The sequence below is a fragment of the Anguilla anguilla genome, chromosome 1 (assembly GCF_013347855.1).
Source record: "Anguilla anguilla isolate fAngAng1 chromosome 1, fAngAng1.pri, whole genome shotgun sequence".
NCBI classification, from domain to species: Eukaryota; Metazoa; Chordata; class Actinopteri; order Anguilliformes; family Anguillidae; genus Anguilla; species Anguilla anguilla.
In genome coordinates this window covers 30,068,812-30,212,990 of record NC_049201.1, presented here as the reverse complement: position 1 = coordinate 30,212,990, position 144,179 = coordinate 30,068,812, and the positions used below count along the sequence as shown (strand labels likewise).

General features: G+C 44.7%; 3 protein-coding genes across 4 annotated transcripts; 1 reads left to right on the top strand and 2 right to left on the bottom strand.

The window, feature by feature from the left end:
- Positions 1-63,945: 63,945 nt before the first annotated feature.
- Positions 63,946-98,811, bottom strand: eipr1 (EARP complex and GARP complex interacting protein 1). Its single transcript, XM_035408990.1, has 9 exons — positions 98,653-98,811; positions 97,701-97,784; positions 90,267-90,399; positions 87,637-87,793; positions 83,861-83,960; positions 79,712-79,848; positions 67,655-67,822; positions 65,162-65,329; positions 63,946-64,194 (listed from the first exon to the last, which is right to left on the bottom strand). The coding sequence occupies exons 1-9, from the start codon at positions 98,692-98,694 to the stop codon at positions 64,020-64,022; spliced, it is 1,164 nt and encodes a 387-aa protein (XP_035264881.1). The 5' UTR covers positions 98,695-98,811; the 3' UTR covers positions 63,946-64,019.
- Positions 98,812-98,941: 130 nt separating this feature from the next.
- Positions 98,942-133,470, top strand: trappc12 (trafficking protein particle complex 12). Its single transcript, XM_035408977.1, has 12 exons — positions 98,942-99,091; positions 99,709-100,955; positions 101,566-101,682; positions 115,478-115,591; positions 117,459-117,597; positions 120,835-120,947; positions 121,443-121,515; positions 124,659-124,732; positions 128,501-128,599; positions 129,494-129,597; positions 130,920-131,007; positions 132,428-133,470. Exons 2-12 carry the CDS (start codon positions 99,720-99,722, stop codon positions 132,668-132,670), a joined length of 2,400 nt encoding a protein of 799 aa, XP_035264868.1. The 5' UTR covers positions 98,942-99,091; positions 99,709-99,719; the 3' UTR covers positions 132,671-133,470.
- Positions 133,471-135,253: 1,783 nt separating this feature from the next.
- adi1 (acireductone dioxygenase 1) lies at positions 135,254-143,152 on the bottom strand. 2 transcript variants are annotated; one of them, XM_035409015.1, is made up of 5 exons: positions 143,134-143,152; positions 141,055-141,204; positions 139,038-139,157; positions 136,511-136,690; positions 135,254-136,187 (listed from the first exon to the last, which is right to left on the bottom strand). In XM_035409015.1, exons 2-5 carry the CDS (start codon positions 141,169-141,171, stop codon positions 136,071-136,073), a joined length of 534 nt encoding a protein of 177 aa, XP_035264906.1. In that variant the 5' UTR covers positions 141,172-141,204; positions 143,134-143,152; the 3' UTR covers positions 135,254-136,070. The 2 variants fall into 2 exon arrangements, with proteins under 2 accessions (XP_035264906.1, XP_035264896.1); XM_035409005.1 differs by lacking the exon at positions 143,134-143,152 and having other exon boundaries at positions 141,055-141,258.
- Between the last annotated feature and the right edge of the window lie 1,027 nt (positions 143,153-144,179).

Here is a 144,179-nt window from a genome sequence, read left to right as displayed (position 1 = left end):
TTGAGTCCCAGAAATTAGCTCCTCGTTTTATTGGCCCCTTTCCTATTGTTAAAATCCTCAGCCCCACTGCTGTTATATTAAAGTTACCCTCCACCATGCGCAGAATTCACCCCACTTTTCATGTTTCCCGCTTAAAACCCGTTGTTACCCATCCCCTCTGCCCTGCCCCTGAGCCCCCCCCTCCCCCCCGACTCATTGATGGTGGTGATGCCTACACCGTGAACAAACTGCTGGATGTTCGTCGTCGGGGTCGCGGCCTTCAGTACCTGGTGGACTGGGAAGGCTACGGCCCCGAGGAAAGAAGCTGGATCCCCTCTCGCTTCATTTTGGATAAACAGATTGTTAAGGACTTTCATGTTAAACACCCTGTGCCACCGGTGAAAACGCCAAGAGGCGTTTCCTAGGGGGGGGGGTACTGTTGTAGTCTGTATTCCCGGTCACTTGTCTCCCCAGTACTGTCTCTGTGTCTGTGTTCCCTGAGCTGCTTCACTCCCCTGTACTTGTGTGATTTCACTATTCGGGTGGTTCCGGGTTTTCGTGGTTTCCCCCCTTCTTTCCAGTCTCGCTTTACTTTCTTCCTGCTGATTTCTAGTTTTACTAATTTCTACTAATCCCTACTAACTTATAGATTGTAAAGTACTAACCTCACTAATATACTAACATGTGAATATTACTAATGGACTAACACACACTAGTTTTGGGTTTTTGATAGTTTTGATCATATTCATTGTGCCGATTATTTGTAAGCCTTTGTTTATTGAGATTCTTGCGACACCCCTTTGCCCGACTTCGAGTTTGCCTGCCCCTTTTGGTTTTGTTTGATCTGGTTCGACCTTCGCTTTTCTTTGACTTCTCTTTTGCCTGCCCCTTTGTACCTTCGCTATTTCTGATCTCCTGGTTTTTGACTTTTTGCCTGTCTTTTTACTTTTCTTTTGGAAACTCGATTCTGTACCGCACTCTCTCTGATCACCTGGCTACGAACTTCGCACTGATTAAAGACAACGTTTTCTTGGATTTCCCTGGTCTGCGTGTGGGTCCTTACTCTGAACGTAACACCATTGGGGCCGCATAACTAGGTACATACAGCAGCAAGCTTATTTATAATGTATTTAAAATGTAATGGAGCAGCAAACAACACTTATTTCCAGAGGTACATTACATGCAGTCGCAAATGACACATTTCAAAACAGTTGTTGTTGCTTTTATGCTCATACATATGCATGAACCCAGCTCAACCTCACATACTCAGTGTCTAATTGGTCACACCTCTAATCTAAAATTATAATCAAATGCGAATTGTTGTGTAGTTTTGTAATATATTGTACAGACGTATGGTCTTGAATTATGTATTGTTATTTAGGTCCGGCGTTTATGTGTTCCTGTTGGGAAATTCTACATAAGCGTGCAATAAAGTCCAGTCTAATCAAGACTAATTTATATAAATACAGTTTTTCATCTGTTTATTCAAGGACTGTAAAATGGACCTGCAACGCAGCAGTATGAGTTTTTAAAAAAAATCCCTGACATCATAACTGTTTGAAAAATCATCCACGGAGACATTTAATCTTTCTTTTTGTCTTTTTTTCATAGTCCCCTGTTTTCTCATTAGCAGGCACCCATTGCTGTGTTAAAGCACATTCAGTTTTACAGCATGCGCAATTAGAAGGCCTTTCATGAAGGCAGGTGTTTTGTCAGAGCATTTCGCACCTTTATTTCATTCGCGGTGGAACACCAGACTCGAAGCTGAGATTTGAGCCCTGTGCCTTCAAGGAGCTCAGGCCATTGTGCTACAAACAACCTACTAAAAAGTGACCAGCACATCACATTCCACACGCGACACAGTAACCGCACACGTTCCTTAAAGTCGGTTTTCTAAAGGTGAGCAATTACGTACCGCACCAGCACAGCATTCCGGGGCCTTCTGTCTCTGTGCTCCTGATTATCTATTTATGTTTGTATAATAACAGATGTTATTAAGCACCGAGCTAAAGAAATGTCATTTGCGTAAAGAGCGAGCGGTTCATTGCTGCATGCATCTGATATCATCATATACACATCTTTTTGCTAGCCAGTGGGGAATATGCAATTGTATTCATGTAATGCTGGGTGAGATACACATGTACTGCACAAAGAAAAAAAAAAAACAAGGGATAAAAATAGATTAGAAATGGAAGCAACCTTTCAGATTCCAGCATGAATTAGATATCTGCATTGCGTTTCACTTAGCTCAGGTTAGTGCAATGTTCCCCCCACCCATCCGCTTCCCTCTCCCCAAAACAAGGCATGTAATATACAAGAGCTTCAATCTATGTAGCACTGCTCTTGAGCTACATTTACTGCCTCCATAATGAACCGCGTGCAGTTAAAATATTGAACAATCCCAGTCAGTTTAATTAATGTAACTGCCACGGTTGGGCGGCAAATCCTTCAATTTTAGCTGCCAGCCTTGACACATTGAGTGGGTTTAAATCCATGGTTCTCCTTCGCCATCCCGAAAGGTTACAGTGGAGTAACAGTGCCCGAGATTTGCACGCGACAGAAAGTGTTGCCTTTTTACAAAAAAAAACAGCAATTTTCTCAAAGCTTGTGACGTTAATGTTGCCCACACACGAGGATCGGGTTAGAAGCCGTACTTATGAGCATTAATGGAATCGTCCTGAGTTGTTAGCCCATGGCACGTTGGCTGCGGACTGAATTAGCGTGACTTGGCTGCCCTTCAAGGTTTGTGTGTGCACAGCGCAGCCTGCTCATCATGCTCTCCCTGCTTATATGTGCAAACATCAGCTCGTAAAAGTAGCTATACTGCACAGTAAAACGTTCAGTGTTAAATTAACTCTCACAGTCTACACGTGCACAGTTCACAGTGCATATGTGGTCCTCACGTAAACTCTTCTGGTTGAATTGACACGTGGCATTTTACTGTGTATAATTTGGAAATACTGGGGAACATCCTTGCTTAAAAGACCAATATTTCTCCAAAAACATATTTCTCCATTTCTCCAGTAAATATAACCATAACCATGTGTTTTACTTTGACGTGTTGTTCTATTTTCCTGGAACACAACTGCAATGTAATATCACAAATAATACCCAGAGTATACATACTGTATCATTATGAATCATATACTCACATTTAGAATAAAGTATGAGGATATAATGAATTGATCTCAATAGGAGTGGCTACAAAATAAATATGATAAATATAAAAATATAATACTTATTTTATTTACACTAATACAGTATCCTTAATATACTCTCCCTAAATTTGGCTAAATTTATCTAATATGAACTAATATTTGCATTATGACTAAATAATAATGCAAACAATAGATCTCTAATATCAGTCTGTAGATTATATGACTTTCAGATTCTGATGACCTGTTTTTCTTTTTTCCAGAACTGTGAAATACATAGATTAATTACTATACCATTGCAGATACTAGCAAAACATAAATAAAAATAAATGTATGGTTCAGTTTAATAAAATGCAATATGCAATATTTCTGTTCCTATTCTATTCCAAAATCATTCATGTCATTTTTAAGTATAATACATGTAGATTATTCAAGTATAATTAAACACATTTCCTTTTAGGAAGAGGGGAATATCCATGACATTTTTTTATATAAACAGACTTTAGATGCTTTATTACACATCTTTGCCAGCCTCTAAAATACACAGTGCATGCAATAACTAGGATATTTATTATAGAATTTTAAATGGTGGATATGTGGATAAATGGTCTGCTGTTGCATATTAATGTCTAACTAATCCCTGTCACACAGAATACCGTGGCAAACATATAATTTCTGGCGCAGCAGCCAAAGTAGCCAAACAGCTAATTGCCATTCATGCACAAGCATAATTATTTCATGCTCAAAATTTCAAAAATCTTTTTAAAAAAGTAAAATAATGGTAAATCGTTAAGTAAAACAGGTTTTTAAAACTGAATAGGTCCAAGTTTAAACGTTTACACAGAAAATAATTCACCGCCCCTCACTAATTTGCAGGACTAGTAGTGTCTCAAATTGTTTTGTTGTGTTCTCTTTCTTTCTGTTAGTAACATCTCATTTTCTCCCACTCACCATTTAACAGGCTGAAGATCTGTAACTCCTGTGTAGAATGAGTGTAGTAAAACATGAGCTATACAATAATAGGGTTGTGCAGGCCCCGAGAGGTGTCAAACACTTAAAATCCTTGAAGATGCCAAACTAAAATAACCAATTATTTTAATCAATCAATCAAGACAAAAATAAATGATCATCCATGGAAAAATCTACGCATTTCTATTCCTGATACATTTTCCACTAGTTTATGTAAAAATGGATAGGGGGCTATATTACAACTTTTCAAATTAGTCAACTTTTGTCAAATTTCTACAACATTTCTTCCACAACTGGAACTTTAACTTATTATTTAAATCTTAGCCATTGCACAACTGCTGCATGACAAGCATTAATACCTTCCAACCATACTGCCTAGCCAAATAAAACAATACTAATTAATTAGCGGCATTCAATTCTGATTCCATCGTTGCCCTTGCTCTGAACCGTAATATGAAATCAGTCAGGAATAAAGTATCTTTTTTTTGAGGAATCTAAGGAAGAGTTCTGAGGAAAAAAATATGTTTTCTTGTCTGGCTGCTGAAGCGCTTTCTCATATCATGTGTTCTCACGAGTGCCGGGATTCAAACTCGCACTAAAAATTCACTGAGGCAAGCTTCTGGGAGCTGTGCAGCACCGTCTTTAATTTGTGGCTGTTCCACTTTTTTATAAACAAAATACACAGCAGTCATAAACAGTACTGGAGAGTGTCTCCTTTAATAAAAACTTGCATGTAAACACACAAGGCAGGCAACATCCTGGGGTCGCCGTGTGGTGATTATTGGCAAACAGCAAAACCTCTATTTACCCAATACATTGCATGACATAAAATGGAAATTTTCGCTGTGTGCTCTCAAACAAGAATGTGTCAAGATGTTCTCCTGCAAGGATGGCATATATTATGGAGTGGAATACATTCTGATTAGTAACTAAATTCAGACATTGCTTGTATCGGCTTCAAGTACAGTCGACCCAGAATTACCAAAACTTAAAAAGTATTTTCAACAGCCAACAAGTAGATACACACTATGCTCATCTAGAATGACTGGACAGGATGGAGTCATATAAATACTCACTTATCATATATGTTTTGCTACCGCGACCCTCTCCATCAGCGCCCCACTTCACTGCTGCTGTAGTGGCACCCTCATCCTGTCCCCTGCCCCCTTCTTAGCTGTGTAGCTGTTGCAGCAGCGGCAGTAGCTTTCCATGCCTATCCTGCACCAGCCCAATTAGAACTAGAGCCTGTGCAGGGTCTTATTCGCCCCAAAGTGCCCAATCCCAGGGACACACTGCCGCACTCTGGGCTGGAGACCCACTGCGGCACCACTAACTGCAGCCGGACAGTGCCCGTCCTAGGATCCCACCACTTTCTGTACAGCAGACCACGGTGTAATATTCAGACCGTCTCACTGGCTCACCAATGCCTTCACCCCTGTAGAGAAAGCAACAGGCCGCCATCCCTCCTCCACCCGCTGGATCCAGGTCCTCTCTCTGAGCCTGCAAGAGCTGAGCAGGCTGCATCTCTTCCAGCCCTGTAGATAGGGTCTGAAATGCTATACTGCTGCTAACACTGCCAGCAGCTCCCACCTGGGAGTTGCGCTCTTCTTTGCTAAGTACAAAGAAGTACGCCACCACTTTCTCCCCTTCCTCTGTGAGCTGTAACACCCGGCACCCCCCCCCCCCCCCCTCCCCCAATGCCTACATTGTTAACATCAGTGTCTAAAATGAAGTTTGTTAGGGCCCAGCATGGCTAAGCCTGGTGGCAGGATGGAGGCCACTAAAACCTCTTCAACTTCTCTGTAATAGCACCCAGCGAAGCGGTGATGCTAGCAAAGTCCTTAATGAAGCATCTGTAGTATGAGGCTAGACCTAAATAGCTGCGGACCTCTGTTTGCGACCTAGAAGTGTGCCACTTGCTTTCTGCCTCTACTTTCGCTGGGTCAGTATCCACCAAAAAAAAAACAACATGATGAGTCATAGTAAGGTGTTGGACCACCATGAACAGCTTCTATGCACCTTGGCATAGATTCTACAAGTCTCTGGAACTTTACTGGAGGGATGAAACACTATTCTTCGAAAAGATAATCCCTCATTTGGTGTGTGATGATGGTGGAGAGCACTGTCTAACACGTCGGTCCAAAATCTCCCACACAGTAGGTGTCCAATTGGGTCCCTGTGGATGGGGGACCAGACCACTCCCATCAACATAAATGTTTCATCATAGGATGAAGGCGATCACTGATAACAACTATGTACTGATTGGCAGTGACCCTACCCTCTAAGGGGACAAGCGGCCCTAGACTATACCTGAAAAATTACCCCCACAGATTTACAGAGCCACCAAACCCCCTCACTGTAGGGGTCAAGCATTCAGGCCTGTACTGTTCTCTACATGCCACAAATGCACTTGCCCACTTGTCAAGAATATAGTGAAGGATGACTCATTCGACCACATCACGTTTCTTCACATATCCGTAGACCAGTGCCTGTAGTTTCTGCACCACTGAACTCTCAAATGTGCATTGGTTTTTGTAAGGAGGGGTTTATGCACTGCAACCCTACTATAATGTCCCTCTCTATGTAGTTGTCGACAGACTGTTCTTGCTGACACAGTCATGTCCTGCATTGACATTCTCAGTCATCTGAGGAAGAGTTGTTTTTCCTTACATATGACACTAATACATGAGAATCACAGCCATCGAATGTGTGCTTTTGACCACGATTTCCGACTGTATTTAATGTCTTTCCCATAGATCTAAATGCAGATGTCACTTTAGTCACTGTTCCTATTGAAGCACTAACCAGTTGAGCAGTCTGTGACTGAAGCTCCTGCCATCCATGTCCCAACAATGAACCCTCTTTCAAAGTCACTTTGATATTTTCCTCTTGCAACCTTGATCTAAAATTGAGGTCAACTGGGCCTGCTCAGCATTTTTATACATGCCCCAGAGCATGGTAGGATGTTTATTGCTTAATTGTATCATGCAGTACACCTTCACTCATTTATTCAGGTTTTTCCTTTAATTTTTCACCCTCTGTGTATGCATTTGTTTTCCTCAATTTAAGGTGCACATGGTTAAAGTGCACTTTTTTTTTAATTTAAGGGTACTTTTATACATTTTGATTTCACCATGTAAAAATCACAACACTTTTTATTACATTACATTACATTACAGGCATTTAGCAGACGCTCTTATCCAGAGCGACGTACAACAAGTGCAAAATAGGGCATCATAATGTTTGTTAAAAATGGCGTCACAGGTGTTTCTGATTAGTTAGGTGTGTTCATTTGCTTCTTTACTGCAGGTATAAGAAAGCTTTCAGTATCTAGTATCTATTGCCATTTGTCAGCATGAGTACCAGAGTTGTGACAATGAATGTCATGGTAGCCATTATGAGGCAGAGAAATAAAATAAATGCTAGAGACATAGGACAAACCTTAGGCTAACCAAAATCAACTGATTGCCACATCATTAAGAAAGAGAGCACTAGTGAGCTCAGAAATCACAAGAGCCTGGTAAGCCAGGGAAGACCTCTACAGTGAATACAAGATATAGGCTTTGGTTGAATTTGAGCAGGGAAGATGCTTTGGTAAACTTCAGAATTCATTCTGCTGCTGTTATCAGCAGGTTTGCATCTTGCAATGTAGCCTCTGTTTTTCTGTTCATGAAGTCTTCTGCGGACAGTAGTCACCGATGCATCCACGCCTGCTTCCTGAAGAGTTTCAGATCTGTCAGACATGTGTTTGGGGGTCCTATTCATTATGGTGACAATTCTTCAGTTATCAACTGTTGAGGTCTTCCTTCACCATCCAGGCCCTTTTCAATAAGAAGTGCTGTTATTTCTACAAGGTGAAACCAAAATATATTTTCAATAAAAGCTGAGAATCTGCGCTTTAACCACATGTGAATTGTTTGATTACAAATCTAAAATTGTAAAGTACAGAGCCTAATAAAAAAATAAAAAAGCTTTTGTCCCAAACATTATGAAGCTGACTATATATATATATATATATATATATATACACACATATATATATATAGTTTCTATGTTGTAAATACTTCCAAAAAGTACTTCCATCTCAATGGTGCATATTATAACTGTGTGAGATTTCTCAGACTGGCCACCCTGGACTTAATAACGTATTTTAATGCATTTATGAACATTTATTAATAATGACTGACCATCAACTGTATTTTTAAATGCATTTTTAATGTAGTGTAATGCAGTCATGAATAATTTATTAAGTGTCTATAAATGCTGTAATCTTATTGTGTGTGTGTGTTACCCATTTTGCTAGCTGTGACAAATCGAGATCTGGCTCATCCAGCTGACTGTAACAGCACCAGGGAGGAAGGGAGGGTTTCTGTCAGCAGGGCATCCCCTCATCATACATTAGCGTCTTCTCCGGATAATTGGGTACCTGCACACTGCCTGTGCTAGCTGGTGCATAAATTCAGCACCCCAGCACAATGGCCGGAGCTCAGCCGGTGGAATGCAGAGTACACATTTGAAGTAGTTGGCTGCACATGCTTCAGAGGTCAGGTGTGTGCTCTCTAGGATTAATGGAGGAAGTTGTGGTGATGAGGTTGGCTCAGAACTGCACTTGAGAATTCAAAATTTAAAATGGAAGAATAAAATTAAGGAGACAAAATATTCAAATTGTTACAAAAAATGATTGCCTCTTATTCACTCCTGGTTATCCAAAACATCTTGGAAACATAATTCTTTGCAAAAGCAAAATTCCTTGTGAAACCTTATGGGAAGAAAAGCATGCAAAACAACCAGCTTGAAATATGCTATTACAGCGATGCACCATAACTGCTCATAAAGATTCATCTGGTCCTCCTTGCTTGGGTGCTTTGGAGTAGTAACCGGAAAGCCCTGGCAGCTCTGAGCCGGGGCGACTGCAAGCGGCAGTGGACGCTGACCTCGGGCGTTCTAAATAGCCTCAGATCCCCCGCAGAGTTTGGCGAGCTCCAGCTGGTGGAAAGGGTTCAGCGCTTCTCACCTTGAGCTGACTGCTCCTCGGGGAACTGAGATGAATGTCCTCTCCTTTTTTTTTTCTCGCTGGGAAGGTCACAGGAGAAACAGGGTTCTCTTGTGTCTCTGTCTGGTCAAAAGTGAATGTAGGAACCTGTTAAATTTGGAACAAAGCCGGTAGGAAAATTAGTTCAGGATAGCACTGGTACTAAAAAGTGGTGTATGCAAATAGGCTTTAAGTTAAAAAAAAAAAAACCGTCAGCATGCCTAAACTTCAACAGAAAAACAGTTAGAAAAATAGCATTTTTTGGCAGTTTACAGTAAAGCAGTAAGTTAAAAATTAAAACTTAAAAGTTAAAATGTAATGCTAAACACTATAAAAACGTAAAGGTATACTATGTTGGATTTTGCGGCCTTTGTAGATTCTGTGTTTGTAAACCACACTCACATCTCTTTCGTCCTCAACCCCATCCACACCTTGGTTGAGGACACACCTGGAGCGCTACGAGCAAAATAAAAAGTGAAGGCGTGAGGTGGTCAGCGATATTGAAAATAGCATTTTTAGTAACATGAATGATTAAATATAGATGGTAACAGTAATTAGGCAGCGTTATAATGATCTTTACACTAGTGCACCCCTTGACGCATGGGGACATCCTACGGTAGCTACTCTGTAGTGCTGGTGCCGCTATTTTGTGTTTTTCCTCGTTTGTTATTTAGCTATTCTAGGCCCTGTTTCACAAAACAGGATCACTGAGTTAGAGTGGATAACTGCACTGAGTAAAATTCGAAACCCTCCCAAATCTGAAACATGAGAAAGAGTTGTTCTGGGTTTTATTCCATGTAGTTATCCAGCTAACTCAGTAATCCTGCTTCCTGAAATACCCGCCTGGATACTTAGTTAGAATTGGGATGTACAAACGGAATCGCATGTGGAATAAGTAACATTAGCAGGCCATAGGTCTATCTTAGCTAGCTAATATATTTGTAAAGTGAATGATTTTTTTTTTTTTTTAATTATCCATAGCCTTTTCAAAGTTGTTAGCAACTTTGTTAGCTTTGTTAGTGAAGCTGGCTACACTTAATGTTAGCTAGAGAGCATGCATGCTGTATCAAATTCATTTCTCCTGATTGAATTAAATGCAGGTGAATTACCAAGCTAGCTAACTTGCAACTATAAACTGTAACAGCAGTTCCCATATGGAAGGAAGACAACTTGATAGAAGTACAGAATTCAATACAAAAGCTATCCAACCTCAGGCATCTTGCTGTGTAAGGTAACTAGCTAACAGTAACTAGCTAAAATTAACATTACTTACAGGCCCCAACATAAAACAGGCCAATTCCATAACGCTTTTCATCCCATTAGTGAACTTAAGTTGAAGAAGAAAATAATACAAAGGTTGACTCAAGTTTTTGAACGAGCCCTGTTGGCTTGCCTTTTTTGCTTCACTGTATCTTGGCTTCTTAGCATCTGCCATTGCAGCAAACTTGCAACAATGATGTCATTGTAATCTCATACGAAATCACAGGCTTTGTAGCCACACCCACGGCTCCCCACACAGAAAAGTTTGCCATGTCCAGAAACATCCCGAACACATTTTAGAATAACAAATACAGGTAAAAGTTGTACAAATTTGGCTAAAGTGTGTAAAAACTGATATTGCCAGTGCTTCATAGATACGCATTAGCATAGCTACAACTTTTTTCAAACAAAAAATCCTGCATAGTATGCCTTTGATATATCGTGTGTGGCTTTAAAAAACAAAGTACAGATTTCCACTTTGTTGTACTATTTAAGCAGATAAAATTACAGTTGAAATGAACACAGAAGTGAAAATGTTTTTGACCTTCTCTGCTGTTGCCAACCTTGCATTTGAACCTGTATTTTCTGATATATAATTGCAAAACCACAAATTTTATTGTATTAATAAATACCCACAACCAATATTCACTCCCCAAGTAATAATCATGCTCTAAGACCCACTCCAGGACACATCATGCAACACTTCTAGAAATTCAAGATGGTGTAAAAGGTATTCTTGAATGGAGGTCAAGTGACGCAAGGTCATAGGTTAAATTACATTTTGCACACCAGCTGGAATCATTAAAAGGGGTTTTCATGCATTGTCTTAGCAGCTGGTAAATGTCAGCAATAGCAGTTGTTACATCATCAATTATGCTGAACAGTCGACAGCACTTGTATTTCACTTAGCGAGAACAATAACAATAACAACACATTTGGCTGAAGGTTGTGACCCATAAAGCACAGGTGCCCCCGAATCAGGTGTGTGAATAGACATTGGAAACAGGCACATACCACTCAGCAGTACAATGCAAAGCCAAACACATCCTGTAGCTCACTTTGGACCCAGAAGCTGGAACAGCATAAAGACACTTGTGAGTTTGATCGGGTTGGGCTGGGCAGTCAATCTACTGTAAGTCTGAATTTAAGCTAATAAACACACAAGAAGGAGCAGAGAGATGCCCTTTGTACAGCGCTCAGTCACACAGGTATGCAGTTATAGGTAGGAATCACAACAAATGTAGCCTATTGCTGAAGGTTGACTCAATAACACAGTGCTCCAGTTTACTTTTCATCTTTATCACCGAATCGAATCGTCGCTCAGTTTGTTCTACTCTTCCCGTGCTTCAAAACAAAGCTTTGTTTTGTGTTTGTTTGTGTCAGGCTTAAGATGAAAGAGGCTACCTTTTTCAAGTGGTGATATATGTTCTTATGTGTTATTATTGTTTGACTGGGAGGAAAGAAAATGAAACATATATAAGGCTTTTCATTTTGATTCTGAGCACTCATTTGCGAGGCAGTCTGGTGATTTTCTCCAACATGCAGGGGTCGCAAGTTATACCAGTAAATAGTGCGTTTTTCATTTGGTTTATTCATATATATATATATATATATATATATATATATATATAGGTGATTTAAGTAACTTTGAACATGGAATGGTTGTTGGTACCAGACGGACTGGTTTGAGTATTTCAGAAACTGCTGATCTACTGGGATTTTCACACACAACCATCTCTAGGGTTTACAGAGAATGGTCCGAAAAAGAGAAAATATCCAGTGAGCGGCAGTTCTCTGGGCGAAAATGCCTTGTTGATGGCAGAGGTCAGAGGAGAATGGCCAGACTGGTTCAAGCTGATAGGGAGGCAACAGTAACTCAAATAATCACTTGTTACAACCGAGGTAAGCAGAAGAGCATCTCTGAACGCATACCATGTCAAACCTTGAAGCAGATGGGTTACAGCAGCAGAAGACCACACCGGGCGCCACTCCCGTCACCTAATGAAGTGGCCGGTGAGTGTTTATATATCATTTCATCAGATTGACTGGTCTGTTACAATTATATTGAGAAATTGTTTTTTTATTCTTCATGAATTTTAATTTGAATTGGTGCTCTTATTTCAGCTATTTATGCATTAAAATAAATCTATAGAGTCAAAATATAGAACTATATAGAAATGTAGATACAAATATTTATAGATTAAAGTAACTCAGTTGTTCATTATTCATTAATTAATTCATTAATGATATCCGCTGAAGATTTATGCAGTTATGCAGGCAAAATGTGTTAGCCTTATCTTAACAGTAAATTGTGGCTCTATTATGAATGTACCAAAAATTTTGTTACTCTCTCTCTCTCCAAATTCTCTGTGCCCCATTCTTAAGGCCTTAGGCCTGTCCCATTGCAACAAGATCCTCCATCAGTCCAGGATGGAATATCTGAAAGCACGTTCTCTGAGAAGGGTGCACCCAAACTACAGATCCCTAAACTTCTCCAGCAGCTTGCTGTTTACTAACACCTCAGGTTAAATTGGAACGTGCAGAAACAATTAAGGCTAATACAGTCAGTGTGAGAACCACACCAGCCGTATTTGCCAGCGCTACAGCTTCCGGCATTGGTGGCTATCAGCTCGAACCCTAACTTTGCGTATTAGGGGCACAAGTTTTACCCAGCCGCCAATTTCAGGAGAGTTTGATCCGGAACAGTCTGTGGGTTTGTTTGCTTGCTGGCTGGCTTTGTTTGTTTGTTTGTTTGTTTGCTCTTCTGTGGCTGAGCTAACGAATGTGAATTTGCTCCCCCGGCCTCACCCCCGCTCCCACCCACTCACTCAGAGCAGCATGCAATCAAAGCGCCTGATCAGCTATAACGGTTTAATGGATGGTTGTGGTCAGGGAGCCCGGCGGCCAAGGAGCCTGCCGCCATCCCTGGGGTGTTCCATGTGTCTGACTCTGAGGTGTTTCAGATCACTGGACCACAGTCAGAAAGCATAGTCTCTCTCTCTCTCTCTCCCTCTTTCTCTTTCTCTCTCTCTCTCCCCCTGTGTCTTTCTCTCTCTCTCTGTCTCTCTCTCCCTCTCTCCTTCTCTCTCTCTCTCTCTCTGTCTCTCTCCCTCCCTCCCTCACTCTCCTTCTCCTCTTGCTTGCTGCTGAGTTGAGCTGCTGCTTGCTCTAGGGGATTTTAATGGGAAGAACGAAGCATGCAATTTATTTTTTTATTTTTTTATTTTTATGAGTCAGACATGCTGTCGTAAAGAGAAGCTGAGTGGAACAGCGAGTTTCCGGGATTCATGTGGAAGTGTTCCACATTAGTCTTATCTCTACTCATACTTCTATCCAAGAGAATAGGCATTCCTTTTTTTAGGACTGCCATCAAACAACTGATACTGGGTAAAATAAAACAGGAAAGGCAATCACAGTGCCCTATTGATTCAGATGAAAACTGCAGATATTCAAATTTGAATACCTGTTTTTTTTTATTCTATTGTCTATGTAGTGTCTATTTAATAACTACTGAAACAAGACTAAGGGTTTGATAATGAGTTTCTATTAATTACATGTACTCAGCATTAACTGCTATTGCTAACTTTAAAAGTATGTTTTGAAAATGCATATTAAACTGCTAATATGAAGTGTGCGAACTATACTATAAACTGGATTGAATAATCAACCCAAAAAGGCAGAATTACCTCCATTGTAACTATGGTAACAAGAGCAAAATACATTGAAGTCGTGCACATCAGTAGCACCTCTACTACTTTGAACCAATTGAATACCAACAGCCAAACAAAACTAGAAGTTAAAGGTTCGCTGGCAAATCTTGATGGCACTGCAGAACACTTTTCTTGGTTGTTCAGTAACTCGTTTAGCAGTGTATAATGCTTGCACTTGTAGGCCTAAACATTTCTAGAAATATTGTCCAATATCCAATATTACAGTGGCATCACCATGTAACATTCACGGTCTGGTATACAAGTATCGTGCTCTATATAGTACAGTACATTCAATCAATAAGTTACTCACAAGTTCAACACACTGCATTGCTCTGACTCACTGACGGTCATTATCAATAGCGTTAGTTCTATTCTTGTAGATTAGACCATTTGTGGTTCCTTGGTTACGGACAGACTGTGCTGACATCTCAACATGCACGCCCTCTCTGCATGTTTCAGTGCGAAGCCAGGAAAAACGAACATTAATTCTTCATCATGCTGGTTGCCATATAGCAACAGGCCCATCTGTCCTGTGTATCCTTCAAGTTAGCACTTTTCTTGATGGGAAGTTTTTAAGTAATGCACACACATTCTTTCTTTTAGAACTTATTGACAGCCCAAGAGAGATAATATTTTTTTTCTTGTGAACTCCGGGCATAGGTAATTCTTACAGTGTATGTGCACATTAGCATTAGCCTACATCATGCTCACTCTACAATACTGTTGCATCACAGAAAATTGGGGGCCATCTCCCCAACCATGAGCTGTCCAAATCTGTGAGCTATCAGGGGGCAGATATGAAATGGGAGGTGTATAATAAATGACTGTATAGTACTATAACACGTTATGTTAGTGGTACTAGCATTGTTAGTAACATTATTAATGATGTGTTGTTTCATAATTACTTATTATAGTGATATAATTATATCACTTTTCATGTAAAAACATTATTGCCACTTTTACTTTTCTCTTCCACTGGGTATGAAGCCACATGTAACGTATGATCCCCTCATGTTGCCAAAGCAACCATCAGATAATAAGATTATCACTGTGGATCCACTAGATTTTGGATCTTGATTAGATTATCTTGAATATTCCATCAAAGCAGCCCATGAAAGTTAACATAACCTGCAAAATCACGCATAATAAAGCATATCAAACACCCATGACTAAATATATGAACAGAAAAAAAAGCATTTTTTTACTGAGATGTACTGAGATTAACCTTAACTTTCTATTCCCTGCATTAACAAAGGCTACTGAATATGCAAAAATTTATTGTGTGATTTTTACTGCATCAACTCCATACACAGATAAAGCATGCAATGACATTTATCTGTTAGGTTGACTGTCAATCATGGACTTTTGGGCAAAGCACTATCCCAGCCCATAGCTGTGTTACCGTAGTAACAATCAACAGTGGCTACCTTGTTTTAAGCCTGCTGTCATATTGGTTTGTGTATTTCTGGGCGATGAAAAGAGGCATTTCTTTGTGTCGACTCTGCGCTGTTAAAGGAAATCCTCAGGTAATTGTCAGCAGTCCTGAACTCTGCAAAAGGACAACAGAGAATTGCAGAACAGTTTCTATCAAACGGATTTAAACATTTAGAAGACTCAGATTAAGCTGTTTAGGTTGTTCTTTGGAGATATGGACATTAATGATGAAATTTAGGTTGAACTCCTTTTTCAAGTACAGCCAGCTGTCCCCCATGGGGAAATCAAACCTGCAACCTGCAATAAGTCCAGTTCCTTAAACATTGTGTTAGACTATCACCTTCCATGTTTTCATAAACATGTTTCCCCTCCTGGGGAAGTTAGCAAAACTGATTAATCACCGATTATCAGCTACAGTGAGTAGCTGTTAAATACTGTCCTTAAATAAACGATGCATCATACAGTAAAAATAATATTATCCAGTATATATTACATTACATTACAGGCATTTAGCAGACGTTCTTATCCAGAGCGACTTACACAACTTTTTACATAGTATTTTACATTGTATCCATTTATACAGCTGGAGCAATGCAGGTTAAATACCTTGCTCAAGAGTACAACGGCAGTGTCCTTACCCGGGAATCGAACCTGCGACCTTTCGGTTACAAGCCCAGTTCCTTACCCACTGTGCTACACTCCGTCCTATATATATAAACTGTATATATAAAAACTGTACAATATCTTGATGATTTTAATATGTTCTGAAATGTTTTAAACACAACAATTTAACTTCAAATGCCTTTATTATTTGAAACAGAGGATAATTCAGTATTTGGTTTTTCCAGGTTAGGATAAAAAATTTTATTAAGACACAGACCCCTTTTAATGCTTGCTGATAAAACCTGAATTAGAGCTGTTCTCCAGTAGTTATTGCATAGCTAAAATACATCACCATGATAACAAGGAAGTGGTTCATAAATTTCCAACATTAGCTCAGTTAAGGGACAGGAGCTTGCTGTGAACTCAAATGAAATTCAAATGACACATTATCAAGTATGCCAAGGAAAGTTCAGGTGAGGGGCCAGTGACAGACTTCAGATTTGTCAACAATGTCCAACAGTTGTAGAGATAAACATGTGCCTAGGAGACTTATTGTATGCAAATCCACAGATGGGGATGAGTCCTCCAAATCCGAACTGTGAAGTCACTATAAATAGGGGTAGTAGGGGCATGTGGAAGTCAGTTTCTCTACAGAACATATAGAACACAATAGAAAACAATGGTCATTTATAAGTGCTTTAAAAAATAATAATAAAAAAACGCATTGACATAAAAAACAAAATGCGCTTAAATTTGCGGGCGATACATTTTTAAACATGTTTGTAAAGCCAAGTGAGTAAATTCATAAACCCTCATTTGAGAGGAATTTCATAGAAATCAACATGTTTCCACTCCCTCTCAGCCCCGTTACACAAACTCCTTCTTCTGTTGGCCAAATGCAAGCTGAATGTTTTGCAAGACTGTCCAGAACTGCATGTGTCCATGATACGTGTTAAACTGTGCAGAGAGTGCGTTCAAGTGTGGCTGGCGTTCCAAAGGAGCGAGCAAAACACTGGCACGCTCGCTGCAAATGGCATCACATTTGAATAATTGTTCAGCCTAAATAATATGCCATCACATTCACATGCAAAAATAATGCTAATAAGAGAAAGCTTTGCACTGGCTTCTACTTTAAAATTTTTTATTTATTTTTATTTTTATTTTTTTGTATGGGTTTGCAGATAGCTGGACGTTTTCAAATCAGTAAGACAAGTGCCAAATGGGCAGCGATTGGCTGCAGATATGGGCACATTAAAATGGATGGTTTTTGTTAAAAGCCTCTTCCTCCATATTGTTAAAAAGAGCCATATGGACTGTTTATAAAAGTTGAGGGTTAAAATATGAAGTTGTGGGCAGAGGCAGTGATCCAAAGAGGTATCAAGCACATTGCAAAAGCATATTTTGCATTCTTAATAACACGATTGTTGTACTAAGGCCCAGTTTTTTTTCTTTACAAAGACATTATGTGGGGAAATTTCATAAATGTTGCAAACCCACATTATACAATTTATTTTGTAATAAATTACCAAACCCAAGCCAGGGAAAGAGAGCTAGAATTAAATCATAATCTGTATAGTTTACTCAAAAAACATTTATTAAGCTTCTACTTATAACACTGTAATTGTGTGAGTTCAAGAGTGCACACTGTGTGTGTGTGTGTGTGTGTGTGTGTGTGTGTGTGCACGTGTGTGTTTATGTGTATGAGCAACAGCAGTGAAATTTTTTCCCTCTCATCAAGACCAGGCTTGAATGCCCTTTCTCTCTGTGGTTTTTTTCCACGGTGGCCCTGACCTCATGTTCAATCACTGCTGAGCTTGCCCAGGGCTCTGGGTACAGCTGAACCCCTCCAAGCCAATTCTGGCACAGATACCCCAAGAGCCAACCCCCCGCCACACACACACACACACACACACACATGCACACACTGTACACCCCTGCACACGCACACGCAGAAACAGACGTGGCCTTACACACGCGGCCATGCCCTGGCATGCTTAAATATGTCCCAGTGCATTTGAGTTAACCTATTTTTCTTCTGTTTCTTTTGCAGGACATCCACCAAATAACCAGTACAAGACAGGCAGGGTAAGTAGAAGTAAAAACAGGGAATCTTTATTAAATGTAATTCGTTAAAACTATACAACCATGTCCGCACAGCCAAACAATGGCGCCCTTCTACACTCCCTCTATCTCTCTTCACTCACTTCGCTGGCTCCTCTCCTTTGCTTAGGCTGCCCAGGTAAGTAGTCGCTACTCTGCATACAATATAAGAGCACCGACTATGAATTGTGCATTATTACTCTCATGCTTCGTATCAATATCAAAACAGTGACCCTGGTTACACTTTGGAACCCTGGAACTCAGACTGCCCATCAAATGTAGGGAAACCCCTTTCTACTCACACCCAGAGATACAGGGATTACAGAGGCCAGTTGCTCCACAAGAGCACACAGCCGATCACAAAGACATACTGCACACGAAATCCAAAAGAACCGAGGAAAGTAGCTTCGGCCCGTGGCACTGTGCAGGACTGAGCTGCATTCCAGATAAAAACAAACCTCAGGACCGCCCCGAGTCTTCCCTTACATGCAGGGAAAGAAGCACAATCAGGATTCCAGCCCAGGATTCCAGCCCAGGATTTCCCAATCGCCATGCTTCACCACTCCGTGCTACTGACCGGCATTCTTCTTCACCATGACCCCCCCCCCCTCCCCAGGTTTGCCATCCTCCCTTCACCATCATTCGCAGATTGGAGACCAGGTAAGCTTCATTGCACACACTCACACACCAATTTCTCCTAAAATACTCCTGGTAATAGCCTATTAGTTCAAACACATACTGCCACCAAGGACCACACTCCACCCCAGGAGTTCTCTGGCTCTACTGCAGCCGCACCCTTCTACTTAAAACCCTCCTCACTGGCGATTACCTCTAACGAGCTGCAGGTGTGCCCCAAAACTCCGCCCAGCCAATCACAGTACCAGCTCTCCTGTGCTGCAGCCCTTCACTCCTGACATACTGTATGTATGTTCACCCATGCCTCTAACACGCATGTACAGACACACACATACATATAGTGTATCCTCATAGGAACCTATGTGATCTCTGCTGCGTGATGAAGACCACATCAGTTGAAAAACATTGCTGCGTATCACACCGAACGCAAGCAGCTGTGTAGTATATTCATTGCTTTTTCTTGTTCATTAGCCATTTGTTTGGAGCGCTGATTGTGCATTCCATGTCATGCCAGTGCCAAATAACTATAGCCAGCCATTTTCTTTGTTTTACCAAATACAAATTGCTTGCCTCAAGTTCTGTATCATTATCTGCTAGTTACTGCATCTGCCAGCTCTGTGGGCACCTTGGCTGCCTTTACCATACATTGGAGCGTCGTTTTCCGGGTGCCGTTAAGTCCAAAACAGACCATTCAATGCAAATTCTGGACTTCACGAGCTGATGCATTTAATAACGTTTAAGGCAGTCTTACCTGTGTTCGCAGTTATTTCTGAGGCTTTTGGGTTTTTTTGTAATTGCCTGCCATTTTCTTTCATCTCTATGTTCTTTAGAAGTCTATAAAGAAAACCTACTGTGTAAGTCTGTAAGGAAAATACAAAACAAGATTTATATATAGCCTGCTGGGCCTGCTAAGACAAAGGGGGTTTCATTTCCGCTGGCATTTTCTACTTACAGCAGATTTGATAACTATTGGTTTAATAGGTTTTGGTAGGCCGCTTCGTAAGGTTCAATATATAGCTTCCATTCTCTATCTAGTTCTCTTCCTCCGTAAACTACCTGCTGTGCATTAATCTCATTTTCAGGACTTTAACTCAATTACACTCCCGGTTTGATACTTCTGTTATGCGTGTTAGTCTCAGGTAATTACATATGTATGAACTGCAAATCTCATTACAATTCACAAATCTGTGAAAGTAAACAGCGCTGTTCAAACAGGAGCGTCTTCGCCCTGTAGAGCCAATAGGATCAAATTAGGAATACCCCCTTTTGAAACCAGGCAGGTCTTGGTGCGACCGCCTGCCTGGGAGATTGTGTGATATGGCAGTAGGGATTTAAAATGGCCGCCTCGCTACAGGGACGGCCTCCTTTGCCATACCAGCGTCTCGACTGTACCTTTCACTTCATGCCTGCACTGATCGCTGAGTTTTCCTGGTCAGTGAACTTGCTCCATGACCATTGCCTTGTTCTATGGCCTGGATTCATTTCTGCTTAAAGGTCTTATTCAAGTTTGTGTGTTTTTATATTATCTTGGATTAGCTTATATGGGGGAATTTTTGAGTTTGATGTTCAGCACTGGAAAATACACTTCAAGTAACTCCAGAGTAGCTTGTACAGAGACGTACGTACATGTAAGATGTATATACTGTATAAACAGTTTGATTTTATAGTGTTTATTTGTAATCATATTGCATATTTTTAAATCATGCTGGTTCCTATTTTCTTGAAAGAAGTGGCCTCAGGTTGCACGTGCCATAGGAAAGAGTATCAACCAAAAAAGAGATTAAATGTAAATATTTAAACGAATAATCAGGTAATCAACACATGTGCGGCTACTGGAGGCATAATATCACCGAGCAAGCTAAATAGTGATTTGCAGATTATCCAGAGCAACATAGGTACAGATACACTGAAGCCAGGTAATCATGGACACAACCAGTCGCAATATTTAATGCATACTGTTAACCTACAACATGAAGTTAAGCAGCGTATTTGGAGGAAGTAAGGAGGTAGAGAACATAGTGTTTTTAAGGGGTTAAAGGGCCGTAGTGTTTTTAAGGGGTTAAAGGATATAATACACATTAAGCATAGGTAGGGCTAGTAAACCCATTTTGTCAAATGGACAAATGCTTACTGAAACACTTTTATGGCGGATCATTAAGGCTGTATATTCACTTGTATAGGTTACATAGCGAGTGGACAAAAAGTGGAAAGGCAACAGAGTGCCAACAGGGAAGCATTCTGGGGGTTCTGTAATGAATTTCCTGGCATGATTTGGGTGCACCTGTAGCCTTAGAGGGCAAGGTTGATGTCAGTTACTTAATGGTACTAAGCAACCATCTTCACCCTATGTTAAAAGCATTTCCTTCCTGTCTGGAGGGGTGCCCTCATTCACTGTATATAAATAGTCACCCAGTGGTTTGAGGAACATGACACTAACATTACCATGGCCTTCTTAGTTACTCACCTGGATACAATCAAGCATTTTTGGAATATTCTGGAACAATATCCCTCTCTGCTTCCTTCAACTAAGTGTGAGTTGATTGGCTTTCTTGTGTTGTATTCCTCCAGTAGAATTCCTAATGCCTGTAGACTCTATGCCACCGCACATACAGGTCATAGTAGCCTCAGATTGTGGCCTTGCGCGTTAAGTGACTTTAGTTTGTTGGTTCACTATCTGTATTTTTCTCTTCAGAACTGTTGGACACTTCATTTTTATTTATTTTTTTTTTCTTTTCTTCAGCGTGCTGCTTTTTCGTCGTAATTCACCTCTCCATCAGAGGTGAACTTCAAACCAAAAAAAAAACAAAAAAAAACGCGGGAGCGATTTCTCATCCTTTGATGCGTGCTATCATTGACTCGCCCAGATAAGGCAGCTGCTCGAGTGGCTTGGTAAGGTGTCATCCCACGCGCATCACCCCAAAGTCGGCAGCACGCTCTTCTGCGAGCACAGCTCTCCCGATGCTGCCATTCTCACCGCTCTGAGAAAAGCCTATTGGAGTGCGGCTCCACGCCTACGCCGCGCGACCTTCCGTGCCCCAGGTAATTCTCCTCCCCTTTGGGGTTCCCAGGGGAGCGGCTCTGTATCTGTGCATGTGTTCATGGGACGGCGGTCTTGATGCAGGCTGCAAGCCCCCCTGCCCCCGCTCGGGAGCTGCATCCACGTTGTGCTCACATCACCCACCGCTCCTTTCTCAGTCACGCACAGTACTGTGCAAGTGGCTTTCTTCTATTCACCTCCTCTCTTTAACTAAACAGATGTATCTCTTTTGAATTTATTAGCTCTTCCATGAATGAGCGATGAAAAAAAATCTTTGCAATCATCCAAAGACCTATAATGGTGTGTATTATGTTAAAACTTACTCTTTTTTTTACAATATTTAAATATGTTTTACTTATTTCAGATTTAAGGAGAATGAACATCATCCCCTAAAAACTTGCAACCAGTTCTTCGGCATGAATAATTTAGAGATGACCGAAACATCTGCTCAACGCTGCGTCGCTGAAGTCTTCACACACACGCAATCGCAACATTATCCTGCACATTGCCTCAGTCCTGCTCAGCCCCATCAAATTCAACAGCAGCAGGTAGCGTTTGTACCTTACATCTCCTCTTGCATATTTCCTGAAGGATCCTGGACAGCAATTAGATTTTCTTTTTTTTTTTTTCTTTTTTTTTTTTTAAGAGTGAGAATTAATTATATGTGGCAAACGCGTCCGTGAGCGGAGCCCGGAGCTGAGCTGAGCTGAGCTCCTGTAATCACGCGTGGAAAAGCCCGTTTGGGCAGTGGGAGGGGGGTGGGGGGGGGGGGGGGGGGGGGGGGCGGTGGCTCCAGGTACGAGCGGCCCTCGGGGAACGGGGGAGAAGCGGAGCGGGGAATGCAAATGCGAGCCGAGCGCAGGAGAAAGGGATTGCTTCTTCACTCAGCGCTCCCGTGCAGACACCCTCCTCTGCGGCAGAGCGGCTTGGCAATCTCTAATCCCCACACGCACACAAACCAGCTGGGAATGGGAGGGGGAGACGAACAGAGAGAGGCGGGGGGAGAGAGAGAGAGAGGGAAGAACAGAGAGGGAAATAGAGAAAGAGGGAGAGAGGGGGTAAGAGAGTGACAGAGAGGGAATTAGAGAGAGGGAGAGAGGGGGTGAGAGGGAGGCAGAGAGGGAAGGAGAGAGTGAGATAGAGAGAGTGAGAGATAAAAGGAAGGGAGCGAGAAACAGAAAGAAGAGGGAGAGGGGAAGAGACAACAAGAGAATGAAAAAGAAAAGGAGGTATGGGAATGAGCATGAGAAGAGAGAGAATGAAAAGGAGAAAGGAGTAAAGGAGAGACAGTGAGGAAGATAGCAGAGGCAGGGGGAGCAGTGAGAGAATGGAGAAAAAGGAGAGTGAGAAACAGGGGAGTTGGAAGAGGGTTAGATTAGGGAAGGGAGAGAGAGAGTGTCACTGACTGAGAGTGTGTCTGTGGTACTAATGAGAACATATCCAGGGGAGATATTGGTGGTGGTGGTGGTGGTGGGTGGGGGGGGTCTAGTTCTCTTTAGTGGGACTATCCTGTCCCATCCCAAATACTGCATGCACCGTGTAGCACTAAGGTCACCACAGAGCACGTCCCACCCTGGCCCACAATGCACCGCACGCCTCCAGGAACCTCGCTGGCTCCCCGGAGGTCCCGCCCACGCCGTTCCCGGGGTCCGGAGGTCACCGGATTAGGGGCTCATCCCCAGGTCGGCTTCGTTGAGAAGAACGACCCCGTTATTATTTCTGGCCGTCGCTCTCCTCCTCCTCCTCCTCCCCTCGCCCCGTCTATGGTCTCTCATCGATCCAAAGCGGTGAGATGTGGCGATCGATGCCTGTCTCTCAACGTCCTGGGAGAAGGCGCGGGGGAGGAGGGAAAAAAATGGATGATTTTCAGCGCTGTGGAAAATGCCTTTTGTAAATAAGGCTTCCCGCGCGGCGGCCGGGCGTGAAATGAAGGCGGCGTCGCGGCTGATGAAGGTGACAACCCCCGGCCCCGGCGATCCGCCGACCCGGCCGCGGCGGGGCGGCGCGTGAAGGCGGGGGCCCGCCACCGGAACGAGGAGCGGCCGAGGAGGGGGGGGGGGGTCACGATTCTGGAGGTGCCGCCGGCGGAAGGGAGTCACCTGCGGCACCTCCGGCACGGCAGGGAGGAGAGAAAATGAGAGGGAGCGGAGGAGACGAAAGGACGGAAAACAGGAGGAAAGGAAAGGGAGGGAAATGAACGGAGGGGAGGAAAAGACTGAGCCGGGACGAATGGAGACAAGAGCAAATGGGGTAAGATCAGATAAGAGAAGAGAGAAAGGAAGAGAGGAGGAGTGGAAAGCTAGGAAAAGACATGAAAGGGGAGGCTGAGAGGAAGGAAGAGAGGAAAGAAAATGAAATGAGGATAAAGGAAAGGAGGCGAAGAACGAGAGGTAAGGAACCTGAGTGAGAGCGGAAAAGAGTAACGGGGAAGGGACCGAGAGAAGAGAAGGGAGGAACAGAGAGAGAGAGGAGTGAGAGAGAGAGAGAGAGAAAGAGGAGAGCGAGGTTTGCTGCACTGCCGTGTGTCTGCGGCAGCCGCCGCGCTGCTCCGGGCGTACGCGAGCGGAATGAGAATCAGCTGCGCAGAGAGGGGCCCGGGAACCAGCCGCAGCGTATTCAGGTCAGCGCCTGCGTTCCCTCCCCGGGCTGCGGGGCCCCCTGCAGGCCGGGAGCCGCTCGTCAGAAGCAACAGGCATCGGCAAAACCTCAGGCCACGGGCGCGCAGAAAGTTTGCTTTCTAAAACTCGTCCGGGGGATACCGAGCCTTCGGTCCCTTCCCTGCCGGCTCTGGCGGCCATGCAGCTGTGTCTCCCCCCCGTGTTCTGAAGGGGCGCGACTGCCCTCCCCGCCCCTCAGCTGTTTTCCCCATCTGTCAGTGTCGAGAAATCGCCGCAGAATGGCGGGCCATCAATCTGCTAAAAAAAAACCCTTGCCCGGATGGCACCCCGGGCCCCGATAAGGTTGCAGACACTCCCAATCGCCAACCGCACAGCCTCCTCCCAGCACTCGAATTTCAGACGGTTCGGACCCCGTTGCCACTTCTGCCGCCTTCATCGCCGCTGTGCTCAGAAATATCTGGGAGATTTCTCCTTAACAAAGGAAGAGTTGATGCACTGTGTTGATGAAGATTTGAACCTAGCTGCAAGTTAAAACAAACAATTGAAACCTCAATTTATTCTGGAATGAGTGCAACGCATTTTTGAAGAAGTGACTTGCCAATGGCAGGCGCTCTGGGGATCAACGGGGAGTGAGAGGGAGGCTCACCGGAATAGCCCAACCCTGGGAAAACCGGAATGGGCAACCGTCAAGTACGGAGCCGGGAGGACAAAGCAGCACCCTGTGGAAGCTTCCTGTGGAAGCGCTTCAAACGCTTGTTCCTTGTCCTGGGTGAGAGAGGCTTGTGGAAAACAGTTTCCTGCCAGAATCTCAGCCCTGACACTGCTGTGCGGTGGTCCATCCACCTCAGCACCAACACAATATACCAGCATTTATAGGGTGGGGACTTTATTGTGGACATGAACTAATTAAAGCTGGGCAAAAATAATTGGCCGCTATAGATATCTGCATGTGGCGCATGGAATTTTACGACCTTGCAGGGATGTATGAGTCAACGGTGTTTCACCGCATGCAAACGTGCGTGTGCACTTTTAAGAGTCGGGGGGGGGGGGCGGGGTGTTGCGGGGGTGCGGAAAGAGCATTAAAAAACACGGCACACCGTTCTCATCATGCCGTTTCGCCCTGTTGCTCTTCCCCTCCTCGGTCTGAAGCGATCGATCACTCATAACAGCCGGGGCAAAGCCGGCGCACGGTTCAACTGGCAGATGAGTTTACGGCAGATGAATGCATCGCCGCGCTTCCGTCGATCCGTCCGGAGGAACATCTCCCACGGCCCCGCGCCGCCGCCGCCTCCCCCCTCCCCCCTCCCCCCCTCCCCAACCTGCCTCCCCTCGCATTCCTCTCTTTTATTAATGGCGGAATGCAAACGCTATTCAGATAAAGGGCCCGCCGTCGATGACAGTTCGTGTTAAAGCGAATGCGCGAGGAGAATTCTATTCTCATTCAAATGCCGTCGTGTTATGTCACAACAATTACCAGCGCTAATAAAAGGGATAGCTTTATGGTGATTTATTGTTTATTGTCAGATATGGACAGTAGTTGTAAGCACGGCCCAGTGTGATAGCCTGCTGTGCATCTCTCTCCACAGGGTTCCAGGCTGCGTTCAGCACAGGCACTGTCAGGACCTGCTTCCAGACCATAATGAAGGATGCGGTCATGAGACAAGTTGTGCAATACGATCTGAAAATGATGATTGTGAAGAAAATATGACTTCCTTATTTCATGATAATGTACAGTCAAAGCAAACGCTCATTGTTATGAAGAACTTTTTTTATCAAAAGAAAGACAGAAAGACCTTTTACAATACCCAATAATGCAACGTGTTCTTGGGTGAGATGTTCACTTGATCGCATGTTCGTTTGTCCTCAAGGGCGTCCAAAGACATAAGACTAACTATGCTCTATATCAGTGCTAACCAACTGCGTTGCTGGAGATCTGCCATTCTGTAAGTTTTCACTCCAACAGCTAGCTGCTAATTAGTAGAGTCAGGTGTGCCAAAGGGTTGAAATGAAAACCTACAGGATGGTAGATCTCCAGGAACAGGGTTGATTACTACTGCTCTATATGTTTAGACAACAGTTTCCTTTGACTTCTGCCTAATTTATACTAATTTATGAAAAATAAATCTGCAGTTCCCCACCGATCCCACCAGACTGTAGATATATATATATATATATATATATATATTATATATATGTATATATATACCAATCAATCCATTATCTATGGATATTGATCAGGGTCACGGGGGCTGCTGGAGCCTATCCCAGTGTGCATTGGGCAAGAGCAGTCTATCACAGTCTACATATATATTAATTAATTCATTCACCAATTCATGCCCTGTATGGATGGAATGTAGCACAGTGGGTAAGGAACTGGGCTTGTAATCGAAAGATCGCAGGTTTGATTCCCAGGTAAGGACACTGCCGTTGTACCATTGAGCAAGGTACTTAACCGGAATTGCTTCAGTATATATCCAGCTGTATAAATGGATACAATGTAAAATGCTATGTAAAAAAAGTTGTGTAAGTCGCTCTGGATAAGAGCGTCTGCTAAATGCCTGTAATGTAATGTAATGTATGTTCCAGTGCAAAATATTTTCATTTTTAATTCCCTGCATTACCCATTGCTAATTTGAGAGCGCTTCAAATGATCAATGCTAATCTAAACTTTAATGAACCAGCCACTGTCACCTGACCTAATCTTGGTGTGGGTGTACGATTTTACAGTATTCTGCTTTATTGCCAGCCTATCAAAGCTTAAACTTAATAGTTGTGTTTTTTTTCAATTAACACAATGCAATATATGCATACAGTGCCATAGAAGCATGATACAGTAGGTTACTTATGACAATCAGTTCATAACATTAACTCTGTAGTATTTTTACAAATCATGTAAAAAAAAAAAGGTTGATAAAATGTATTATCATGAAAACACCACTGGTTCAACAAATTAACGATCCTATCAGAAGTCAAGGCTGTATGCAAAATGAGATCATGCTTCTGCCTGCATATTTATGGAAATGCTTCGCTGATGTACTGTACTTGTGCAAATCCCATGCTTGTAGACTCAGGAACTTCTGCTTATTAGATTATTTTGCAATATCACATCACATATATTGTGGTAGCACATCTATTAGTCAACTTGGATGTACACCAAATGCAAAGAAAGCTGTTAAAAATGATTTAAAAAATCTTTCCAAACAGGAATGACAGCCAAACAATTCAAACAGAAAATGCATTCATGCTGAGACCAGATCCTCCAGGCATTTTAAAAACAGCCTGTGTATTATTTCTTTAACTAATTAATCATTTTAGTTTCACATAAATAATTTCACCATAACAGTGCAGGGTTGTCAACTCAGTGATGTTTTGATCTTCAGATGTTTAGTGGTCTAAAAGATATTACATTTTTAAAGCCTTACTTCTCTTATTACATTTATTCAATTAATTATTAATTAATTATTATTAATAATAATAATAATAATAATAATAATAATAATAATAATAATAACCTTCCCTATATAAACCCTAGCCCTACACACAGGGACTCTGAGGTGAGATGCTCAAAGTGGCTCTTAAGAGACATTAATAACACCTTTATGAACTTTATCAAATAAATGCCTTAGGCTATTTTAAGAGCTTATGTAAATATTATTACAGACTTTAAAAAATTGAGATAAGATGACAAAATGTGGACTGATTATTATGCCACTACTGACATAAAGTATCATTTGATATGTCAAATGTCCTTTATGAACCCTTTCTTACACACCTCTTATAGTGTTTATTTATGCTGATAAGGTGTTACTATTAATTATGCTGCCCTTTTAAGGTGTTGGGACTGCTACATAAGACATGCTTAAAGTAAAGTGCTACTTAATCTGGTCACTGTTCTGAAGGGTTAGCAACGCCGACTGAAACATTCATTCTTCATTTAGCACAGAGTTGGACAGTCCCCAGGGTGTGCGTTTCAGGCCTGAACGTCAGCTGGTCAAAGCAAAATACTGAAACTCAGTCCAAATAATCAACCCAGGCCGTGGGTCAGTCCAGATAATCAATCCAGTCTGCCTAACATTCTGAATAATCAATTCAGGCTGCGCACTTATCTGAATAATTAATTTAAGATGTAGCCTACGGTGTTATTATCAGTCAAATAAAGAAAAAATAATCTGGATAAAAGCTGGGCAATCACAATGCTGTGTCGCTTCATAATGGCAGCACCATCAGTTGGCATAAGCGCTGGTAACTGTGCAGTTGGAGGGCTGGCAGGACACCGAGATGGAATTCTCTGGCGGGCCACTTCACACAAATCACTCACACTAAGACTCAGGTTCAATCTTCATTCCCAATGTTTTTGGACACAATCAACAGTTGTCTTTAAGTTTGAATGATAACTGAATCCAAGTGTTCGCTTGTTTCTTCGAAAATTCAGAGGACAAATTTCATTTCAAAACTGTGCTGTTCAGGGGGTTAGTTCCAATGATCGTTGAACTCACAAATTACTTTTATGAAAAACAAATTGAATGCTTTTAATTGTGGGTCAAAACTAAGAACAAATTTAGGTTGGGAAGCTCCTGTATTCTGTAGATGTTAAGTCTCAAAGCAAGTTGCTTAACTCTAAGGGATTTGGCACGCCCTCTCTTGAAAAACAGCAGACAGACGACTAGAGAGTGCCAGTGTCCTGACAGTGTCTTATGGGGAAAACCTCCATTGGGCTGTGCTGTTGTTTTATCTCCATCTTAAGTGGGTCCCTGGGACACCTTAAATAGAAGGCTAGAGCTTGGGGCGGCGGGTGACCCGCCCAGCGGGGTCGGCTATTCATTACAGTAATGCGAGAAATGCACCCGGAGCACTTTGGGAATGACCCCTTTCAATGAGTGGAGGGGTAGAACCGTGGGGGGAGCGGGGAGGGGGACGTGCCGTTTCAAATGACCGGCGGCGGCGTTAATGTCCCGTGAGCGGCGGGCTGAGTTAGCCCCCCGGGTCCGCCCCGGCTGCCCCCCGGTCCCCGCGCCTAGCCGCGCTTTTGCCTTGCATTCCGCCCCTTGCCTTGCCGTCCCGCGCCGAGCCGCAGCCGCAGCGGCGGTGACGGATGCCGGCGAGTCAGATGCCAGGTCGTCGAGTCGCGCCCCCGCGCATCACAGATCACCGTTGCGCGGAGTCCGTGGGGTAACGGCAAGACGGTGCAATTATAATTCAAGGTCAGTGCACATTAAACACCTTCCCAGGAGCTTGTAGCAATCTCCGAGCTGGCTATTTCAGTGGACTGACAAACTGCAACGGGTCATTTCAGCTAATTGGCTAGTTTCAGTCGATTGACTAACTACAGCACCTACTCACAGTTCGGCGGGGAGCCATGTGATGGACAGGGCCCGCAGACAGCGAAGGAAATTAATGTTTAATGCAGCCTTTCTATACCATACCTCCCCCGTACAAAACCCAAAGACAAGACGCAGCGGAGTACAGAAATGAACCTCACGTCACATTTCTGTGAACGCACATTCATTAAGGAACCTGGGTTCTCAAGTATCTAGCTCCAGCTTCCGTCCCTCTTCCTTGAAGGAAAAAAAAAGAAGCTTTTCTAAACTGGCAAAGTTTGAAATCAGCTTTTTTTTTTCTCCCCCCACGAGTTGATTGTCTCTTTTAATATGTAATTTCCGAATCGAACGGCGGTTGTTTTCGCTCGCTCAGAACAATCACAGGGGTTGATTAGTAAATATGTCAGGAGCGCAGCCGTCGCCCCACAAACGATGATTGCAGACAGCCACTGTGATTGAGATCATTACGGAGCCTATGAGGATGCGACGGGGCACGAAAGGTGAGAGGACAATGCGTTTTTTGCCACACATCCGCGAATGATTGTTTTCTTTTTATGATAAAGCTACACATTTGAAGCACACAAGATGACAGGGGGGTAAAGAGCAAACAGCAGGAGGGTCAGTGTCACAGTTGCTGATTGCTCTTAAGAAGAGGCAAAATTTGGCTTTCCCTGTTTTGTTTTTTTTCCACAAAGAAAATTTCCGCGAAGTCTCGTCTCGTCGAGACCGCTAATTTCCGTCTGGCGCCGGAGACCACTAATTTAAAACCGGCACGGAGCTTTACGTTATCTTTATAAAATGCCGCTCCCTCCCTCTTCAGGCTGACTTTTTTTTTTTTCCATTCAGAAAGCAAAGGTTTCGCTTTCGTAATTCGCCGGGCCTTGTTCCCCCCCCCCCCCCCGCTTTCCGGCTCTGACGGGTGAACTTTTTGGCGCGGTATGAAAGTGCGGCCCCCCGAGAGAACAAAGGATTTCTGAATGGTTTTGATCCTGCTCTTTTCGTATAGGTGACAGTAAAATGACGAAGGCGAGAGGCCGCGGTGTGCTCAGATCGGCACCCTCTGTGGGAATGTCAGGCCGCGGTGGTGGGTAACGCGTGGTCGCGCCGCAGCGGTGGGCGGAAATAGGACCGAGAGGAAATCAAGAGTCAGGGCTAATGCTGGTTTTTCTGGCTTGATTTTAACGCTTACGAATGTACAGTTAATTGCAAAAAGTATTGGGGTCGGTGACACAATTTTTGTTGTTTTGTACTCCATCAGATTGGATTTGAAATAAAGAAATGAAGGCAAGGTTAACGTGCAGACTGTCAGCTTTAATTTGTGGGTATTTACATCCGTACCAGGTGATCCGTGTAGGAATTACAGCCATTTTTATACCCATATATTTGGGTTCACAAAGTGTTTTGCCTGTATGTTGAGGGCACTTCACAAAGAGCCAATTTTTCCAAACTGATTAGCAATGCACGATGCATTAGGGTACATTGCTACAACTGTGCCAAAGTGGTCCTTCCTGTATCCACTGTGCCCCCAAATGCAGCACTGCCCTGGCCCCCAGCTGACAAACTCTGTGTGAAGAGAAGAATATACACACTCTGGTAAGGCTGTGAAACATATTAGTCTCTTCTTCAAAATGTCAGGCTGAATAAAAAAAAGGGAAGGTCTAGCCATTAATGCACTTCAAACACTAGGTATAGGCTAATGTCTGTAGCAGAGAAGTACTGTCAGAGCCTTTTTAAATTTAACTGGAATCATGGAAGTGGTGAGCTGTTTACATTTTAAAAATCATGAACTAGGTTGTATAAAATAAACGACACAGGTAATGAGCTTTATTGTAAGTCAAAAAATGAAAATGTATATTACAACAATTGCTTAGAATTTTTTTAAACAAGTAATATAAAAAAAGGTCCCCTCCCCTCCCAAAATAACCCCCCAAAAAACACGAAGACAATGTGTGTGTGTGCGTTCTCTGAAAATTATTGTGACCCTAGTTTTCAGTGTATTCTTTCCAAGAACGAAACTACTGGGTAGCTACCGTGCTTCTGAGTCTTCTGTAGAGTTTTATAAGATTGGTGAACATATTGTGGGGAATCTTTCAAGATCCTTCAATCTGTGCTTGTAGTCTGCTGTCTTCAATTCAAACCACAAATCTGTTGATGGGTTTTGTGTCAGCCATTCCAAACTGTACGGAATAGGGGGGGACGCAATAAAAAAAAAACTTTTCATTAACAGTGTTCACATGTTAGTATGATTGTTGTTTGATGTTTTACAGGAACAAATGATATGGATAAGTAGCAGGAACAGAGGTGAAGATTTATAAGCAAAGCCTTCATGTTTTTTTAAGAGAACTGTGAAAAAAACGTCACCCTGTCGTCTGTAGCTCGCTCTGACGGTACCATATCAATGGGAAAATCTGTGGCGAATGCGATCTGCACCAAGCTCTTGCAGAAAGCAGAAATCACAGCTGCGGTTGCAGAAGCAAGATCAGTAAACCTCTTCTGCAAAAACAGAAGACGGACGCGTACATTAATGAGCCATTACAATCCAATTTATTCCTCGTTACAAAGTCTAAAAATAAAGCACATTAAGGGCAAGGAGAGGAAGAAACTTCAACCTATGAAACCTATCACACGCGCGCACAGACACGCGAGCACACAAACACACAAAACCACGTTCCCCTTTTTTTATGAGTTGGGAGTCTGTCTCCTTTTTTTCCCTTTTAATTAAAGCATGCAGCAAGTGTGAAATTAACTCTCTCCTACATGGGGGCTGACAGCTTGCAGAGTGGGAGTGAGAATCACTTTCCTTTGTCTCTCACGTAATTAGCAGCGGGGACGATGAGGGAGCACGCCACCGGTCTACCAAATGAGAGGCCATGAGAATGATGAAAGACTGGTGAGGGGGAAAGGGGGAAAGGGCTAGTTATTACCACCTACAAAAGCCCATCTTCTCGAGCCTCGGGACAATTCGACGACGTGCTGCCACTCCGCCGCCTTCTGTTAAAAGAGATATGGTGCGGGGGGGGTGGGGTGGGGGGGGGGGGGGGTTCAACTGATAGATGGCACAATTTTGAGAGGGAAGAGGCAGCGAGCTTTATGAGTTTAAGAATTGATGAAGACGAAACGGGCTTTAGGCCGATGCCGAAGCCGGCCCGGAGCTCGGAGTCGCCCAGGATGCTCGCCGCTGTCTCCGGATTGGCTGCGGGGCATTAACGCTCGGTGAGCTGCTGGGCACGACAGGCCACAAAGCGAAAATGGCAGGTTCGTTTACGCAGACCATTGGTTAAACATCTCTTAATATCCAAGGCCAAGGCTCTGATGACAGCCTTCTGACACTGACGGATATTTTTCTACGCACAAAATGCCCAGTGTTAATTCAACTCTATTTGTTGGAGTTTATTAATATAAGGGACCACATATAAGAGGGTAAAGAGCGCTGTAAGAGTTAATTTAACACGGAACATTTTACTCGGTACAGTAAGATGACAGGCCAGTGCAATGTATGGCTCTTTGCCAGCTTTAGGAATTCACAGGTAAAACATGGTTTTACAGAAAATGTTTGTGATAGAAAAAAAAAATAGAATTAAAATAGAGTTTGCACATTGGTCGGTGACAAATGACCTGCCCAGTTCCATAGCCTAATGGTACATACACAGTTTACCTGTGGTAATAAATATGTGAGAAAACGATGCTGGTGCGTTTGCTTTTACGTGTATTTTTTTAGAGTAGATTATTTATTTCTCCCTTTTATAAGACACAAGTTGTTGTTTAACCACAGGAAAAAGCAATAAATGTCTTGGCACCTGGTGCAGAGCATTGAAGGTATATATAAGTATACAAACTATACATCTTTGTGTCCAGCCATCTAACCATGGGTCCTATCAGTATATCAGTATCTTATCCGAGATGAGCACAGATGTGCTGGTGTACTATCGGTGTATAGGTGTGTGAAAGCTTCCAAGCTTGACAGCACTAATTTTCCATGAATGGATTTGTTAATAAAAAAAGTGGCATAAGAATGAAAAATGACTACATTTACCCATTCTACGGGAGCCGGTAGTGAACAGTTGTCATTGACATTAACCTGTGTGTTTGAACGGGAGCCATAGCTGAGCAGTAAACAAGTGTGCAATTGATACAGCGGAGCTAGCTTGACTAGCGCATTCTTCAATGGTCTGATTCATCCACGGTCTTCACTTCAAACAGTTTTTCTTTTCTTTTGCACAGACAGTTTAAGCCAAAAATAATCATTAGTTGTCATTCCCTGATGTCTATCTACAACAGCAACATTTAGGTTAGAACTCAGCGACAAAGAGCTCCGGGTACTGTTTGGACATGTTTTGGAATAAAGATACCTTTTTCAAATTGTTTTTGGAGAGGCCGTGTGGATCCCTTTAATGAGTGCATTCATTGTCAATGACAGCAGAGAAAAACAAGTCGGAATGAACATTTCCTCCATGAGTACAATTGTGTCCTCATGTGAGTAGGCTTCGGCTGTCCTGGTCTTAAAAAAAAAATGCAAGTAAATTTTTTTCTGTATGCAGAGTTGCACGTGTGCACGTGTGCACATTGAATGCATTGCGGTTGTCAAGCCAAAAGAGATGCACGTGTGAATAAAGCCTACGTCTAGCTCTCTCTCCTACGATTTCTGGAGTAGTCTTTTCTGAGATTTGAACAGAAGGGCTGGTTTTGTGCAGAAGACCTTGGTAAATGCTTTGCCAGCCTTGGGCGCCCCCCCCCCCCCTCCCCCCCTTCTCAGCCAAGCTCAGAATTAATAGTAAGGGTGTATGGTGCGTGTGCGTGTGTGTGTCCTGAATCACTAAACATACAAACAGCAACAGAGGCTGTTTCAGCTTTTGTCCCCAAGCACAGAAATCCTTCACTGGCTGCCAGTGTGGTGCAGTGGCACCTCTCCCTGCCCTTAGCCCCTGTTCAGTTCTGCTCACTTCCATATCCATTATAGCCATTATTATACATTAACCTACCAAGAGCAACAAAGTGCAACAAAGACTGCAGGAAGACTGCAGGTTCCATGGCTGCACCTGTTCATATCTATGCATGGCCTTCAATGTGGGCTCTGCATTTGACATAGTGAACATGTCTTTGTAAAGGCTTCTACATTCAATTACATATGAACTCACAAAGAAACCAAATTCCATGGTGATTTAAGGCACAGTATATACGGTATTGCTGTTTGAACCTTTACTTGCTATTTCTGAATCCTGGTACTTGAGGCCTCTCTAGCAAATTGAATCTAAAAATAAATTTTAAATACTGCTGTGTGTACACACAATATATGGGGGTGGGGTTCCTATCTGAGGAAAAATAAAATAAAATAGGAGAAAAAAATCCAGGAAACTTCTCATCAAAATCTGCCATATAGAGGCCGCCAGCTTGGTGTTTTTGCTTGGTATATCGGTCTAGAGACTTTAAAAAGCATGTTAAAATATGTCAGCTGACCTATTCAAGTAAAATAACAATATTGGGGTAAACTAAGTGTCATTTGCCTGAAAAGGACCCTGGGTGTGCTTCAAGGTCAATCAGACTTAGATATTTGCATTTAACGATTGAACTCTTACCTGTATCAAATGCCTCCCTTTCACAGGAGACAGCATTACACCTAAAGGGGTATATTTTTTACCTAATTAAATGAGCTTCTGAGAAGAACCATCTGAGACGGACTAGAACAGTATCGCATTAAATATTTAAAAGTCCTTTGATAAAGTGGCACCAGGGTGGTTTGCTCCTAAATCAGGGTGGTTCGGTCCTAAACCCTCAGTGCTCGGATCGCTCGTCTCCCTCCTCTGGTGGAGACTCGTCCAGAGTCGAGCATTCGATTATCAAAAGGGTGCCGGGGTGAGGCTGCCCACTGGCGCGAGAGCTTTATCAGCTAACGAAGCGATGCTCGAACCCAACGACATTCACACCGCGGAGGGTGCGGTCAGAGCGAGGTGTACTGTTCCACCCCGCGATCTGGAAGCCAGCGATCTGGAATGGCTCCGTTTATCATTAACATAAATCCCGGACGTGACAGCGCAGGCCAAAGAACGCTATTTATACAATTAGGAGCGGGTGATTTGTGGCGTCCACTTTAACCCGCAGTTACCGCCGTACGAATGACAGTTACACCGGGCAGGCTCAAACTCCCCCTGTGCCAGTTTGCGGAGATTGCAGGAAATTCGAAATCCCATGATTGTTGCCGAGGAAGCCTGCTGCGGTCGCGTCTCCCTGAAAATGTCATCGGTGTCGCAGGCTGCTGGGAGAGACAATTGGGGGGCTGGAAGGTACTGTAAAGGCAGGACAGATTTTGTGAGAGGCGCAGAGATCTCGCCCCGTTCCAAAGCTAATCCCCCCAGTGTCCCATGCCCTGGAGCAATCCCCCGCTGCTGAAACACCCTTGACATAATGTCTTGTTGGAATGGCTGAATGAGGGCGGGGAAAGCATCGCCTGCTAATGCTCTCCTTTTTGCTGAATTGTTGCGACAGTTTTAAGCATGGACCAGCAAAAAAAAGATCTTCAACATTACAGACAGAAAGGCTCTGAATACAATAGCTTGTCAGCAAGACATTTTTTGATCCCAGTTATTTCATCTGTTTATAGACATACATGCTATTGTGCCACTTTCGTTAACACACCTTGCTTGTTATAATGCCACGTTACCCTGTGCCTCTGTCAGTTTTTTAATATAAATGTATACCAATTATTCCCTCTAAATCGTTAAAAACCCACCATTCTCCCTCATTTGTGGAGAGCAGTTTAAAGTCATAATTACATAGGTTAGCTAATCAGGAACTCAACGCGCACAGGAGAGCAAAATAGCACACCGTACGTCATTCGTTAATACATACAATCTGGGCTGACTGCTTCAGCACACATTATGACAAAAGGGGCACCCACGTAATGTCTATTTTCACCTACACTCTGAACTGTTTCACAGAAGAAAAAGAAGAGGTTAATTGTATCTAAATAAAAATAGGAGTATTCTGATCTTGGGTCTAAATATGTGTTATTTTACACACTTTCGTAAAATGGTGAGATTATTTTCACTTAATGGTCATTTTTTTGAGTACAGGCTACACTGGAACAGCAGCTGTAAATTTTTTAGCATTACCAAAAAGAAAATGGACATAATTCTTTTTTATTTACAACTTCTTATGGTGGTAAAACAATAACAATTTTTTTATGGATAGAGGCAATATTCTTCATTTTATTATTATTATTTAATTGCTTTGGCACAGTTTTCAACAATATGCTCTCTTTTACACTTAACTCACAAAGCCAAAATAAGTTTTGAAACTAAATACATAAAAAAACGTTAAATCATAAAGTAATCGAACACCCACCTAAATCACTTTTTCACCTTGAAATACATTATCTGTGTGCATTAATTTCTCAAAATACTTTTTTATAATTGATTTAGTAAATAATGAGTATTTGTGCAACAAAAAGTTTTTGGTGAAGAGCTAATAGCATTTAAACAGGCATATGACCATGAAAAAAATGTGATAACACGCATCAGGCTGCAGGGCATTCTGTGAGATGTGGATGTGGTGCCGGACAGAGAAGAGGGTGGGGCTAGAGACAAGGATTAGGACCAGTAGAAGGAGAAGAAGTGCAGTGTCCAGTGAGATCCAAGTAACAATTATTGAGCATGTAATAAACACATAGTACTGCTCGAACTCCAGTAGGGTCAACTGTTGCTTTATTCATCAGTCATTTTGCATAGTGAATGGTAAACACATAAAAAATACTCTGCTCTATGCATGTATTACATTGTAGCACAGCTGCTCAGACACATCTGATGTTATGTTAACTAATAACAGCAATGGACCTCCGTCATGCACTGGCCAGTTCATCGGTCTTTTTGACGATTATTTTTTTTTTCTTTTCAATTCCCAGTCAGGTGATATGTAGAGCGCAAATCTCAACAAATAGTCATAATGTATATTTCATGAGTGTCACAACCACTTTGTTCACCAGTTTATCTTATCAAACTTTCAAGTTCATTTTAGTTTAGCAAAGTTAGTTATTAGTCAATGTTTGCATTCTGATAAAGCGTGGTTGGTTATGCTGTCATATCAACCCCAGTAAGCATGATAAAATTTGGAAAACTATTCTATGTACTCATTTCAAAATAGTTACATTTGCTTTTCTTCTCTGTCTCATTTTTCTACCTATTCTGGAGTCTCATACAATTGGCCAAGTACACATAATTTGTAATAGTCACTGTCAGGCAGGGAGGTTGCATACTATTTTTTCCAAGACCAGTTTGTCTAATTGAAGACATCAGTAGACCTGAGGGTGACATTTTGCAGAACCTGCCGTCATTTAGGTACACTCAGTGTGAATTCTCATTTCTCACATGCAATTTACACCTGGTATTTTTAACCTTTTTACACAAGGGGAAAAAAACTATGATAAAAATTGGCTTATCTTAAATATCGGTATCAGGGCCAGCCTTGAAAAGTCCTTATCAGTTGATCTCTAGATCTATTTATTGTTGTCATCACTATTTAATTACTTTAACATTGATTATATATTTATTGTACATGTTTATAATTATCGAAATCTTTTTAGTGAGTCATAGAGATGGATGCACTGAAGCTTCATCAATTAATTTTCATCAATGAGGCTGGATTCAAACTGCCAAAGATACAAAGGCAAAGAAGCAACATCATTGGCCAGCGTGCAACCATCCAAGCTCCAGGACAAAGCGGTGGTAACATTAGTTTGCGTGGCTCCATATCTGCTGACCTTCCTGGACCAACTTGTTAATGTGTGTCACAGCCTAGAGGTCATGTATGTCATTGTTTGAGGCAAAGTTAGCATCCACCGTGTGTCAGTGGTAGAGTAATGATTGCAAGTTGTTCCCATCAGAAGTTATTTGCCCTTTAACTCCCCCCATACTTTCATCAGTCCAACTGAGGAGGTCTTCTCTGCTTGGAGTTTAAAGGTATATAGTGATTATTCTCATGAGTATGCCACCCTTCTAGAGGTCATGCCTGATGCTTGTTATGACATCATGCCCCAGGTTTTTTCCCTGGGTAAATTGGAATGTGGGTGTGAATGTATGTTCAAATGCACAAAACAGACTCTATGCACCCAAGCAATTTCTGCTATTTATCTTTTTTTTTTGTCTTCTCTACAGACTCATTTATTCATTTATTTGAAAAATGCAGACAATATTTTGCTAGATTTTCCAAGTATGTTTTTGTATTTATTAACTGAGTGGAAAAATGAAGTTCAAGTTTGAGAAATGTTGCGCATGTAACATTTAGACTTTATCCCAATAATTGGTGGTTTGGTTTTTGAGTTAGGTGTTTTAAAAAATATTTCCAATAGCTTCCTTTATTGCGTGAAAGCAGTAGAAAAAAATCACTGTGGCAAAAGCCCCTGTATTTTTCATACTAAAGCTTACTGTTACTCCTGTGCTCATTTGAACAATCCATCTACCCAGGAGCTTCCTTCCATTAAAGCCTTCTGACCCCTCCTGACACCTGGGAAGACATTACGCTGCTCTGGCTCCTGATATCGATTCTGCAGATAGTAGTAATGGGTGTCTGTCTCTCAAGCTTTTTAATTGGCTGAGTGTTCTGATTGATTAATAACACCCCCCCACCCCCAAAGTTTGTCTGTTGGGGTACTTAGGCCGGCCAACGTTACAGCTTGCAGGTTAATGGCGGAAACTGCTCATGCATGCCCCAGACCTGCTGGGGTGAGTGGGTAATTTGTGTTTGAGCTGCACGTGGGCAGTCGTGTTGGGGGATTCGGCTGTTTGGAGGTGGGTGTTGGTTGGTGGGGGTCAGTCTGCAGTAAGGATTAAGACATGTCACACCTTATAGCAACAGAGAAGTGCAGCGATCACGATGCCATCATCGCCCGACTGAAACTGTTTTGCATTATTTATGGCGGGCGCCTCACTCATGGACAGGACAGTTTTTTTGGATGCCAGTGATTGATGGCGCCAATGATTTCGAGGCTGCAAACATCATCTGCATGCCTTTCTAAATAATACAAGATGATGGAGCAGATGGAAGAGTCTTACACAAGACTTACCTTTTCTTTTTTAAATAATGGTGCCAAGTTGCACCTTTCTTAATCTTAATAGGTAAGAGTCTATGTATATATATACCCCCTAATTGAGACTTTAACCCGTATGTAAATATATACCCCCCTAATTGAGACTTTAACCCCCCCGAATGAAGTAAACACAAAAGGCTGTGGAGGGGTGGCGGGGGTTCCAAAATCTACCTAAAGTAAGTAAATCTAAATATTCAAATGTGTTTCCCCAGCACCTGATGTAAAATTCTACTACTATTTCACTCAGAGCAACCGCAGGAATATCATTTTACCACTAGAGGTGCCAGAGGGCGCAGTGAATAGAAGCAGTGCCTGTTCTGCTGCTTTTTTCTGCCCCCCCCGCCCCTCCCCCGCCCCCCACCATATAGTATGCTTTTATGCTTTTATATGGACTACTTCTGGAGAAGGTCAGAGATTAAAACACCCAGATACCATGGGCTAGGTCAGCACTATCTTTTCTGCATATGTTTACCTCAGGGAGACTCAGCTCATCGTAATTGACTTTCCACCATGAAGTCTGCGCTAGTTTCAAAAGTTTAGTCCACTACTGTCTGCAGTCGCTTTGATTAAACAATTAAAACACTTCTGAAAAACCAAAGAGAGACTACAAACGTTCTCTTATCTGTGTGTGCATATGTGTGTGTGTGTGTGTGTAAGCCTAAGTGAATGGTGAAGCCAACTTTTACAGGAGCAGTACTAAGACACCTTTGTACTGGCAAAGACTGCTTTGGTCAAGTCACAGAATGAAAGACCAACTGACCTCCAAGCAATGCAGCACAATGGGTGCTAAAGATTCTGTGATCTAGTGCTAAAACTGCATTGGTTATTTCTGATTCCCAACAAATAGTTTGTCATTATATCCATATTTATATAATATCAGTTAGACTGAGTGCAGGGAGATATTACTGCCACCGGTGCCATCAAATATTATTCAGGATAAGTTAACTATTCCCTATTGGTAGCCTTCGGGCAGTTAGTATTAGTAGCAGGGGAGATGAACTGTAGAATGTGACATCACAGCAAACACTTCCTGGTTAATCCCAGGGTTATTAAAGGATCAATTTAAGACAGGCTTTATGCTCTATGCCCAAGCCATAAATAAACAGCTACATTTGTTTACATGGCCCTGACTGGTAATTGAGAATGTGGAAATAGCAGCATCCATTACAAAATCACTGCTGAATAAAATGATAAAATATATATTTTTATTTAAAAAAAGGTTTCAGAAAACAACAGCATGGAATTCCAGACTACATCCACAAAATGCAGCAAAATGCAGAAAGAAACGGCTGAAAGCAAATCCCAGAAGGTATCCTGGAAACCGTAACCAATTCTTGGGATCGGCCTTAATCAGTCCATGAACTAATTCTGTTTCATACTATAAACCGAATAGATTCATTTGAATTTTGTTGAAAAATAATTACCATTGGCTTTTCTATTCTGTATCTTATGCATATGACATGTCTGTGTGATTGGTTGTGTGCATCGTGCAAAAATATTCCTGCCTGTGACTTGATTCGACACAGGTTAGAGGTGAGAAGTCAACTAAAGTTTCGTGCCTTGGAGTCTTGGGGATTAAAAAAAGTAATGAGATATGCTGAACTACAGACCTCTATTATACTGGCACAGCAGATGCACAAATAAAAAAAATCCAAATATATCAATTCTGTCAGTGATTATAGTGCCTTGGGGACAAAGCGGGACAATTGTGAAAAAGATAGTGGGGGAACGACGCAGTTCTTCTGAGATGTATGGTTGGCCCCATTCATTACTGCGCATTCAAACAATCCGCCTCCTCGTTCTCATTTAGTCTCTGAAGTGTCAGTCCCCTGCAGCAGCAATTTCCCAAAATCCCCTTCAGTCTGCCGCAGGGATCACACCTCCACCTTTCAGGGGCCTCAAGGACTTATTCCCGTGGTCCCATGTGACCTGACGGGAACACAAATCAAATCAGCTCTGTACAAGCTGAGGCTTCTCGCAAGAGACGATCAGGGTATAAGGAGTTCACCTGCTTTCGGGGAAAAATGGAAGTAGAAAATATTCAATTCAGTTCAATTTGTATTGCACTTTTTACAGAGACGTTATAGCAATAATGCTGTCGAGGAAAATAGTAAAAAATTGGGAAAGATTGGGCCAGAATCCCCAAAGACTGACAAATGAGGTGCAAACCCCAATCAGTCCCCAATTAAATCTTCTATCAGTTAAGCTACATGCCTGCCCCTTTAGACACCCATGTAACCTTATTTAGGGGTTTCCAGTTGGTGAAAGGAAGTCCTGGTGCCACCTGCATGAGATGTGGTGCAAGCAGGACTAGAACTCTTGGTTCTCTTTGTTCACTCCCATTCATGAATATTCACATGGAGACCGGCAAATCAGAGAACTTTTATCTCCAATGATGACAGTATGACAGAATTTTAAATGCACCAAGCTGAGAATCTGTTCAGTGAACAGGGGATGAGGGTGACCTGTGGTCAGAGAGCAGTAAACCCAGTGCCCCCTCCCCTGCCCCACGGTTTGATGCATGACATCGGCGGGGGGTGAGCCACCACATTACCGCCAGACCGTAAAGCCGTGTCAAAGCCAACGGGGAAGGGAGGGCTGCCCATTACCGCACCAGGTCTGCTCCAGTCTGGTGCAATTACCAAGAGACCCCGGCAACATCAACATGCCATTATAGCATCTGCCATTAGCCGCCAAGACCCATAACCGCACAGGCCATTACAGCGATGCCCCATTACCACCCATTACCACCCACTGCATCTCAATGCCATCAGAGCAATGCCATTTAGCATTTAAAAGTAAAAGTCTTCTGTGGCCACCTCAATACTGCTGGCCAATATCCAGGAAGGTGAGAAAGCTGCTGCATTGCACACAGGTCTAGGTCTGAACCTAGATAACAGCAGAAAATGGAAGCCACCCACTCACTACCACCCACCCCTCACCCTCCACCCACTTTGCCTGTTCAAATTAGCTAGCACACAGTAAATTGTGCTATTTGGCAAAATAATAGTAATCATCTTTGTAGTGTAAAGAGGAAGACTGAGGATAAATATGACATTATACACAAGAATAAAACCTCCTAAAACAGATTATTTAATTTTCTACACAACAATTGTTAGGGCTATGTACTGGTGAGGTCCAATAAAAGACAAACACGGCATTTCCTTTTAAATAATAATAACACATTGATTTAGTTATGCTTTTTTTTTTTTATAACTTGGCCATACTGTACATGATAAGCAATTATCACTTTTGAATGTTCCAGGGTACATTGTTGGAAAACAAGGTCCCCTCAGGGATGGTTTATTTATTTAGTTAAGTGTTCCTTTAGAAAGAGTGCAAGAGGATTTTGGCTGTCAGTTCTCTTCCTTTTGGCTAAACCTCAAAAAAACAATATGCACACAACTACATTTTAAGTGAGAGTAAGAGTTGAAAAGGATGAAAAGAACACATTTGAAAATGCTACTGCACCACACACGGCTTGACGTTCTCAATGCTTGCCAGGTCAAGTTACGTTCACAAGTTATGTTTTCCTTCACGTACAAATAAACCTATGACGCAATACCATTTTGAAAAGCAGTGTGTGTTAGAAAGCAATGCCATGACATGTAGGTAAATTAAGAGAAGTGTAGTGCTCATTTGAATATCCCTGCTTTTTCATTCCTGTTTTTTAAATTATTGCCTGCTTAGTAGTCTCAATGTAGTTTTTCCACTGTTTTTATACTGCAAAGTCAATGATAATTTCAAAAGATACAAAATTTTTGGATTAGTCCTGCTTCTCACCTAATGTATGCTGATATATGCTCCAGTTCATATTGCCAGTTCATATGGTTTTCTTTCAGTTACTTCAGTGATTCATTCCAAAATGACATTCCTTTGACTAATATTTCAATCTGCCTATAAGATTTGTTCAAAAAGAGTTATTCATTTGCGAACAACTCACCACCCCAGCATTGTCAGTTGCAGCTGCCTTCGACACCGTTGACCATCCTACACTTCTGTCTTCCCTGACAGAATTGGGAATTTGCGGACCAGCCCTCAACTGGATTGCGTCCTATCTCTCCGGCCGCTCCTTCCAGGTTGCCTGGGCCGGTGCAGTATCAGCTCCTCGTCCCCTCACAACTGGGGTCCCTCAGGGCTCTGTCCTTGGTCCCCTCCTCTTTTCTCTGTATACTAGGTCCCTTGGCCCTGTTATTGCCGCCCATGGCATGTCATATCATCTCTATGCAGATGATATTCAACTTTTCTACTCTTTCTCTCCCACAGACACTCAGGTCTCCGATCGCATATCCGCCTGCCTGAGTGACATCCAGAGCTGGATGACCAAACACCAGCTCAAGCTCAACACAAGCAAAACGGAACTTCTCCATATTCCTTCTCTTACCTCTCCCACTTCTCATCTGCCCATTTCTTTAGGAGACACTCCCCTACACTCTTCACAGAGTGCCCGAAATCTTGGAGTTGTGCTCGACAACAGGCTGTCACTCTCTGAGAATATCGCGGCAACCACCCGGTCGTGCAGGTTCATCCTGTACAATATCCGCAGAATAAGACCACTCCTCACCAATTATTCCACACAGCTCCTGGTCCAGGCCATGATACTGTCACGTCTGGACTACTGCAACTCCCTCCTGGCTGGCCTCCCAGCATCAGCCACCAGACCCCTTCAGCTCATCCAGAATGCAGCAGCACGTCTGGTTTACAACCTCCCTCGTGACTCCCACGTCACTCCCCTCCTCATCTCCCTCCACTGGCTACCAGTGCAAGCTCGCATCCGGTTTAAGACACTGGTGCTTGCTTTCCAAGCAGTCAAGGGGTCAGCTCCTGGTTATCTGCAGAAGATGATCAGACCCTACAAGCCGGCCAGATCGCTCCGATCGGCTACTACAGGGCGGCTGATTCCTCCCCCAACACGAGCAGCAACAAGGTCTCGACTCTTTGCAGTTCTGGCCCCACGATGGTGGAACGATCTTCCAGTGGAGGTCAGAACAGCAGAGTGTCTGAGCACCTTCAAACGGAAACTCAAGACGCACCTCTTCTCTGTGTACCTCTCTCCTCTTCCCTAAACCCCCTCCCATAACTATTAAAAAAAAAAAAAAAAAAAAAAAAAAATTTTTGGTTCAGACTATCTTGTTTCTCCTTAATGTATGCATCATAGTAAAGGCTTTTTATCTGCATGTTGTTCAATGGACTTAAGTGGACTTGATCCTGAGTTTTGGTTACACTGTTGTAAGTCGCTCTGGATAAGAGCGTCAGCTAAATGCCTATAATGTAATGTAATGTAATGTAATGAAATGGCTACATACCTCTCATTCCACCGCTGGAATCTTCATGAGAAACAAAAAAGAAAAAAAAACTCAAAATGCTGGGGTGAGTGGGCATGTGGAGACTGAATTAAGGCAAACACAATGTAACCTGCAATCACAATTTCACAACAGGCTCCTGGCCACCGACACCATACTGTACATCACCATGCCTTGTCTTATGAACTATCTTTCAGCCAAATTTATTTAATCTGTGTGGAAAAATCTTCTTTATTGTTCAAGTGTATTTCTGTCATCGACTTATTTTATTTAATCTAGGCGATGGTTGACAGATCTTTGCTGGGGAAAAAGGAAAATGTTCAAGAATGAGAAAAAAATGATCCGCGGCACACAGATGGGACGTATGAAATTACAGCCCATTCGACCCGTGCATGGCTGAGAAAACATAACCCTCAAAGTCAAGTTTAACATCATAACCATCTGCGACTCTTAATATACCGTGCCCTTATTATATTTATCACAGTATTTGCACCTCTAAAATGAGTCCTTGAGAGCAAGGTTTATTATTTTCTAAAAAGGAATAAACAAACCGTAGTCACAGTATTCTAGAGTAACCAGATGGTCAGCACCTGCAGTCCTTCCCCTTCACAACCGTGCTTGAGAAAAGGGGTGTCTAGTTTCACCTGCGAGGGACTGGTGTAGTAGCAAGCTTTTGATATAGTCCAGCATTAAGCTCCTCATTTAACAAGTCACCTAATTATGGTCTTTAATCAATACCTCGATTTTGTTGCATTAGATGTTGTAGTGTTAGGATTCAAGCAAACCATGCATAACAGGAATTTTGTTGTGCTATTTAACAGTTTATGAATATTCATGAAGAGCTACATCCAAGGACAAAACATCCATTACCTCCAGTGCTGTCCTTGGTCACACCCCCAGCATGAAAAACACTTCAAACGGGATCGCTTCGGCTTCGATGGTCGAGAGGGATCTTTCGACGTTAAGAACGCGGAGCTGACCATCTGGTCAGCGTATATAATCTGCGCTAAAACAGCACGTAGGCCGACGCAACAGAAATGCTCCGTGCGGCGAGCAGCACCCATGTGAAGGCGGGCCAAGAATCGACACCTGACAGCGGAGGCTCCTGAAGGAGCACAGCTTATCACAGCACATTTCAGCCGCTTCTTCCCGGGGGCCGGAGTCTTTTACAAAATAGGGCACATGAGCCAAATATCATCTGCATGCTATTTATAAAATGCGATGTATTGTACATGCGTGTAAGCAAATTCGATAGAGAGGGTACCTTCTTAATATGCACAGCTATTATTATTCTTATAACAAGTGGGCGGCATGCTGGCACTGTGCAGATAGGGAATAGTCACAGTTTTTGATGCATCTGAATAATGCATACGTTCTTTTCTTCTCAGTGATCAAAGGGCCTACAGTATATCACTGGTGGGCAGCATTTGTCCCCTGTACTGGCACTTTAAAAGCTTGGCTTTGTGTTTTTTTTTTGGGGTCAGCTGTATTACCAGTGGAGCTCTTTTCCAGTGGCCAGCCTTGAGCATTCCACATTCCACAGCCAAACCAGGGCTTCACGGGAACAGAGACAGAGCGTGTGGTAGCGTCCATGCTGAACACGGGCATTATTCTTTGGAGAAAAGTGCAAATCCTGAAGTCTTATTCTCCACCTAAATCTTCTTAGCGCCGAGCTGGTTTAAACAAGCTTTCCACAAACCAGCTTTTTGAATGGCCAAAAAAAGAGAAAAATGTAATAAAATCTCCACCGAGCGAACAGAGAGAACCATGCGTGGATGTACACAGTCATGCAGGTGATAATAGGCAGTTTAAAAAAGATAAAAACATTATCCACACGTTAAGTGGCACAATGTTCAGAGTAGCATCGCAAAGCAACCCGAAATGCAGTGTCCCACTGCATTATTTCTTTACATGGCAAACACCCAGATCCAGGCTGGAGTTACATAGCTAATACAGATGGAATTGTATAGAAGAATTTCAGACTGTTCAAAGGTGTGAACGGGGGTGGCCTACTCTGGATGTGAACCCACCATTAGAACCTGGCAAGAAGCCTCCCTGATCCAAAAAACTGCTTGTTAGGAGAGATATCTAATGGAAGAAACGATTCTGATACTCCCTTTCTTGTGGCACTTCTACATTACATGCAGGTGATGTGCTGTAGACAAAAACAGGTGTCCTTAAAACGAGCCTGGCGCAGTCCCAAATGCAAGCCTAAACAGATTTGAATAATTATTTTAGTAAGCTGTCAGTCATAAATCCCAGCATGCTATAAAATGGTATAAAAAAACAATAACATCCTGGTTTTTATTTTCCCCATCTTGAGCTTAGTCACACGCGCGTTTAACAGCATATAAATATTCATGACACACGAGGAGTTTTATCACGTGTTATTTTTTTGCATATGTGATAAGAGCGTGTGCAGATTGATTTCTTTCGTGTTTCGCATTAGCATTTGCGGCAATCCCTTCCCGCCCGCTCGGAAACAGGCGTGAAGTCTGGCGAATCCGTTTTTTTCTTTGCGGTGAATGAGAGCCCGCTAATGCTTGTGAGCCGCGCTGCCTCGGCACAATCCACGTGCGCCGAGGAGAGGCTGACAGACAAAAGCACCAACGCCCCAATGCTCACAAAGCAAATATTCAGATAATCCTCCAGAGGGGCGACTTGAAAAGAGCCTTCATGCTCTGAAGAACTGAGACTGTTGCTAGTTAGCGTGCGGCAGGATGTGTGATGCGTTGGACCTGCCGGTTCCCCTGAAAATCCCCTGGAGTTCACTTTCAGAGAGGAAGGGATGCCTGGCATGCCCTCTTTATGCACCTTAGCAGCCAGTGCAAATGGCTGGCGCAGTGGAATTACTAATTATCAGTTACACTATGTAGTATTGCCTGGGGTGACTTGCACTGTGCGCGCCCTTACATGCTGGCCTTCTACACTTTCTCTAAATATTTACAAAAAGAGGTTCAGATTGCATACCTTGTGGAAGGTCATAGCAGCAATACCCCATCCACTGCAATACCGCTGCACTTGCAGCCCAGCTCTCTTCCATCATGTACTGTATATACAAAGGTTAGCATACCTTTCTGTTAAAACAGTATTTAGCCCAAGAGGTCACCAATAGCTGGTACTGGAGAGTCACAGGATCTTCTGATTTGCATTGTTGCTAAGCACTTACTGTAAATGATCACTTAACGTAGTTAATTGCACAGATAAGTTAACGCACCTCAACCAGCTTCTTGCATCTGAATTGGTTGTTGATTTTGAGATTAAAAAAAAAAAAAAAAACCAGCAGACACCGTAGCTCTCCAAGACCCCCCTCATTGTGACAGTTTTCATCAGAGACAAGCACGTCTCTTCTCCACCTGACACAGGCTCTCGCTTGTAGTAATATGTAGACTATAGGGCATCAACTGCAGGGTTGATTGTGGGCAGGTGTGGCACAGCTGGAAATTTCAAGATGAGGAGAAAAAGGGAAAAAAAAGGGATACATTTCCGGTAATTAATTCTTTTCCACAGTAGAGCTCAGCTGGTGAAAAGAAGCAACAGCTAGCACATCAACTGAGGAAGCTGCAATGATAATGCAGGCCTCACAATTATAATTAGATATTGCTAATTATGAGAAAAACAAGAAAATGCGATAAAATTGATTAATAAATGACAATTAACCCAATGTAATGATTTTTTTTCATATAATGCTATCAGTTATTGACACTATTATACATTTATAATTGGAATTTTTAACATACATAAAATCTAGTTTAGCTAAATATTTACCATATGTCTGCACAGTTTCCGAGTGAAATAGGCAATAATTGATGGTTAAAAAAATGTGTATACATTTCTTGTATTTTCACATTACCAAGCCTGGAAGGACTGAAGGTTCATGGCATCTTTTGAGCCAAGAAGAGTATGTTAAGGCCATTTTCATCATTAAGTACTTTTAATAAGAGATATTTAATGCCACTGTAATAGGAGTCAAGGGGACTAACTTCCCTCGGGTTGGTTGGTTTATTTATGCCATCAAGTGACATCATGAGTTATATTACAGTTAGCCTAGCATCCTACATAAGCATGTGTTATGTTGCCCTTTATAATGTTTAGCCATTAGCCAGGTGACATTGTTGGTTATGTCACATTTGGCATAATATGTTGCGTAAGAAAGTGTTATGTCGCCCCTTTATGAAACATGACATTTGCTTGTGTATGATCTATGAAGCCATTAAGTGAGGTTTATGAACACATTATATATGCTGTATAAAGCCTTTATGAGATCATTTTTAAAAAAATATTTTTTTCAAAAGTGTTTACCATTTGAAAGCAGTGCATTTATTATGTTTCATATTAAAATTAAGAATACATTTTTCAACACGCATACTGGTCATGCTGAACACATTCACCTAGTATTAATAGAATCCATATATAAAATGTAGTGTATGTTTTAAGAATGTTTTGAGTCATATGGTGGACATAAACTCATCGTATATCATAGGCACAGAAGTGGTTTACCAAGCCAGGAACAGCTGTTTTTCACCTAACATTTGTGCCAACATTGCTGTTCTACATCTGTTGGGCAATGAGGTTTTCTTAAGGTCAAACTGTGGCAAACCAATCAAGTCAGAAAATCACGCAGCATGAAAAAAGATATCCCAATTTTTGCTTTTGAGGGAGATGTGCACCGTGCTTGATATTCTATCAGTTTTAATGTGTCAAATGCTTCTTCAGAGGTGTTAATAAATGCTGTTGATTACAGCATTATTTTTAGTTTCAGAACTTATGTCTGTGTAAGCATGGGGCTTAAGGGAACATCTGGGTTCCAGCATCAACCATCATTGACTAACATTATTCACCCAGCTGCAAATAAATAATAATAATTTTTTTAAATCAAGAACTAAATAGGCTTGTGCTGAATTTATTCATTCGGACACCCACAGAGATCATACATATACGGTACAAGCTCCACTGCTCTTTTGCCAAGCAGGAAGTGTATAGAAGCTGTCTAAAAAATAAGTATACCTGCGTAAACCCCGAGTGTAGCTCATTCTGTGCAAAACACATATCATATCTGTCATTTCCCCTTCGTATACAAGAAATAGCAACGTGTCCGGGAAAATTACAGCAAATCCATGAAGATGGAAATGAGCAAGCCAAGAAGTGTTCCAGGGGAAGAAAAAAAAAATTCTGGTTCTTACAGCTTTTTTTAGCTTTCATGTTCTTCCCAATTTCCAGGTGTCACCTATGGCAACCTTAAGGGAGCCCGGAGCTCTGGGATCACCACGCTCAATTGCCGTGGCTTTGATTGTCTGACTGCCTGATTGCCATTAAGCCTCATTAAGTTCGTTAATTTTATTGAAGGCAGTCGTGTCACAGAGACCTTTGAATTATTAATTGGCCCTTGAAATGCAAAAGACAGCCGAGGCAACGAAGCGTTTGCTATGTAGGTCACTTCCTCCTTCTAAACGCAGGAAGGAGGTGTACAACTGGAGGAATTATTACAGTATACAGGCGTGCATTCACAAACACGCACAAGCACACATGCATGCATGTCACACAGACACATTCTCACACACTTAGAATATAATGAGACTTTACTGTCCATATGTAAGTGAAAATTTTCCTTAGGCCTCACTTTTAAACATATATTGAATTTAAAAGAAAAGAAAATTCGTACAGACTGTACGTGCAAACACATATAGACACCCACATGATCTATGCCATTCTGAAGACGTAATTATTAATAAACACATCCAGTGAACATGAATAGACTGACTGACCGTAGTCACATAGTCCCCATAGACATTTACATGCATTTGTGTGTGTGTGTGTGTGTGTGTATATATATATATACAGTTAAGTGAATTTTTATTTGACAAATAGGTTTCCTCTGGCTGGAAATGACATAAGAAGGTAACAAAAGATGGTAAGACATTGTGTTAGAGAAATTAATGAAAAATATGACCTATTTTTATGTTTTTTTTTTTTTACATTTTTACAAAAAATGCCATGTCCAAAATTATTCATACCCCTTGAAATTGTAATTTGTAACCCATCTGTGTATATGCAGACAGAGAAAGAGAGAGAGAGAGAGGAGAGAGAGAGAGAGTGAGGCAGAGAGAGACACATATTGTCACAGGCAACTTCATGCTGCATAACTATTCACATGCACACATGGCTGCACACTCACAAACCTTTGCATCCACATGTGCACGCAGAGGGACATATGCACACACGCACGCACGCACAAATGCACACACACACACACACACACACGCACACGCACACGCACACACCCACACACGCACACAAACACACACACCCACACACACCCCAGTGCTGATATGGTGAGCCAGACTATAAAGCAGATGGAGGTACACATGAATGCCACACAGAGATCTTAGTAATGGTAATAACAATCATTATTGTGGCTCAGAGAGCAATGCAGTGCAGCTGAGCCGAAGTTTTAGAGAGCTGCTTTAGCAGAAGATGATGTGAAAAATGATAAGGTTTAGGTCTTGATAAACTTTGAAGGCAAACAAGAGCAAAAGAAACAAATACATTAAAACCTCAGCGAGACAAACCCCAGAGAGAGACCAGTCAACCAATCAGCACATGAACCCTCTAGTATAATAAACACACTTTCAAAATCATTGCAGATCCTCTTCTGTTAACTGGCACAAAAAGGTGAGCATTAAATGGAAATGGAAATGAGATTCTTTTCATCAATACAAAACTGGAAATGCACCCACCATTTTCCACGTACCTTTCTCTAGGGTGTTAGGGTCAATCCGAAATCAGCATGTATTCTAGGGGAGCACATAAATTTTTTTATTTTATTTATTTATTTTTTTTAAACAACAACATGCATTTTAAATGCATTGATGGACACATTGGTAGATGTACTGTATTTATGTATTAACAGTGCTAGAAGCCCAATGTTTACTCACTGATGCCGTGCCTTTAATTACATGGCAAGAATAATCTCTTTCTAGTTTGAAACTCACAGACAGTCCAGATAGCCTGCGTATCCTTAAACCCTTAAACACTTTTCTTTGTCAAATATCTTTCAGTTTTTCTGCAATTGGCAACCATACATTCCCTATGACATTGCAACTTACTTTTTGGTTTGTTTTTACTTCTTAAGAGTATGAGAGATAATTGGCTAAATTTCTTGCTTTCAGTTGTGAACTACAGACGGGTTATTCTATTTCTGTTTCTGTTATGATAATTACATTACACTTGCCGAAAAGAACAAAAGGTTATTGTTCTGAAAGCCGGCGTAGAAAATAATTGTTTCAATGAGAATGCTTACATTTGTTTGAATATTGATTATTAATTTAAGTAATTTAAATTAAGTTTTACAGCTGCTAAATGAGAGCAGTCTGTTTCAAAATATAAGTGAATAATAACTGTACGTAAATAACTGATCTAATGAAGGATTTGAAATGAATCTATTTTCATGTCACTTTCAGAGTTACAAACCCTTCAGTTCTGAGTTCTGAATGACCCTCATTCCCAAAGTGTTCACATCTGCTGTTACTTGATTAATCGGGGTCAGTGCCACTATCCGGAGCCTTACAGCCCAGCCAGGCAGGATTTGCAGGTGGGATGGTACCATAGCTTGGGACCAGGTTCTAGTTGGAGATGTTTGTGAGAAACAGGCGGATTCAAGGTTATACATACAGAGGCAGAAGGTAGGGGTCTGCCTCACGGTGTGCCAGCAGAAGGCATGAATGGTGTAAATGGCAACCAACCTCAAAGTCTGCAGTGGTCCAAGGCAGACTGTGATGGTGATGGATGATGGTGATGAAGGTCTGTGTTTCATATTTCTTAATCTTCGAAGGCAAAATTTCATTTTGTTTTGCAAATTGCTGTTATATTATAACCAATGATTTTTTTTTTTTTTCAAACATGAAAAATATACTGGCTATATCAAATCTAGGAAACATCTAGCGGACCGTGTGATATTGACCGGAGGGCCGCATGCGGCCCACAGGCCAGAGTTTCCCCACCCCTGCTGTAAAGTGACAAGTATGCTATCCTGGATGGTGGAGGCCCCTGAAGATCTTTCTGATTACTTTTGTTTATTAGGGTTTGTGATCCCGGCATCTACAATAAAACAGGTTTACTGTAAAACACAATTCCACTCCGCACTCAATTTTTATACCAAATCATCGGTGTGGTTTGTAGCTGTCTGACACCTGGCCCACTGGGGGGAAGACGGAGGGAAGGTTGGGTGAATAGCAGATGTCAGCAACCTTGCAGGAAGATTAGGAAAAGGAAGATATCAGCAGTGAGACTGGGGGGGGGGGGGGGGTGGTTACCTGTAGTAGCCTGTATTTCTGTATGGCAGCACACCTTGGCACTAAAAAGAGTTATACCCTGATTAAGCATAAAGGAAGCTAAAAGAAAACTCAGTTAACTGCGGGGGTACAGTTAGCATGCCAAGTCAAATGCATTGCCATTGTCAAATTCACACAAAAACAGGATCAAAAAGAGTTGAAACCGAGGTTGTGGCTACGGATATGAGAGCAGGGCTTCAGCTATTTTGGTTTATTCAAGGCCATCAATTGATGCCATCTCAGCCCCACCCCTCGTGGGGTTTATGAGGTCTCACTGTTCTATCAATAACTGCATTGGAGAGTGGCAGGGGATGTGGGAGGAACGACAGTAGCTCAGATGACAAAGTAAAGGGACAAAGAGAGAGAGATCTAGTGAAGCAGACGTAGGCAGCCATGGTCCCAAAGTTGCCAGAAACATTTCAGGGTTTTGTTCATGACTGCTGTTGGAATTATTATTGAAAGTTTGAGGCTGAATATTCAGAGTGTCTCCAGCACATGGTAGCCTGCATTAATTAAGTCTAGTAATTAATCAAATGGTGTAGTTATCTCAGATGGAGAGCAAAGACCAGAAACATCTCCACTCCAGGTTTACGCACCCCTGTATTGGAACAACAGAGCAGGTGAAACACAAATTCCCGGACTGTCTAGCAAATGAACTTTATAAACATTAGGGCAGTCCACAACTGGGAACAGCTCTCAATTCTTATATTAGATGTGATATTCCTTTGTTCAGAATGATGAACAGTGGGTACAGCAATTAAATTCACATAGAATACTGCCTTGCAGTTACCACATTCACTCACACAGAACAGAACTCCAGTCTAACATACAAATATCAGGTGAGATGATTGGTTCGGTCCGCTGAGTGTCAGACTCTTCAGCCGTATACCAGTCTCCCAGTGCTGGCAGGGGTTCAGTCCTATTCCGTGGCACCTTCTGAGCTAAGATACCTTCTCTATCACCCTTTCTCCTTGTCTGAAAAAAAGCAAAAAATATGAAAGGAAGGTGGACTGATTCTCCTATCCAAAGAAAATGTAAAAACCAGACCATTATCTCAGTGGGACCAGCGACAGTCAATAAAGAAGTCCATAGGAACAAAGTGGACAATCATTCACTCTAATGTGTCTGGACGGTGCATTTGTTTGTGAATTGATAATTAGTCTTTTTCTGTGTGCCAGTGAGCCGGGTTACCTGCGAGGGCAGGAAGAGAGCAGGGAAGAGCAGAGGAGGGGAGAGGAGAGGGCAAGCGAGGAGAAGAGAGGAGAGAAGGGAAGACCAGAGGAGGGGAGAGGAGAGGGCAAGAGAGGAGAGGACAGGAGAGGAAGAGGAGGGAAGAGGAGAGGAGGGGAGAGGATAGGGCAAGAGGGGAGAGGACAGGAGAGGAAGAGGAGGGAAGAGCAGAGGAGGGGAGAGGAGAGGGCAAGAGGAGAGAAGAGAGGAGAGGACAGGAGAGGACAGGAGAGGAGGGAAGAGCAGAGGACGGGAGAGGAGAGGGCGAGAGAGGAGAAGAGAGGAGAGGACAGGCAAGGAGAGGAGGGAAAGGGGGGAGCAGGCCTGCTTATCGCGCTCATCCCAATGATTCCCCACAGGAGGCCACACATCGGGCACGGCTCACTGCTCCACACCTCTGCAGCCCGCATGATGGCTGTGCCTGTCGTTTGGACGCATATCCAGGGCGGCGGTTCATATGCAAATGTGCGTATGAGCTTTGAGCAGGAACAAGCAAAAGAAAAAAAGCCCCTGCAGGACAGGGTTCGGGCTTAGGATGCGTCAATGCCGTTACGCAACCGTGCAGCGAGACACCTTGATATCAGCCCAATGAAATGCGGTCATCGTGGCGTTCATAAAATAAACTGTTGAAAAAATCTGGTCCAGGATTTGACGCAAGTTGAGGATGTGCATGACTTCCAGAAGTCATCTAAAGGATTCAGGTGCCTGTTCCTCACGGACAGATTCTTTTAGGCATGAGAATGACTCTTTGGTAATAAAAAGGTGCTCGAACAGTTTTATTGCGCTACTGTTTTTTTTTTTGCAGAGGGAGCGTTCTCATGCATTTCCTCATGGGAACACGGAGTGCAACTGCGCGAATGACATGCAGGTACTGCTCTCTCCTTGCAGTCGTCTGATGCGTCTATGCCCTTAAGCTGCTTTACACTGATCTAACGCACACGAACCTGTCACTGCATATTGCCGTCCCAGTTGTGATGAATTTGCTATTCACCGTTGCCTCGAACATGGCGCCTCTGGGATTAAAAAAAAGGTCCCAAGTTCAGAGAGACGCATGTTGAATTTTATCAAAACGGAAAGAGGCAGGGACTGCACCTCGGCGACATCAAACAGAAACGCCAATAGCTAATACATAGCGACAGAGAAAATTAATATCTGAACCCTGTGTTAATCCAGAGACGCACTTTCCTAAAGGAACACACAGTACAAAAGCTTGAACACAGTGCATGCACACACACACACCACACACAAACACTCACGTACGCGCACACACCATCATTTTTCATTATCTCATTTTTTTTGAAATTGTACAGTCTCTAGAATAGCAGTTAAAACCTTTCATAACCAATTATATTTTTTTGTGTGAGATTTTTGTGAGCATGGTACAAATAACATCAAAACCAGTGGTATCTCTGTAATTGATAACATAAATAAGTTAAAATGATAAATTAGCCCAAAGATACAAAGATGTGCTCCTTGTGCTGCATTTCAGAAGCACGAGAAAGAGTGAGATTATTAGCAGTGCTTCCAAGACCCAAAAGAACCCTATTTACATTTCATAATGAGGTCACTGATAGGCTGTCTAATATATTTCAAATTTTGCGGGAGAAGAGAAAGTTGTCTACCCGTGTGTAGATTTGAACAAACACATAGACAGAATAAAAAATAAAAAGGATTGTGAGGCTATTATACGTTCAGGGTAGCTATTGTAACTACAGGGTAAGGGAGTAGAAAGCCAGATTTTAATGTTGCGGTTCAGGTTCAAGGAAAGGTGTGAGACAGGGAAGTGGAAGAGGGAAAAAATCGACTCAGTGTTGCCCATGCCTATATTTTATTTGAGCATTTGATATTCTGGTACGATGCGGTTAAAGCACTTTATCTTGAAATGATGCTGAGTAAGCCGCTTATGACACGCGGCACTGGGGCTGAGGGGTGTTTGTCACTGTAAGTAGCTATCCATGTTAACTGTGAGCAAACTTCAAAGGACTCTGACCATATTTCGAACATAAGACCGCAGCTCAGGTTTTTACGCCGTTTAGCCAACAGTCTGAGAAAAATTCCCGGGAATGTAAAACGCGGGCCCCTGTTCTGGAAAAAACGTCGAATATCACCTGCCACTGAAACGCATAAAATTCAGCTGCTCTGACTCCAGGCGCTGAAACGTGTCAGTGTGACAGCCAGCACCCTTTCTCTTGACTGATGCGCTGAATCTGTTCACCTGTCTGGTCAAATCAGGGCTGGGACTCATCCGTCTGTCTGACTGACTGAGCACATCCCCAAACCCCATCCAGATCACTGTGGATCCATGGCAGCACACAGAGCTGCTGTCAATATTGTGTCCAGTTGTAGTGTCTGTTGGTTTATACTTAGACACCTGGTGAACCGACCAATCATCAGTAAAGTAAGGGCTTTAGCACCAAACAACCAATGACATGCTCTCCATGGAATGATCTGAATCAGCGAGAAGCAATAAAAAAACTGCATACAGTATCAGTTTTTTCATAAAGTGATGTGGCTTAAAAACATCCTTTCAGTTTTTTTGTGGACAAGATCACTTGGATTACTGTTCAAAATGATGCTTTTATAAAATCACTTATACAATTGCACTTTCCCATGTTTCCATCAGATTGGGCACAAATTTGGAAATAATTAATATTTCCAATTTCTGCGGTAACGAGTAAAACAAACAAAAAGTCTGCTTAATTAGGTGTCTTCCTGATGACAAGCTCATTAATTTTTATTCTTCTTCAGTATAAAATAAATTAAATATCAATAAAATATTACAGCATCTTGTCAAAAAGATCTAAATGAGGTTTTGTTCATTATTCACAATTATTTACTGTACAAAGAAATTCTCTAAGTCATCTTATAAACAAAATATATTCCAACAACATCCTAATATGAAAATTGATTTATTTGCAGGCACTTCACTTCGTAGAGTTGGTGCAAGACAGAAGTCATCACGTGTCTGCTGTATGTGTCCTTGTGATTTATTGGGCCACGAATGAGTCCTTAAACATTCCTGAAGAAAACTATAAGCGTGATCTAAATCAATTTGTCTAAGAATTTAACGAGAAACTTGTGGGTTTTGAAATGCAAAAATGTTTGTACAATGTTTTTATTCACCACAACCTCAGTGAAAGGTTGTAAATGAATAGTTCTACAACTTGAAAGCCTCAGTGGTCTAGGGTTCATGAATCCTGAACATTGAATCATTTTATTTGCTATTGGGTTCTCAATAAAAGATCACACAAAACATCACGGATCACATTTCTGAAATGAAATGTGATCATGAAACAGTTAATGAAATGTTCAGTAAGAATATGTTACTTAATAATAACAAATTATTTAAATATTTACAATTATTACAATATTTTAGAAATTTGATTAATAACTTGCTCTTACCTTGCTATCTCATGAATTAAAATAAAGTATAGCCAAGCATTTGTACAAATGGACACTCTCCTTGGAGCATAATGCCTCTTTTGCATTTATACTCTAAACCGCAGTCAAGCATCACCCATTCCAACAACAGCTACCACTCAAGGCAACAAGAAACACAGGGTATAACACTCTTTGATGTGTCATTTAACGTACAATTGATGTTTTTCTTTTATTCTCTTCTAGGGCTGAATGTCTTTTGTGATTAATTTTCGTTCCAAGGGATTGCGTGAATTTCCTGAATTCAAAAGAAAGCACAGGTATTCAGGTTATGATCACTCCAGGTCCCCCCAAGGTTGTGCTCTTGCACATAAGACATGAATAAACATTTAAATTAAATTGAAAGCCATTTATTTCATTTTCAGAATTCAATTCCTGCTCCACTGTCAAAAGGAAGACACTTGTGTGACCCCAAGCTGTTTTTTTAAAATATATTACTGTCAATGTTACCGACACAAATAAGAATAACTGCACTACATATTCAATGCACACAAAGATTAAAGAAAGCATATGATTGGAAAATTGTGGGTAAGAAACAAGAAAAAAAAAACCTTCAGGCGCATATACAGTATGGCTTCATTGTAAGGCATCTGTGAGTTTATGTGCCATTAAAAAATACCACAAAATTTTAGAAAATTAAAGTGCATTACACGCCTAGCACATTTTTTCCCTCCGTACAAGTTAGGCTTAAGGGCTTAATTCTTATTGGATGGCACTAAGTGCACTTTTTGACTCAAAAATAAATATAAACAAAGGTGGCCCTTGAAATAGGAGAGCATCACAAAGTAGTTTTAAAGCAAACAAACAATTTTTTTCAAGTGGTTGCTGGGGATTCAATACCCAAGCAGCTTCATTAAATTCAGTTGAGCAATTAGGATCTAATGTTGGCTAATTCCAGGAGCATACTGGCCACTGAAGGCTTTGTTGTTGTGTGTTGTTCACTGTTAATTGAAATGACAAAATCAAAGAACTGAGACTCAAATGCCTGTTACAAAACCTGTAATCTTAAAATGAAATTGATATTAAGCCAAATTGTTGACACTGAAGGTTTTATTTTAAGTTGGGATCAGTGTTGCCCCAGCTGACCATTGTCATAGAAAGGGCTGGAGTTTTATCAGTTCTTCTCAAATGATCTGTTGACTGCTAAAAAAAGAAACACAGAAGCACTAATAGTTACAAATTCCTAAACAGGCCTGGTGCTTGGATAGGCAACTCTCCTTGGTAGCATTTACTGTAAGCCACATATCCCATGTTGTTTTTGATCCCAAACCCAACCCTGGCGTTGAATGTGATCACGCTGGGCAGGAACCGGTATGAGACTGTGTACGTGGCCTCGTCTGAAAGCCCTTCCTAAGCCTGTCAGGCCTCTCCTCCACCCGTGACTAGGTAAAGCAGCAGTTTGAGAGGAACTTGAGAGGAGATCGGGAGGGGTTGTTCATACCTACTGTCAAATATGGTACTGGCTCATTCATGATTTGGGGCATTCACGCTTATTAAGATCAATGGCATAATTAATTCCACCAAGTACCTGGACATTTTATCCAAAAACCTTGTTTCCTGTTAGGGGGCAGAGACCTAGCCGTAGTTGGACCTTACAAAATGATGAAGATCACAAACATCAACACAGAAATGGTTCAGTGAAAACAAAGTCATTGTTTTGCAGTGGCTATCTCAGTCTCTGCAGTTAAATCCTTTTGAAAACCCATGGACTGTATTGTAAAGATCAGCTCATAAATGCAAATCTAAGGATATCAATGATCTTGAAAGGGTCTGCATGGATGTGTTCTTCAACATTATAAAACTTCATAAGAGAAGTCCCTGCCCTGTTTTCCTTGTCAGGGGAAGCTATACTTATCAGCTGTTTTGCTTACTTTTTGCTAAATAGTTAAGCAAGTGATTGTTATAGATAACCATTTAGAATGTAGCTATCAACGTAAGTCATGGTAAAATTGAGGTGTGTGTAAGTTCAGGCAAGCGAGTCAAGCTCGACTCTGGCTGAATCAGTTGATGGCTCATCCGAGTAGTGATGTTCACCTACCACAGTCCATTCACATAATAGGGTGGTTTACTTAAATAGCCTCCCCCATGGGGTTTAGACCCCATGCATGCTTGGGGTCTAAACCCCCTCCTCCAACCCAGCTCCATCCTCATGCATTTCTAAGACTGTCCATAGTGCTGTTGTACTTGTTCCGTGTGCACCTTCTGGGGGGTTTTGCTTCTGCCCTCCCTCCCTTATCCATACATGCAGAACAGAGCCACATCACCAAATGTATTATCTTTTAAGATTGTAAATAAAACTTTTAACTTTGATGATAGGTGTCCTGAATGAATAAGTTAAAATGACCATTTCATTGATTCAAGTTGGTATGCTACCACATAAGCAAAGCCAGTGGGCTTCCTGGAACAATTTTCGTGAACTAGAAGTCATTTGCAATCTTGCAACCATAAGATGTAAGTTGTACAATAGAACTTTCTGATTAGTAGTCCTGAAACGTATTTCCATCATGCAGCAGATCAGCAGATGAGCTGCCCAGCCTATTTGTCAGAAATCCCGTTTTATGAATTCAGAGATTGTTCCAACAGAGAAGTAACACTGATCCTTGTTTATACATCCAGTATGTTTGTGCATATTAAAATGAGTCTAAGATTCATCCAAGCTGCTGTTACAACCTGGTCTAGGGTCAGACCGTAACAGGGTGAATGATAAGGAAAATGGGTAATGAACAAAGTATTCATACCCCCATTTTCCCTGTGTGGAAAAAAAGTAATTGCCCCCTTACACTCACTAACTGCTTGTAGCACCTTTAGCTGCAATGAAGTGTAACCAAACACTTTCTGTAGTTCATGATCAGCTCCACTTCTCTGTGGAGGAACTTTAGCCCACCCTTCCATGCCAAACTGCAGCATCTCAATTAGGATTAGGTGTGCACTTTCACTAGGCCCATGCAAAACTTTAAATTAGTTTTTTTTTAAGCATGACCCAACCGTGCTTCAGCTTCAGCTCACAGATGGATGACCTCACATTCAGATTGAGAGCAGAAATCACAGTTCCTTCAATGAGTTGGCAAGTCCAGGTCAGCAAAGCATCCCAAAACCATCACACTACCACCATATTTGACCACTGATATGAGGTTCTTTCTGTGGAATGCTGTTCTCCGGACATAATGGGACGCATCATCCAAATCGTTCCACTCTTTGACTCATCTCTCCATACAACATTCTTCCAAGAGTCAAGGTGCCATTATCAAGGTGCTTCTTGGCAAACTAGAGATGTGCATTCATGTTCTTCTTAGTGAGCAGTGGTTTCTGTCTTGCTACTCTCCCATGAATCCTATTTCAGCCCAGCCCCTGTCTGATTGTGGAGTCATGAACCCTGTGTTCAATCACCGGACTCTAATTATCCCTTTGACTGGGTTGATTTAACTAAGGGGCAGTAACTTTTCCCACAGCAGAGAACTGAATACCTTGCAAATAAAAGAAATGAAAGAAGCAACACACGTTGGGGTCGGTTTTTCTCTCAGACTAACTGCAACTTGAACCTACAAAAAGGATTTGACTAAATTCAATGTAAAAAAAAATGGGAAAATGGAGAAAATCAGAATGCGGGCAAATCCTTTTTCATGGCGCTGTACATACACACTTAAAATTCCTGCCTTAAATTATGGATGGTATACTTTCGTACATCTATTTACCTCCCTTTCCCCTACTTCCCTCTGTCCTCAGAAACACCGCTTTGCTTTCTTTCTCAAGAGGGTTCCGCCTTTTTCCAGCATCTCCCTCTGAGAGTCTGGCTGTCGCTTTACATCCAACTCTCCCTCCCTCCCTCCCTCCCTCCCTCCTTCCCTTTTCCGGGTCTCCTGGGCACGGGGCTTTTGCACCGCCGCCCTGGCGCGCTATCCACGCCACTGAGGCACGGATCACTACGAGAGTCCCGAAACATGCCAAGCTCCAGATCAATCAAAGGCTGTCAAACCACCCCCCCCCCCCCCCCCCCCAGCCTCCTCACACTGAGACACATGTCAACTCGGGGGAGAGGTGAAAGTGGGAGGGGTGACTGGCAGCAGAGGCGCTCCCAAGCGTGGAGCGCCAGGGGGACCCTCTCCTCGAGAGCTTCCAACCCACACCCGTCACGACGACTCCCCTCCGCCGGCACCGCGAGGCGGGAAGCTGGCGGACACACGGGGAGGAAACAAACGCGAGGCCCTTCGGCAAACTTAGCGGCCGCTAGCCCCGACATCATTAATGAAGACCTCGGACGTCCCCCGGAGATAACGCGAACGCACGGCGAATCCTAGGAGTCAAGCTGCAATTAAAACTCCCCTGTCATTCGCGTCCGCTCTAATGAAGGCTGGAGCCGTCACATTCACGCATCGTCACGAAAAAAAAAAAAAAACACTGCCGTCTGGAGATCTGGCAGGGGCAAGGAGGAGGAGGGTGGTGGAGTGTGAGTGTGTGTGTGTTTGTGTTTGTGTGAGTGAAGGGGGGGGGGGGGGGGGGTGTTCCACACTGCCTTTCGTCCGTCTTCTCGCCCGTGGACGACCTGTCGACATTCAGGGAAGCTCTTCGCTTTGACAAAAAGTGGCAAAAAAAAAAACAGGTGAATGTTGTCTAAGGGAAACAATATGGCACCACAAATCCGTATGAAATGTTGAGGAAGTGAATCCCTGCATACCCCTCTCCCAATGCCACTTTCCCCAAACATCCCCTCCCCAATCCCCAAAAAAAGAAATAATTTTTAAAAAAACAGCCAGAAATGATTGCTTTTTCATTTCATTTTATTCTTTAATCAGGAAAACAATAACCCTGGGCATCTCATTGTTTTTGTTTTTAAAGGACGTGACACATGAAGCGATTTTTGTAACGAATCCATCCCCCCCCCCACCCCCGCCTCCCCGGCACCCCGCTGTGACACAAACATGCCGTCGAGACTTCCTCCCCCTCTTTGGCTTACTGTACTGGACGTGTGATTCGGCTAATTAAGGGAAAGGCATGTCCGCCATTCGGCTGCCCGCTCCTGGAGACGCCGCAGAGGGGCCGGCTGGAAAGCTGGTTCCTCGCGGCTGAGCGCCGCGCTCGGTGCCGGGGCCAGACGTCAGACCCGAGGGCGAGGCTAGCGGGGGACGGCGGGGGGGGACGGGGCGGGGCCACGGGCCCGAGGGTCGTTTACGGAACGGCAAGCGCCCTCGCCGACCCTCGTCCTCAAAACGTAAACCCGCAATAGGACGAGAAACCAAAAGCAACCGCGTCGGAGCGTTACTGGCGGAAACGCTCCCCTCCTCCTCTGACTCCTCTCTCTCCATCTGCCCTCCTCTCATTAGTGTAGAAAAACCAGACCGGCGTAGGCAAGAATTATCACTCCTCCCTCCTTCCATCCGTCCATCCAGCTATCCTTCCCTCCAACAGACTGAAGGCTATTTTTTTCTTTTCTCTTCCTCCTTTCTTTCCCTCTCATTCTGTTCACTCCATCCACATACCACCCATCCATCACTTTGGAAAGCCCAGCAGGGCACTGGAAGATTTTTTTCCTTCTTCCTCCCCTTTCTCTCTCTCACTCCCTCCCGTCATCCCTCCCTCCCCTCCTCCCTCAGATCCCCGCAGATCAGACACACCAGTGGGGTGCAGGCTCTGATTTTTTTTCTTTTTTTCCGCCTTTCCCTCCCTCCCTCAGATCCCCGTAGATCAGACAAAACAGCAGCACACGGGCAGGGGGTTGGGGTTGGGGGTTGGGGGTTTGGGGGGTGTGGTGTTGGTGTTGGGGGTGGGGGTTGGGGGTGGGGGTCCTGTTCCGGCTCCTACAGCAGGATGCGGTATTTGAGAGCGCGGGGCACCCTGTTGATGACCAGCCGCCCGTCGTAGCTGAGCGAGGCGAAGAGCCAGGGGTCGGCCGAGGACCACTCCACCGCGTACACGCTGTCCTCGTGCTCCTCGTAGGTGGCGATGATGCTGTCCTGGAGGGGCTCCTTGCACCTGAGAGGGGGGAAAGGGGAGGGCCTCAGAAAACGCGCGCGTTCGGAACGCGGCACCTTCACGCGGCCTCTCTCCGAGGTCCGCCCACGATTCGGCAACCTCATTCGCTCCAGCCTATCCAGAGGAACGCGTTCTGTCATGCGTAGTGTGTTCAAATTTTGCTTTTATCCAACATTTTTTCCCCACCAATGAAAGCTTGGCTGCATGTATCAAGAATCAGATAAAAATCCACATTGTAGAGACCAGCAACCTGGTACAGAACATCCAAACACTCAATGAATCAACATTTATATTGCACAGCAATGTTTATGATTAAATCACCAAATTACCACACTAGGCTTAAGTGAACATTGTCCAGTGTAATTAAATGTCAAAATTAATAATGGGCTTATCAAAGCAACTGGAACAACCCATTAAAGCCAACTGAAAGTTATTCTTAATAAACAATTGAGCTGAAATAAAAACTAAACATTCAAAAAAGTTGTCTTTGTTGAATGTTTATGTTTAATTTATTAGTACAGGCTAAATGATAATTTTTAGAGAAGCTACTAATGACATTTAAGTGAACGACCATGAACACTGGCCGTGCATGGGGCACACAGGTTCTATGGACTAAGCAGATTGTCTAGTATTAATGGAATGAAGTTCCGTTCACCAATCTAAAGACTACGAATCTTAAGAATATTCAAGAAAAGGCACGTCGGTAAATGCTTAGACAATAGATGTTCTGTTCTCAACGGCACCTCTTCAACAGCATTTATAAAGTGGAACACAGGACTGGAATCTCTCTCTATTAGGAAGCAGAGAGGATGGAGGGAAAACAGCAGCTGACCATCTGGCTAGTCTACTGCTTCCTCTTAATGTCCACCTGCAGTGAAAATAAGCATTTTGAAAGCTGCCTCTGGACTAGCGTGAAAGTGAGAAGCTGAAAGAGAAGAGTGCGCGGGAAAGGACGACGCCTCCCTACTTCTCCTCCTGGCCGTTGTCCTCGGCATCGCTGAGGTCGTCCTCGTCCACCAGGTGGCCGAAGGGCTCGGAGGAGATGGACACCATGTTGGAGAGGATGACCCGGCTGTCGCTGCTGCCCGTCAGCACCAGCTGGTCGTGAGAGTGGTTGTAGCGGACGCTCCACACCCTGAGGACGGCGGTGGAAAGAGGGGGTGAGTCTCCCGAGCAGCTCGGGCGGTGCGGACGCTCGCAGGGAGCACGGGCCCCTGTATCCAAGGTGTCTCAGGTTTCGGTCCGGACTTTAGTCGACCAGGTTACCTCACGTTACCGCCTCGTCAGCCCCTCCCAACAATGCACCACGTGTGCACAGGCTACCGGACACCATCAGAGAGAGACGCAACTCTCCTTGGATGACTCTAGCTTTCTGTCAGTGATGTGTGGTCTGCAATGTGGAAAAAAAGTCCCTGGCTGGTAGGCGAACGAATCAGAGGAGTGCCTGCAGACTAGATTAGCCACTTCTCCTCATTGGAGAGAAAAGTGGGGGGAAATTGTTTTAAAAAAGCTAAACAAAGACAGTGAAGCTCTACGACGAACAGAACAATGGGTGGGAAACAGCCATGTGTAACTCACAAGGCTTCTTAACCAATCAACCAAATAACCAATCAGACGACTTCCTACAGCGCTTCGTAGCAACACAACTATGCCTGCTGACTGACAACTAGGGTCCCGTGTTTTTGCAGACTGGGTGGCGTGTTCTGCCATTCTATACGTTGGTGGGATGGTGCCCATGCAGCCTCCTCATCAAGCCACCTGTATTGCAGTCATTAGCAATCACGCTACAGCAGTACCTGAATCATCTCAAGTACAGATTTTATGATTACTAATTACGCTAACCACAATTAAACCACATGTTGGTTCAGGGAGCACCACCTTTGGCTACTGATACATATTTATCCATTTTCTTCATCAGAATTCACCAGTACCAGTATTCAATTTGTCACCTCTGACAAAACTGTATTGCAATTTAAATGCAACATTCTATATTTAAAAAAGGGGACTTAATGTACTGTATTCACTTTTAACACTACCATGTCATGTACCCACTTCTGCTGTGAACTGACTTTTCACTCTAACACCTGCAGCATGTAAAAAAAAAAACTGTACCCGTCTGAATAAGGTTTACTGAGCCCTACATGTATTTTCTGAGAGGTCTTCACTACTTGCAGCATTCTCACCATCTTTGGGCGAAGGTGGAACATTTGTCCAGCAGCACCGAGCTCATTATGACGAGCGCCTGAACACAGCCAATTACCTCGCTTTGAGCTCCACCGCAGAGGCAGAGACACGGAGCGAATTTCAGCTGAGCTGCAGCCATTCGGACCCACCCGCCAAAAGCACAGGGCGCTACAGGCAACAGACGAGCAGGACCGTGGCCCCCGCAGACCAGTAACTGCAGGTTACAACGAACTCTGATTCATTTCAACTACGCATTGACAAATACTGTCAGAGAATGTTAAGTAAATATAACTGTTCTAACCATTTTGGGTTTATGGAGATTCATACACACAGTCCTAGAGAATGAGATGAAGTCCGCCCCCCCTCCCCCTCACTGATGAGGCTGGTGTCCTGACAGGCCGTGCCACTTTAGGCAGCAATCCATGTCCCAGGGAAGGGATTGGAGGATAACCGCGCTGACAGAAAGTCTGGCTCGGTGAACCCCTCCGCCTGCTTCCCCCTTTAATCCGCTTCCCAAAAAACGATTCCCTAATACCTCCGTCCCTGTCGGAGGAGGGGTGGGGGGATGGGGGGGGGGCGGGGAGGGGTGGACGGGCGGCACATCCCGCACTGTACAGAATAAAAAGCCCCCCCCCCCCCAAAAAAAGTGCCATTGTCTCGTGGCTGTAATTTCATATCTAAATGGGATCAGATCAGGGGGCTGTGTCGATTCGCGCTCTGTCCCGTCGGTTGACATCCCGAGCCGGAGACGTTATCACGCGGCGCACGGTGCTGCGCCGGGTCTCCGTCGAGGTGCCGCCGCGCCTCCCGCTCCGTGCCGTTATCTATTCTGCGCACGCGTGCACTTTGGGGGGGGGGGGGGGGGGGGAGGCGAGCGGGTGAGCGGCCGGTTCACAATGAGGCTTCGAACACTGCAGCGTGCGCGGGCGGACGCATGCGCGAGATGCACCCGCAGGGTACGCGCGTACGTGCATGCAGGAATGCATGCGGGCACATATGCATGTGTACGCATGCATATATGCATGCATACACACACACACAGTAAACTGGGGGAGGGCATTGAACCTTTGACCTCTCTCCTTAGAGGCAGGAGCCCCATTGGGACATGCGTTTGCATCGGCGTGTGTGTGTGTACATGCGTGTTTGTGTGCGTGTTCATGTGAATGTGTGTGTGTGTGTGTGTGTTTGTGTGTGCATGCGTGTGTATGCGTGCATGTATGCCGGTGTGCGTGTGTGTGTGTAGTCAGTGGGCAGGGTCACATGACACAGCACTCACCAATGGGAGTGCTCTTCCAGGGTCTTCACCGGTTCGCCGATATTCCTCACGTCCCAGAACTTGACTTTGCAGTCGTCCCCACAGCTGGCCAGGTAGTACTGCTTGTTGGGATTGAAGTCCAGGTCCCGCACCAGCTGCCCGTGAGCGTTCTCGATGCAGTAGATCTGACTGCAGAGCAGGGAGGCAGGGAAGCACCACAGTAAGAGCAATGATAATAGCCTAGTGCTTTCACAGCAGTGCCTCGGTGGTCAGCCGCGAACGCGTCCGCGGCCCTCGTCCCGCACTCTTCCTCGAGCAGTATGAACTGCAGAGCCGAGATCAGCGACGGCGAATTGCCGAGATCAGCGACGGTGAAGGGTCGAGACCAGTGACGGGAAGAGTCCAGATCAGCGACAACGACGAGCCGAGATCGATGATGGTGAAGAGCCTAGAGAAGCTACGGTGAAGGACAGAGATCAGCGACGGTGAAGAGCCGAGATCAGCGACGGTGAAGAGCCCAGATCAGCGACAAAGAAGAGCCGAGATCAGCAATGGTGAAGAGCCTAGAGAAGCTACGGTGAAGGACCAAGATCAGCGACGGCGAAGAGCCGAGATCAGCGACGGCAAACGCCTGAGCAAAAGACCTCCCCCTCCGAAAAAAAAAGGCAATCAGGGCTTAGAAGAGCGCCGAGGTTCATAGACCGTGATCTCGGTGCTCCGCGGGATCCTTTCGCCTGCCTTCTATCAGACACCGCGCTGCCTGCTGATCTCATTACGCAATTAACGCGCCAATTAAAAACCTAATTAAAACCGGAGGTTAAAAAAAGAAAAAAAACATTGAGAAAGTGAGATAACCTAAAAGGGAGTCCGGGGCTCCAGTCGGGTCGGGATTAAATTCCGTTCTCATCGTTCTTCTATCGCGTGGGCACCCGCCACTGGAACCCACACGCTACCCCGCGCGTTCTAAAACCAGCTTCCATAGCTCTCTCGCTTTTCTCTTCTCTCTAACACGTGCTGGCAAAAAGCACTCCAGTAACAGGCATGGGTCAGCACTCCCAACGCACAGCCATTTCAGCCTTGCCAGGTATTGCCGGCAGGTAAAGCATCCTGCAGGTGCAACCAACAAAGCACGGTAACGCGTTTCTAGGAAGACTCTGAGCTTCTGGAGCCGCGATGCGTCACATTCGCCATCTCCCTCACTGAAATGGATGCATGTTTATGTGACGAAAAAAGCTCATCTAATTTAGAGAGAATAGCTGTGGGACGCTAAACGGCTCGCTCAAACGAACGTGGCTTCCCTCCGGAAAGGAGCGACCGACGGCACGACTCCCGCCTCGCTGCGTGACAGCGCCACCTCTGGTCGATCGGGGAACAGCGCCCCCCCGGAGAGCACTGCGGCCGCTCAGCCCAAAAAAAATGCCCTCGATGGGCGGACGTGGCGGCTTCGGGACAAATTAATTTGAGGGGCTTTTTTTTTTTGCACTGCTTCTTTTTGAACCAGAAACACTGAGGGGGGGGGTGTTTCTGTGGGGGGGGGGGAGGAGCTTCTAGACCTGTTGATGTAGCTGTGCTACCAGACCGCGACTGCAGCATTCCTACGCGGCATCGCTCTGCTCTCCATTCGTATGTAACCACGGCGACCCCTGGCCAGCGGGCGGGTGGGTGAGGGAGGGGGGGGGGCATACTCCACCTTGTCCAAAGGAGCAGGGGAAGAAAAGTAGGGGGGGGGGTGGGGGGGTGGTTTGGGGGTGCGGAGGAAATGGAGCAGGAAATTGTGTTAGTTCCGTGGCTTCCACCCTAAATATGAAATCAGGATCCAGCAAAGCTCCCTATAACACACTCGACAGAGCTTTGCGGATTAAGACCGCCATCTCTGAGCCCCTGGACACAGTCAAACCAAATCTGGAGTCATCCCTCCTTAAAGGCAACAGAAGTTATTACAAGACATCCGTCTCCCCGCTTTAGTGATAAATCACTGTGTGCTGAGGGGGTGGACCGGCTCCTTCTATAAACATTCGCACAAGCCTGTGTTTCTATGACGACTGCTGTGCACGAAATCGTTCCGCTGCTTATCAAAATTAGAACTGAACTCCACAAAGGTGGGTGGAAGGTGCGCCTGCTTGTGTGTTTTGCGCGTGTGCGTGAGTGTGTTTGCGAGCACGTGCGCGATTGCGTGCGCATGAAGCCACAACACACACGAGGGAACGTGAGCAAAAACAGTAGCTTGTGAGATCAGATGTACTAAAATCACTGCACACTTTTAAATAAAGAGAGACATAAGGGTCTGGCCTCAGAGTTTTATGATTATTAGCCAATAATTATGATTATTAGCCAATTGGATAAGTGAACTAGCTGTCTAGAAAACTAAGGCATTGTATTTAAATGTACTTTAGCACAGACTTCAGTAGGTTGCCACATTCAAGTAAGGACTCAGGGACATCATATTATAGGAAATTCTTTTAAAAGGGTTACAAACAAGCCACATAGTTCTATGACAGCCACATAGTTCTAAGGACAACGGACAACTTCATAAACAAATATTGCCCATGGCATCTTTGCTGTACTGCGTCAAAATAAAGCAATATGGCCATCATTTAATTCCACTTCCGCCCAACTGCAGTTTATGGATTGCCTCAATATCAAGGATGAATCCCTGTCTGAGAACATTATGGCAGTTTGTTGGGCATGCAGATTCTTCCTGTGCAACATCTGGAGAATTCAGCCCTCCCTCACCATCTACTCAATCCAAACCTTAGTCCATTATATTACATTACAGGCATTTAGCAGAAGATTTTATCCAGAGTGACTCACACAACTTTAGCATTTTGTACATTGTATCCATTTATACAGCTGGATATCTACTGGAGCAAATCAGGTTCAGTACCTCAGGGGTACAATGGTACTGTCTTAGTTGGGAATCGAACCTGCGACCTTTCAGTTACAAGCCCGACCCATCCAGGCGCTTATCGCGTCCAGTCTGGAAACTCCCTCCTTGTTGGCCTCCCTGCCTCCACCATCAGACCCCTTCATCTCATTCAGAATGCTGCTGATCTACAACTCAGCGACGTCACTCCCCTTCTCATCTCCCTCCACTGGCTACCTATATTGGCTCGGATCAAATTCAAAGCCGTGGTGCTGGCCTATCGGGCAGCTGAAGAGACGGTCTACCTTAAGACCATCAAATCCTATATAGCTGCCTATGGTTCTGTTGCCTCCGGGCATCTGGCACCTCCCCCCTGAATGCCTGCACATCCAGGTCACGTCTCCTGTCTGTTCTGGCCCCCTGGTGGTAGAACGAGCTTCCTACTGCAGTCAGAACAGCAGAAACCCTGCCAATCTCCCGACGCAGACTGAAGACTCACCTCTTCAGTCTGCACCATGGCTCCCCTGACTCCCTTCAGATATCTGTTCTTCCTTTCTTTTTCTTTATCTTTCTATGGATTTCCTTTTGGATAATGTTATATGTGGTATTTTCCTTTGTTACAATACAAATTAATGTTTGTTAGGTTGCAGTTACACTTATTAATTATAAACAGGCCTGATGCCACATGCTTGTATTCTTGGGAGCAACACTAATGTTCCCCACTGTACCTTGCTCTGGATAAGAGTTTCTGCTAAGTGACTGGTGATTGTAACGTACAGAAAACCCAATTTTCTATTTTCCCTGTCACAGAAGCTGGAGGAGGGTAATTCTCTGACAAGGTTTATCTTACTGCACTCTCTCTCTTATTCTCTTGCTCTCTCTCTCTCCTGGTAATTTCAAATTAATGTCTGGGTTGATGTCTTCTTTCTAGTTAATTACAAGTAGTGAGCCTACATTCATTAGTGAGTGCATGGTTTCTATTTGTCATTCTAATTGCCATATCTTGTCTGTTTATTTAATCGACTTTAATAAACTTGTCTTAAACCTGATACAGAGTTGTTTAGGCTTCTTGTTGGATACCAACATTTTGCTGGCCGACTGACCCAACAAAAAATTTGGAGATTTAAACCAAACCTATTATTTTGCATGGTGGATTTTATGGAAAGCTGAAGACGAAGGTGTTTTTCAGGAAAATGTGTGGTGCATTCTGAAAATGCAGGTATATTGATTGAGAACTTCAATTTAGTTTTGAGAGATGTCTGTATTGATTTGCAAAACTTGCAAAGATTAGAAATTTCCTGCGTGAAGACAACAATCAGCTGGGAAACAAATTCACGTTTGGGACAAATGACGTCATAGTTGTTTGATTAGTCTGGTGTGTTCAATTGCTTCCTTAGTGCAGATATAAGAGAGCATTCAGTATCTAGTTTTGATTCTAGCCTTTTGATTGTAATTGTTATTATACGACTTTGACTGGTGTTCATCTGAAGTTTCCGAGTTGGAAAGTCGTATTTCAGCACATGAATGCATACTGCCAATGCAAGTACAAGGAGATGCTGTCTTACGTTTTATCTAACATTACCAACATATGACAGCTTGTCAAAAAAAATGTCTTGCTAGGTAGTACATAGCCACCATAGATAAAGTAAACTAGTAAACTAGACAGTATTTGAGTGCTGAGGTTCTGCTATAGGAACTAAAGGGTGGGTCTGTTGTGGTGACACACACATGCACACACACACACACACACACACACACACAATAATAATAATAACAATAATTACTATTATTGACATTATTTAGTTTAGAAAATTTTGTTCACAAATAAGTTTTTAAAATTATTTAACATTGTTAAATAAATTATACTATTGTACTTATTTGGCTAAAGTTTATCTGACCAACAAACATACAGTACAGTAAGGGAGCTAACATTCAGTATGTCTGGATAGGTGCATAATATTCCATATTTATTTAATAGGCCTAAATGTTTGTATTTTGTATGTGTATTTATTCATTTACCCCCCACCCTTCTACAGTTTGTTGGTTTTCAAAGTCTGTAAGTGTTAATGTTATATGCTGCTAGAAAAATTTAAAGTATTCTATCAATTTAGATCTATCTATCAACATATCCGTTCTGGAGTGTATTCATCAGCTGCTTAAAACATTCATTTAAAAGAGGTCTTCTTCCATGAGACAATGTGTGGGGTTTGCATGTGAAATGATAAAGAATGCATTTAAATGAAAGGAGCTTCCCACAAATATGCATTACAGTACTAAGTGAGTCGAACGAAAAGACAAGTCTAGCTAACATATCTAGCTATGCAGCTAACTTCACCTCTTGTATCTCATTTTTTCGCAAATTGTTGTTGTATTCTCATTACATTCCAAATTTCTCATTACATTTCCAAATGATGTACAAAAGTCAGGTTGTCTGAAACTGCCTGCTGGTTGGCTGATCATAAATTGGGAAATGATTTTAACTAACCAGGAACTTATGAGGAGTTGTTGTTAATAATGTTTTGGAGTAATAGCATGGCTGCCAGTAAACCAAAGATTTTCATTGTAGATTCATGGTTTTTGGTTAATCTATATATAAACTACTAAGGTCACGGCCTCAGTGTCCTGAATGTTAGTTCAGCTATGCTCACAACTCTGATAGAAAGTAAATATGGCTACTATCAATCATGCTTTGGGGTTTGAGTCAATACTCTAACGTAGGAGTTTTTATGCCCCCATTGTCCAGTATAAAAATGTGATTGTCATTGGCTGTTTCCATGTCGCAGGTATGGCAGGGCACTCACCGCGGCAACCGGTCAGTGTGCCCAACTTGTAGAAATCGGTGTTCATTTTTATTTTATATAGCTGCCGGGACACCTGAAAACACAGCTTTTTTTTGCTGTGCCTCGGAATGACATCCCGTTCTGATAAATAGCGGTAATAACTCACACCAAAGGCAATATGCCCTGGCCCCCCTGCTTTGGAGCCGGAGAACCTAAAAGTCGCGATCGCCGGGGAACAGAAGTTACGTCGTTCCACGATGAGAGATGGCGGAGTGAGATACAATTTCGTGCTGGACTCCGGAGGGGCTGTGGGAGGAGGCCTAATGTTGGATTTCGGCGGGGTTACAGTTCCACGATGGGTGCCAGGGAGAAGGCGGGGCCATCGCTGTACAGCTGTGGGAGTGGGGGCTCTTATCGGATTTGAGGGCTGATGGGTCTCGCCCCTTGTGGAACGCCAGTTCAAACCAAGCTTCTGAGTGATTTAAATAAAATAAAAAAATCTGATGGCAGACGTGGCCAGAATCTTAAAATAGTGCATAAACAGAATGGCACTGTTTCTCAGCTCAGCCATTTAACAGCTATGGCTCCTCTGTACATACATACACATGCACAACCGCACACATACATTCACACTCACAAACACACACACACACATACATACAAACGCTCACAAATGCACACACATATACAAAAACCCAGCGCATTTGTAAGACCCCATAGAGGTTTTTGATCGAAAGCATAAAACTCCTCGAAAGATAATTAAATAAACTGAAAGCCCGAGGAAGCTGTTTTGCATTCTTTGCCACGGAGGAAGAAGAAAAAAAACCACAAATGGCGGTATGACGTCAAACGAGCCGACGCCTCCCTTCTCTCTGGGTGTTAAACTATCAGAAATGCTAATGTGTCCTTTCGGCCAGAGGTGTTCTGAATAGCCCGGCTTGGGTTCTTATTATATACAGAGGGCACAGGAGGTTAATAAGGTGCACTTGGGACGCTGTCAGTGAAATGTGACAGACAGCTGGACCGGCTCCAGAGGTCCTCTGGTCACCTGCGTCTTGACCACACCGATGACCTCTTTGCCGTTAAGGACGCCGGCGTGACTAAGCAGGCAAAACTGACACGAAGGTCCTCGGCAGCAGTGCGGTCGAGCATACAAAGCAGCTTCAGGGGAGAGCAGCACAAGGACCGCGGTGGGAGGGATCAAAGAATCAAATATGACGCGACTACCCAGCTAACGTGAAATATTTCAAGAAGATTGTCACATGCTCAACGTTACCACGAGCATGTCGCAATCGCATTTACTTGTAACATCGCTGTTATCATTTAGCCATGAAAAACATCAAGGATACATGTGGATAACATTTTAAGAATTTAAATATTGAAATATGTTGTATCTGGCTTTCCCAATGAAATTAACATGACCGTCCACAATTCAAATTGATTTTTTAACTGAAATAATACAACTGAATAACATTTGCAGTGTTCCTTGTCACTTAATAATAACAGTTTATGGTCATATTTGCATATTGGGGCATTAACTCAACTTTTTGGGAATGAACTGGGAATGGAATATTGTTTGCTATATTTCAAAGCTTCCTTCTCTTCACAAGCTGATCATACTGACATAGGCTTTTGTTGCTGCTGCTTCTAGACAAGCGTGAAGCAGAAACAAGGAAAACACTGTTTTGTGTGCATCGTGGCACAGTACCCAGAGCTTGGGCTGCCCCTTAAGTACAGTACAATACACCTCCTCTTACTTTTCCATTAAGGTAACATGCCAGACGACTTTCCATTGATGGGAAAACATACCTTGTGAATGTCGTGTGGCTTGGAGAAGAAATGTGGATCTATACAGTGCAGAAAAATTGTACAAATAAATAAAACCAAAGGACACAAAGGGAGTTTGGCCCTAAATAGTCTGACAATAGGTTGCCGTGGAGACCCTTAATGATCCAGGCAGCCGAACGGCGGGAGCTGGACCTTTCAGAGAGAGGAAGCCGACGGTACGGGATTGAATCCTGACTGCACGGGTGTTAAATGTAGCTGTGTCAGGCAGCGGCTAATTGGCTACAGCAAAACCCAGGGAGGGAGGGCGGGCGGCATTTCCCCGTGGCGCGCCACCAAAATATCAGCGCGGCCGCCACAACATTTAAAAAATCGGTCAATAACGGGAAATATTTACGAGAGGTGCGTTTGGAGATGGTCATCACCGGTGAACGACCACAGAAGTCCGGGGAACTTTTTCTTCATCTCCAACAATAAAGAAAAAGTGCATGTTCCCCCACCCCCGGTCTGTAATTTCAAACTTCTTCCCCCATGGCTCCCCACCCCCCCCGTCCTAGGTAACGATCGTAATCTCCCGCCAAATTTGCTCTGCGATAGCCTGTAGACTAAAATCAATACTTCGTGCTGCCAGGTGACCTCCAATCCTGGGGGAGACACAGGAGGGCGTAGGACGGCGTGGGTCCCCCATCTTTGTCGTCCCAGGTGAGACCCCTTCAGCGCGTCAGGCATGCGGTTTCTGCCTGCGCCGGCCCCACAGGCGGCACGCTCGCCTGCCGCTGCTCAGCCGCCGAACCGCAGAGTCAAGGGGGTCGGCAAAGCGTAGAAGACGCGCCCATAATAAACCAGCCACCGCTGAATAGCGTGAATCCAAAATGAATCCTTTTTGAAAGGGCAAATTCAATCATTTATGATCATTTAATTTTATGGTCTCATTACACTCATTTCATGAATAAAAATGCACTAAAGTGCACATATACTGTATGTGCGCACATATTCATCATGTTCAATGCAAAAAAAAAAAAATTAATTTTTAAAAAGTCCGATTTTTTTTTCCCCAAAGATTTTTTATATGAGCAGTGAGCTGCGCTTTCAATCCTTGTGCTTTTTAATATTAAGAGTCTGCCAGGTCTGGGGACGACTTCAGGGCCCCGCGACCTTTCGGGCTACCACGGGGGCTGGCGGGGAGGACAGACGCTGCTAGAAATGTCTGGGGTGCAGCGGACCGTGCCCTGATGCTGCTGTCACCCCCCCCCCCCCCCGGCCCCCTCTCCAAACCCCCCCGACACCCCCCCCTCCCCACCCCCCCCCCCCCCCCCCCCCCCCCCCCCCCCCCCGCCCCTCATGCCCCTTCAATCCAGCTGCGTCCCTGCAGGCCGCCAAGGCGTGGCACAGAAGGTGAAGTCGGCCTCGACGTTCGCTCTCCGCCATCACGCACGCAGGGGAGGTGGATTTCTGCGCTGAGAACACAAACCCCGTTTACGACTCATGGCGGTTTAGTTCCGTTATTTTTAACCTCGTCTGTACGTTGCGACCGGAGCGGTTCTGCCCAGGTCACGTTTTCTAACGCAACCCCCCGCCCCCCCCCGCCCCCCCCACCCACTCACTCCCCGGCTAGTTTCCCCGTGACCCCCTCTGCTTCTTCGCAGTAATCGATAGCGGTAGCGATTATCATTCCTTTAGCGCCACCTGACCTTTCGCCACCGCGCGCCTCAGAAACGCTTTTCTCAGGGTGTTCCTGCGCTTATGCATTTTAATGCATTCACATGTATTTTAAACGCGCTGCGCTACCCACAAGCACGATTCCGCTCGCTTTACTGACACAACCACCATCTAATTCGGGTCCATCCCTGGAAACGCACAAGTGAAATGAAGCTTCCCTGCGCAGGGAACACACTTACTGCAAACATGAAAGATTTATGTTAATTTTAATGCACGATTACATTTGATTTGCTTAATTTAACAGATAGAAAAAAAATATATAACAGTAGTTTTTGCTCTTAGAGATTCAACAAAACATGCAATTTGACCAGGGGTGACCAAACTTTTGCATATCACTGTATAGGTTACTTTAGGCAGTCTCGGGGAAAACAAGCACACAATAGGGAGATAGTGCCAAGGCAGCCAATTGCCATGTACTGTGAAAGTTGTAGATTTAACCAGGTATTCACTTAAGCAATGAATCAGCTGCAAAATTTGTTTAAATAAGATCTCCTCTATAAAAAAACAGATTAATTTAGCTTGCTAAAAACAAAACTATGAAAGAGGATGTATTTGTACCAGAAATAAATAGACTTGCAGGGCTCTATGCTAACATTTTTTCCAAGGAGCATATGTGGTCCTCAGTTTAAAAATTTAGGAGCACACTTATATATCCAAATGAGTAGATATGTAAATTCAGATACGTAAAATGGGAGCACCTTAGAACCCTGACTTGATTCAGGAAAAAAGCAGTACTTTTTTTTTGTCAGAGCCAAGTGTGTTTCAGAAGAATGCACTGCGAAAATTTTGCAAACCAATTCAGGGACAAATCGATCTTTGAGTCAAAACTGCTGATCACACGGGGAGTAGAGAAATTAGTTTCCTTGTATGTGCTCCACATCTGCAAACGGCTAAGACAAAATCTCAAACAGCACTGACAAACCTGGTGGACCAAAATTGCTGCATCCAGCCTCAGCCTGTACAGTGCGAGCGGATTTTTGCCCTCCTCGTACGTCCCTGGCACAATTGTTGCATTGTACACAAAGACCAAAGTGCAACAACACATCTTTTGTACGAATGAGAAAGCAATGAAAAAATAAATCCGTAAAAAGCTACTGCTCTTGATCAGCTTTCATTAAGGTAAATCGCATGTCTTCGCTCCCCACAGATCATGCGGGTTTGGGGCGGAGGGACGAGTGCAGGAACACTGAAGAAAAGTTACTTGCAGCGTTTTGAGCGTTTCTCTGCAGCCCAAATTGGTCAAAGTACCGCCGTTGTGCTCTGTGATTTCTGAGCTCACCGGTGCTCTCTTTCTTCTTAATGGTGTACTAAACAGTGGCTTTTGGTTAGCCTGAGGTACGGCCTATGTCTCTGACTTTCTTATATTTCAGCCTCATAATGGCTTCCTTGACACAACTCTAATCCTCATGCTGACGAACGCCAATGACAGACTCCAAAGGCACAAACAATAGGCTAGAATCAAAACTAGATACTAAAAGCTCTCTCATACTCGCACTAAGAAAGCAATTGAACACACCCGATTAGCCAGAAACACCTGTGACGCCATTTGTCCGAAACTTTGATGCCCTAAAATGGGGACCATTAAGTTAAGTGCTGTAATTTCTACACAGCGAGACCAAAATACATAAAAGTTCCCTTAAATAAAAGCTGAGACCACACGTGTTTGTTTGACTACAAATCTAAAATTGTGGAGAACAGAGCCAAATCAATAAAGAACATCATAATTCCAAACATTATGGCACTTGCTGTAAGTACTCTTCATTCTTTACATGATTTTGAAGTGCAGGTGTTGTTAGTTAGCCTTTGCTGCAGGTTGTGTGGAAAGGTAACTCGGCAGTTACCAGAGTAACTACTGCGTGTATATTTTTTTGTTGAGTGAACTTAGTGATTAAAACTAAGTGATTTTTCTCAGTTTAATTTATTGTTTAATCTCCCAAACATGGTGTGAAGAAGCTGTAGATGTATCTGAAATGTATTATTCAGATCATTGGCACACATGTTAATTAAAGAAAATTAATGAAAATAGCTTGAGACCAATGATCAGTTTAAAGCAAGGTCTTCTGCCCTGTCTATTTTCAGCTCACCAGCCGCCACTGAAAGTAAGCTAGTTGTGCTGCATTAGCTGTTTTACTTCAGTAATGGCCTAGGCTACAAAAGGATAGGCCATTGACGTGTAGCTAGCTAGCCTGGAGATAACGACCATAGATATGCAAATTTTCGCCGGGAATGCATTCGCTGAGCTAAAAAAGTACTGAGGATACTGCTTTTACAAGCGGTTTCATCATGCATACCTCTTTCTCTGCTGGTCAGGAAAGACAAGGCAAATACAGAGGAAGGCTTTATTCACAGCGCACACAGGAGGATAGTTGGGCTGGAAAACATGGGATGCTGAGATGCAACGTTTTTTTTTTGTCAGTGTAGTTCGTTCTGAGGTGCCTGCTGAACAACGCTTCTCAAAGTGCAACAATTTAAGAATGGGGAGGGGCACCCTTAACAATAAAACACGTAACTGACTCTTTTTGTGGACATACACCTGTCCTCCAAGTAAAATAATAATAAAAACATTTCACAAGTAAAAACATAAATAAATAAAGAAATAAATGAGGAAGTGGACGCTGACCACAAAAAGGGCAGGGGCTTCAGAAAAAAAGCAGGGACAAATTTACTCTGGGTACACTTTACCGTGTGAGAAATGGAACTGTGCTAAGGTGTGGGCATCTAGCCTTGAATCTAGCTGTGTGTGTGCTGCGTGAGTACATGCGATTCCATGCATGCTTGTAAGTATGTACCCGAGCGTGAATGTGCACCAGCGTTAGTACAAACATCTTGTATTTGCGTGTGTATGCCTGTGTGCTGGCATATAAAGCATACACAGAAGGACAGAGCCAGATGAAGTGAGCGGACGGACAGACGCTGCGAGCTCTGCTGTACCTCATGCTGCGGAGGTCCCAGCCCCGGATGGCCGTGTCGTTAGCAGTGACCAGCTGTGTGCAGTTATGGTGGGGGCTCCACTTTCCTGACGTGAACTTCAGCTGCCCCTTCCCCTCCAGAGTGGCCGAGCTGGCGATCTGGGTGTACAATCATATTCAAATTCGTATTATTATTGTTATTATCATTAATAATATTAGTAGTAAACTGTAGTCTTTGTCTCAAACATTATATAGCCCACTGTTAATTCAGGAGGGTGCTCACGTACACAATTCTCCTCCAAAACTCATAGTTTCACAAACTACTTCTGTTCACGCTGCGGACTACAGCTGAGCTTGCACAGAGTGGAGTCGGAGGAAGACCTTTAATATACAGCTGTGGTGGGGGTTGCTAGATATCGATGAATCAATGGACCCCTAACCGACCAATCCCTCCCACCCCCTGGGTGATGCAATTGCCAATTACACATCGACCTATGGAGCTACCGGCCACAGTCGGCACTGGCACGGTCCAGATTTGACCCGAGGCCACGAGGCTCATCCGTGCACCACAGCGTGGCGCCTTGACTGAATGAGCCATCCAACAGCCCAGCAGTAGCATCAGCAGCAGAAGCAGAAGAGATTTGGGTTCATAAGGCATGTGAAGACTGACATAGTTTCTAATGTATGCTAATATTATACACTATACAGTACACTCAGCATACTTAGAATATAAGTCAGATATCTGGATGGTTTTATTGTTGTTAATATTATCCTTTTTGCTAAGCAAATAACAATACTTTAGGCAGATAAGCATTGTTTATTTTCTCAGAAAGAAATCTTTATGGGCTAGCTTATCATAAGGCAGTAACCTGTTCCCTTTGGCCAATCTCATAAAAAAATTAGATGAATTGTGATCTCTGGAGCACCTTGTGACAGTTTTTTTTCTTGTTAAGAGCACTGTGTGTATTAAAATGTCATTGCGAGATGTACTATTTTAGGGAGGTTTATATTGCATACCTTCTTTGACAAAAAAGAGAAATGCAATCCAATTTAAATTGCAATCCAATGGTAAGGCTTGGGCTATGCACAGTATCTTGCCGAATTGGGGGATGATGCATAGGGTGGAATGCTAGGTTTTCATCTCCAGCCTTTTAACCACTGCAACACAATGTCTGCACATACATACCATTAAATTCACTGGATGAGCAAAACTGGAAAAAGCAATTGCAGTTATTTATGGCATTGCGGTACTTGGACCGCAGCAACAACCAAATACAACAAAAAGACAACAAATATTTTGTCTTGATACTTGATGTCTTTAAAAATGTTTGTATAATTGCGCTCTTCCTGAAATATCTGAACATTGAGAACAAGTGACAGGCAGATTGAAGGACTGTTATTGAACCAACTGGAAACCTTGAGATGTCTTGGTAAATGGTAAATGGACTGCATTTATATAGCGCTTTCATCCAAAGCGCTTTACAATTGATGCCTCTCATTCACCCATTCACACACACACTCACACACCAACGGTGAAAGGCTGCCATGCAAGGTACCAATCAGCTCGTTGGGGGCAATTAGGGGTTAGGTGTCTTGCTCAGGGACACTTCGACACGCCCAGGGCGGGGGATCGAACCGGCAACCCTCCGACTGTCAGACAACCTCAGCTATGTTGCCCCCATGTCTTTTGAATGGTTCACAAGTGTTGGGTGCCCTTGGTTAGACTCCTAAAAACCTTTAGTGTGTCCATTTTGACCAACACCATGAGGCTGCACTTTACTCTGACATGGTATGAATAATAACATAGGTTAGAGACAGGGTTCCTACACTATCCTACACCAGGAATTCAAGAACTTTTCAAGTAATCACAAGGTACCCTCAGTTGTGTCACAAGTGTGGAACACCATCGATAAAGTAGCATAAAAATGGCCCCAATGACATCAAGTCCCAGTATCCGCTGTTTAAACCCCAATTCAAGCCCTAACCACTTTGATTGGAAAGCAGATTCTGATCCGGGACCAGTTTTTTTTAAGTGACATAATTTCTGAAAAACATGAACATGAAGCTTTTTAAGATGATCTCCAGAACCTCTCACCAAAAAGAATCTACTATTTTAAAGATATTTTCAACAGCTTTCAACTACTTTGGATCAAGCGGGGGCTCTGATTCTAAAATATCATCCTATAGCTTGCTAGAGTAGTATATAGTGCAGGTGTCTGTCTAAACCCTGACTATCTCACTGTAGGTATATATGGTTTAGTATAGTATATAGTTTATTTTACAAATTAACTGAGGTAAAAAAAAAAAAAAAAAACAGCAAAAGTTTGCACTGTTTACAGAAATGTGAATTCATTCATAATTTGTGAATTCATCCAAAACAATTTTCCTTCCGCAAGCCATAAAGAAAAACGTTCTCAAAAGCTTTGCACTTTGATGCTCAGTAAACTGTTCACATTTACGCTGCGAAACCTTGGACGTCCCCCTGTTGAGCAGATCGGCAGAGTAACAGACAAACTGACAATAGCTCATCAATTGCCCTGCGAAGCTGGGAAGGTCGTTTGGGGATCAGCACCACCTCAGAATTAAACTGTCTGCGAAAAGCAAACTCTTCCATCGACTTTACCCAGAAGCCCTAACTCGTTTAGCACGCCGTTTGCGCGGTTTGGCAAGGCACCTCCCCGGAGCGCTAACCGCTAAACGAGGGCCTGCTCATGAAAACGAAACTGCGCAAACACGGGAGGGGGCGGCGGGGGCGTTAGACGTCACGGTAAACCAGAACTTCGAACCTCAGTTCAGACGCTTCCGCTTGTTTCCCGCTACATATCTGAGGACAAAGTTGCAGCTGCTTCTCCTCACGATTTCTGTAAGACTGACTGGCGATTTCTGGAAGGAGGAAGGAAAAGACGTCTTTGCTTTGCGGTGCTAAGCCTCGGCGTTTAGGAGCCATTGTGTATGCAGGCTGTCCTGCTTCTCTCTCTCTCGCTCCTATAGAGCCTGCTGGAGACGGGCCAGGCCCAGAATTCACAGCAGAACCGTATCGATCGAGCCCTTATTACACACGCTGGGTAGACTCTCATTACTTCAGATACAGCGTGAGCCAGAAAGCAACAGACAGCCAAAGCACATGCTGCACAGGAACACACACTGTGTGTGTGTGTTTGTGTGTGTGTGTGTGTGCGCGTGTGTGCGTGTGTGTGTGTGTGCGTGCATGTGTGAGTGTGTGTATGAGAGAGAGACAGAGTGACATGGAGCCAACATGGAGCCAGACATGAAACCTGTAAAAATAATGATAATAAATAATAAATTAATATATAAATGATAATATGTAACAATTTGATCATTGTAAACATTAAAATATTAAGAAATCATAACGATATAATAATAACAATAGTAACTATGAATGTGGAAACTTGAAGCGGTAGGCATCGGCTACCACTGACACAAGTTCAAAGTTATTAGCAGCGTTGCCGGGCAGCCGTTGTCAACGTGTCCGCGCGCAGCGCAGGGGAGGCGCAGGCACCCGCCATTTTCTGCTGCAAACATGCAGGGGTACGGACAGAAATAGTGGCCGGCCGTCGTATAACAAAAATCTAACAACAGAATGAATTCATTAAACAGAGGTGGCCATTTTAACAGCCTCTGCTTGGCGCAGGCCCCAAAGCTGAAACAGAGCTAACGCCGAGCTCGCTTCGACATACGAGCAAAGGCTCCCGTCGTGTCGAATCACGGTCGACCTCTCGCCGGGACAAATGGCAAGGGGAACATTAAGTAACACACGTAAACGTGTTTAACGCGTTTCCCTGCTCCTACGTAACGGCTGAGCTGCATGGACAGAGCGCTGAGAGGACGACAGGGGAATAAAAAGGCGACTCGACCGAGAGTATCTTTTTTTGGGCGCCGTCCGGGCGCTACAGCGCGCGCTGCCGCTAGCGCGCTAACGGTACTCGCAGGAAGACTGATGCGGGAAGCTCTAATGGTAATCGCTAGCGTCGCTAGCCTCGGAGGAGCGAATCAATCCCCGCTGAGCCTTTGAAGCCCCGGCGGCAGACGCGGACCCGGCTGTAGCGGCGAGCGATATTTCACTTAGGGAGGAGGTGCCGCTGATAAGCCCCCGAGGCCCGGCGCAGGCCCGATAGAGCCGCCTCATTATCTGATAAGCGGGATATCTCACCGCCGACTTGGTGGAGCTCTCCTGAAGGTCCCACAGCAGAACGTGGTTATCGGCCAGCGAGATCAGCCTCTTGCCGTCGCCCATGGGCTCCCACAAAACGCTGGAAGACACGAGAGAGAGAGAGAGAGGCAGAGCTGCAGTATGTGCCACAGCGTTCCCGTCCAGTGCGGACCTGGGTTCCCTCATTCGCATACTCCCAACAGGTAGGGCAGAACAGTGTTTTTACCTCTGCTGCTGGTACCTTACAAATACACACACACACACACACACACATATACACATACAAACACATACACACACCTCTCTTATTCTTGTGCACATGCATGCATACAAGCCAGTCCTTTGAGGTTCTTTAGGATCTTTCCCGAGTCTACAATTTGTTTCTGAAAAAGGAAGAGGAGAGTAAGACAAAAACATTCATGTACGGTACAAATTTGCAGGCTTAGAGAGAGACAGATTTTCCTGCCGCCCCCAAAGGTGCTGGAGGTCATTGGCCCTGTAATACCTCCCCACTGGTGTTGGGTGAGAAACGTGCATGGACGTCGCTCGACCCAGCCCCGATCTCAAGTTCATTTCCAGCATACAGCCCAGGATCCATCCATCCATACATTTCTAAATCGCTTACTCCTGGTCAGGGTCGCGGGGGGGAGGGGGGAGCATATCCCAGCATGCAGTGAGTGAGAGTTATGAATACACCATGGAAAGGCAGTCAATCCATCGCAGGGCCCATACACTCACACGATCATTTAGAGTCCTCAATTAGCCTACTGCATGTGTTTGGACCGTGGTACCTGGTGGAAAAACCCATACACAGACACGGGGAGAACCAGCAAACTCCACATAGAAAGGCCCTCGGTCGGGATTCAAGCTCGGTAGTTTGGCCCATGATCCCAAATTCAATTTATTCATTTTTTGAAATGTATAAGAGTGGCCCTCCCAAAAGTATCAATTCTTGTAAGGAGCCTCTTGCTTTTTTCTTATCAATCTTATTATAAAATATAAGAAAGTTGTGCATTTGTCCTTGAAGAACACGAGTAGGTAGGACTCCCGGAAATAAGCAAATATGTAAATATGACTCAGCCCGGTAGCGCTTTTAAGGTCCTGCATTATTCAAACTTAGTCGGCGGAACTTATAATTCAAACTTCCCTTGACTGATTCCGAAGATTCCCGTGGTGCTTTGCATTCAGCGGTGATTAACGGGGTACCCACGTACGCGCCAGGCTCCTCGCAAATGGGGGGGGGGGAAATGGCAGGGCTTTACAAGCTTTAAAGAAATAAGCACCCTTGTGACAGGAAAGCAAAGTCTATCGCGTGTGCTTTGCGCTTGGCTTTCGGGTTCTTGTCTGAAGGAAAAAAAACACCCCTCCCAAACTGGGACGGTCGGCGGGAGGAGGGAAAGGAGGAGATGCGGCCACCCTTCCGAGGTAAACGTGTACAATTTTGAGACGCGTCGAAAGACTGGCTGCGTGCGGCACCCCGCAGAGATTATTCCATCATTACCGAGAGTATCGACTGACCTATATAACGCGCTTTTCCTCAGCTCCCCCGTCTTGGGTTCACATCGATTCGTCACCACACCCCTACCGCGCGCAAATCGCACCACAATTACACTGTTTTTCCTCAGTACTAACCAGCCCCCACCCCACCCCCCCAAAAAAGAAACTTTTGCTGCAGCCCTTTATATTCTCCCAACCTTACACCTGCGCCTGATTGGCGTGGGGTGGGGTTGGGTGGGGTGGGGTGCGGTGGCATGGCGTGGGGCGAGATTTGAGGTTTGGTGGGATTGGGGTGAGATGAGGTGGTGCATGGTATGGGAGCGAGCTCCAAAAAACAGGACCCTCAAAAAAAACACCTGGCTAGAGTCCCGTCATCAGAGCTATGGGACGGTCGGGCAGAAAACCGTTAGCGACGCGACCGCGGACCTCAAACACAGCGGAGCCGCTACGTGCCCGCGGTCACGTCTCGAGCCCTGGCCCCCCGAGAGCTCTGCAGCCCTGGAGGAGGGGATGGAGGTGCTGGCTCCGCTGTCATTCATTTCCACCGTTCGACCCCCAGAGCCCTCTCACTCCTCGACCAGGAAGCATCTGGGAAACAAACAAAAATCCCGCGGCTCTACCTCGGAGGCCCGCGTACCTTTGGGTTTCGACGCTCTGAGACACACCTTCTAGTAGGAATGGGTAGGAGAAACGGTATGATGAATTACTCCTCAGATGCATGCCTACTCAAACTTTTTTGGAAAATGATGCAGATGTCCCAGCCAACCAGAATTCAGCATTCAGCCAAGCCATTGTATATTGGTTGTGTTGGCGCACAATATTTATTGAGCTGAGAATAAAATTCTTTGCATCATATCTCACACTGGCTATGTTTATTGACACAATGGGCTAAGCATTATGACTTTATTATGATGGAACAACTTGAGTACTGACGTGCGTTGTTACGCGTGCATTTTCTCTACGAATGGTGCTGCCGTCTGGCCAAGACTCGTTCGAAAAATAGATTCTTCCCCGTGCTAGGAATCGATTGGGAATCGAGCGCATTACGCAATCGCTCGATCTGTGAAACATCACCATCCCTACCCACTAGGCCTGCCACGAAACCGAGGCAGCTCCGAGGAAAAGGAAATGATGAAAATAAAAAGGAGACTATAAAGGAAGCGCAATCCTTTCTGTTCTCCTCTCCCCCGTCCTCGGTCTTCAGCGAGCAGGGGCGAGGAGGAGGCGTTTCTGGGAGGGGGGGGCGCCGCCGCCGCTTCCTGTCAGTCACTTCCTGCCGCCTCGCGGGGCTCTGAAGAGCCCTCTCCGGCTCTCCCGGAGTGGCAGATGCGCCGCGTCGAGCGCTCGGGCGACGGCGCGGCTAGACGACTGACGGCGTGGCTTCAGGCCGCGTCTGTGCCGTCTGTCACCCTCCACCAGGTGAGCTGGGAACGCCCAAAAACACTTCCCCCCCCCCAGGGAGCGACGGTGGGGGGTGGGGGGGGTGGGGGGGGGAGGGACGCGACCCGAACAGGTGCGAGGCACGCGGGCCTAAAAGAGACGCGACGGCTCCCGTGGCGCCTGTCAGAGCCTGGGGGGCGGAGTCTGTCGCCAGCGGCAGATGCACCGGGACCAAAACAACCAGGTGGTAGGTGGGAGGAGGAGTGGGGGGGTGTAGTGCATCTGAACTTTCCACCCCCCCCCAAAACCTCTATGATACAGATCATGATGTATTCATGGATAGATATTCACAGCCACATAACTTGAACCCATTGCGCAAACTTTAACCCTGAATAAAATTCACTTTTTCAAAAAAAAATGTCACACATTCATTTTTCCCCGTCCACTATTTTGTATTAGATTTTACTATATCGTATTTTATTTTAAGGGAATAAATGGCGAGCTCTTTACAGTTCGCCAGCCCTGCCGAGACGTTCTCTCCGAAGACAGGGTGCTTTTGTGACGGCCTTCGAACAGCCGGCCGCGAAGCGATTAAGCGTCGTTGAGCGTTTCTTTATTTCCCCCTCAAACCCAGACGCCGGCGGTATATTACCCCCGCGGCTCAGAAGAAGGTTAGCGCACCGGCTAAGCTCTGCAGTATGTAGGTCGGTCGATAGCATCCTATGGAAAAACAAATGCAGGCAAACACATCCCGGCCTCGTGCAGACACCGCTGTAGGTGAAGGAAAAAGAGAGAGGGAGGGAGGGAAGGAGGGAGGGAGGGAGGGAGAAGAGGTGGTGGTGGAAGGGCGGGGGGGGGGGGGGGGGGGGGGGGTATTGAATCGATAGCGAGGATCGTACCAGGCCGTGTTGCCGTGGGCTGTGTTGTCAAGGTGACAGAGGAGCTCCAGAGTCTGTGGGCTGTTTGATGAATCGTCTGGGGATTCGTGGCTGCCTGATTCCCATTCAGCGGGCATCCTCCACACGGCCGCGCAGCCCGTCACCTTACAGTCGGAGGCTAGGGGAGGCACAGGGAGCAACGGCGGGGGTTAGCGCTACGGGTTCACGTGTGCAGCGCACGGCGGGAAAACATAACAACACGCCCCGCAAAGGCGCTTTTAAAAAAAACCGCGAAATGGCCGCCGTCAGCGAGCCCCTACCGGTGTCCCTTCTTCGCCGCGTTAGTCGTCGTTGGGCCGTTTTCCCGTTGGCCGAATCGCGATAACCACGTTCTGCCTCTCGTTGCTTCGACAGCAGTCTAGCATCTGGAGTGTTAAACTGCAAGGCTAACCCAGCTAAAAATCCAGCACTGCCAGCTGAGGAGCTGGAACAGTGGTAACCAAACTCTCTGTTCCTGGAGATCTACCGGCCTTGTAGGCTTTCACTCCCACCTTAGCAAAGCAACTCGTCGTTCAACGGCTAGAGACCTTGTTCAGCTGCCAATTAGTAGAGTCCGGTGTGCCAAATTAGGGTTGAAATGAAAACCTACAGGATGGTAGATCTCCAGGAACAGGGTTGGTGACCGCTGGGCTTGAACGTAACTCGGACCGAGAAGAAATATTGCATCTCGTTGAAAATGCAGGATGCCCTCACACAGGTAAAGTAAAAAAAAACAATTACAGAAGAACAGCCCCCGCGTCTAATTAAAGTTATGATTTATTGCATTTCGGTAAAAAAAAAAGTACATATTTTCTAATCCAGACAATGGCTGACATGTTTTTTACCATCTGCTCAGGTGCAATGGCATTCACTTTAGCACCTGCACGTTTTAAACAACTGAGATGATTTAGAATACTCAAGAGCATCGCTAATTTAATAGCCTATATCGTTCAAACAATGGCACGTTATATTTACGGGGAGTATATGCGATTGGGTGCAAGCATTGTGTCTGTGTGTGTGCGTGGGGGGGGGGAGTGACCTTAAGTAGATTGGGGCAAGGGGGAGAAAGAGGTGAGCAGAGGTGCTGATGATTAATGCCCCCCCACCCCCCACCCCCCTTGACCGTTTCCAGGGGAGCCGTCTCCACGTCAACTCAGGCATGCAGACTGGAGATGACATGTGCCGGAGTTCCCCCCCCCCCCCCCCCCAGTAGGACGGCGGTGAACACTGCCCCCTAGTGGCCGGCTCTCTCAGTCTGCTGTCTCGTATCCCGAGGTCGCAGCCCACACCTCCCTGCTAACAAATACAGCGGAGGGAAACACAGACCTCCAGGCACTGAGCTTCCCATTCCCACGGCTAGCCGTACGATGCTTTGCCTCTTTTCTTAAAGCGAGGATTCGTTCTTTAAGTGCAGGTGGGGTGTGGCATATCTGTAGTGATTTGATCACAGTATTATACTGGGCTGGATTTGTATGGGTGGGGGGGGGGCGGCTGGCAATTGGCAATTCTGTAAAATACATATGGTACTTTACCCTTTCATAACTGACAAGCAATGCTGGAATGTGTTGGTATATGTTAATAAAAAATTTTAAAAAATGTTTTTAAATATGCCTGGAATCCACAATTTAGTGATACCAACATATTTTGCTCAATTTTCAGGGAACACATTTTGACACAGTTTACCCAAACAGAAGTATAAGTGGGTGGATTCCTCTGTCAAAAACTGTGAGGCTACTGTCTGGCGTGCAGGCGTGTGTGGAGGCGTGCTGGAATTCCGCACATCTGACCTGAGAGCAATCAAAAACATTGCCGGCTCCTGACAGGCTCGACTAGGGAACCAAATTGCAGGAGCACTTCAACCACCCTCCCCTCCCCTCCCCTCCCCTCCTCCCCTCCTCCCCTCCCCAAGAATTTGTAGAGCGCACTGGAGTGCACCGGCAGAGGACGCATCGTCAATGGCCCTCCGCGGCACAGAGCATTGTGGGTAATTTGGGGGCACATTCACAGCCTCTCCGTGTCTCTGACTTCAGCTGCTTCATTAGATTGAATGTCACGGTAATTACGTTCCTTTTTTTGAACTTCCTTTTTTTCGACTCCGACATATCATTCATCAGACTCAATGCGATCAGCCGCCGGGAAGAGAGAATGCACCTCCTCGCTCCTTCTTCTCCCCCGGCTTTTCTCTCTCCCGAAATTACCCGCCCAGGAGCCGAGGCCTTGGCCCGTCACTAAACGAACGCCTAATAAACCGAAAATTAATTACATTTCATCGCAAATAATTTCTCCGTGCTTTTTTTTTTTTTTTTTTTTTTTTTGGAGTCTTTTTAATTGTCTCTTGGCGTCTGCGGGGCAAAACGGGGGGGGGGGGGGGGGGCGCCAAAATGCGGCGGTGTCGCGGCGTAATTGCCAGCGTGCATCAACTGCCGTGCGGCAGGGGCGGTGGGCTGCGGAACGTTCCGGGTTCCTTTCGAGTGCAAATGAAGGCTGTGGCGGGGGGGGGGGGGGGGGGGGGGGGTCAAGAACCCGCTAACGCCACTCAGGGAAACGACACCGAGGGGGATCGTCGTTACAGCGCGCGAAAGGCGGGTCCGAAGCTGTGAAGACGCACTTACTTTTGTTGTAGCACGTCGTCAGCACGCTTTTGTCGGCGGGGCTGGTGCCGATGTGCCATATCTCCCCGGCCTGGTGCAGGAGGACGTTCTTATTGATGATGTTATTCTCATCGTCGAAGTCGATGATGTGGATCTGCGGGAAGAGAAGGGGGGGGGGGGGTGGGGGGGGGGGGGGCAGGGGGAGAGAGGACGTGGCAGGGGTGAGAGGAGCATGGAAGTGCCGCCCCTTATCTCGCGCGCGCGCCAAAGCGAGGTTCAAAGCCGCCTCGCTTGGCTCACAGAAACAGAGAAAGAAAAAAAAAATCGTTTTTTTTTTTTTTTTTTTTTTTTTAATACAGACATCACTTTGGTTTCCGCTTCATACGTTTTTTTTTTTTTTTTTTTTTGCCCTCCGTGCTTTTTTTCTTCTTTTATTTTTTTTTAAAAAGCTGTGATTAAACGTGCCTTTTGAACTCGCGTTAGATTCGCGGCGCTTACGCGGATCACGACGCGCTCGGAGAGGAGGGGGGGGGGGGGGGGGGGGGGGAAGTCAGACGAAAAGAAAAATAGATTAAAGCCGTCCTCCCTTTCCTCTCGTCTTAATTCCAAAACGCAGTTTACTGCTTTCTCCGTAACTCCACCCCCCCTCCCCCCCCACCCCACCCCCTCCCAGTCAGCCTCCCACTCCCTCGCAAATCCCTGCAAGGATAGAAGCCGTCCCACTGAGCCGCTGCTGCGCTCCTGATAGCTTTATTCCGCGGGGATCCCCCCCCCCCCCCCCCCCCCCCCCCCCCCCCCAATTTTTACTTCCCAGTGGAACGTTCCAAACATATACGGTCCCTTTGCCAGGTGTCTGCATATGGTCGGACGCTTGCCCCCGTCTGTCTGAAGCTGCCTCAGTGGGGCTGAGTTTAGCCAAAGGGCGCTAGGTGAGGGGGTGGAGGCAGCCTTGGCAGCGCAGCGAAAGGAAAGCTGGCGCGGCCCACAGAACCGACGACAGGGGGCGACGGGCGGCCTTCGACAGGGAAATATGAGCTTTTTTTTTTTTGTTTTTTTACCCATCTGTGCATGCTGGAAAATGTTTATTCTGGTCATTTTGCTGGAAGATTATTCTGGAAAAAAAATCCTTCCCCTACATAGGGTAAAGGACGTGTCATGACCGCAAGGTCAAATGTGCAGACCGCTGGCCAACGTCCAGTTAGAACTACAGAGATATAAGTGTGGCATACAGAGTAACAATACAATAGTGAGTAAGAGAGTGAGCAAGTGAGTGAATGAGAGGGAGAGAGAGAGTGAGTGAGTGAGTGAGTGAGTGAGAGAGAGAGAGAGAGAGAGAGAGAGAGAAACCAGAACCCAAAACAGGTGTAGCTATCATGCGTTATCAGCGCCTTGCTGATCTGATCCGGAATAATCACTGTATTTGGCCACAGAGACTTTGATTAGTCGGTGATTGACACGTGGTAAACCCAACCCATCACAGGGGCCAGCCTAATGCTCCTATCAATAGACTGTTAGGGGGGGAAAAAAAAACTAAAAGACAGAACTTCAGAATAAGTGCGCAGAAAGACGTCAGGCGATCACTCACTTCGGTGCGTTCTGACACCTGTCAGCCCGTCACACAAATTGCTACACACGCCTTTAAGCATTCGCGGAATCCACTCAGCTATGACATGGTCATCAACATTACACAGTAAAACAGACGTGGTGAAAGGATTGCGAAAAAAACAGATACTCATTTATTTAACATACTCAGTACATTAACATAAGAGTGTTCATTCTCACTCTGGCTTGAGAATACCCAGAGACGTTCTACCACAATGCAGTGGAAGGTTTAAGGTAACAAAATTTAGGTATTACATAAATATATGTATTACTCCGGTTTCCCTCCACAATCCAAAGACATGCAGGTATTGGAGACTCTAAATTGCCCATAGGTATGAGTGTGCGCGAGTGAATGGGGAGTAAATGGTGTGTGTGCCCTGCGATTGATTGGCAGCCTGTCCAGGGTGTATTCCTGCCTCTCGCCTAATGCACGCTGAGATAGGCTCAGCACCCCCCATGACCCTGCCCAGAATAAGCAGGTATAAATAATGGATGGCAGGAATAAGCCCTGGACAGGCCGCCAATCTATCGCAGGGCACACTCACCATTCACTCACGCACTCATACCTATGGGCAATTTAGAGTCTACAATTAGCCTACCTGCATCTATCTGCTCCCTATCTGTGGGAGGAACGCAGAGTACCGGGAGAAATCCCACGCGGACACGGAGAGAACATGCACACAGAAAGGGATTTGAACCCACAACCTTCTTACAGTAAGGCGACAGTGCTACCTACTGCACCACCGTGAGAAGAAAATGATACATATTAAATCTGCAGTGACAAGCTTGAGGGAACGGTCCAGTAGAAAAAACTTAAAATGGGTACAAAAAAAGAAAGAAAAAAAAGCCCATTTTAAATTTATGTGCAGTAAGGGGGAAAAGAACATTCATATATTATAATTCATTCTGTAAGTCCATTTCACATAAACATTCTGTTTTGTATTAATGCAAAGCTATAACATTTTATGATTGGATGACTTTTAAAGAAATGTACGTACTGAAAGACCTCGCAGAAAAGGAGTATAACAGCAGCTGCAACTAGTATTACTGTACTGCAAGTACTCCTTTGTCATAGTTTAAATGGCTGCCAATCGACATACAGTATATTTTGAGTTTACGAGCTTACTCTACATTATACAGGTCACTCAAGTCTGCTCAACCCCCCAGACATTTCCTCATTTCAATGATGAGAGGGAATAATTTACTTTCTGGAACAACAAAAACATTCTTTTTTTTCCGTTCTCCAACACCACACGGTTGAGTTACGTTTTGAAAAATCTGTTTTATTAGTTGTTGCGGCGTGACAACATTTACGGTAGACAGGACTGGACAAGACTTTTAAAAATAAGCAAAATGTTTTTGTTTTTTTTTTGCATTGATACCAATGATAATTTAAAATAATTAGATTCACCGATTCGCAGACTGATTCACAATGCACCAATTATACTCCAAAGGCCAGCGCGCCTGGCATATGAAAACGCAGTCACTGCGCTAACGCGGTGGCGATAAATAAATAATACCGTTTCTCTGTTTTTCGGCGTTCCCGAGGAAGCTAAGCGTTACTTAAAGGCAACAGGCTGTCGATACCCTTCTCCTGAGCATATAAACGTGCTGTTTGTTCGGGAGAGCCCTTTCCCATCTGGAGGAGAAATAAATAAATAAAACAGCACGCTGCTCTTGTTGGGAGTCGTTAACTTTTTTATTTATTTATTTATTTTTTACCATTAATGGGTTTTAGACTGGGAGCCGTTTATAACGAAGCAGGCGGGAGACCGTAACCCGGCTCGTGGTCCGCGGCGTCCTCGGATATTGGGTGCGAGACACTCCTCTTAGAATAACTGTGCGATCAGGGAGAAAGGGGTGGGGGGGAAAGCATTTTAATGAGCTTTTGTTTGAGAAGAGACACCTCGAATATTAATTGGTTTGCACCCGGCCATAATTTCGGCCGCTGCTCTCCGCTGGACGCGCTTTTTACGAGCGGGGGGGCCGCTTCCGGCGGGCGGCTCGCGGACATCTCTCTGGACGGCTGAAAGCCAGGGTACGCCATTAACCTTGGGTGGGACCACATCCAGCGAAAAAATTATCGCACAAAGTTATAATTTTATGGCAGAGAGCAATACAAATAAATTCCAGTGGCTGGACAGGATAATTGGAGCAAAAAAAAGAAAGAAAGAAAGAAAGAAAGAAGCTGGGTAATAGGACCCTGAGTGAACTGGTTCCACGGGAGAAACCCCCGTTTGCGATTTATGCAGCTTTATGTTAGGGATGTGGAATGACTCATCTCCGCTCTGATACCTCAACCTCCTTCTCAGCCATTTTAATTATCTTGAATTTTAAAAAAAGGAAAGCATAAATATGGCAGGGATGCTGGCCTTCATTTGCAGCCCTACTTCCTTAAGGCTCTTTAGCACCGAGGTTGACACTAAGCGGGTCTGCTGAGGACGAAACTGGCAGCCCTGCGCAAAGGGCGAGGGAAGGGGGGGGGAGGGGGGTTTGAGGGGGGTCTTTGACAGGCCACGTGAAAAAGTGACAGAATGCTGGCTCCATGTCTGTCGGGTGCGGGGATAAGGGGTCGTGCGGGCAAATGCCTCGTGAGGAGCGGGATGGTAATGGTGGGGGTTGCCAGATCTCGGCTGCTGTCGAGGGCGCTCTGGCGGATTTTGGGCTGATCCGTCTTCTCCTCTCCCCTTCCAGCAGGACCCAGATGCCGGGGTCAAATCTGGCTTAACTCGAGGGGCGAAGAGGCCGCGGTCACAGGCGTGAGCCAGGAAGATCTCCCGCAACGCAGGGCTCCTCCATCAGTCTAACCACAGGGAACAGCTTTAACTGGTAACCCGGACGACGACGGCGGCAGCAGACGCCAGGATGCAGGATGCCGGCTTGGAACGCAGACCAGTCCTTCATGCGACAAGCCAAAGTGCTTCTGGGATTATTATTCAACACGGAACTCCCTTATTAAATAAAATATTTAGTGGGGCATTACTGCATGCCGTGTATCAATAAATCCCATTTTAGGCAGGTGCCCTGACAGAAATGATAATGAGACAAATCCCGCCACGCCAGCTGCACTGCAGAACTTCGGCGTTTACGCTCTCCTGAAACGAACCCTGCTACGAGGCTTCAGCTTAGAGTGCGATCCGACGCTTCTCTCTCTGCAGTGTAAGCCTCGTGTTGTTCAGCCAGGCAGGGGTAACGCAGTGTCGCAATCAGTGGCTACGCTTACATGCACACCAATAACTGGATCTCAACCCGATTAAGACAATACTCTGAAAATAGAAGTTGTCGTGCGAACAGGGCACTGTAAAATGGGAGTAAGGTAAAAATTGGTGTAACCATGACTTGATTAAGAGACCTAGACTTTTTCCTCAATCTTTCGATTTTTTGGCGCATGTAAACATCTTGATTTAATAAGAAGTTTAGCATATGCAAAACCTTTTAGCACACCCAAAACTAATAACATAACCAATGATTGGTGCAAAACAAACCCCATAACCAATCACTGGTTATGTTACTGATTTCTCAACTGCTAAAATGTCCTAGTAAATCAGGCCATTAGTCACATTTGTTTCCGACTGGGCATGGGAAAGGCCACCAGACGCAGTGAACTCAAAGCAAGATTTCGAACAGCAACATACAGTGGTGTGATGAGTGCTGGTGCAGTTATTAATTGCAAATCATTTTTGGACAGATGAAGCAGCTCTCTTCATGCTTAATGAAACTGCATGAGTGGGTTATCACGTCAGTTACGCAGACCTTAGCTTTAAAAGAATCCATGTAAACCTGGTTATTAGAGAAACTGTATTATTCTGAACCATGTAAATGCTTAATTGCTTAAACTGATTACTTGCAATAATAACCTGGGTATTGCTGTGCATGTAACCATAGCCATTAAGAGCTTTCTAAAGTCCCTTGCTGTCAGCAGCCCACTTTTAAAATATGAAAATGTTTTCCACGCTCCTGAATATGTCAAAACTGTAGCTTCTGTGGTATCTGTTTGTTCTCAAAAAAACAAAAAAAAACAAGACGTGTTGAAATCCGGTAAGCCATGTGACAGTCATTGACTGCAATGTGGAGGTAGCAGCTTACATGGCATCAGTGTCCCAGTTGATTTTAATGAAATCTACGGTTTTACTTGACAGAGCATCAGTTAGTCTACGGGTTCAAACCAGTCAGTGACCACACATGGTACCTCCACCCATCATTGGGTTCACTCTCCCATCACTAAAGTACTTACACCGTGTAGCGCTGTCAGCTAACCAAGCTACACCCTGGACAGGACAGGGTTTGGGGGTCGGGGGGGGGGGGGGTGGTCTGATTCTGAAGGTCGGAGCTAACGGAAAATTCTGTTCAGTCAAACAACTTCTTGACCAATCACTTTTGAGAAGTCTAGACCCTTTTTTTTGTGAAGCATCTCATAGTTTCTGGAGGTGGGCTCAGCGCTGGACCACTTCCCACCAACAAGCTGTCAGCATTTTTACACACAGACCCTCTTCCTCTAGGAACGATAATTATTTTCCCAGTCAGTTTTTATGGCCAACTGTTACTCAATCTGTCTCACTAGCACTGTGCCACAGACAGAGACCCAACCCTCCCCAGCTACACACAGCTAACTGGAACAGAACGAGACAAATTCCACACCAGCTGAAGGATCATCCTGTCAGCACCTATGACAAGTGGGGGAAATGAGGCTCCGCGAACCCCTATGTATATAAACAGCGCAATCTGCTCCCGCAATAATACTGATAACACAGATATAGCTATGAAAACCATAGAATTGAATGGCTTCTATTCAACAATACAAAAAATTAAATGTGTATATATTGCGTATGTAGTGAAGCAGTCTGCTTCTGAGAATGAATTCAGCTCAGTCAACATTCACAGAACACGATCTATCAATGGCACGTTATGATTTTCTTTTTCTTTTCACTGTTATAATATATATAAATACTAATTTTGGTTTCAAGAGTGAGCAACTTTGCTATGTTATTGCTCTCACATTACAGTCTGCCAGGGCAGAAATGGTTCATTTATGTTTCAAAAGTTCAGTCAGCAACAGCAGCATTTTTGACCACTCATTTAGAGTACGGCAGTTCAGACATATAACGTTCATTTCAAAAAGAATTAAGGTTGAAATTAGATGAGTTAATTTTATGTTTCAATTAAGTGAATGACTAATGATTAAATATAATTTGCAAAAATGTCCTTGCCTCATTCATTTCAATGCACTCTGCTACTAATAAAAGAGATCTTGTAAGAATAAAATCATCTTGTGGGATGCTATTCTTGCAGAAAGGTTGTAACAAGGGATGGGCAACAGTAGATTCAAAAGGTATTTTGTAAAATAGACTCTCTCCCAAAAATGCTTCTGCAAACTACAATTAAAAGGGTGGACTTGGCAGAAGAGGTATAAACCATAATAACAGAGAAAAGTGACCTGCGTTACATATGAAATGCACACATGCAAATGAACACTTGCACTTGAAATGCCCTACCCATCTCCTGTTGCATTGTATACATTTAAATGTTCATATGGTTACAGTGCATGTCCAGAAATTAGTTTAATCACAATGAGGGCACTAAAGAGCAATAGTGACATAGAGCACCAAGTCAGTAATATTGTGGCAAATTTTGATGAACCAATGTGAATGCACACTAACAACTTTCCTTCCAATTTGTCATGAGAGTATTTGGGTCTGTAAGAGACAGTGTGTTGAGCCTCATATGTAAATGTATAATGTTAAATTCCACTGGATTTCTGTCTGCAGTTATTAAATGTAAAAAAAAAAAAACACAACTATCAGAGTAAGAATATGAATGGTGAATCCAAAAGTCCAACCTTCTTCAGACTCTTACCTGGTTTTCAAATTTAAGGGACTGTGTTCCCACAAGAAAGCGAATAGCATCCGTCTCTGCTGTCTGGGCAGTTAGTGCACGAGCCTGACAAAAAAGACCAGAAGTTCAAAATCACTTGCTGTTCTGATCCTAAACATACCAATCTCTGTGAATTTTAACTGAGTCCTAGTTAACTAACTAACATGGACTTGTGCTGTGGTAAAGAGGCCTAGGCTAAAACAGGCATCAGTAAAAGTGTAGTTGTATGCAGAAAGTGTTGCCAATTTTAGCTGGATTTCCACAGAGAGGAAACAAAAAGTTGTAATTTAATAAAGATAATAGATACGTCCATTTATTTATAAATATGTCTGCCAACTCAATCAATCTGTCATTGAAGATCCAGAGCTCTTATTCTGGATTAAAATATATAAAAGTTTTGACAAAACAAGCATTAACTAATTGGTGACACTGACGACCAGTCATGTTTGAAACGATCAACCAGTTGAATGCAAGCACCAACTGTAATCAGGCAGCTTTCCCCCCACCTGTTCATGATGAACTCAATTTTTGATTTGCTTACATTAGCGACTGTTACACCTGTGCCATTAATTTGAAGTCCGCCTCCTCTTTGTGTACAGTAAGAGCAGCGTTTACCTTTGCTATATACAACAAAATTCCTGCTCCAATATCACACCAGAAATAATTAGTTTTATTCCGCCAGAATACAAATATTAACTAGACATTTTGCAGATATCTAAATGAAAGATGTTTCCTGAAGAATTTTCAGAGAAACCTCAGCTCCATATCTCTTAACGATAGCAAAACAATAGCAATATCTTTGATGTCTGAACGGAAAAAATATTGTGGTCTTATTCCCCACATCTCAGTCCATGGTACGCCGAAGAAACATCTCAGCTTGTCATCATCAAGTATTTCTAATCAGCGACCTATCCATATCGTAAAACTACTATACCTGAAACTCGAGACCATATATAACAGGGGCATCGTCTTCCATATTTATGAAAACTACAGCCACAAATAGCTAGACTAAGGTTATTTAGCTATTTCATTTATCCTAGCTACACGACGCTTCAATTGTCACTCCGTTTTCTTGTATATGTCCAGTTCACATTTCCGGAAACTTGTAAAATATTTAAATATATCTGCATAACGTAGAAAAAGTCCGTAGTAGTCAATCAGAAACAACAGGATTCCGTAATAAAAATGCCGTACATCTTTTCAAGAATACATACCAGCCCCTACGAGTCATATTGATCCACGTGGGCTTCCGTCAAATTCTCTTTCTGTTTATTGTACGCATGCGCACGCTGTCCTACTGCTGTCACTTCATAAGACAAACCGGACGTGTTTATCTTTTCAAACAAGAGAAAGCTAGCTTGCTAGCTGCGCAGGTAACGTCGTGCTTTGGTTTTAAATGCTAATGATCGACTTTTAATTCGTATTCCTGTTTAAACAGGTATACGTATTTAGCTTTAAAGAGGAAGATAGTTTTCTGATTTTGCTGGTGCTTGTAAGCTAGGCTACTGAATACAGAGTGCATTCCTGTTTGCCTCTACCAAAGGCTTCTGAACAGACAATACCCACAAACTAATTTGCTCTGATAGATGCTTAAAATATAAACAAGGAATTGAAAATACATCGTTAAATATTCATGTTTTATGTATAGCCATTACCTAATTAAGTTGGTACCTAGCTTAATTAACTTAAGAATATCAGCAAGTTAGCAAGCTAACTACCATAAATAATGTATTAAAACGCCATTGCCTGTATTGAATCTGTCATTACATAATGTTTACAATACATGTTTGTGAGAACCATAAAACATTAAGTGAGCTAGTTAATATATTGCTTTGTGTCAACCCTCTCGTGACCTTTACAGGAGATAAAAGTAAATTCTTTCAGATTATGTGCACGTTTAGCTACCTTCAGTAAAAACATAAGCAACAGGATGGTTGAAAAAAGTCAAGATGATTGCTTAACATAATGAAGATTTTTTTACTTTTGACAGGCCAGAGAGCAATGGCAAGTGGTGACGCGCAAACCCCGAGACCAGTGAGCTTGGATATTGCTGGAGAAGCAGAGATCGGAGATAATGTGGCGCCCGCGCCTTCCGAGGCAACCCCAACCCAGCCTCCGGAGATCCTCTTCCAAGAGGAGAGCATTGACCTCGGTGGCGAGGCCTTCATCACGCCGCAGGAGGATAGCCTGTCAGAAAACATGTTGGACAAACTGAACGACCAGATGATGGAGAGCGTCATGATCTCCGACTCGCCTAACAACAGCGAGGATGACGTGGGTCATTTGGAGTCACTGCTGGAGCAGTTTGAGGAGAGAGAAGAATTTGAGTCCAAAGAAGCGGGAGGTACAGAAGAAGAAGAGGTGTCAACATTGGGGGAGACCGCCCCTGAAATTAAAGTGGAAGCAGAGGAAACGCCATTGGCTGCTCCTCCATCAGATGAGGAAGAACTGGAGGAAGAAAAAGAGGAGGTTCCAGGAGCTGAAACAAAAATTGAGCCCACCGAGCCGCTAGAGGACACCCCCAGCGAGAGCAGCACAGATGATCAGGAGACCGTAGCCGAAGAAAAGAAGGAGACGCCCAAGGAAGAGTCCATTCCAGTGTGCACCATCTTCAGCCAAGTGAACCAGGAGAAAGCCCAGGCCCAGGCGCTGGTGCCAGACGGTTTCCAGCCGGCGCTAGTCAAGTCCCCGAGCTTCAACAGTGGCTCCGAGACGCCCAGCAAGCTGGCCCCCTTGGTGTGCCAGCCGAGCCCCAGCCTGAGCAAGTTCTTTGCTGACAACGGCCACGTCAACCCAGCCTCTGACTTCTTCGACTCCTTCACCACGTCCTCCTCCTTCATATCCGTCAGCAACCCCAACGCGGAGTCCTCGCCGGTCTCCCTCGGCCCCGAACGCCAGCTCTCCTCCTCCGTGTCCTCCCCGCCCGCCCTCATGTCGCAAGAGCCCGGGACGCCCGGTTTCTACTTCGCGTCCGCTCCCCCGGAGTCGCCCGTCAAGCCGGCGCCGCCCGCCGAGTCGGCCCCGCCTTTCTCCCAGCTCCAGGCCGTGTTCTCGGGCAGCGACGACCCCTTCGCCACGGCGCTCAACATGAGCGAGGTGGACAGGAGGTACGACGCCTGGCTGCTGGCGGAGGACACCAGGAAGGTGCTCATCTCCGTGGCCACGCAGCAGCACAGCCCGGTGTTCGTCGAGCGGGAGCGTCTTTCCATGCCGGGGCTGAAGTTCGACAACCTGCAGGTGATTGGCTCATGGAAACCACCTGCATACGCGGGACCCAAATGCAATCAGCACGTATTTGGCTCACAATTGCAATATCCATGGTACCCGGCTTAAATTTACAATGTGTAGTTAATTAGTTAGCGATTACAAGTGGCATTACATGGAATGACAAATACACTTGGAAGTGCAGCATTTTGTCTGACTCAGATCTATACCTGTATTTGATTTTCTCCCTAATATTTTCTGCAGCCAGTTTGCTCACTGTGACAATCTACCAGCAACCAGAAACCAAACAAATGCTGGAGCAGTAACAGAATCCACTCTGAAAACATGATGCCGTAGTACTGTAGATTCATCCACGTTTGAGCCCTGAATGGTGGAAAATTACCCTGGCTATTTGTGCTGTAGTTTTCTTTTTTTTTTTTTTAAATACACAAAAAGCTGACCTATTTGAACCAAGGTGCCTGCTGTAACAGCATTTTAGATCCCGTTCAATTATTCAAACCATTTAAAGAGCTTGTGTCTCCCAGTCCTTCCAGTCTGAACATTGCCGTTGGCCTGTGGGTCGACTGTGATCGCTAATGTATGGCGCTGAGAAGGTGAAGCCATCGTAATTTTGCCTTTTCAGGGGGATGCGGTGAAGGACCTGATGGTGAGGCTCCTGGGCGAACAGGCGGCCATGAAGAGGCAGGTTCTCACCGCCAGCTCCGTGGAGCAGAGTTTTGTGGGGCTGAAGCAGTTAATCGTGAGTCATTTGCGTTACCGCTGTTCTGTGCCGGTCAAAGTGTCTGCAAGCTAGACGTGGCCAACTCCGGTCCTTTTGTCAGCCACTCATTTTGACCAAAGAAACCACATGTGGTGAGTTAGCGGAAGTTGCAGCTGGTTTAACTGACCGATTTAGGGCAGAGCGACAATGAGAACCTCAACACCGCAGGGCTCTATGCCATTCTCCTCTGACCTCTGCCATCAACAAGGCATTTTCGCCCAGAGAACTACCGCTCACTGGGTATTGTATCTTTTTCGAACCATTCTCTGTAAACCCTAGAGATGGTTGTGTGTGAAAATCCCAGTAGATTAGCAGTTTCTGAAATACTCAAACCAGCCCGTCTGGCGCCAACAACCGTGCCACGTTCAAAGTCACTTAAATCACCTTTCTTCCCCATTCTGATGCTTGGTTTGAACTTCAGCAGATCGTCTTGACCATGTCTACATGCCTAAATGCATTGAGTTGCTGCTACTTGATTGGCTAGTTAGATATGTGCGTTAACGTGCAGTTGAACAGGTGTACCTAATAAAGTAGCCTGTGAGTGTATATGCAACTAAATAATTTTTCCACTTAGCAAACATCAATTTTCAAGAGCAAATGCTAGGATCAGCCACCCTTATTTTAGGCTATGTGTTAAAAAGATAAATGCATTTGTGAGCTGGTGTGGTTTTGCCACCTTGCTTTTAATAATAATGATAATTATAATGACAGTAATATTGTATGTCCAGTTGATGTTTCATGTTGAACTTTATGCTTGGTACTAATGGTGGGTGAGCGAAGCATCATGATGGGATTAATGCCATCGCTCCGTCAAAGCGCTTCAATACCCACGTTTTTCCATAATAATGCATTAATGCTTAGCCTGTGGTGTCACTACACACAAAACACACAAAGTAACAGTGTCAGATATACAAAGAATTTTATTCTAACCAATTTACAACGCCTTTTCTGAATACTCTATTCTGCTTGGCTGGGACGTGTCCATTATTTTTCCATACACGCCAGGCTATGAAGTAGCGCCTACAAAAGATAAATTGTCCTAAATTAATGCGCATCGGTCTCACTTGGTAAATAAAGTGGAAATTTGTAAGAGCAAGCCAGCCAACAGTTACAATATCATACTAGCAACAGTGTCAGCTTGATGTCCATGACTGACATGTAGAGAGTAGCTAGCCTAGTTATAGTTTGACTACGTTTAGCCTCTGCTTTCAAAATATTTCTATAGTTAGCTAGTTAGCTATCCGTGATATCAAATCTGCTATGAGACTATTGAGAGAGGTACTAGAAAGCCATGTTCATTGCTAAGTTTTATCGAGTTTGGGATACCACTTAGCAATTAACTCATCCATTCATCCATTACTCGTATCCATCCTTAATATGTACGAATAACAGTGAGCTCCATAATGTTTGTGACAAATACTTTTCTCTTGATTTGGCTCTATTCCACAGAATATTCACATGTGGTTAAAATGCAGATTCTCAGCTTTTATTTAAGGGTATTTTTATAATTTTGATTTCAAATTACAGACCTTTTTATAAATAGTCCCTATTTTAGGGAATTGTTTGGGACAAATTGCAACATAGGTAAGTTTCTGATTAGTCTGGTGTGTTCAATTGCTTCCTTAGTGTGAGTATAAAGCAGCTTTCAATATCTAGTTTTGATTACGGGCTTTTGATTGCCATTGGAGTCTGTTATTGGTGTTTGTCAACATTTGGATCAGAGTTGTGACAATGAAAGTCAAGGAAGCCATTATGAGGTTAGCGAGCTGGGCTCGAAACTTTCACACTTCTACACTTACATTGTAACTTTGAGCAAGGTGCTCATCCTGAATAACTTAAGTAAATATCCAGCTGTATAACTGGGTTGTATGCAAAAGAACGCACGCTGTGTGAGTTGTTTTTGGGAAAAGTGTCTGCTAACTCGCTAAATGTGAAATGTGGTGAGAGAGAGAGGGACAGAGTCTTTGCAGTGCTGACGCCCTTCTTGCCCCTCTGTGTGCCCATCTGACCCCTCCACCCCCACCCAGCCTCACTGCCCGTTTCCGCAGCAACGGCTTAGAACACTGAAGGCAGAACATCAACGCAGTCACTCCCCCCTCATTGCACAGTACTGGTTTTGTGATAAAATGATAGTTCTCCCATGGGAATGACTTCCTACATCAATAAAACAGACTCGCCAGTAATGTGCTGCCATGTTGGACACGCCGTGTTGGACACACCATGCGAAACTTGAGCGATGCTCGGAGTGAGAAACGGATCCCGGGACTCGGATCGCGAGAGCACGTTCCCATTTTAACCGAGCCCGTCGGGGGGGAGGGAGCACAGCTCCTGATTTTTATGATTCATCCCGCCTCCCGGAAACCGCGAAAAGCACTGATGGAGCGGGTCAGCGGTCGATGACCCGCTCGCCACCTCTCCCTGGCCTGTGCTGAGGGAGGGAGGGAGGGAGGGAGGGAGGGGGAGAGAGAGGGAGAGGGAGAGGGAGAGGGAGGGAGAGGGAGAGGGAGAGGGAGAGGGAGAGGGAGAGGGAGACAGAGAGAGAGGGAGGGAGGGGGAGAGGGAGGGAGGGAGGGAGGGAGGGAGAAAGAGAGGGAGACAGAGGGAGGGAGGGAGGGAGAGAGGGAGGGAGGGGGAGAGGGAGGGAGGGAGGGAGGGAGGGAGGGAGAGAGGGAGAGAGGGAGAGAGGGAGAGAGAGAGAGAGAGAGAGAGAGAGAGAGAGAGTGTGGGGGGGTGGGGGGTGTGGGGGGGTGGGGGGTGGGGGGTGTGGGGGCAGAGTGAGAAAAATGCAAAGAGGTTGAAAGAGAAGGAGGGAGGAGAGGGAAAGAAAGAAAGAAAGAAGAAGGGAGGGGAGAAAGGGAAAGCGGAAGGATTGAGAGTGTGCGGGTAAGATAAGGGGGAGGGAGAGGGAGCGTAGCGAGCGCGGACCCTCTCCTGCTGTGTGAATGTATAATTCATGCTGCGCGCATTCTGAAAGCACACGGGCTCGGGGTCCCGCCCCCTCAGGAAGCGCACCTGGGAGGTAATTGGACGGGCGGTTCTGGCTGGCGTTGCGGGCAGCGAGGGAGCGCCGCGCGGTCTGCCCGGGCCGGCGGCTTAAAATACCTCAGCCCGTGCGTCACCGCCGCTGCCATAGAGCCCCCCCTCCACCCACCGCCCCCCCCCCCCCCCCCCCCCCCCACACGCGTTTCCACGAAGCGTGGGCCGGAGCACTGAGCTGCATTTTTAAATGTCAGCAGGCTTCAGTCGCCTCGCTCGGTTCTGGATGTTTCCAGGATTACCGAATTACAGAGCGGCGAACTTCATCCCCCAGGGTCGAGCGCAATCAGGACCGGAGGGTGGGGGGAAGGAGGGGAAGGGGGGGAAGGGGGGGGGGGCGGGAGCGCGGTGCTGCGCTTACTAACAAAAAGCACTGATTCGCACCTCGGAGCTCAAATCGACGAGTTGGTGTGTTGAATCTGAGAACTGTGAAGGGTCCAGTTACCTCGGCAATTATGGGAGCTCGCCTTAAAATGAGCAGGACCCTGCTAATGCGGTTCAGTGCTTTTACTGCGTTCGTTTGTTCCCTGTCGCCATTAAAGGTGAAGGCAAACAGTGTACAGTTCTCTAATTCCGGCACAGCGACTAGCTGTTGTGAATATTAAATATTTGAAACCGTTTGCAGTGATTGGATATTTTTTGAGCTGGAAGGAAAGGGGGATGTTGGGGGGGGGAGGGGGGGGGGGGGTGTTATGTGCGTAAGGACGTATGTTAATGTGACCCTGTATTAATGCGTCTCCGGTCTCTGACGGTGATAAACGGTGTTGATGGTGATTAGCGTGTGAGTGCCATGGCGATGCACTGCAGATCCTTTTTTTCTAGGCTGTCCCTTAATTCATGCAGGCTTTCAGTTCATATGCAGGCTTTCACGGAGGACAACTGCGATTAGTTGATTTGCGTAATCCTGTGTGGTTGTGTGCGCATTGGTGTGTGTGTGTGCGTGCATTGACACGTGCGTGTGCCGTGCATTCACACGTGTCTGTGTGAGTTTGTGTGCATACAGCGTGTGTGTGCGATTGCATGTGTGTGCGTGTGTATGTGTGTATCTAGTGCGGGTGTGTGTGTTTGTGAGTGTGTATGTTTTTTGAGTTTTTGCGTGCATGTTTGTGTGCGTGTGTGTGTGTATGTGCGTGTGTTCCTGTGTGTGTGTGTAATCCTGTGCGTGTGTGTTTGTGTGTGCATACACGTGTGTGTGTGTGTGTCCGTGTGTGCACGTGTGTGTGTATGTGCGTGTCCACGTGTGTGTGTCTGCGTGTGTGTGCGTGTGCGTGTGTGTGTGTTATATCTCCTGTATCCTGCAGGCTGGAGGTGGGGGGGGGTATTGGCAGTGACTCATGCTGCAGTGACAGCGTGTGACTGCTGCTGCTGCTGCTCTGCCTGATTCCCTCAGCACACAAACAGAGCCGCTCACTCCGGCAGGGTGCCCCCCCCCCCACCGCCCCCGCCCCCGCCTCCCGCCAAAACACACAGTGCCGGCCTGCTCTCTCTCATCACGCTCTCTCATTCCGTCCCCGAGTATCGATTCCGGCCAAATTCCCACTCCCGCCGTCCGCCTCTGCGCCCGGTCCGCGGCGGTGGGAGTGAGGCTTAGGCTTATTTCTTTGTTTGGGTCGCCGACGCTTGTTTCGGTGACGGAGATCCGGAGAGACTCGAGGCGATTTGTCCGCAGACGCCGCGCTTCGGGCGAAAACAATATGAAGTTCTCGCGCACCCCCCCGGTTTCGGCACCGACATCTCGGCATCTACAGACGAGGTGCAGGAAATGAGGGGGGTGGGTGGGGTGTGGGAATCCTCTCCGGTTGCCTCTCCTCGCGGTTCGGACGCGTGGCGTCCCCCGTCCGTTCGCGTTTCTAGCGCGGAGGCTCTCGCCGCGGCTTAGCGAACGCGACGGGAGGGGGCTGCTTCTCCCGCGTCCTAAACCTCGGAGGAGGCGGCGTCTCCTTCTTCGCCTCCTCCCCTCCCTCGGGTCCTCCGCAGCGTCAGCGAGGAGCTTACAGTGGAGGCACCGCTCCCCTGTCACCCTCCCACCCTGTGGCCTTGGGGGTTGTTGTTGTTCTCAGGAGTCCTGTCCAATCACGTTCTGGCAAATGCGCCAAATATTGCTGTGTTCGCCTGCCTGTGTTAAGGAATTAGGCCTCAACTCAGCGGTTAACTTACACACAAAATGATGTAATGCATGGTAATCAAGCTTGCTGAATAATGCCCGACTTCACTGATTGCTTTCCTCGCTGAAATGCGCTGGTGGTCTGCTAATGTTGGATTCATAATAATGGCCTTGTTCTTTTCCGGGTTACCGAGACAAATTCATGGACTCCGATGGGCGGGGCCTCCAAATAATACTGTATGTTTTGGGCGTGCAAACCTCTCTCTGGACTGATCATTCGCTTTGTGGTACCCAATTAGCACTTCTTGTTTTTATTAACATTCTTACATGACACGTACAGTCAGTTTTTCCAAACAGGCCTCAGAGAGTTTCATGTCTTGGTTCTCCAGCCAAGGCTTTTGAGACTTTGACGATGATGATGCCAACTGCCTGTCGAAGTGGCACGTGCCATCAAAAGACAGGGATTATGGGTAGAGTCATCATGTTTTCCAATGCATTGTTTTCACCTGCATTTCAGTCAGTGTGAGCTCCGTTGATTGCACTATAAAAAATTAGGACCTCTCCAATCATCGCCATTCACTGATGATTGACAGAAATGTTCCCACACTGTCATGTGCTGAATACAGTGTGATAATTGGAACCACACACGTGGCAGTAGCTTTATAGTGTTGTGCTATATCATTTCTTTAATGTGTGGGAAGTAATTACACACATAAAAAAGTACAGTTACATCACATGAGCAAAATGATAAATAGACGGCTAGTCCTAATAATAAAATGGTTTGCAGCGGGGATAGGCTAATAAAAAATTTAATGGATTAAAGCTGATTAAATTAAATGAGAATGTAAGGTTTAAGTTTTGTGATTTAATTTAATCATGGTCAAAGATTTCTTTTTCCTTGTCGCCAGTTTCCCCCAGAGCCATTGCTGTTTTCTTGCGCAAATAATTTGTAATTGGCAGGTGCAGAAAGACTGCTCTTGTCAAATCCTGTAATTGAGTCCGGAGGGAGTTTTGCCAAGTCCCGTGCGCAGGCTTGCTTGTGGTCAAAACCCCTAACAGCCTCAAGGAATTTGTGTGCCGGTTGAAAAAAAAAAAAAAACATAGTGCATCAAGGTTATGTTTTCGGTCTCTCCTTAACTGCTCTTAATGTTTTGACTCGTCGGCTCTTCGTTGTTTAGTCTGTTCTCTGTCTGTTATTGTGTCTGTTAAACAACAGGTAACTTCAACGAGGCTTTTGCTACGTTGTGCCGTTAACAGCCACGATTTCCTGAAGAATATTTCTTCAGTCTGAATACATTCATTCTGTTTGAAGATTTCGAATGAACTGTTCACACGCACGTCGATTCTGATTGAGGTGTGCGCTTACATGCACAAGCATGTAGTCGGAATAAAACTTTTTTGACATGCGCAGAACCCCAGACTCTAGCTAACTTGATCTGGCGTTTGAGTACACAGTACAGATTTCTGTAAATATCTCCAATTATGCATCGTATGGTGTGTACAATATTTGCATTGATAGTATTATTACTTGGGCTAACAGGCAGCAGTGTCAACGGAATATAATTCTCTTACAGTTATTAAAAAGGAGAATATGAGTTGATAGTTCTGGGGATTCCGTTTTCCTTCATTTTTTTCACACACTTTTTGAACAACTCATTATTATGCCCTTTTTCATCTAAGCATCTAATTCTTTCAACGTTTCCAAAAGTAAAATTGACTTGCACTGTGATTGAAAATGAGCAGAAAGAATATTTATTCCATTCGAATAGTCAGATCAAGCGTTTACATGGGTAACATTCTCCTATCGATCAGATTAACAAAAGGTTTACAGCACCCCTTTCAAACCGAATGAACTTCACAGCAATCGAGTCTAATATTTGCTTTCATAGCCTTTAAATGCAAGTCTTAGAATCCACTGACATCACAAAACGTTTGGTGTTTTCTTTTGAAATGCCATTCCAGGCCTTCACTGCAGCCGTTTTCAGTTGATCTTTGTTTTGTGTCTTCAGTCTCCTCTTCAGCAAGTGACATGCGTGCTCGAATTTATTTACATCAGGTGACTGACTTAGCCAGTCCATAACTTTCCACTTGTTCCCATTGATGAGTGCTTTGGTTGCATAGACAGTGTGTTTAGGGTCACTTTCTTGTTGAAGGATGAAGTGACGGGTTGAGTTTGGTGGAATTCATTTCTTTATACATAGCCAGGCAAAATCTGTCTGCACACTTCCAAATTCATCCGACTTCTACCGTCCTGTCACATCATCAATAAAGATGTGTGAGTCTGTTCCAGAAGCAGCAGCCATACATGCCCAAGCCATGACAGTACCTCCGCCATATTGCACAGATGGGGGGGAGGGGGTGCTTTGGATCATGGCCTGTTCCTTTCTCCACACTTCTCATTCAGTTTGTTTTAGTCTCATCTGTCCACTAAACTGCTCGTACCTGCATTTTTAGTCAAATTCAAATCTGGCCTTTTGATTCTTGCTGCTGATGAGAGGTATGCATCTTGCAGTGTAACATCTACAGTCCTCTCGAAGTATGTTGGCAAGTTGTGATATTTTCATCTCTGCTTTCTGGAGACTGCTGGTGATGTCACTGACTGTTTTATTAGGGTTTTTCTTCACAGCTCTTAGAATATGTCTGTCATCAGCTGCAGTTGTGTTCCTTTGCTGACCTGTACAATGTTTATTTTTGAGTCCACAAGTGGTTTCTTTTTTCCCCAAGACTTTCCAAACTGCTGGATATAATTAATTCTTCTGTCCTTTCAGTTTACAGATTAGTTGTTTTTCAGCCATCGTTAGTTCTCTGGTCTTTGTGATGATGTATGCCTCTGACTCCAATTGCAAAAAAAAAAAAGCTTATGCAGAACTGCTGTGGGCTACTGATACCCTGAAAGAAAATTCAGTGCTCTACAAATGCATGCTAACAGTAGAGTGAAATCTGTTTTGTTTCTTCACACTTAAGGCATTTGAATTTGAGATCAACATGGTCCTCTCGCTAACGTGCTGGCCAACACTGGTCAGCCAACACCAGCAACAAATGAAGCACTGCCCCCCCCCCATCTAAGTACTAACGAAGCCTGACCCTCTTTAGCTTCAGCAGTAGCGCATAAGAAAGGCTCAGAGTCCTGCAGGTTATCGGCGTAATTCCCCACCAGCTGTGTTGCGGGGGGTAACTACTTTGACTATGAGAGCACTCGGGCTCCAGAAGAATTCTTTTGAAGCCGCGCTTAAACTCATTCATGCTAAAATTGGCCACGCGATTCAGCGAATTACCTTCGGGTTTCGCCTTTGTGTTCTGATGCCGGAGCGGGCGGCGCGGGAGTTTTTCCACAACAACAGAATCGGGGGAAGGCAGCTTTGTGTTTTTTTTTTTTTTTCTTCTTTTTTTTTTAGCTTAAGGCGCACACCCCTCTCTGGAGACGGAAAGTAGGCGTCTAGTTACTCTCTTCACCAAAGAAAAAAGGATAGACTTTTGATGTTCCAGTGCGGTTAGGTGAGATTGGGCGGTTTTTTTGAAGCGTGCCGATCGCGAAATCGAGCACCTCCTGACTGTCGGGCACCGACGTCAGTTGGCGAGACATTCGTGCGCCATATCATTTAAAGCTTGCTGACTTGACGTTTGATGGGTAACCCCCTAACCCCCCCCCCCCCCGCATCATACTCATGGTTGCTGTAATGCGATTACTGAACCCTTTAGTTCAGGTGAATGTAGGGGGGGGGGATGAGCTGAAACCAGCTGCGTACCTTGTGCAGCATGAGCTGCGTCATCAGCCAAGACGTTCTCAGAGTGGGAGAAAAGGCAACGGCAGGACACAAAATGTCCGAAAGGTATAATGCATGTCATTGCGCAAGTGTCACCGTGCGACTGTATTCAAATGGAAGTTCGCCCATTCGTGCTCAGATGGGGACGGTGCCGAAGCGCAAGTATAGCAGGAACGCGGCTCGGCCCCTTGTCGTCTGACTGTTTCAGAGGGCACGAGTTACGATCGGAACGACAGCGGACTGCGAAGTGCGAAAGTCGGTTTTTGCGAAGGCGGCGTGAGCGTTCGCGAAGTCGCGAGGACCAGCAACCCGACGGGCTCGCGTCACAGTAGGTCTTCGGCTGGTATTCACAAGCGAGGGGACCGGGAAAAATTCCTAGCCGTGGTCCCGGGAACAATTCAAACTGCAGCGTGCAGAATTCCGCCTGCTCGGCCTAGGACAGGGGGGGAAAGGGAGCTCGAGGCTTGAGTTTGAGGGAGCTCTGCCAGTCGCAGGTACTGTAGGTCTTCCCACAAGAGCTCAGTTAGCACAGGGGTTCCCACAGCAATATTCAGATCACCCACCTCCGCATCACCACCCCACCCCGCCCCATCCCCTCCGCTCCACCCTCCTCGACTCTGATTGGACCCATTTGATTGCCTCTGGGTTGGAACGATATGAAAATGAAAAAGATAAAATATGAATTATTAATTGATCTTTATTATTCTGAGCCCCCCCCCCCCCCCACCATCCCTTCCTCTGGCTTTAATTGAAATTGCTCACACCTGGGCAGACAGCAGGCAATCCATTTTTAATGCAGGGGGTGGCGCGTTCTCCTGCGGGGCGAAGGTGCAGGGGCGGGAAGGGGGAAGGGGGAAGGGGGGGAGGGGGGAGGGGGGAACCCGAACCCGCCGTCCTGACAGGAGGCCTCGCGCACGCCGAGGCTGCCTCGACTTCGACGTGCCTGAGCGGCATTTAAAAAGGCATTTAAAAAGGCTCTCCCTGTTAAGAGCTCCGCAGAATGAACGAGCGTGGGAAGAGCTGCGGTCTGCCGCAGCGGAATGCAGCAGGCGCGGTCGCCCGAGCGAAATGGGGCCGAGCCGGCGAATCGCGGCCGCTCGCCGCTCGCCGCTGCCGGGCCGGCGCCCGTTTGATGTGGAGCGGGTAGCTGGAGGGCCGGGCGTGCCGCTGAGCGCCGAGCGCCGCCTCCCGCGGCGAGGAGGGACGCCCCCGCCGCGCCGCCCGCCGCAGGCCCCTCTCCCTCTCCCTCCCTCCGCCTACCCCTCGTATTGCTTTCTCTTTCCTACTCTCTGTTCCTTCACCCCTCTTTCTTTCTCTCCTGCATCCTCTTTCTCTCGTTATATCCCTTTCCCTCTCTCTTTCTCCCTCTGTCTATCCCTCGTATTGCTTTCTCTTTCCTACTCTCTGTTCCTTCACCCCTCTTTCTTTCTCTCCTGCATCCTCTTTCTCTCATTATATCCCTTTCCCTCTCTCTTTCTCCCTCTGTCTATCCCTCGTATTGCTTTCTCTTTCCTACTCTGTTCCTTCATCTCTCCTTCTTTCTCTCCTGTGTCCTCTTTCTCTCATTATATCCCTTTCCCTCTCTCTTTTCCTCTCTCTTTCCTACCGTCCACTTCTCTCTTTTCCCCTGTCCACCCTTTCCTGCCCTGTCATTGTCATCTCTCCTCTCGCCACTTGCTCTTCCCTCCTAACCTTCGCCTCCTGGACCCCTCTCCTCGTCTCCACTGTCATTTGTTCTTCTTTCCTTCCTCTCATCCTCATCCACAGTCTTCCTCTATTCCTCCTGTCATTGTTTGGGTCAAGTCATAATCTGTGTGCATTGAGATCACGGGCTGTACAGATGTGATACTCCAGATGTGGCTCATCACAGCCACGATAATGTTATGGTCTTGCATATTAGGACAGTGTGGCTAGTGAACTCACAGGCAGGGATAGCTCTGTGTGTTTAGTGGACTGACAGACAGGGATAGCTCTGTGTGTTTAGTGGACTGACAGACAAGGATAGCTCTGTGTGTTTAGTGGACTGACAGACAGGGATAGCTCTGTGTGGCTAGTGGACTGACAGGCAGGGATAGCTCTCAGTGTGGCTAGTGGACTGACAGGCAGGGATAGCTCTCAGTGTGTTTAGTGGACTGACAGACAGGGATAGCTCTGTGTGTTTAGTGGACTGACAGACAGGGATAGCTCTGTGTGGCTAGTGGACTGACAGGCAGGGATAGCTCTCAGTGTGGCTAGTGGACTGACAGGCAGGGATAGCTCTCAGTGTGGCTAGTGGACTGACAGACAAGGATAGCTCTGTGTGTTTAGTGGACTGACAGACAAGGATAGCTCTGTGTGTTTAGTGGACTGACAGACAGGGATAGCTCTGTGTGTTTAGTGGACTGACAGGCAGGGATAGCTCTCAGTGTGTTTAGTGGACTGACAGACAGGGATAGCTCTGTGTGTTTAGTGGACTGACAGGCAGGGATAGCTCTCAGTGTAGCTAGTGGACTGACAGACAGGGATAGCTCTGTGTGTTTAGTGGACTGACAGGCAGGGATAGCTCTCTGTGTGGCTAGTGGACTGACAGACAGGGATAGCTCTGTGTGTTTAGTGGACTGACAGGCAGGGATAGCTCTGTGTGTTTAGTGGACTGACAGACAGGGATAGCTCTGTGTGGCTAGTGGACTGACAGGCAGGGATAGCTCTCAGTGTAGCTAGTGGACTGACAGGCAGGGATAGCTCTCAGTGTGGCTAGTGGACTGACAGACAAGGATAGCTCTGTGTGTTTAGTGGACTGACAGACAGGGATAGCTCTGTGTGTTTAGTGGACTGACAGGCAGGGATAGCTCTCAGTGTGTTTAGTGGACTGACAGACAGGGATAGCTCTGTGTGTTTAGTGGACTGACAGGCAGGGATAGCTCTCAGTGTAGCTAGTGGACTGACAGACAGGGATAGCTCTGTGTGTTTAGTGGACTGACAGGCAGGGATAGCTCTCAGTGTGTTTAGTGGACTGACAGACAGGGATAGCTCTGTGTGTTTAGTGGACTGACAGGCAGGGATAGCTCTCTGTGTGGCTAGTGGACTGACAGACAGGGATAGCTCTGTGTGTTTAGTGGACTGACAGACAGGGATAGCTCTGTGTGTTTAGTGGACTGACAGGCAGGGATAGCTCTCAGTGTAGCTAGTGGACTGACAGACAGGGATAGCTCTGTGTGTTTAGTGGACTGACAGGCAGGGATAGCTCTCAGTGTGTTTAGTGGACTGACAGACAGGGATAGCTCTGTGTGTTTAGTGGACTGACAGGCAGGGATAGCGCTCAGTGTGTTTAGTGGACTGACAGACAGGGATAGTTCTATGTGTTTAGTGGACTGACAGGCAGGGATAGCTCTCAGTGTGTTTAGTGGACTGACAGACAGGGATAGCTCAGTGTGTTTAGTGGACTCACAGGCAGGGATAGCTCTGTGTGTTTAGTGGACTAACAGACAGGGATAGCTCTGTGTGTTTAGTGGACTGACAGACAGGGATAGCTCAGTGTGTTTAGTGGACTGACAGAAAGGGATAGCTCTGTGTTTAGTGGACTGACAGACAGGGATTGCTGTCTGTGTGGTTAGTGCATTGACGGACTGGGATAGATTACTCTGTAATTTGTGTAAATCCAGAGCGCAGATGCATATTTTACCTTCTTAGAGCTTAATGTTTTTTTTCACTGGAAATAATTCTAACCTTTGATTGTTTGGCAAATTATCGGTCTCTGACTGTTTTTAGCACGCACGTACACATACACGCACACACACTAATGCCACCTGACTGTACATAATTACTGTAATTAATAATGAATCATTTTACAGTATTAAAGCTATCTTTAAGGGTGGATCTTCACATTTTTATGCTACGCCAGCCCTGAGAGTAGACAATGCAACGCACGCCGTCTAGACAGAAAATTGCTGCTTTGTTCTGCTCCGGCTTTCGTTTTTTTGTGAGCGTTTTTTTTTTTAGGTGTCGTTTCCTTATCGACTGCTTCCCAGCGCCCCGAAAATGCGTCTGTCCAGTGAAGAAGGACTGTAACCACGCGGGACGGGAACTTCGCGGTCTCCGCGGTCTGCCCCGCGTCTCCGGGGTCGGGAGGCGAAACTCGGAAACCCGTATCGTCGTGTTTTATTCAGCGCGAGGGAACCTCCCCACCCCCCCCCGTTCGACGGTGAACGATGTCCCCCTTTCAGCTCGGGCGCCGTAAAAAAAAAGAAAAAACAGACGTTGTTTTGCGCGTATTTAAAAAAGCATAAAACGCGGGTTTAAAAAAAACAATAAAGGGATTATTTACGGGCGCTCCGTTGCCACCGGCGCGGGCGGTTCCCAGGGCCGCGGAGAGCCGCCGTACATCATAACGGCCGCGCGTTCGCGGTTACATCGACTTTTTTTACGTTCTGTCTCAGTGGCTGCAGCTGCTTTCGCCCATTTCCTCGCCAGTCGTTTGAAGCTTCATTTCCCCCCCTAATGAAGATTTAGAGGCGCGGGGAGTCGGTCGGTTGGGTGGGCGGGTGGGGGTGGGGGTGGGGGCGGCGGAGGCTCGCTGGAGACAGAGGGTGGGTGCCTGCACACCCCTTACCCCCCCCCCCTGCCCTTCCCCCAAAACCAGAATGCAGGAAGGGTGTCGGGAGAGGGGGAGGTTCCGTCGTCGGGGCGGCGTTTTACACCCGGGCAATTAGGGAGGCGGCCGCGTGACGGACGGCACGCCAGCTGTCGGCGGGGATCGCCGCGCGCTCTGACCTTGTCGTCGTTACTGACGGCGGGCGCGGCGGTACCTGCTCTCAGTCGGGGGGGTGGGGGGGGCAGCTGTTCCCGCGACGGGTTCGCTAACTCCTCGCCTGTCTACCCGCTCCATTCCCAGAGCACCAAGAACTGGAGGGCGGCGGTGGACCTGACCGGCAGGCTGCTGACGGCTCACGGCCAGGGCTACGGGAAGAGCGGGCTGCCCACCAGCCACACCACCGACTCCCTGCAGGTAGGTCTCACGCCCCTGCTCACCCCCCTTCACCACCTCCCCATTAGCAAGAGTCCTGTCTCATTTAGATCAGTCTGTCCCCATCTAATTCAGTTACTGAGCTGTCTCCCCTACTCTTGTTTATTTATTTAACCCTTGTTGGACTGTATGTTTTTTCCAAATCTCTTATTCTGTGTTCTAGAACTTTGTTGCTTTCCATTACCGGTAGTGATTGTTACATCAGCATTAGAATGTTCTGTTAAGAACATTCTAATGACATTTGTGATTAGAATGCTCGGTTAAGAACATTCTAGTCTCATACTTGTGATCTTGGACCTTACATACAAAGGATTAATTTCTTCATTTCATTTACTGAATGACGAAGGGACAGTGTGCGGAAATCAACATATCCACAGTCCCTTGATAGGTGAAGACAGTGACTTAAAATACAAACTTAAAATGGCAGTCAGCATCAGTACACCATATGTGGGTCCGGTATAAAAGGACCACCATCCGATGCGTAAGACATTCACCAGCATTGAGTGGTTTGTTTACCTTCTGCCTCTTGCTACCTCAAAGCAACAATGTAGATCTCCTCCAAAGGCGACAGTTGGCACACACACGCCCCCGCCCCCGCCGCCCCGCACACACACACACACGCGCATGGTCTCTGGACCCGTCTGTTTGCCCCTGCCCCTCCAGTGCCAGGTGTGGGCTCAGAGGGCTGTGAAGGGGAGAAGTGGTGACCGTGCACTGCAGGGTTCGATATTTATTTATTTATTTATTTATTTAACCTTTATTTAACCAGGTTAAAATGATGAAGAACAAATTCTCATTTACGACACTGACTTTGCCATGAAGGCATGCGTCAATCAAAACATACAAACATTGCTTAAAAAACCAAGTTCACAACGGTACCTTTACAGAGATAAAAGAAAAAATAAAGTTAGTTAGTTAGTTAGTTAGTTAGTTAAAGTAAGTTAGCTACGGAGCAGTCAGCAGTAGCAAAGAGATGGGGATTAGCATGTGCAGTTATCAGTAAATGTGTTTTGTTAAAAGTATTTTAAAGGAGGATAAGCGTGTGTTGAGATTGGGGAGTTTGAGAATGGATTGTAGAGTGTTCCAGTCATGTGCAGCAGAGAAACGAAAAGAATTTTGACCAAACACTCGACCAAAGGAATTTCGACCAAACATACCCATGGCTCACACTCGATATACCACTCCCTCCTTCCCTTTCTCTTTCTTTCGTTTCTTCCTGTCTCTCTCCCTCCCTTTTTCTCTCTCTCTCTCTCTCTCTCTCTCTCATCCCCTCCCCTCCCCTCCCCTCCCCCCCTCCCTCTCTCCACCCTCCCCCCTTCCCCTCTCAGGGGGAGCCAGGCTCCATACATTTGGAGCACTAATTGAGCAGGGAGGGCTCCGCAGAGATATTTCCGTCAGCCACCCTGCGTGCGCACGCATGTTCAGTCTCCGCTCCGCGTGCGGTACACCGCGTCCTCAGAAAGCACAAAGTGTACACACAGCTCCGGCACAGCTTCAGAGACGCTTCAGACAGTACGCCACACGTGCAGCCTATGGATCCATACTGCAGATAATACGCAAAATGTTCTAATTAAACAACTATTTTCTGTGCCTTTAGATTTATGCATGTGCACACGCACACATACACACAGAAAACCTGAGTTTATGAGGCACGCATGCACACACACACACACACACGTGTATAGAAAACTTGCATTTATGACGTTATTAGGTTATCTGCTGGAGATCTGTGGAGATGACGTGCAGGAGGCAAAGTGACTGTAAACGTGCACACCATCCGCCACAGTTACGCGCCAAAACACCGGTTAAGAACACCAATCATTCCTGCGACCTCTCACCCTTTCCACAGCTCTGGTTCGTACGGCTGGCCCTGCTCACCAAACTGAGCCTGTTCCAAAATGCGGAGCTGGAGTTTGAGCCCTTTGGGAACCTGGACCAACCCGACCTGTACTACGAGTACTACCCCACGGTGTACCCCGGCAGACGAGGTGAGCACCCTTATCTTCCCCAAAACCACAAGGTTCCTTCTCTGGATAAATGCCTCCGCCACCAAAACTTAGAGACACAAATGGAACCTGAACTCTTTAGTTTTGGGAGGCCATTTAGTACAGGCACGTGTAAAGTAAATAGTCAGCATGAGGATGTTTCTAGAAAGTCGTCAGTAGTCTTTGCAAGGATATTTTGATGTGTGGAGTGTCCAAGCCCATTCCTCCGTGCTTCCCCTCCAGGCGCTGGAGAGTGTAGACAGTCATTGCCCACCTTTACAACTAGCATGTCTTTTGACTTTTGTTACGCAAAGGCGCACATTGAAACTGTTATTCAGGATTAAATTCATCACCGTTTTTACATTTCCACGAATAACGATAGTGGCCTTTTCTGTTGGGATCTACGGAAGCGGAGCACGGAAATCAGAAAGTCAGCAGCGCCCCTCTCAGCGTCGATTATCCAGCCGTTTGCACGAACGCTCGCTGTCGCTATTCAAAAAATAAAACGATAGGCATTAACGCGCTCCTGCAGCTGAGCAGAGCGCCCCGCGCTTCTGAATTCGTCATGAGGCCGTTTTGAGGAAACGCTTCCGAGCAAGACGCAACGGGAGTTACGGCCGGCGACGCTTCGGAACACGACCCGGTTATGAAGAATTAATAACCGAATTAGTCACGCGCCCCATGGGCCGGGATCAAAACGCTCGCCGCGTCTGCGCCGACTGCGGCGGGAGTGGTCCCCGCATGGCGGCGCGTGATTGGCCCTAGCGTCGGCCGGGGAGGCGGGGCTCCGGTCGGCGGGGCGTTTCCCGCCTCGGCGAGCAACAGCGCCCCCTTTGGTCGGCGCCGGCGCCTGCGCTGGCCGTGTCGGCTGTGCGGTCCTACGACGCGGCGGCCCCGCGGCTCAGACGGCGGGCTGTAGGAGCCTGCACGTGCTCGGGAGGGAGGGCGTGGCCTCGCGCACCACCTGATGAGCTCATGGACGGTTGTCAGGCCTATTCCCACTGCCTAGAATCACAAACTTGAATGAAACAAGAGGTGAAGGAACGAAAGCGAATAACAATAAAATGCAATGTGGATTTTTTTTGCTTGGACCTTTTATTCTGTTATATGATTTGCAAAAAAGCAAGTAAACATTGCGGAGGGAGGTGTGAAAGGATTGCCAGTTGCGGAGAACTGTGAAACAGTAGCTTATTTCGCTAAGCGTAATGTGACTGACATTGATGGAGACAGACATGCAGGCAGTACAGCTGCTGTGGAGCCACATGCGAGACTCCTCAAAGGGTTTCCCTTCCCTTGAATCCAGGCATTCTGCAGGGTGTTTTAGCCCAGACCCCCCCCCCCCCATCCCACATAAACTCCCCCAAATTATCTTCTGGCCAATCCTACTGGCCTTTTTGACCAGATGGCCACAATCCATGTCAAATTTATTTATTTATTTATTTATTTATTTATTTATTTATTTATTTATTCAGTTGAGGTATTTAGCTACAACAGACACAGGAGATCTACAGGGCTGGTTGTCTGTCAGATTTACTTACTTTAAGTTTCTGATTTATAAAAGCAATTTTTGTAGTGTTTATAACCATATTCCAGAGCGTTACTTAGAATAATTCCAGCTTTGAAACTGGGTTAGAATAATGACTGGATTATATAACCGTACGTGTAGGCGTGGTGTATTGCCGGCTAACCCGTAACTGGGCGGTTTGCATGCCTGCCATCACAATTATGTAGAATTATGGAATAACACAGAATTATGAACTGTACCTCGAACCCTGAAATCTCTCAAGGTCCCTCCAGCACAGAGGCCACAGCTGCGAACGAAGCCATTTCGGCGATGGGCGGCTCTGCTTTATGTATATTCCTATTGGCTTTCGCCCTTTCTTCGCGAGCGCGTATAGCGTGCGAGAGTGATTGGCAGCCCATTAACGCCGCCTGCGCTTCGCGTGCGGCGCGGCGCCATTGAAGTTCGGAAATGTCGTCGCGTCTCCCGCTGGGTCCTTTTGATCAGCCGCGCCTCCAGACAGACCCGAGCTCTCTGAGAAATCAAAGTCAGAATCTCCCGAAAAAAGAAAAGGAACGAGACGAGGGCGGCTTCAGAAGTCGGGACCCGCGAGGAAATTATCGTTAGGGACGAGCTGCGGCGACACCGCCGAATTTAAGGCGACCTGCCAAGACTCCCGGATACCCGTACGTCCGTTAGGGCAGTGTTTCCTCAACCCTGGTCCCGGGGACCCACTGCCCTGCATGTTTTAGACGTTTCCCTGCTCCAACACACCTGATTCAAATGAGCGGGTCGTCATCAAGCTCTGCAGAAACCTGATAACATTACATTACATTAGAGGCATTTAGCAGACGCTCTTATCCAGAGCGACTTACACAACTTTTTACATAACATTTTACATTTTATCCATTTATACAGCTGGATATATATACTGAAGCAATGCAGGTTAAGTACCTTGCTCAAGGGTACAACGGCAGTGTCCTTACCCGGGAATCGAACCGGCGACCTTTCGGTTACAAGCCCAGTTCCTTACCCACTGTGCCACACTCCGTCCGTAACGACCCATCCATTTGAATCAGGTGTGTTGGAGCAGGGAGACGTCTAAAACATGCAGGACAGTGGGTCCCCAGGACCGGGGTTGAGGAACACTGCGTTAGGGTATCCTGGAAATGGCCACGGTACTGGATCACCGCACAACGAACGTGCCAGTTTGTTTATTGGTTTGAAGAATTTCAGCCGGTTTAAAGCAACGGTTTCGAAGGCGCTAGCCGCTTTGAGCGCTTGTCGATTTAGTCGCGGCCTCGCCGCTGGTCGGATCAGCGAACGGAGAGGGCCGGAGCCCGTTACGCGGATAATGGCAGAACCTCTCGCTCGCGTCTTGACTCCAGCCAGCCAGCCAGCCAGGGGTGAAAGGTCGTTCACGGGGTGGCGGTTTCCTCTTATTTCGGCGGCGGCGGGCTCGGGCCTGCGTAACAAAGAAGCCCCCTCTGCGCTCGACGGCTCCGAAGAGTCGCACTTCAAAGGGTGGCGGGATCGAAGCCCGGAGAGAGAGGCGGCCGTCTGGCGGGTTTGCCTGCACGGGGCAGTCCTTAAATGTGCGGGTGGGAGAGACGGCGGGGGCATCCAGGCGGGGGGGGGGGGGGGGGGGTGTCGCCAGCTTCCCTGTGGCGCGGAACGGGCTTGCGGGCACCAAATCCCCCCCCGTCCCTGTTCCGGTTGTGACTGTCCCTCCGTTTCAGGCTCGATGGTCCCGTTCTCCATGCGGGTTTTGCACGCGGAGCTGCCCCAGTACCTGGGCAAGGCCCAGGAGTCCCTGGACCGGCTCCACGGCATGAAGATCGTGTGTCAAACGGTGAGCGTGCCACCACCCCACGAAATCCCACACCACCCTGCCCTGATTAACTTATAAACGTCCCACACGCAGTTCTTCTTAGCCCCTCTAAACCCTTTCCATTTTCAGCTCATTTGCTCTTTGACAAATGTCAAACGCTCAATCAGTGTACTGATTTGGGAATGTAAATCAATCTGAATACGTAATTTGTTCTATGTTTATATATAACATATATATATGTTATATATTTGTCTATGTTTATATATAACATATATATATATGTTATATATTTGTTTTCCATTTAATGTTATGTGATGTCTAACCTATTCAGTGAAGCACTCTTGGCTGCAGATTCATTGTATGGAAGTTGGCTCCGGTTGTAAGAGTTGTCCTTTTCTATGGTTGGTCATTCTATCCCTGCTGTATATTCTTCAGGTCGCTCTGAATAAAGGCATCTGTTAAGTGTATGTAATGTACTGTAACGTATTGAGTTTTAAGTGTCTGCTCATCATACAGATACTGGATAACCTGGAGCAGGGCATGGCAGAGGACGGAAGCATGATTAATATAACCCAAGAGAACAGGCAAGGTATGGCACATACACCTGTTTGGAGCTCTGTTCAGACATCACAGTCACATCATTAGTTACAGTTACAGCAAAAACAGCATTAGCTCTTAATGACCATGGTGACCTGTCCCATTTCAACATGTTCAGCACCCTGGCATTGCCCCATTCTCCATATTCTGCATGAATGTGGAGAATGACATATGGTTATGGAGAATGACACATGGTTTTGGAGAATGGCACGTGTAGCCATTCAGAGAATACTTTTTCCATGAAAAAATTGGCTACTTCGAGGAAACTTTGCTATGACACACTGTGACACGCGAATGCCAAACTGGAATTGAGTGGCTCCATTAGTCTAAATTGCTTTATTGGTTGAAATTACTTCTGGTTAAACACCAGTGTGTCGATGCACCACAGTGTGGTTTAACCCCATATTAATAACCCCCTGATGTACCACTAATGGCTGACCCATTCACACTTTGGATTTGTGTCTTACGTTCTATCAGTTGTCACCTCCATAGAAAATGAACGCATTTAATCTAAGTTACATTTTAGCAGGGTTTTTCTGCAGAAGGGCATTGTATGCTCTTTGGAGGAGTGTATTACATTAGTGACTGGTATGCCTGCAGTTTATTTTTTCTAAGAAAAGCGTGTCTGTTGCGTTCGTCTTTCAAGGTTAGGTCTTCTAATGGCCTTATAGAAAGGACAGATTGTGCATGGGAGAGGAAAGGATTGCTTTGGCTATAAGTTGGAATGCTTTCATGGATACAGTACACTTAAAGAATAGTTAACTCTTAGGTGTTTATGAGGAAGAAGGCTCCTGCAGTACAAAGGGGCCATAAATTAGTATCGCTTCAGCTTCAATGCAAGGCGTGTTGTAATTAAAAGATAGTGTGCTCTATCCATTATGGGCAGTATGTAAAATTTAGTGTGTGTCACAGCTATCTCACTCTTGACAGAACCCTGCAACAAACCAAATTCATGGGTTTATGACATGACATTAATTTAATTCTTTTCACACACACACATGCACACACACACACACACACACACACACAGACACACGCACACACACACACACGCACACACACAGACACACGCACACACTCACACACACACACACAGACACACGCACACACTCACACACACACACACACACACACTCACACACTCACACACGCACACACGCACACACACACACTCACACAGGCAGAAGTGCAGTTAAGCGGCTTCGGAGCTGAGCTAGTAACTCCGAAGTTGCATATTCACTTCCTGAATGCATTTGCACTCCTGAGCGAGGAACTCGCTTTATTTTTGTAAATAAAAAAAAATGAAACTTGTAAAATTGCATTTAAAAAGCCGTGTTTACACCCCCCCCCCCCATTCGCACAGCCAGCGAGCGATTCGGTCGACCAGTTGCCGAAGTCCATTCGTTTTCTGTGAAGCTGAGAGACAGACAGCCAGCAACCCGAGCAACTGGGCAACTGAGTGACTGAAGTTGCCAGATAAATGTTGCCCGCTGTTTATTTGTTCGCAGGCAGCACCCATCAGCACTCAATCAGAGCTTCAGGCTTCCTGTATCTCCAAATGATATGATACCAATTTGTGAATAATTGGTCCGCCTAGTTTACTCAGTGCCTAAAAAATGGAGGAACAGCTTATTATGGTTCAATAAAACGTTGTATTGTACGTTTTTTTTTTAAAGAGTACAGGGACAGGCGTCTAAAAAAATTATGCTTGGACGGCAGTTTCGACTGCCGTTGGTATGGACAGTAAGGTTTTTGAGTATTTTTTTGGGCGAATAAAATGTTAATACGACAATGACACAAGATATATGATAGGTTTAGCTATGGCAGTCTATAACTGTAGAAGCTTAAATAATAATCTATGGTAAATATGTGTCTTTGTTGTATTGTATATTGACATTTTTTCACTTGATCAAAAAATTTGTATCTGCGCTAGCTGACTTGAAGGACACAACGAGAATCTCTTGCCCCACCCTCAGCATACACTTGAGCAACCCATCAACCGAGTTAAAATAAATGCCACCTGAACACCCCTCTTCCAGCCCATGAGGCGAGCCCAGTGGGCAGAGCACCGTTTGTCAGTGGCAGCTGTCTCAGGAAAACCTGCCAATGGGCAACAGCCCTGCGCTGTGCTGAGGCGGTGCCAGAGCCCACCCCCTCCCCTACCCTCCCCTGCTCTCCATTGCACTGGGGGAAATGGCCTGGCTGACCCCCCCCCCCCCCCCCCCCAAACCCAAACCAACCCAGGTCCTGGCAGCCGATGGGGCCGAGAGGCTAATGAAGGGACCTCCTGCGGTACAGTGTCCCCGCGGAGCAGAGAACATCTAACCTCCATTGCTCCTGAACAGCAGGGAAGCTAGCATGAATTTTGAGCAGAGCATCTCTGCTCGTCTCCCCTCTCTCTCTCTCTCTCTCTCTCTCTCCTCCAACGCCCGCCAATCTGCAGGTACGCCTTATATACAGTTCTCCAGCTTCCCGTGGGCCGTCTCCTTGATCCCAAATCTCTGCCCGCCCCCTCTTGCTCCTCACAGCCAGTTAATTAAAATAAAGAATGTGTTCACGTTTTCTCCTTACATTTTCTTTGCCTTTGTGAAATCTAATTTCACACACGGTGCCTGTCTGGAAAGTTCCTTGGCATCGGCGGAAAAGTGGAACCGACCGCAGTCACTATCGAGCGTGTGCTGTCGGTCGTCGTGGCGACAGATGCTCCGCCCCGCGAAGCCCGGCCCCCCCCCGCGAAGCCCGGCCCCCCTCGAAGCGTCGTCAGGCAATTTGGACCAAAAAAACAAAAAAAACAAAAAGCGAATGTCAAACAAGATCGCTTCTTCCCTTTTCAAATTTACATTTTCTCTCCCCCGAATAAGAGAAGAGACGGGTGGCGTACGAGGCCGCTTGGCGCGAGCTGAATAAACGAGCGGAAGAGTCGCAGTCTCTCTCCCCCTCTCTCTCTCTCTCTCTCTCTCTTTCTCTCTGTAATTCCTTTTCTCAGACAGATAATTGATGGTTGGGAAAAAGAAAAGGGTGGGCGGGTATCGGCTGGTGGCAGTTTTTGTGGGGGGGTGGGGTGGGGTGTGGGGGGTGGGTGCGGGACTGCAATTTGCCGGCACGGTTTTCACAAGCGGCTCTTGTTTCTTGCAGCTTCTATTCAGCTGTGGAGGTCGCGTCTGTGCCGGGTGATGTACTCCATGGCAAACTGTCTGCTAATGATGAAGGTACGTGGGCGGCGGCAGGCCGCGGAGAGCTACCATACTTCCCGGTGTACGCGGGCCCCGGTTTCATGGACGTGAGGAACACCCTAAGCTGTAGAGGAGAAGGAAAGTGGCGGGGGGGGGGGGGGGGGGGTGCGGGGGTGCGGCATGCAGAAAAACAAAGCTAATTAAGAGAAAAGAGGAGGAAGGGGGGATATCAAAACTAATCTGCTGGAGAGAGCCCGTTTGCCGACGGAACGAGTCAGCGTTTCTGCAAAATTAACATTTAATCGCTTAATAAGCACCGGGGTTTCCTCATCATACACGACGCCTAACCTCAATGCCACAGACAAGGGAGCGCCTGCAGATCCCTTCAAAAGCACACCGTTTACGTACAGACAAACAGTGAACAGGCACCACTCCACTTGAAGCTGGTCTTCATAGCGTGCGAGTGCTGAATAAAGTCCAGAAGCCTTGTCGTAACCATACATGATCATTATGACCACCTTATGACAGCTACGAATACAAGTGTTTTAACATTTTACAAGTCCCTTGAAAACCACTTACTTTATGCCCATACAGTGAGCTAAAACTGAATATAAGGTCATAATGTTTATGTAAGCTAATGAAAGAAGAGCATAATGCATTACGTAACAGTTAAAGAAAAGTCTAATTTCAAAAAAAGGTGTCACCTGAAGTTAACTGGCATTTCCCTTCGGCCCTCAAACCAGCCCCATCTCTGCCTTGGAATGCAAGGTAAAATGAGTCGGTGAGTGTTTGGAATGAGAGCCAAATAAGGTGGCATATTAGCCAATGGTCGTACCTGTGTTTCCACAACTGTTAGCGTCCTAGAGGTAAAATTTGCAGTATTTGTTTATTTTCATCAGTCCAGAGTTGAGCTCTATTCCGTTTCAGGTCAGTCAACAGTCAGACAGTCAATTGAAATGTAATTAATTTGAAAAAAAAAATCTTCATAAGACATTATGGACATTTTTCAGTTTGTGAATTGACTGACGCGAATGGTTTTATTTCTGAATTGACCCCAAATACTGAATAAAACCAAAATAAATGTATAATATAAAATGATGCCTGTTCACTGTTTGTATGTAAATGGTACGCTTTGAAGGAGGGAAAGGCTGAGGGATTTGTGGGCATTCCCTTGTCTTCGGCATTGAGGTTGGGAGTTGTGTATGAGGAGGATGCCAAGAACAGGCAATTCAGCCTCCCTGGGGCTGCCATTTTTTCAGCGGTTGAGAGCAGGGATTCTCATTTGCTGGTTTTTTTTCTTTCACCTTAAAATGAGCAACAAATGTAGACCCAAGAAACCAAGTGAAGAGAGTTGACTGTGCGCTCAACTGGTTCCTCGGACAAGTAATTGTTGAGTAACAATGAAAATCGGCAGACCCTTCAGCTTTCGAGGGCCAGTGTTGGTCAGCCCAGTCTCTTAACGGGCTGTGGATCTCTGCAGTCTTCGCTCATTTCTGCAGTGCAGACGGCAGCTTAAAGTGGAGCTTGCAAACAAATTGCACAGGCGACGGTAAACGATCACCTGTGAGCCGGTTGTACTGACATTCAGATGAACCATTGTCTCCGTTTACACTTTGGCTAATAATAAGAGAGCTGCACTCGAGACCTGTCTGAGCCTCTGTTCTCCTCATATACAACTTTCGGTCTAGTCTCATTCATTACACCACGGAGTCCAGTAGGGTGAATTCTCATGCTAGTCCATCTCTTCTTTTCTTTTTTTTGTGCAAGATGGTTGCCTGTGTCTGTGCAGTGAGCTGCAGTGCCCTCTCGTGTTAAAAGGGGATTACAGCAACAAGTATTTTGCACATAAATGTCGTGTGGTACATTTTGTACCGAAATGTACAGAATACGGTAACGTGGAAAAGAACGTACACCCTTTGTCAGTTCCAAGGTTTTACATGTTAGGACATAACTAAACCCTCATCTGGTCCTCACCAAGTGCTAACAGTAGATAAATCTAACCTCATGTAACAAATAATTTACCGTTATTTATTTAACCATATTGCGATGTTCTTTTTGAGAATCGGTTTTCTCCTGGTACCTTTCCATGAAAGCTATATTCAGTTTTTTCCTAACGGTGGAATCATGAACTCTCATAGTTAGTATGTTGACAGTCGTCTGTAGATCCCTAGATGTAACTTAAAGGTTCTCTGTAATTTCTTGGAGCATCATACAGTCTGATCTTGGGGTGAATCTGCTGGGACCAGGGGTGGCAAATCCTGCTTCAGAAAGTAAAAGTCCTCCCAGTATTTTGTTCTAGTCACCTGGATTTGCTTCTTAGTGCAATTCTTCAGCCAGGAGGTAGAAATAATTAGTGAAATCTGCTATCTGAGTTCACAGGCGGGAGAAATACATGGCAGGACTTTTATTTTCTGACCCCTAGACTTTCTACTCCTGGCTGGCATGCCCACTTCTGGTGAGATTGGCAACTGTCTTGAATGTTCTCTGTTTGTAAATGATCTTTCTCACTGTGCAGTGATTCATTTTATATGGTTTGCAAATGGCTTTATAACCCTTCCCAGACTGATGAGCCAGAATGTTAGCTTCTCTGAGATCGTCACAGATAGCTTTTGTCCTTAGTGTGTTGTGTTAAAACAAACCTGAATGCTCCAGAGGAAACTGTCAAAGTATCCGTTTTTAGATACAGGTGGTAGCGCTTCCTGATGATCGAGTAATCATGTGCGCTTGATTAGCAACACCTGGTTCTAATTACCTTCTTAACTGATATGGAACCAGTAAGGGTGTACTTTTTCACACATGGCTTCTGCATGTTGGCATGACGTCATGTCTGGTTAATGGATAGCACGCATCATTATCTATCAGTCAGTCACATGAGGTTATATTTATATACTGTTAGGACTTGTCCTGGAGAGGACTGCATGAGTGTTTGTTATGTCGCATGTAACTGAACTGAAGAACTGAAAAAGGGTATACTTTCTTTTTCATAGTACTTGATATCTCATGCATTCACATTATGTATGATTTTAAGAGGATTTCTTAAAATATATAAATGAGGTAATATTTACTCTACATATGCTAATTATTCTTATTATTCCTCTTGTGTTAATCATAATACTAATAATAATAATGTACTGGCTTCATTTGTCAGAATTCAGATTTCATTTCCAGTGTTAAACAACCACTGATAGACGCTGCAGACTTTTGAATATGCAATCTGAGTCGAGCAAGTTCAAGCCATACCTTTAGAGTTTGTACTTTGAAGCCCGGTTGTGGAATGGGTACAGGTGAGCAGGCAGGCAAGCGGGCAGGCAGCACTCAAGGCACTTAATCCGTGTAAATCATTCTGTACAAAGTATCAAACTAATGCAGGCCTGCTTCAAGGTATGTGCAAAAAAAAGGCTTAAAGCAAGCAAGCTATATTCAAATGGTGAGGTGAAACAGTAAAAGAAAACTGTTGGGTACTTGGGGAAACTTTTCTCTGTTGTCTGTGCCAGGTAAGAACTGATATGCCATCAATTAAAGTCAAATGCCCAACAACAGCCCAACGAAGTGGGCTGCCATTACCCCATATGTCCGATATCCAAAAAATAAACAATGGCTAAACCTAAATAATTTGGGAAATGAATAGCAATTTAGTAAACTCAGATATAGCTCCTACAGTTCTCATTGCGCGTCTCGTATCTGTGATGGGCGTTGTGTGTAGGGGAGGGCACGGCGGTTTTCTGTTGGGCCATGGTGCTGTGCCTTAGTGTGAGTTGTGTGGCTGGCGGCTTACGGTCCCCGTGCTGTCTGCCCCTTCCTCAGGACTACGTGCTGGCCGTGGAGATTTACCGCTCCATCATCCGCTACGAGCCAGAGCAGAAGCCCCAGCTGCTGAGCGGGATTGGGAGGATATTCCTGCAGGTAAAGGCAGCAAAGACCATCCTCCTCTCTCTCTTTTACCTCTCCTCTCTCCTCCTCCATCTCTCCCATCCCTCCCTTTGTACAGGTGGGTATGGCTGTGACCACCTAATTTGACTACTTCTGACTGTAACCTACCCCAGCCCATTTTATCATTTGCTCTGTTAGATTTCTCACTACATTTCTATTATTTTCTGTTACATTACATGTTAACTATTACGCTATGCTATAGGGGGGTAGGAGGATTGGCTCCCCCTATAGCTGGGTTCCTCTCCAGATTTCTGCCTATTGGGGAGTTTCTCCTTGCCACCTTTTGAGTGTTTTTCTTACCACTGAGCTTGTTTTTACCTCAATTGCTGGGGGGTTCAGGCTTTTTTAACCAATTCTACTGTAAAGCATCTTTACAGCATCTCTGTAAAAAAAAAAAAGCGCAATACAAATAAAGATTGTATGATGGAGGACCTCATGTCTGCAAACACCATCAGCAGATCTGCAGTATGAGCTGGTTATATTTGATAGCTCCAGTTTGGATGTCTTCACTTGTGATCTGAGAGGACAGGCCACAGGTTTTAAAATTCATCTCGGAGTCAGGAAGGGGGTGTGTGTGCATGCCGTCTTTGCTCTATATGTAAGCGTGTGTTTACACACACACACACACACACACACACACAGAGCTGCTCTTAACCAAAGTTCAAGTGAAAACAGCTCAGGACAAAAGCCCTCAGCCAGTGCCACATGCTTCATCCCTTCTCTCACTTCCTGTTACCCAAGGTGTTCCTCTCTCACTCCTGTTCTCACCATAAATGACAGCTGGAGGAGAGTATTTATAGACCGGTCTCTTTATCTCCCCCTGGCTGCTCTGAAAGCCTCACTGCTTTGGTCTCATGCCTGCATTAGATTGGGGACATTAAAACGGCAGAGAGGTACTTTGAGGACGTGGAGAAAGCGGTCCAGTCGAAGGGAGACGGGCAGTGCCTGAACACCTTCGTTCTGATGAACAGGTAATCCACAGATAAGAGTCGAAATGACTGCCACATGCGTGAAAACAGAAGCTCCCTTTAAACTTAGTGATTCACCTGACATGTAGAGAGAGAAAGAGATAGATTTTACATACAGTGCTATGAAAATGTATTTGCCACCTTTCTGATTTCCTCAATTATTGCATATTTGTCATGGTGAATGGGTTTAGATCTTTGGGCAATATGTATTGTGTAATGTATTAGGACAAAAGTAACTGGAGTAAACACAAAACACATTTTTTAGATTATTATTTAATTTTTTAATGAAAAGTTATCAAACACCCATATCACCCATGTGAAAAAGTTCAACTATTCAGATGTGGGCTTGCTTTTGTGTTTTGGATCATTATCTTGCTGCATAACCCAATTACATTTCAGCTTCGGGCAAATGATCAGCATTCCCCTTAAGAATTTTCTGGTACAGAGCAGACTTCATGGTCCCTTCAATAATGGCAAGTCGTCCAAGTCCCAAGGCAGCAAAGCATCCCTACACCATCACACTACCACCACATTTTCCTGTTGGTATGGTGTGCTTACTGTGAAATGCTACACTTGCTTTACGCCAGACTGTGGGACCTCTGTCTTCCAAAAAGTTCCACTTTTGACTCATCTGTCCATAGAACATTATCCAAAAAGGCTTGGGGATCATCCTGGTGCCTTTTTTTTTTTTTTTTTTGCAAATGTGAGACAAGCAATGATGTTTATCTTGGTTAGCAGTGGTTCAGCCTTGATATTCTCCCATGAATGCCATTTTTTCCCAGTCTCTTTTTTAATGTGTAGTCATGAACACTGACCTTAGGCCAGAGAGTTCTTTGGATGTTCTGGGATCTTTTGAGGATTCACCACTGTCCTGAGTGTTCTCCATTTGGAGCGAATGGCTCTCACTGTGGTCCCAGGGCCTTCAAAATGGGTTTGTAGCCCTTTCGGGACGGATATATTTCAACTTGTTTTCTCATTGTTTCCTGGAATTTCCTTTGATCGTGGTAGAAACTTTGTGGTGACTATTTCATTCTGATGGTATGGTTCAGTATGAGTGAGTTTTAAATTTAACAGGGCAATTACCTTTTCACATGGGTGTTTGATAATTTCAGTTATTTAATTATAAAACGTTATTTGAAAATGTCTTTTGTAATTACTCTGTTTCCCTTTGTCTAATATTACGTTTTTTGTCTAAAGACCTGAAACCATTCAGTGTGAGTGCAGTAATAGAGGAAATCAGGAAGGGGGCAAATGTTTTTTCGCGGCACTGTATATAGATGCGTCTCCACCATACAGATTGTCTTTGCTGTGAATTTATTTTGCAGAGCGTTTGTATACCTCAGCCAGAACAACTACGCTGAAGCACATGCGTCCTTCTCTGACGTTCTGAAAATTGACCCAAAAAACCCTGTGGTAGGTACTCTTAATACGTTACGTAGCTCACCTTCTTTGTCCTGATGGTTTTAAAGTGCTTTATTTACCCAGACCCATTTCTTGTGAAATGGAAATCATTTATTTCGACACTGCCCACTCTCAGTTTAAAAAGCAGGATTACCAGAAAACATAATACAGTGTGTGGAGTTCAGTATATTCCACCATACTTTTGTAAGTTGAAAAATAAATGCAGGCACATCTTAGTTTTAATATAGGTTGTTTAATATAGTAAAGGTACTAGTGGGCCTGTTCCCGAAGTACAGATAAACAAAAACCAACAAATGACAGGGAATGTCAATACTTATACCTGTCCCTTAAAGGAAACAAAGGGCCAAATGGTCACTGCCTTAAATGAATACACACCACTGGAAAGGGGTGGGAGAATTTGACTGGATTAGGGGGTAGAGGGTGTAACACAGAGGTTTTGATCAAAAAGTGTATTTAACTGGATTTGGGGGGGGGGGGTATAAACTGTGGCTCCCATGTTTTTCAATACATTGTATTATATAGTCACAAAAATGTGAGGTAATGTTTCTATTTAAAGAGTCAATAAATGGATAGCATGGAAGAAAACCCTGAGTTCCATGACTGTAGACAGAATGAGGTAGAGGGGTGCTGGAAAGGAGGGAACTGTTTGCTGAACAAGCCCTTTGATCAGTTTACACAGGCTCACAGTACGCAGGGTCAGCTGATCAATTGTCCGTTCTGAGGTGAGCCCTTTGCACTTTTCCATTAGAGAGAGGTTCTGTCACCTGACTGTCACCCTGCTCTGAAGTCAGGGGCAGCCAGCTCCTTTGCATGACCCCGCCTCAGTGAAGGCGAAAAACTAATAATGGATTACATTTATACAGTGCTTCTCCTTTCAATGTGTACAGTGAAAGGAGGGGAGAGGAGGGGGTGGACTTTCCTGAACCACCACCAATATGTTGCACCTGCCTCCCTGGGTGATGCACAGCAGCCATTTTGTACCAGATTGCTTGCCACACATTCGCTGAGGTAGTGGTGAAGTGGATTATTGAGATGGTTAAAATTGGGCGGTGACTAAGTGGCCAGTTGAGTGAGTCAAGTTATTCATTTTCCCAGACACCAGGGAACATACTACTGTTCTCGCTGAGCACTGTGGGATCTTTAATGACCAGTTACTCAGAATCTTAGTTTAACATTTAATTCGATAGATGTACATTGTCAGGGCACTGAGGATTATGTTTTGTACGCATGTGCAATGTATTCTCCAATACAATAAATTGCACATGTAAGTTGTGCTGTATTTATGCTTTCCTTGCATTGTTAAAATTGTGCAGTGGCACTGCCTCGTGGGTAACGCAGTCCCCACTGACTGGAAGGCACTCTGGTGTGGTGTGGCGGAAAGTTCTGGACTAAGCCGCCGTTTCCTCCTCAGGCAAGCAACAACGCGGCGGTGTGCCTGCTGTACCTGGGCAGGCTGAAGGAGTCCCTGGGGCAGCTGGAGGGCCTGGTGCAGCAGGACCCCGCGCTCTACCTACACGAGAGCGTCCTCTTCAACCTCACCACCATGTACGAGCTGGAGTCCTCCCGCAGCAATCAGAAGAAGCAGGCCCTGCTGGAGGCCGTGTCCTGCCGCGAGGGCGACAGCTTCAACACCCAGTGCCTGAAACTGGTCTAGAGCCCGCAGCTGCCGTGCACTACCTGCAATACACACGCGAGAGAGACGAGGGCGTGTCTCCGCATCACCGACATGTAGAGGAAATGTGCACGTGTGCTTTCTCAGTCACCTAACAAAATGGCGCGTGTGTGTGACAAAAGTGTGTATAGTGCATATGGACAGACGTGGACTCATCACAGGGTGAAAACTGTACATTTCACTGTATCTTTCAGTCAGCTAATGGAGTGTTTTTGGGTGTGACTGCGTTTGTGTGGGTGTGCACGTGCATGTGCGCCTGTTGCAGGGAAAATAAATACACATTTCACTAATTCATCACGCATTTAACTAATGAAGGAGTACGCGCAGTTTCTCATCGCAAGGAGGGCAATGTACGTCTTTCTCCTTCCGATCTGATTCTTAAATGGTTTTTCAGTCATAGCTCTCTTGTAGAAGAAATGGTAGACACCAGCAAGCCGAGGTCTGGACTTAAAAAGGAATGTAAAATATCTGAGTAATCTGAACCTGTACATATCTTAGTTGGGAAAACTTGTAAAATACTATTGATACCTTTCCATAATGATTTGTGTCTCAGAGGAAAAATCACTGTTTACAGATTGCATCTTACTATTGGAGTCATTAAAGCTGTACTGTACTGTGTTGCACAGTAAAATGTCCAGTGTTAATTAAACTCCAGCAGAGTCCACTCTGGCTGTGGTGTACTCAAACTCTAAGAGTTTATTTAACACGAAACATTTTACTGTGTGGATAATAGAAAAGGAATCTTGTTAATCCAAATAAACTTTTACTGAACTTAAAACTTTTCCCCAAGTGTGAATCCCTACATCACAGCAAAACTAAATCTGTTTGACATGAGGCACGGCATTAGCATTTTAGCCATTAGCTCAAATCTTGTGATTAGTGGGGCTTCTGTGTGGCTCATCCTGCTAAGACTCTGTTCCAGGGTCTGGTGTTGCATGTACTCTGACCCTGCAGTGTGGCACATACTTGCAATGCCCTAGGAGGGGGGAAAATGTCTCCTCGTAATCCCTTCATTATCGACTGCACACACCGACAGACCCAGCCGCACACAAAGCTCCCTCCAACGATTCAGTGTGTGAGCTCACCTGGCAGCACGAGAAGTGAGAAGCAGCAGCAGCTGACATCACGTGTTTCAGAGGAGAGAGCACGTGCTCGTCTTCACTTAATTCTCTCAAACTGACAGGAGGTTGCAACGGTGAGCTCGGCTCAGGAATACAGTTCTGCATTGGCTTATTTATTACTTTTTTCAAGTTACCTCAAACTCTTCACGTGTTACCTGAAATACATGCAGCTCTGGAAAAAATTGAGAACGTCACATTTTTTGAAGAAGAATCAGGTTTTACCAGATGTTGAACTGTTCCTAAGACATTGTTATTTTTATTATTTATTTATGGGCATAAACTATAGTTCACATTATTCAATATGTAACAGCACTGTATTTTTTGTATTTTGATCAGTTGTCATTCATTTATTTATTCATTTATTTGCAGAAAATGACTTTTTGTTTGGAAATAAAATCACATGTGGTCAGTAGTTCATAAAATACTTTTAAAAAAGTTAGATTTTACAGACACATAAGCTGAGGCCAAAAACACCTTGTTAATGGCAGAAGCCAGAGGATAATGGGCAGACTCATTCAAGCTAAAAGAAAGGCCACAACTGATCAAATAACAGTTGTTTACAAAAGTGGTGTGTGCAGAAGGGCACCTCTGCATACACAGTGAACCTTGAACCTTGAAGCAGATGAACTACGGCAACAAAAGACCATGCCGGGTTCCACTGCTGTCAGTTAAGTACAGGAAAATGAGGCTACAGTGGGCACACAGATCACCAAAACTGGACAACTGAATATTGGATAATGTTGCCTGTCTGACAAATCTCATTTTCAGCTACCAGTTTGTTACTGGAAACTTGTGAGAGCAATCACAATTCTATGTAATGCACATGCTGAAGATGGCCAATACGTTGACTTAGTTAAGTATCAGAGGATCTGTTCATTTTGAAAACATCACTCTGTTTAACAAGAGTTGGTTGGTATGCTGTATAATAGACGAGGGCTCCTCTACTCTTGTCCAGGAGAGCTGCTAGGTTTGTCTTCTGCTCCAACTAAGAAAACATTCCCACCAATCACCAGGGTCAATTCAAGGGAAAGGAAAATATTTAGGCTGCTTAATGAAGTTAATTTAAATTTTGGTATGTATCGAAAAAGTATCACTCATATCAGTATTGAATTACATGTATGGAAAACTTCCAAATGATACCCAGCCATAATTATGAGACGGGCAGCTGTTACTGAGATGACCTCATCAAAGCTCGCAGCATTGAACAGTTCAGGGGAACATACAAGTGGCTGGCATCACTGCACAAAGGATGTGTTTGATGACAGCCAAGGTGTGTACACATCCGTGAATACACATCCTTGTGAGAGGTCATAGTTTGCATCACACAGAAATTTCACATTCACTCAGATGTGCATTTTATCCCAGCATACAAGCATTTCTACATAATCATATCACACAGATCTTACACAAAGCAGCGTGAAAATGATAAGGCCAGATAAACCACTGAAAGTCCTGTGCTTTATTTATTCTTTCATATCAGTAGATGGTTTTAAAGTGTGCACCATTGCCAGCTCAAGCTGTAAGTATCATGGTCATTAATGCACAGAAGCAAGTTGTTTGAAGGCATTATATTGGACAGCAAAAAAGAACATCAATGTCCTTTTCATACAGTGCATAGTGATACAGGCACAAAAGGATTTAGTATAATGTTTTTTACTTTTCATATTATGCCAGTGTAACAATTATTCTGTGGCTAAAATGGTCATTGTAAAACAGACTAATTATTAAATATCTACTACTCTTGCAGTATAATAATAATTATTGCATATAATGGAAACGTATGGTTTGCTAAAGAGAGTCATATTAGATTTGTATTATATGATGTGCAAATATTATTCACTGAAAATCATACATTTACCAGAAAATGAGATCTGAAACAGAATAGCCTTTTAAAAATTTACAGCCATTTAAAAAATCTTACCAGAATAGTGTTATAAAATATTAGTTTATAGCCATTTAAAAAACATAGCAGGTACTATATATCCTTGGAAAGTCAAATCATGTCAGTTTCACATACGTCTAGCGCACATTACATGATTTTAGTCAGGATTTTGTAGTTGCAGATACTTTTCAAGGTCTTAAGAGAATCTCTACAAAAAGTCTTTGCTTGATCTGTGCATGCGCCCCTGACCAACACTCTTTTAGTGTGGTCAGAGACTCACCTGAGTCTCTGTATAAAGGGCACTAGGCATAATGTGCCTCAGCAAGTGACCAAGGCAACAAGCGTGTACCTGCACCTCTCCATGCATCCTTTCTCCAGGTTACACACTATTCAGAGAGTTCACGTATTTTTGCCGGACCTCAAAATGATCTGCAGGGCGGTTGTAGGCCTTCCACACCGGTTCTCCAACGAAAAGCCTCATGGCTTTTGTGTAGTCCTAGAAAACACAAAAAAATGTATATTAAATTCACTCCTAGTAATCCTAGTTATAGTTCCAAATACATGGTATTTTCAAGGCAGTGGTTTCTCAATTCTGGTCCTGGATAGTATGCAGATTTTTGTTTTCAATAACCAATTCAAACCATATTAAACAGGTAAGGTGAAGAAACAGTGTAATCAGTTGCTTCACCTGATTAACTGAATGCCCATCACAATTTATCAGTTGTGGTGATCTATATAAAACAGTTTCTGTGACCACCTACGACTGTACATCTAAATCTAAGCCCCCTGGTGTCGTGTGAAGCCAAGGAAAAAACTTACGGTTTCATCCATCGTGAATCTGTGATAGATCCCTGCTGGAAGTGTTATCAGGTCTCCCTTGTTCATGGAAATCCTGATCCACTTATTGTCCTTGTCTCTGACGTCAAAGTATGCTCTTCCATCCAAAATGTAGCGGACCTCGTCATCTAGGTGGAGGTGTTCTTCAAAAAACATCTTCAGCTGAAAGACATAAAGTATCCAGCAGCGTGAATAATCAGTCACTGTCCTGAAGAGCACATTAAACAGATTAACCTGTCTGTTTAAAGGTGAACATGCCGGTAAAAAAATTTTTGGATTTACAATTCTGGGCTCATAGAGAGGATGGTTTGAAAAAAAAAGTTTAAAAAAAATTAAATAAATAAATAAAATACAGGCCATATGGGTCAAAATGCTGTAAAAAGTAGGCATTCTAAGCCACGCCCCCTAAAATTGTCGATATTGACCAATGACGTAAGATTCGCCTTTTTCCCCACAGGAAAAGTAGCTATTTTCGTGCATGGGTGCGGTTTGTGCAGGTGAGGAGGGGGGACCTCACTGCTGCATCTGTCACGAAAAACACAGTAATCTGTGGGGCACATTTTAGGGAGTCCTCAGCCCTGTGGACATCAGCAACATCTGCCATTGGAGCCAGCAGGAAAATTTCTCACACATTCAGCCAGCACACATTCAGCTCAAAGGAAACGTGAAATGTGTATGCTAAGTCATTGCTACTAGCAAACTGTCAAATAATGGAGTAAACGTTTAGTGAATAATATTTAGTTTTCTGTTAGCCTGGGTTGCTAGCTAAACTGACCGATCGATCAGGCATTATAGCTCACTATCATAACGTTAGCCAGAAGTCAAGACATTGTGAGTGAGGTAATTTAGCTAGGTAGCTGCAATTGTGTGACTAAAATGACAAATGTTGCTGGGATTTGTGACTGTTATTTTCATGTCAGGTCCTTGGAGAAAATGTTCAGGGACAGCACCTAGCAGCACAGTGTTTATGGAACCAGGGCAAGTGTTTCTCACTCCTCTTGCACCGTGGTGTGTTGGACCGTGGCTCTCAGTGTAATCTGAAGCCTTTACATCGCTCGTCAGGTAACCTAGCCAAGTGTCTTTTCTAACATTTGTTGTTCTATAACAGGGGTGCCCAATACATGACGCGATCAGATCCACTTTAAGTTTCACTTACAATATGCAATAGATAATGGTGTTTTAAATCTAGACTGGGATTTTTCCTTGTCCAGATATGGTGCTGGTCTAAAACTTGTAGTCTACATGATTTACAATAACTACATACCTTACTGGAAAATGTAGACTTAGTTAAGCTAGTAACTCTGCCCAACACTAGATATCGAACTCTAGTCCTACACTCAATAAAATGTTAGCTAGACTCAAATAAATAAATAAATCCTTGGATTTACTTGATAAATAAAATGGTTGCATGCAATTAAGTACATATAACGTATTCAACTTAATCAGTTTGTCCTTGTCAACATAATAACAGTGTGTACAGCCCCTGTTACACACTGTTATTTTTTTTGCGGATAGATCCCCCCCTCCCTGCCGCTGCTCGATCACGTTGTGCTGGCCATTGGAAACGTAGATCGCACGCCAAAAAAGTGTGGGCACCCCTATTCTATAGCAAACCCCAGTGCACCTACACAATTACTATATCATATTGCAGAATGGATTGATAACTTACTAGCTAGCTAAATCATATTAATTATTGTTCTTTTTATCCTAGCAATCCAGGTATCCCCCAAGATGATCAGTGTGGGGACACAGACATAAATGATTAAGGAAATGTGATCAACCCCACTGACCAGTTCTATGCAGAGATATAAAACAATTAATTCTGCTCTGAGTGGCCAACTTGGGGATGACACATGGAGCCCAGGGGAGGAGATGAGTCAGCCGTCTGACGAGGAGCCATCTCAGGAACTAAGGCTGTGGCCCCTCCGGTCAATCTGGTAGCTGTAGTCTGGCTGTGCTAGCTCACAGCTCTGCACTAACTAACGCATACCAGTAAGTACTTGTGCTCCTACTAAATTATTTTTCCAGTTAGCACACATCAGTTTTCGGAAGCAAATGCTCCTAAAATGGGAGCATTGTAGAGCCCTGGAGCGAGTGAGGTGCAGCCCTGGAATGTGGCGACTGCCTAACCCAGCTGCTCAAACGCAGGGTCAAAATGAGCAGCATTTGGCTGTGCACTTCACAAAGGACACCATGTGATTAAATGGCAAATTCTAAACAGAGTTAAGTAAGAGAGGGGATTCAAAACGTGTTTAAAAATGCGAGGTTTGTAAAAACAAAGGTGTAATGTCCATCATAGTAAGCAAGCATGCTGGGTGGCATTTTGGGACATAAATGTATTGCTGTTTTTCCTCTTCTTTGTGTATTCTTTTAACTTATTCTTTAAAAAAGTATTTTCAATGATATCATTAACTGCTTACCCTCCAGAAACTCCGGTGGGTTTTTTCTAAAGCCTCTATAATGAAAATGTAAATAACAAAAGCCGTCACAGCCCTAGACTTTACCTCACCTTTTCTTCATAATTAGGGAGTGTGTCCTTGTGAACAGTTATGATGTCCATGTAAGAGTAGTGCCTTTCCTCACGGATCTTCTGCAGCTCTGGGTCGGTCTCGTAAATGTCTGCATTCAGCTGGAAAATAAGAAACCGATGAATACATGCATTAAAGTAACAAGCCTTCTACGGCATATACGGAATACTTATTGAACCTGTAGGTTCCATGGACTACAAAAGACACTAAACTACAAAGCCCATATGTCCACTTCATAGTGACTCATTTAACCACGGCACCTACCACAGCTTTCCTGTTACAGAACCAGGAGAGAACATCAACACTCCTCACACATGCACACACACGTGCACTCACATAGTTTATTGTACCCCCCTCTTGTGTTGAGTTAACTCAATCGCTGCTAATCAAAAGAACTTAGTAGAATACCTTCACCATTTAGCTGAATCATTTATATTAATTTTGTATTGGCTGAATATGATATTATGATTTGGTTAAGATTAACTATTAATGTGTAATTCTAATAATAATTAATTTAATTATTAATTTAAGTTGCCAATTTATAGTTTGTATTTTTAATTCATGAGACTGTTTATAAAATGCTGCCACCACCGGTGAGGATATTGATGTATATCTTCTACATTTTGCTGCCCCACTATGAGAAGTAGCGGCATGTCCCCTACAACAATAATTGAAATACACTAAGGTGGTATTTGTGTGGATTCATTAAGTTAAATGGTTTATATTGTACCTTAAGTTTTGCGTGACAAAAATGAAATGAATTTCAAAGACATATTGTAATTCCAAATACCACTATTACAGTAGAATGACCTGTGTGATGACCTGCTCTAGAATTGCTTCAGTATGGGCTATACCCCCCGATTCTGGAACTTAAAAAGTATAACCTTTCAATAAATATTTAACTTGTTCCAATTTTTCATTTTCGCCAAGTGTTTCATTTTGTTATTTCCTACATCTCAATACATCTCAAATCTGTGGTGGTCTCTTCAAGACCAGGGCTGCGTTTCCCAGAGTCTCCTTAGCGCTACGTGCGTCGTAAGGTATACCTTAAGGTCTTCCTTTAGATCTCGAGCTGTTTCGCAGCGTCTCCTTAGCTAAGGTATACCTTATGAAAGGTATACCTTTAAAAGGGTGATCTGAGGCACTCGTAAGCTGTCCCTTAGCGCTGCGCTCCGCTAACCCTGTCACAGTTTTGCCTTATGCCAACATTTTGCTTTTCAAATCGACAGTTGTACTACAGTGCGCATATAGTAGCACATCGGCATGCGAAAATGACGTAATATTAAACTAACTTTACGAAAAGTAATTATCCAATCAACGTTTCTGTGCATAGCACATCATGAGAATGTTGTTCGTTATTTTCGTATAATGTGTGCATGCGTTGATCCATGTCCGTTTACCCGATAAATAAACAGCTTGAAACAAGACGACACTAGTCACAAACACATCCATATATGAATTGTAAGGTTATAACCTTATTTTTTTCTAGTGGGAACAGTAAAAGACCTTCGCCGGGTAGCCTACAAATAGACGACACCCCCCATTCAGGGCCTGCGGGAGAAGACTCGAGTCTACCGATATCGTCGCCAGTGCCGAACTGGTTTTTATGCACTCGGACAGGGTGTTGTTAATTAAACACTTCGTGATATGCTCTAGCCTATATGTTTGGATGGACATGCAATTTCACACAAAGGTAGTTTACCCTAAATACGGGACAACTATATTTTTTGCCCACGTTCTTTCGGAATGTTCAATGAACGCCACAAGGGAGCGGCGTTGGCCATGTGTCCGACTATGGGCAACCTGACGATACAATAACAAATAATTCCTACATTAAATTTAGCTAATAATAGCAAACGCTTTGTCATGAAAAAAGTAAGTTCGTTACGGTAATGAATGCATTAACATTTCTGCTTTAGCTTTTAGCCTGCATGAAAAATACATGATTAAGTTGCTAATAAGTTACTATAGCAGCCAGCAAGCATCTGACTCACCTACCTTCCAATGGAGAACTCCTAATTGTTTTAATTCCTCCAAAGACACTGGTTTGTTTGGGTTGCACTTGTGCGGCAGCCTTTGATCTTCGTCAGATTCGTCTAAATACCAGGCCTCCATGATGATTGTTATAGCAGGCAATATTGTTGAGCAGTGTGAAGCCAAGCGGCCAAAACCAGACTTCGTTTTTGAAGCTCATTTCCTGGTGTTGTAGTTCCTGGTTGCTCACTAGCGCCACTACGGATGGCTCCAGTATAGGTGTTTTCATATCCGGTTTCCATGTAAGTCTACGGTACAAATGCGATCAAAATACAAAGTCAATAATTTTTTCTCACAAGAACAAATAGTCATAATAGGTGTATTTTATTGGTCTTATGACTGTCCATGGGTCGATTTCATGATTTATTGCGTCATTTGGGCACAGTGCCAATATTTGTTCTGGACCAATGAGATACAGCTTGCGTCACTTCCGGATTACTGCGTAGGACTGAGCTATAGTAGGGGCTACAGTCTATGGTCACTGGGGTGGGCGGTGGCGTCTCTTGGCCTTGACATTGCGGCGCCGGCTACGGTCCGCCTGTGCTAAGTCTGAAAATGCAAGCATCCCATTTCGTGGTGATTTAATTATGGCGTGTGCTATTTACAGCTGCACTAGACGACCATAAAATAATCCTCCTCTTAAGTTTTTCGGTAGCCGAGTCATTTTTACTATTTCCTTTAGCCTACTTAACCAAATAATTAGTTGGCAGAAAGCGTAATCAGCTTGCTATATTTGGTAGTCCAGTAGTAGCCTATGCTAAAACAGTTCGCAACTTCGGCTACCAAGCCATTTGACTAGCTAGCTAACCTTAACCGGCAAACATTCAATCTGTCAGACGTGTTTGGCGGCTTGTCAGTCGTGTACATTCCGTAAATGTCTACCTGGGCCATGCTTCAAGCATGTGACAAAGCTACTATAATCCCGATTTTGGGATAAACACTTTTTCAGTTTCACGAAGCGAATTAAGAGTCTCAAGGTTCATTTGCTGAAATCACACACACAGAATTTAACGAAATTAACCATCTTGGCATTTAGAAAGGAATATGTTTTTAGCATTTAAGAGACCGACAAGCTAGGCATTTAAGACAGTGGTTCTCAGAATCGGTTCTGGGGGCTCCTTGCGTATATTGGCTTTTCTCCATTGGTTTTGATGATTTACAAGAAAAAAACGATAGCCTAATAATAATTAGAAATTCAACGTAGGCTACATTATTTTTGTCTTCATGCACCAGGTGGAAAACTTGCTGTACAAAGTGCGTTGTCATATTTACACGCCTGCAGATCAGTTATTAAAATACTTGGTAGATTTGTTAATAACCGCTGACAGTGTTAATTTTTATTCGGTAGAAAGTGATTTGCGAACGATCGGTCAGCTAGCGTCACCCAGCAAGTGAACACCACAAACGGCGATGGAGTAGCTAGTAGTAGCAGTTACTGGCTCATTAACTGACTGGCGAAAACCTACGACGATAACTTGCTCGGTTAACAGCAGATCTACCAGACAGTTATACGAAAATTAGCCTAGTCAAATCACCAGTAGCCTACACATCTCCGATTGATTGACCATCAGTGTAGTCAATGTTCTTCCCCTGTGGTTCATATTGCTAATGCGTGAGCTAACCACGGATAGCCTACCTAGCTCACTGGCAAGCTGATATGCTAGTTAAGCATATTCGTTTTGCTGAGAAACATGAATTGAAGATAACTGAACATAGCCTAATTGTATTTTTAATGTCATACATATAACGTGATTACATGACAGTACAGTCACGGATGGAAATTAAACTCCGTAAACATCTGATAATATATTTTAAAACATAACTGCAGACAGTCAGCTAGCCTCGTTCAGGTTGATGGGCTTTTCCGCACCGGACTGTCAATCAAATTGTAAAAATCACAGAGCGGCTTTTAAACTCTGTGGTTTTGGCTCCAACTCCAAAATGGCCGCGCCCGCCATTGAGCTTCAAAACGTATTTTCGGAGACCCACGGAGAGTCAATGGGTGACGTCACAGTAGCTTTGTCCATATTTTTTACAGTCTCTGTGTGAAGCTAGCGACAGTAAGGACCAGAGACTGTACTTTCGAGCGGGTCTAAAAATTTCAAAATAAAAGTCCGACGATAAAACTACTGTTACGTTCAACAAAATGAAATTAATTAAGGACAAATCGGACTGCAGTTGTCCTAAAATATGAACTATTCGTTTTCTATTTGTACAATATTAAAACAACTTCAATTTTAAACACAGACATTGTAAAACTATTCACAACACTAATATTAATTACAAACAAATCCCCTACATTTTTAACAATGACAATGCAAAAATTTAAAAAGAGAATTGAAGATACACCCAAATACACCCATTACTTTTAATTATTATTGCTATATCTAATACAATATTACATCAGTACATGAGTTTAATTGAATGGTAAGGCAAGAATGAGTAATTTAAAATACATTACTTCAACATTCTGTGCTACCTTGTAACATCAACTATGCACTGCTGCCTCCCCTGGACATGTTGTCTCAATGATATGGGGGTGTTTTGAATACCTTGGACCCTCCACTCTTCAGATATGGTGTCACTTATATCAAATAAGCGTCATAGAAAATGTGGCTGGGGTTTGAACATGCAGTACATAGGCAAATTTCATTCAATTAAGTTCAAATTGCTTTCTGATACTATAACAGATAACATGCTCTGCTGCCTCCCCTGGACATGTTGTCTCAATGATATGGGGGTGTTTTGAATACCTTGGACCCTCCACTCTTCAGATATGGTGTCACTTAGCGTCATAGAAAATGTGGCTGGGGTTTGAACATGCAGTACATAGGCGAATTTCATTCAATTAAATCCAAACTGCTTTCTGATAGCACAACATATATACTGCGCTGCTGCCTCCCCTGGACATGTTGTCTCAATGATTTACAAGAAAAAAATAATAGCCTAATAATAATTAGAAATTCAATGTAGGCTACATGTTTTTGTCTTCATGCACCAGGTGGAAAACTTGCTGTACAAAGTGCGTTGTCATATTTACACGCCTGCAGATCAATTATTAAAATACTTGGTAGATTTGTTAATCACCG

Bases quoted from the DNA above. Each gene is read 5' to 3' on its own strand.
- adi1 (XM_035409015.1), bottom strand. From the start codon at position 141,171: ATGGAGGCCTGGTATTTAGACGAATCTGACGAAGATCAAAGGCTGCCG. The intron at 139,158-141,054 runs GTAGGTGAGTCA...CTTATTTTCCAG, and splicing joins TAGGAGTTCTCCATTGGAAG to CTGAATGCAGACATTTACGA. The intron at 136,188-136,510 runs GTAAGTTTTTTC...TGTGTTTTCTAG, and splicing joins GATTCACGATGGATGAAACC to GACTACACAAAAGCCATGAG.
- trappc12 (XM_035408977.1), top strand. From the start codon at position 99,720: ATGGCAAGTGGTGACGCGCAAACCCCGAGACCAGTGAGCTTGGATATT. The intron at 129,598-130,919 runs GTAATCCACAGA...TTTATTTTGCAG, and splicing joins ACCTTCGTTCTGATGAACAG to AGCGTTTGTATACCTCAGCC. The intron at 131,008-132,427 runs GTAGGTACTCTT...TTTCCTCCTCAG, and splicing joins TTGACCCAAAAAACCCTGTG to GCAAGCAACAACGCGGCGGT.
- eipr1 (XM_035408990.1), bottom strand. From the start codon at position 98,694: ATGGAAGACGATGCCCCTGTTATATATGGTCTCGAGTTTCAG. The intron at 97,785-98,652 runs GTATAGTAGTTT...CTTTTTTGTCAG, and splicing joins TATATGGTCTCGAGTTTCAG to GCTCGTGCACTAACTGCCCA. The intron at 83,961-87,636 runs GTACGATCCTCG...CGTGTCTTCCAG, and splicing joins GCCCACGGCAACACGGCCTG to CGTTTTGTGGGAGCCCATGG.